The 133,763-nt window shown below is 42.1% G+C and overlaps 3 protein-coding genes across 4 annotated transcripts in view; 2 read left to right on the top strand and 1 right to left on the bottom strand.

The window, feature by feature from the left end:
• The window catches only part of LOC137658519 (rhomboid-related protein 2-like), a 12,902-nt gene extending 6,060 nt beyond the window's left edge, over window positions 1–6,842 (top strand). For both annotated transcript variants that reach the window (XM_068393296.1, XM_068393298.1), the window contains exons 3-8: window positions 1,074–1,262; window positions 1,542–1,703; window positions 2,818–2,963; window positions 3,446–3,659; window positions 4,481–4,594; window positions 5,768–6,842. In XM_068393296.1, the coding sequence (XP_068249397.1) occupies window positions 1,074–1,262; window positions 1,542–1,703; window positions 2,818–2,963; window positions 3,446–3,659; window positions 4,481–4,594; window positions 5,768–6,013 (1,071 nt within the window). In that variant the 3' untranslated portion in view covers window positions 6,014–6,842. The remainder of the gene's footprint in view (window positions 1–1,073; window positions 1,263–1,541; window positions 1,704–2,817; window positions 2,964–3,445; window positions 3,660–4,480; window positions 4,595–5,767) is intronic.
• A 5,628-nt stretch (window positions 6,843–12,470) lies between these two features.
• Window positions 12,471–113,947, top strand: bora (aurora kinase A activator-like protein bora). Its single transcript, XM_068393295.1, has 12 exons — window positions 12,471–12,626; window positions 25,877–26,074; window positions 34,421–34,519; window positions 35,372–35,851; window positions 36,071–36,349; window positions 37,885–38,018; window positions 62,221–62,306; window positions 73,179–73,288; window positions 76,869–77,808; window positions 88,742–88,937; window positions 104,461–104,621; window positions 110,097–113,947. Exons 2-12 carry the CDS (start codon window positions 25,890–25,892, stop codon window positions 110,340–110,342), a joined length of 2,916 nt encoding a protein of 971 aa, XP_068249396.1. The 5' UTR covers window positions 12,471–12,626; window positions 25,877–25,889; the 3' UTR covers window positions 110,343–113,947.
• Window positions 113,948–133,445: 19,498 nt separating this feature from the next.
• The window catches only part of Shab (Shaker cognate b), a 524,075-nt gene continuing 523,757 nt past the window's right edge, over window positions 133,446–133,763 (bottom strand). The window contains exon 12 of the mRNA XM_068393294.1: window positions 133,446–133,763. This exon is cut by the window's right edge and continues 5,857 nt beyond it. The gene's annotated coding sequence lies outside the window, so the exon portion shown is untranslated.

The raw sequence follows: 133,763 nt of genomic DNA, 5'->3' as shown, positions 1-133,763 counted from the left end.
TGTTCCTGGCATTCCATACAACTTTTTTCTCTAGTATATTTAGCAGTATTTATACCTTAGAAATGGTGCTTTAAGGAGCATTTCACTGAGCGACACAGGTTTAGCCCAGAAATAGATTTTTCCTTCGTCAAAATCCCTTTTATATATACCAATTCTTCTGGCTTTAAAAATCGGTAAATTTTTAAAATCCGGTTAAAACTGTATAATATTGTTTAAAATATGATTTTCTACATTTTTGTGTGTTTCGAACGATTCTTATCTCCATTTCAATCATGTCAGTAGTTTTCAACAATAATGGGGGATCACAAAGGGAAGTAGCCTATATTTCTTCTGAGGAACCACGAAAACAAATGAAATACGGAAAATCAATGAACATCCTAACCTAACCCTCCCTGAACATTCATCCTTAGTCCTATAGGCCTTAGTTTGTCCAACCAGGACTCCACCTTAGGCAGACATGGGACGCTTTCACAAATTCTCATCGAACATCTTAGATAAACTTGGGTTAAGCTTATTGCCCTAGCACTAATCAAACACAGAAGTTCCAGTATATTTTACCAAATTACTGAAGTCTGAAAAGGATATAACTTATGTCGAATAGACTGCACTTTGGCTTGCCCCTGAAGCTGCTTGGTAGTCTCACCCTTCCCAGAGATCAGTCTTGAACCGATCAATATATTAATAGATATTTCGATGGCTAAATTTTCTAGAGGTCTAAATATTATTCTAGTGTTGAGCATGTCAACAAGTGTTTGTAATAAAAACAAATTTCTGAGTCAATCGGAAGTATAAAATGAGAACTACTGTTTGGTTGTTGAACTTACTGGAAAGTTTCTAATATTTTTCTTTATCCCCTGAGCTCTGTTTATTGTAGGTGTAGCCTAGATCTGAAAATACAATCTTTTTTTCTAAGGTCAGTTTAATCTTTAAAAGCCTTTAACCCCCAATCCAGAGGTTTTGTCATCTACTGTCCTTTGTAAACAAAAAGCCACCGTATACAGACTTCCTATAAGTACGTACCAGATAATTTACCTTTTAATGCTATTTCTCAATTACAATTCTTACCATTTCAGATAGCCGAAGAATTCTGGGACAACCATGACCCACAAAAGGCCCAAAGGATACCTCTGGGCACCGTTAAGGAAAAGATCCTGTTCTCAGATGAAGCCGATGGGATGTCCAATGCCCTCGTTATTCAGCTCCTGCAGAAGGCAGACACAAACCACGACGGACACATTGAATACGACGAGTTTTTACATCTCGTTAGTTGAGTCTTTTTTTTTAAGTAATCTTTAATTATTCAATATGTAAAGTTATATTAGCAAACTTATGTAGTAAGTCTATTGCTGTAATTATGTAGTAGCCCTACTGCTGTAATTCTCGTCTTTACTTCCATTAGAACTTCCCCAGATTACAGTTTGTTAGTAAAAATATTATTCACCACAGCAATTAAATTGTTTATGATATAAACCAATATGAAATCAGTTTTATTGTATTTCAATAATACTGAACTCCCTCACAAATGTCTCTTGTCCTCACAGAAAGATTCAGTCGAAGAATACTCGTTGGCTCGACATACATTCAACAAGGCAGCCTTGAGTGTCGTCCCTCGAAGTGAAAGGACGCTGAAGAAGAGAGCGTATCTGCAGGAGTATACATGCTGTCCACCGCCCTTATTCATGATCAGTGCCATGATTATTGAGGTAAGCATTAGGGCAGGTATAAATTCGCCTTTTAAGAGATGTTAGGCAGTGGAACGTCAAAAGTTCAAACTTTCAGCGAATATTTTCAAGTTGTTTTGGCTGACAGAAGTTCCTATAGTTTATATTTGAGAAACCTATTTTAATGTTGTTGCAGTTCTTAAATTATTATTATTATTATTATTATTATTATTATTATTATTATTATTATTATTTACTTACTTACTAAGCTACAACCATAGTTGGAAAAGCAGGATGCTATAAGCCCATGGGCCTCAACAGGAAAAAATAGCCCAGTGAGGAAAGGAAACAAGGACAAAATAAAGTATTTTAAGAAGTGTAACATTAAAATAAATTTTTGCTATATGAACTATAACAATCTTAACAAAACAAAGTGATGAGAAATTAGATAGACCAGTGTGCTCGAGTGTACCCTCAAGCAAGAGAACTCTAACTCAATACAGTGGAAGACCACGGTAAAGAGGTTATGGCACTACCCAAGACTAGAGAACAATGGTTTGATTTGGAGTGTCCTTCACCTAGAAGAGCTGCTTACTATAGCCAAAGTCTCTTTTACCCTTACCAAGAGGAAAGTAACCACTGAACAATTACAATGTAGTAGTTAACCCCTTTGGTAAAAAAGAATTGTTTGGTAAACTCATTGTTGTCAGGTGTATGAGGACAGAGGAGAATGTGTAAAGAATAGGCCAGACTATTCGGTGTATGTGCTGGCAAAGGGAAAGTGAACCTAACCAGAGAGAATGATCCAATTTAGTACTGTCTGGCCAGTCAAAGGACCCCTTAACTCTCTAGCAGTAGTACCTGAACGAGTGGCTGGTGCCCTAGCCAACCTACTAGCTAACAAACTATTATATTAATTGCTCATTGTTTTTCTTGTAGTTTATTAATTTCTTTACTTGGTTTCCTCACTGGGCTATTTTTCCCTGCTGGAGCACTTGGGTTTATAGCATCCTGCTTTTCCAACTAGGGTCGTAGCTTAATAATAATAATAATAATAATAATAATAATAATAATAATAATAATAATAATACTTGAAAAACACAGAAGCAAGAAGAGAATTCCGACTTTGTTTAACTTACTTTTCGTCATCAAACAGGTCGTGGTTTTCACTTACTATTTGGTGGATATGGGTCTGCCCATGGGCGTTTCCGGGCCAGCCCCCACCTATTCCCCTCTCATTTACAACCCCTTCAGGCGATACGAAGCTTGGCGATACATCTCTTACGCTCTCATCCATTCAGGGTAAGTCGTTCGGCTGTTACAAGCGCTTATGCAAGTATGTACGTACAGTGTCATTCTCAATGCATGTATGCATAAGGATCGAATGTTCGGGTATTCCTTTTTATTAACTGGCACATACTCATTCTATGCATTAAGATTCATTCTTTCTCTCTACCACATGCACACGTGCATACATTCAGGCATGTAAACTAATTATGTACATAACAAACACATAGTTTTCTGTATTATCTTCAGACTAGTTACATGCTGTATTTACATACTGTTTATTCAGTAATTACCATTCCTGTCAACTACAGTTTGAAACCATAAATCAAACATTAAGTCAGTCAGTATAGAATAGATATGAGGATAGTAGTGGGTAGGAGAGAAAGAGGGAGAAGGCAAAAGCGTTTTGAAAATTAAATATAACAGGAGGGCGAAATAATGGGGCAGACCCAACTATCCTCAAGGCATGCACATCTAACCCCCCATTTATATTCCAGTTACATGCATATAATCAACAACCTGATTGTCCAAACGATCCTGGGAGTGATTCTCGAAATGGTCCATGGATGGTGGAGGGTAGGATTCATTTACCTATCCGGAGTCTTCTTCGGAGCCCTAGCCCATTCCATCACATCCCCGAAGACCTACTTGGCTGGGGCGTCCGGTGGGGTCTTTGCTGTAGAATACGCACATCTCGGGAATCTGCTTCTGGTAAGGATTATACGGTTTTCATTCTGGCGTTCTTTTTTTTTCGCTTTATTTCAGCTGTTTCCTAGCCCTACTATAGTCAATTCTTTTTTAGCGAGGCAGATTTGCACCGACTTACAGGGGCGCCCTTTTAGCTCGGAAAAGTTTCCTGATCGGTGATTGGTTGGGCAAGATAATTCTAACCAATCAGATAGCAGGAAAATTTTACGAGCTAAAAGGGCACCGCTGCGAGTCAGTGCAAAGGCACCTCATTAAAAAAAATTGAGTATAGTGAAGCCGAGACGTCAAAAACGACGTCTAGATATTTAGATATGGCCACACAGTTTCAACCCTTCACAGCCATCCCCCTTTCTTAACTACACCCCGTTGGTTTGACAATTTGTGGGAGAACGTTGTTTCTGCATGTAAATCTCGGGCTGCAACCTCTCATCAGGATATGACTACTCCTCTCCTCCTTATGCGTGAAAGAAAGGAAATATATATATATATATATATATATATATATATATATATATATATATATATATATATGAATTATATATATATATAAATTATATATATATATATAAATTATATATATAAATAATATATATTTATATAAGTTATATATATATATATATATATATATATATATATATATATATATATATATATATATATATATATATATATATATATATACATGTGTGTATAAATATAGTCAGACACTTACTCCTTATTACATAAGGGAAATAGTGAAACACAGTATTATTAATAACGTAACTAGCAAGGATTTGTGAAGTCAAATTTGAGAAGAATGATTTATTCAAGGCGTTATATTTCAGAACTGGTCTGAAATGGAATACCGTTGGTTGCAACTGGTGATTATTCTTCTGTTTAGCGGCGGCGACCTCAGTTTTGCTATCTACGACACATACTTCAGTCCAAATCCTTCAAATGTGAGTAGGCTACAAGTTCTGTACACTAATTCATCTGTAGGACCATTAAGTACTAAGAAAAAATATATATTTTTTTCTAATTTCAAACTTTTAGAGTATTAGCTAAAAATACCCCTATCATAACTATGATATAAGACAAGGTCCTGAGAATTGGGTTTCTCGAATCTCAGGTAAGCCCTTTTAAAGGTTTAATTAAAGGCCACTTATGAATGGCAGAGGCCAGGGACAGTGACATTGCCCTATCAAGCAGGACAATGCCCTAGAAACTGACCATATTACTTATGATCAGCGCCCATGGATCCTCTCCACCCAAGCTAGGACCAAGGAGGGCCAGGCAACGGCTGCTGATGACTCAGTAGATAGACCTACAGGCTCCCCTAAACCCCCCATCCTTAGCTCACAATGACGGTGAGATTGCGGTGACCAAAGAAACTAACGAGTTTGAGCGGGACTCGAACCCCAGTCTGGCGTTCACCAGGCAGGGACGTTACCACATCGTCCACCACAAGTAATTTCATATTATCTATGAAATTAAGAAGCAGATTTATTTTTTCAAAGCAGAGGGGGAAAATTAAACAAACCAACGTATCCTTTGTTGACCAATTTACAATTAAGTTTTTTGTTTCTAGAATTTCAAGTTCGAGTAAATCATTAGTATAAATTTATCATGAGAAAATAGTTTTTAGACAAAAAAGAAGAAAAAAAAGCCAACAAAAATTAATTCAACTCTTATATTTTCTTTGCCTTGTCTATCCATCAATTTCCTTTTAGTAAAAATTGCCTATGAAATTAAAAGACGGTATCCTTCAATCATCTATTGATTAATTCAATCTCAACATTGACATTTTCTTTTCCTTGTCAATCCATCAATTTCCTTTTAGTAAAAATCGCCTATGAAATTAAAAGACGGTATCCTTCAATTATCTATTGATTAATTCAATCACTAATATTGTATACATTTTTTCAGTAACATTTTCTCATTTATTCATCTATCTACTTATAGAATTTTTTTTTTCATTTATATAATGTCATTATTTCTACTAAGTTACAGCTGTGCACATTCTTCACTTGAAATTTTTGGTCTATCTATTCTACCAATATACCCATTTATGTATAAACTAAATCATCACTTATAGATGATGCTGATGCACAAATTATCAATTTAATTCCCAGACGGGTCACATGGCCCACCTGGGAGGAGCTGTTGCTGGCATCCTCGTAGGAATCTACATCCTGAGGAACCTCGAGCAGAAGAGGTGGGAGAAATACTGCTGGTGGGTGGCTCTGGTGGTGTTTCTCATCCTGGTCGGAACGGGCGTCGTCTTGAATATAGCTCTGCCTGTCCCCGAATTCTTCCCTTATGATGACGATTCTCCGATTCTTTTAGCTGAAGAACGCTTCAGACTGAGGCAAGTGTGAGAAAACGCTGTCAGAAGGCCGAACGTGGGTTTGTTTTCCAGAAAATAAGGACTGAATATACAGCGATCGAGAAAAGATATGTACATGGCGAGATTCGTGAAAGTGAGAATCAGCACCAAACGGAAGGGTTTCATTATCAAATTACTGTAATGAAGTTCAAGATGATCATAATGATAAACAATGAAAGGTTTAAGAAACATGCATCAGCAGTGCAAGGTTCAAGATAACGCACCCTAACATAGAAAGGGTACAGAAGTGAGAATTAGCAGAAAGCAAGTAAGAGAAATCACCGGAAGTAGACGACTACCTTTGAACTAAAGTAATATCAGATAAAAGAACCCTCAGAAACAGAGCATTGAAAATGTTGTTCTAAAATTTATAGTAAACTATTATCTTTTATTCGTGATTTTTCATCTGAAGGAGGAATCAAGAGTTTCCGTAAGGGTCAGTTTGTTGGGTCTTTTTACCAATTTATTTCTAATACAGATTTTTTTCCATCATATCTAGAGCAAGATTATTCTATTTGAAAAATAAAGGAAAGATTTTTTATGCGATAGTCTAATGTAGACAACATAAAAGGGCGCAAATATAAAAACCAAATAAAATAATGGTGGAGGGTTGGGGGCAGAATAGGATTTTTTTTTTTTCGGTGTTTCATCCAAGAACAGATCAAAACAACTTCGGTTGGATTTAGCTTCAATGATCAGGAGACTAGCAGTGCAGCGAATGTGCTGCTGATGTCATAAACTATGGCGATAATGACAATGCATATGTTTTATTTATATATGCTGTATGTGGATAGCGAGAGAGAGAGAGAGAGAGAGAGAGAGAGAGAGAGAGAGAGAGAGAGAGAGAGAGAGAGAGAGAGAATATTATTTGCACACACACACACACACACACACACACATATATATATATATATATATATATATATATATATATATATATATATATATATATATATATATATATATATATATATATATATGAGTGTGTGTGTGTGTATATGTATATATGTATATATAAAATATATATATATATGTATATATATATATATATATGTATATATATATATATATATATATATATATATATATATATATATATATATATATATATATATATATATATCATATCTTACGCCTATTGACGCAAAGGGCCTCGGTTAGATTTCACCAGTCGTCTCTATTTTGAGCTTTCAAATCAATACTTCCCCATTCATCATCTCCTACTTCACGTTTCATAGTCCTCAGCCATGTAGGCCTGGGTCTTCCAAATAACTCTTCTAGTGCCTTGTGGAGCCCACTTGATCTCATCAACACATGGCACTCAGGTAATTTCTCTTATAGTTTAATTTCTAATCCTATCCAGTCATTTAATTCTCAATTTTCCTCTGAGGGCTTTTTTTCTCAAATCTACAAAATCTGTTGGATATTGTTTCATTATTATACCGCGACTCATGTCCATACAGTAACCCCGATCTCACTAAACTAATAGATATAGCCTGATTTTTATATATATAATTTCAGGCGATTTGATTTCAAAATTTTACTTACTTCAATCTTTCATTAAACTCAAATTCTAAAGATCCTTCTATTAGACATCATAGTTCCTAAATATTTAAATGATTCCACCTCATTAATCCTTTTTCCTTCCAATGATATTTCTTCTTCCATTGCATATTTCGTTCTCGTCATCTCTGTCCTTCTTCTTTTTCTATCTCTTGTCCAACCTCATGTGATATATCATGCATTCTGGTAAGCAAGCTTTGCGAGTCCTGTGTGTGTGCGTGCGCAGATTGCCTGGACATTATTTCCGGGCGGGGGCTCTTCTGGTGTTCTGCTAATAAGTACAGTGGCATCCATATACTCTAGGTCAGCTAATTTCCTGTTATCAATCCTTTCCAATCCTTCTCCACCACCCCCAACTGTTCTGTGCATTACAAAATCCATGAGGAGAATAAACAACATAGTTGACAACACATTCCCTTGGAGTACTCCACTGTTCACTGGACATTCATTTGATAGGACTCCACTAACATTAACTATGCACTTGCTATTCTCATGAACAGACTATATCAAATTTATATATTTAGGAGGAACTCCATAATAACGCAGGACTCTCCACAAAATTGGCAGGTGCACACTGTCAAAGACTTTTTCATAGTAAACAAATGTCATCAAAAGTTGATTTTTATATTCTACATATTGCTGTACAGTCTTAAAATGAAAATTTTACCAGTACAACGTCTACCTTTTCTAAATCCTGCTTGTTCCTCTCTAAGCTTTTCATCAATTTTTTGCTCTGGTCTCTTTAGAATGAGCATACTATACAGTATACACTATAGTATATCTTCATGACAACTGACGTAACTGACGTAAGAGTGAAGTCTCCTTCTCTGCCATTTTCATGTATATATATATATATATATATATATATATATATATATATATATATATATATATATATATATATATATATATATATATATATATATATATATATATATAAGTTTGTGTGTATATATACATACATATATATATATATATATATATATATATATATATATATATATATATATATATATATATATATATATATATATATAGTTTGTGTGTATATATACATATATATATATATATATATATATATATATATATATATATATATATATAAAGTATATATATATACATATATATATATATATATATATATATATATATATATATATATATATATATATATATATATATGTGTGTGTGTGTGTGTGTGTAGGCCGATATAGATTTTTAAATAATATTCTATTATTCTATAATCACCATCATCATCATCAGCCGTAATTAGTCCACTGCAGGACAAAGGTCTCAAATATGTCCTTCCACTCGGGTTAATTTATGGTTTTTCCATGTTAGTCAAAACCCACAATTTGTCTTAGCTCGTCAATCTATCATCTTCTCCTCCTTTCCCTGCTTCTTTTGTAATCTCTAGGGACCCATTCTGTTATTCTCAATGCCCATCTGTTATCTGTCATCCTCATGTATGTATTTAACAGCCCTTGCCACATTCATCCTTTCGATGCCGTATCATGGTTGAACCCTATCTGCAATAACACTCAAATTACGTTATTCCCTCCATAGATATACATACAGGAGACGTTGTTCATCAAAAGAGTGAGATATAAACTTTTATGGATAGATCCCATTTCCATAAGGAATTAATTTTATTAGCTTATTGTAATACTGTACTTGCATTGAAAGTTTGCAATTCGTATGGCACACACATACCTACATACACGTATGCATACATATATACATGCATACATACATACATACATGCACACTTATATAAATATGTGTGTGTGTATATATATATATATATATATATATATATATATATATATATATATATATATATATATATATATATATATATATATATATATACAGTTGATCTCAAAAGCTATAAGCTTTAATACGTAGATCACAATATTATGAATAAAAAGAGAGAGAGAGAGAGAGAGAGAGAGAGAGAGAGAGAGAGAGAGAGAGAGAGAGAGAGAGAGAGAGAGAGAGAGAGAGCGAATATGTTGTCAATGCCTTCTGAGAATGTACAGTACATGGTTATTTTAGTGAATAAAACTGATTTGTGTCTATATCTAAAGTTTTCTTCTTTTGATTTACCTGAATTGATTGTGAATTTTTTTTAATTCTTATTTAATAAACATTTTTACTAGATAGTGCCTGTTACCCTCCTATTTATTGCAAAAGTTTTTATTCTATTTATGACGAATACCTTCGAAATTGACTGAGACTGCAGGTTTACTGTGTAATTTTTTTTTCCGTTAGTACAAACGGTCTTCTGTTCACTCTTATTAAGTACATATGTCTTTTCACGTAGGCTGATTTACCTATGAAATTTGTTTATCTTTATATAGTTATCTGAATAAATGAAAATTTGAGGATTTTATCTTACAGAGACGGTGGTTTGGCTCTTGTGCAGTAGCCTGTTAAGAGCATAATTTTGTTCCTTGTTAAATTTTTTGGAGGCTTAATTCAAAAGTTATGTTAAATTTACGAGTTTTAATATGTTTTCTAAATCAACGTTACTTGTGGAAGCGATTAAAAAGTTATGTATGCAGTCTGAGCAAAGATCTGGGAGCAATTTTAGTCTTTGCATAACTAACTCGAGCTTCGAATAATAAGCCGATGTTATCAAGACATGCTAACAAAATATGTAAAAGGTTCAAATAAATTAAGTGCAAATTTTACGGTAAAGCTATTAGTAAAAATATTTACATAAGCTATGAGAAATGTCGGGTAAAAAAAAAGTTGAGGACGCAATCTAAAACTTATTAAAATTCAAAATTATTGATAAAAAAATGCCTTCAGACCATCATCATCATAACGGAAGGTTATCGGTTTGTAACTGGAGAGGACTGAAGTGTTTGAATAAAGAAACTTACAAATTTGGTTAAACAAAACAAGAGAAATGCATATATAAAGAAGCAGAACTTGAAGAAATCAAATTGGTTAAATGACAATGAAAAAAATAAAAGTAAACAAATAGAGTAATACACTAAGAAACAAGACTCACGGTCCTATTTGAAAACTCTTGTAGTCTGTAGATATTTATGGGGCTGTCAAATATCTTTCATTTGGTATGTCGCCATGCATGTAGAATGTCGGGGATCCAACCGTTATTACATATAGCCAGCAAAAGTAATGATGTCAGCATTGACTTTGAAATCGACCACAAGGTACCTGAGGGGGTTAAGAATACCCAGAGGGGGATCGGTCAGCCTAATCTGTCTTCATCACGAAGGAAACTGATGTAATCATGAGATAATTTCATTCATCATAGTGTTGCTGTTTCACATTTCATTCGAGTCTCCGACTCACGATTGGTGAGTCGAAAGTTCAATTCCTGCTCGGTGCATGAAAACTTTTCAACAATGTCCATATCCCCACTGTCCTTGTGAAGTAATGATACGGGGTTTGGAGGGGCCTTCAGAATACAGATCTACTTACTGAGTCATCAGCAGCCATGGTCTGGCGCTCCCTGGTTCTATCAAGTGGAGAGAGGGTTTGGGCACTGGTCATATGTTTATGTGGTCGGTTTCTAGAACATTGTCCTGTCCCATGCCTCTGCCGCTGAAGTGCGACCTTTAACCCAGCCAAAAAAAAAAAAAAAAAAATTCTTCTATAACATAACCATGAACAAGGTTATACTGTACTACCGTAACATTGCGTTGCGCTCGAGAAAGTAATATTGTGAGAAAGAAGGCCTAATCCCCAGGTATAAGACCCGTAGCATCCATTATTCTCCCTCCCACTGACTGATGAATCTAATAAAAATTAAGCTCTCTCTCTCTTCGATTGCTTAGTAGATAAATATTGTTGCTGCATGCAGCGTGTTGCCTATGCTGTTGCTTATCAGCTGCTGCTTTGCTGCGGCTTCTCAGCTGCTGCTGTCACTGCTCAGCTGCATCCCCAACCCTTTGCCCCTCACACACTGTAGCCTGCACCCACCCTCGTCTATCAGTTTAGGTCATATCTTCTTGTTCAAAGCAATGATTTGAAGGCAGATATTTGTCTTTTTTTGTTTGATTTCGTCGTTGCATGAGGTAAAGACGCTGATATAATACTGACACGAAAACTGACAAAGAGAGAGAGAGAGAGAGAGAGAGAGAGAGAGAGAGAGAGAGAGAGAGAGAGAGAGAGAGAGAGAGAGAGAGAGAGAGATTTGCAATCATTTTGATCTATTCCATCATCTTGTGCACATTGGTAGTTTTATTTACATTGTGTGCTAGCATAACATGAAAAATTGTCAGCAACAGCTGATTCGAACGTTTTTAGTATTATAAATTAGTCTAGCTTTTGGATCAAGCTGGGAACAATGTAAATGTAACAAGGCAAGGCATTTATAACTTCATTTGTAAACCATATAACCTTTCATTTATCATATTTATAGCACAAACCTGGTGATCACACTACTGAGATATTTAACTATTCCTTTTTCAGTCATCAGATATGGCGGCTTATACCGGCACGTGACAGAAAATGACACCATCATACAGTAAATGCTACTTAAAGATTAACAATAATTAGTAATTAATATTAGGGGTTGCTTGGAAGTAAACGTTCATGCTCTTTAAAATACTTTAGCTTATTCGCCAGCACTAACCCCATAGTAGCAGCGTTACTTTTGATAATACTATAAATAAAATAATTTGATTCAACGTATCATTTAAATCCATCACGTGTCAGCTGTTTAATATTTACCATACTTGCAATGTTACCAAACACCTTTCATATACTGTAGTTGAAGGTATACTTATTTTTGAAAGATTAGATACACAGATTTTAATCATGGAATAACTTATAGAAATAGATAATTAAGAAAATCCCTATTACAAAAAGAGGAATCTATAATTATGTAGGAATAAACTTTTAAATTCATACGTTTAGGTTAAATATGGGTTACACTGGTCATGGTAACAATGACGAACGTCGCATTGCTCGAATTTTAAAGACGGGGTAAACACTGCACTGCCATTTAAGTGCTCTGTTTTACAACAATTTCATCCACATGAAGTGATATTTACACCCGGAGGGTAAGTATAATCATTACCATGTTTTGGTAGAGTTATGTGAAATATTCGGCAAGTATATTGAATATTTTAGTAGCTACTTTAACTTAACGTTGCAACTTGTGGCTTCCTGCTCAGGTCGGCCGAGATCTAGACGGGGGGAAAAATACAAAGTCCAACAGTCATCGTAAGGCTTAAAATCAGACCATTTAGAATATTAAGTAAACTGTTATTTTGGGGAGTAAATTTCTATTTCCACTTAACTTTGTAGACTAAAATATGGTGTCCAAACCAATTTTGCGATTGTGGACACAGTTAGTCATTCCTGGGTAACCTGTACCGTAAATTGCAAGATGACCTATGAAAATCTATCATAAATTAACTTAAGATATTTTGAATAAGAATCAAACTATTGTATGTAGTTTATGGCCGTAAGTAGGTGGGAAAGTAGCTCAAAAGTGTCTGTAGTTGAAAGGAACAGCTTATGCTATAGGGCTTTAGGTATCGTAACTTGAAGGCTACGGTTTAAAGGTCGCTCATGAATGGCAGAGGCAAGGGACATTGACATTGCCCTAGCAATGAGGACAATGCCCTAAGACTGACTATATATTATATGATCAGCGCCTAAGCCTCCTCTCCACCCAAGCTAGAACCAGGGAGGGCCAAGCAGTGGCTGCTGATGACTCAGCAGGTAGACCTATAGGCTCCCCCAAACCCCCCAACCTTAGCTCACAAGGATGGCAAGGTTGCAGACACTAGTGGCACTAACGAGCCTGAGAGGGACACGAACCCTCGTCCGGTGTGACGGTCTGAACCAACCCCCGGTCTCACAATACTCCTTTATAATCTGCGCATGCGCGAACATTACCGTTTGCCAGTGCATACGAGGTTGATGTTTTATTTTTCTGTAATTTAGCGTGCGCAGCTCAATATTACCGCTTGCCAGTACATACGAGCTTGATGTTTTATTTTCATGCGAGCGAAGCGTGCTAATGGCGGAAAAGAACCATTATACAATGGCAAGGAGAATTCTGAGACCGGGGGATCGTTCAGACCGTGACACCGGCAAACACCAGACAGAGACGTTACCAATCAGGCCACAACAACCTTGATTGGGGTGTACCTAAACCCAAGTTTACCGGGATAACCACAGCAGTATGTAATTAGGGTGGTCGAACCTTAAATTGTTGGTTGTTTACCCCATATCTGAGCAAATATACTACAGTGTGATGGTACTGAAATGAGTAAGGACACCACAATCCTACTATAGGTCAGTTCAGGTAAGGTAGGAGTGGCGTAAGGATGTTGCACCGTAAGTCGGGTAAGTATTAATTTGAGGTATTCAAAAGCTTGATCTTCAATGCCGTTGAAGCGTAGATCATTTCGTAGCAGTTCATGCACAACTGTATCAAAAGCAGCACTAAGATGGAGTAATGATAAATTACCACATTTATTTTCATCCATCATTTCCAGCATATCATTTACAACAGAGCAGATGGCTGGGAGCCTTTGTATATCAGCGGCCAGTTCCTCACGCATTGATTAAAAATGGACAACAACTAACCTAAACTTTTCCCCTTAACCTAACCTACAAGCTGTGTCCTTACCTAATGGGGGGGGGGGGGGTGCTAACGCCTCCCTGCGACCCCCCTTACACTACCGTATTCTAAGTTAGACATAATAATACATAAAGGTGGCCGCTATCGTATATACATCCCAATGGCTGTCTCCGTATAGTATATAGTTTTCTGTAAGCTTATATTGCTTATAAGAATGTAAAGATTTGCTATATTTTCTTCCTAATTGGCCTTTCGCCTTGACCCTATCATATGCATAACTTGGAACTAACCAATATTTTACTGACAATTGCATTTCTGTGAAACCAAACTTGAGACTTGCTGTTAATTGTAACTGACAGTATATTTAGTTGTATGGTAGGTACGCCTTACTTTAGGAGATTTTAGTTATTTTTTAATTCAGTGCGCAAAATAGAGAATTTTCATTTCAGTTATGAAGATAATTGCATTCATTATGGAAGATTCAAAAGACACATTTTACCATTTCAAGATAAATACATAGCCTAGTTTGATATAGCCGTTGCTGCCACTCTGCACACTTCATTAGGCTTATGAGTCCCAAAAATACATTTTTTTTTCTTCCATGGTGAAAACATTATTACAATCTCTCTTTTGTAATGACTAACCAACAAGAGCAGACTTGAATGTTTGAGAGTACATTTGTATAGATTAGAACTGAAAGGTTATATTACTGTAGCCAACAACATCCATACATTCAGTGTAAATGTAGCTGAGAGCCTTTGCCTATCTCCTACTTGAGGATACAATATGGCAAAGGAAAAAAGTTGTTAACAGTTCATTCTTCATAATATTGAATTGGCATAGGTAGGCTATATTGTCGGCTGGTAAAAGTTGGTCGCGCTGCTGCTGCATCCCACCATTGTTCGGAAAAAGACTCTCGGGAAACATAATCCTTCGGGGATATTATCTTGTACTTCTCTCTATGGGTTAGAGAGCTCATCGGAGCACTCACATGATATTGGTCTCCGATCCCTTGCGATCTCCGCCTAGCTTCATTATGCCCTCAAGACACAGCGGTCTTGTGAGACATACCCTTCTAGGTTATTCCTTTAAGCCTCTGTTCCTAATGTGATGGAATCAGCTCATGCTTACGTTTATGAACGATAGCAAACATGTATTCACATACAAGTACACTTGTTCCACCCAAGGGACGGGCGAGTGCCTACTACCTATAGAGGTCTGATCACTTCCCTAGCTACATACGCTCGCGAGCATTTACATGTTCACAATGTTATAACTAGTTAATGATCATTTCCTTTTAAGCAATGATGTTGCGCTTCATTGCACATACATTATTTCCGCAAGCAACTTCACAAGCTATCACGGAGGTACGCACATACAGAAATGTGTTTATGAACTCAGACTTAGGCATGAACGCCTACCATTAGTCAGGAAAGTTGGGTTTTGACACTTTTGAATGAGGGCAAGCATGTTGCTACTCCTGACGAAGGCTGTTACTTCGTCAGTTGCGTGCGCTACTGTCGAGTGCAGATGCATGGCCGTGAGTACAATAGCACCAAGGGCTACTTTCCATCGCACAGAACAATCGTAATTTTGTTCCAATACTGTACATTCTTTTTTAAACATAAGACTTACCTGGTAGTTATATATATATAGCTTACGTCCCTGACGTCACGGCAGAAAATTCAAAACTCGCGCCAATCGCCGATTGGATAGCCAGGTGTACCACCTGTGCGCCCCTAGCGAGGTACCTTGAAACCATTCCATGAATCCTCATATCTTCCTTCCCTGCCGCCGATAAAGGCAACATCGTTGGATATTCTCCTCGCTAATTACCTAATATTATTGCTGCTTCTTTGGTGATGTACAATAATTTGGTTTTGACTCTCGCTTGTTTGGATTTGCTATTGGATACTCTTGATATATGTTTGGATTTTGATATTTTGACCCTTGCTTGTTGATCTCTCTTACAAATTTTTCAAAATGGCCACCCCCCCCTTAACTTTTAGAGTGTGTGAGAGTGGATGTAAGACCCGTTTGGCTAAGGCCTCAATTGATCCACATTCGCTCTGTGTTAAATGCAGAGGTAAGGTATGTGAGTTGGATAATAGGTGTGACGAATGCGTTTTATTAACTGAACATGAGTGGCTGGAGTTTGATTGCTATACGCGTAAATTAGAAAGAGATAGGTTGAGGCGTAGTTCTTCTTGCTCTTCCAGAGACTTTTCCTCTTCCCATGTCACCAAACCTATTCCTTCTCCTGTACAGTAGTGGTAGTTCCTGATCCCACTACGGTTACTGCTAATGAGCCTACGCTTAAAGATATGATGTTGGCTGTTCAAGCGTTGGGCGCGAAGGTTGAATCTATCGCTGCGGACAGGACGCAATTAATGTCTGACGTGAAACAACTAAAAAGTGACAATGCTAGAAGTTCAGTGAACGTGTTTAGTGCAGTGGAGGGTGCGCTTGCTCGGGCTTGTCGTTCTCCTAGTCTTAGACCTCTTCCAAGCTCCCCAACCCCTGGGAGAAGGAATGTCGAACGACGAAAGGAAACGAGAGGCTTTAGCTCCCCAGACGTCCCCTCGAGCGTTCCTGTTGACGTTTCCCAGGACGTTCATCCTCACCATAGGAAAGGTGAGGGTAAGGTGTTTTCTTCATCCTCGGATGACGCGGTTCCTAAAAGAGGCTGGCGTCAAGCGTCCAGACTTCTTAAGAGGAAATTGGATGATGTCAACCAGCGTCTTACCAGGACACCGCAAGTTCCTGGTTGTAGCCATTGGAGCAGTCCAGAGCGTTTTCCGTCCACCGAAGAGAGCTCGCCTGCCAAACGTCCTGCTAGGACGTTGGATGTAAAGAACCGTCCAGTTGTTGGGCAGTTGTCTGAACCGGGCTTAACCTCAGTGCATGCTCCTCCTCCACCATCAGATTGTTATCGCCTTCTGGACGCTCTGAGCGTTCTGGTAGCGGCGTGGAGAGCGAACCTGTGATTGACGTAGCATCACCTGTATCTCAAGTTGACCCAATTCTTAATATGCTGCAAGAGATGCAGCAAAGACTTTCATCATTTATGCAAAGCTACCAAGCTACAGACAGTAAAAGGATAGCATGTCTGGATCCTGGGCGTCAGGAAGCTTCCTTTCTGGACGCCAAGTGGCGCAAGGCGGTGAGTCGTGAGACATTTGAAGACAAACGTTTGGACGTCTGCCCTGTTAAATGTCCTAAAACTGTTCCTTATAAGGAAAGTGGGAATAATCTTGAACGTGAACGTGATGCCAGGCGTCAAGCAGCCAGTCGTGATGGCGAGTGTCAAGTGACCAGACGCGTCGAGCGTTCAACGGCGTGATGCGCCAAGCGTCCTGGTAAACGTGACGTTAAATGTCCTACCGGGCGTGTTCTTGAACGTCCAATGACATGTGTCGTTGAACGTCCAGCCATTCGTGAAGTTGAACGTCCTTCAAAGCGAGGCCCTGAACGTCCTAATAGAAGTGATGGTGAATGTCCTACTGAAAGTGCTTTAGAACGTCCAGCAAGGCGCGTTGTCGAGCGTCCTCCAGAGCCAGGCGTCGAGCATCCTTCTTTTTGTAGCGTTGAGCGTACTACAGGGCGTTTTCTAGATAGTTCAACAAAGCGGGACGTTGAGCGTCCTACTAGTCGTGACATCGAGCGTCTTAAGGTTCAGGACGTCGAACGTCCAGTGAGGCAGGAGGTTGAGCGTCCTCCAGGATGCAACGTCGGGCGGCGAGCAGCCAGGTAGGACGTCGAGCGTCAAGCGATACGCGGCGGCGAGCGCCAAGCAGGACCCGATGTCGAGTGTGACACTGAGCGTCGAGCTTCCTTACAGGAAAGTCAAGGAAGGACTTATGATTTTCAGGAGGCGAGCTTAGGACTTCAGGATGATCTTAATCTAATCAAGAGGCGAGATCAAGAACTCTTTAGCTCTGATCGCTTGGATAGCGAGCGTTTCACAGAGCGTCAAGGGATTTTATCAGAGGAGGAAGTAGTTGATCACCTTTCTCCTGTCAAACTTTTTGAAGAGCTATCAGAAGGAGAAGACTCTTAAGTCTTTTCGTCCTTCAGTGGACTTGAAGAAACTCATGAAAGTCTTCAACGATGAGTTCCCATAGTCTTTTGTTCCCGTTGCTCCACGTTTACCTCCATCTGAATTCACGCTTGGGAAAACGGTGAATAAGTCTCTTGTTTACCAGAATGGTTCTGTCCGGATCATCAAAAAGAGCTCTTGAGGTGATGGGGGACTGGATGGAGTCCAAAAGAACCAAGGGAAAGCAGCCTTCGCATTCCCTCCAACTAGATTAGCATCTAGATCCAGTGTATGGTATGATACGGGAGAAGTTCTCGTCTTGGGAGTTCCTGGCTCTGCCCAGGGAGATTTCTCAAGCCTAGTAGACGCTCCCCGTCGATCAGCCATGAGGAAGACCAAGATTCTCTGGTCTACTTCAGAGTTAGACCATCTGCTCAAAGGTGTCTTTAGAGCCTGCAAGGTTTTTAATTTCCTTGATTGGACTCTGGGAGCCTTGGGCAAGAAGGTTGCTGCGCTTAAAGAAGGTGACTCTTCTAGTTTAATCCATATCATGTCCTGTATGGATAAGTCATTACGAGATTACGAGACAGATCGAATGAGTTGGCAGCGATTTTCACAGCAGGCATACTTAAGAAGAGAGCACAGATGTGCTCGTTTCTGTCGCTGGGGGTTACTCTCTTTCAGAAGTCGGAATTGCTTTATGCTCCGCTGTCTTCCTCTCTGTTTCTGCAAGATCTAATTAGAGAGATTTCTTCAGCACTGACTCAGAAAGCCACCCAAGATCTAGTATCAAAGACGGTAAGAAAGGTCTTACCATCTTCCTTCTCTAGCCGCAAGCCTAAAGATGAGACTCCTTTCCCGAAGTTTTCTCAGCCCTTTCGAGGAAAGACTTCCAGCAGGGGTAGCTCTAGACCCGATGGAAGGAGAGCAAAAAGGAGAGGTATTATGACAGGGCGAAGCAAAGTCTGACTGCTTTCGCCTTCAGGCAGTAGGAGCCAGACTACACAACTTCTGGCAGGCGTGGGAGATGAGGGGAGCAGACCTTTCGTCAGTTCAACTTCTAAAGGAGGGTTACAAGATCCCCTTTATTGGGAAACCTCCTTTGGTTTTAACCCCAGTAGATCTCTCTCCCAGGTACAGAGAAGAGTCAAAGAGGCAAGCTTTACATCTTCAAGTTTCTCTCTTGTTGGAGAAGGGGGGCCATAGAGAGGGTGCAGGGCTTGCAGTCACCAGGTTTTTACAACCGCCTGTTCCTGGTTCCCAAGAACTTGGGGGGATGGCGTCCAGTCCTGGACGTAAGTGTTCTCAACACTTTTGTCCAAAAGATGAAGTTCTCGATGGAGACTTCGAAGTCAGTTCTTGCAGCAGTAAGAAAGGGCGACTGGATGATCTCATTAGACCTCCAGGGCGCTTATTTTCACGTCCCCATTCATCCGAGCTTCAAGAATTATCTCAGGTTCGTATTCAAGGGGGAAGTGTTTCAGTTTTGGGCCTTGTGTTTCGGCCTCGACACCGCCCCTCAAATTTTTACGAAACTTATGCTCAATGTAGCAAGGATTCTCCTCTCAAGAGGCATCAGAGCCTCCCTGTACCTAGACGATTGGCTTCTCAGAGCTCGCTCTTACGATCACTGCCTGAAGGATCTTCAGATCACATTGAATTTGATAGAAGAATGGGGTCTTCTTGTCAACAATGACAAATCTCATCTGACACCATCACAAGAGATACTCTATTTGGGGATGGTGATTCGGAGTAGAGTTTTTCGGGCTTTTCCGTCTCCCTTAAGGACGGAATAAGCCATCTTGAAAGTGCAATCGTTTCTAAAAGAGCAGAAGTGTGTGAGGAAGTGGATGAGCCTGTTGGGAACCCTCTCCTCGTTGGAACAGTTTGTCCCTCTAGGAAGACTGAATCTTCGACCTCTCCAATTCCATCTCAATTTTCACTGGAACGGGAAGAAGGATTTAGAGACGATGTGTATCCTGGTCACGGAGTCCATAAGAAGTTGCCTTCAGTGGTGGAACGATCCAGTCAAGTTTCAAGAAGGTTACCCCTGAGAACAGAATAACACAGACCTTGTGTTGTGTTCCGACGCCTCGGACTCGGGGTGGGGAGCAACACTGGGCAAGTTGGAGGTTTTGGGGTTGTGGACAGAGGTTCAAAAGAACTTCCACATAAACCAAAAGGAATTATTAGCAGTCCTGTTGGCCCTAAGAAGCTTCGAAGGGTCAGTTTTGAACAAGGTGGTGCAGGTCAATGCCGACAACACCACAGCATTGGCTTACATTGCCAAGCAAGGGGGAATCCACTCAATTTCCCTTTACGAGACGGCGAGGAATCTCCTCATCTGGGCAAAGGAGAAAATGTTCTGGTGACAAGGTTCATCCAAGGGGAGAAGAATGTGATGGCAGACAGCCTCAGCAGGAGAGGTCAAGTGCTACCCAGAGAGTGGACACTCCATTTAGAAGTTTACAAAAGTCTGTGGCGACTTTGGGGTCGCCCTTGCATAGACCTTTTTGCGACCTCAAAGACAAAGAGGCTAGAGACGTATTGCTCCCCAGTGGCAGATCTTGAGGCAGTACACACGGACACGTTCCTGCTAGATTGGTCCAATCTAGACGTGTACGTTTTTCCACCTTTCAAGATCCTTTACAAGGTGATGCAAAAGTTTGTGTCAAGCGAAGGGACCAGAATGACTCTAGTAGCCCCCTTTTGGCCCTCAAGAGAATGGTTCACAGAGGTACTGGAATGGATGGTGGACACTCCAAGAAGCCTTCCATTAAGAGTAGATTTACTCAAACAACCCCACTTGTAAAGGCACCATCAAAGTCTCCAAAATTTTCAGCTAACTGCCTTCAGACTATCGAAAAACTCTTAAGAGCTAGAGGCTTTTCGAAGGAAGCAGCTAGAGCTATTGCAAGAGCAAGAAGAGCTTCGACCATCAGGGTCTATCAATCCAAGTGGGAGGTTTTTAGAAAATGGTGCAGAGTCAACTCTGTTTCCTCATCCAGTACCTCTGTAACTCAGATGGCAGACTTCCTTTTATTACTGCGAAGGAAGCGTAATTTTTCTTCATCCACCATCAAGGGATACAGGAGTATGTTGGCAACTGTATTCAGGCACAGAGACTTGGACCTTTCGAGTAATAAGGACATACAGGAACTTCTTAAATCTTTTGATACATCAAAGCAACGTCACCAGGATTCACCTGCTTGGAATCTGGATATAGTCCTGAAGTTTCTTATGAGTGACAGGTTTGAGGCCTTGCACTCTACGTCTCTTAAGGACCTCACGATGAAAACCCTTATCTTGGTTAGTCTGGCAACAGCCAAGAGAGTTAGTGAAATACATGCGTTTAGTAAAAACGTGAGTTTTGAAGATAACAAAGCTGTCTGCTCTTTACAGTTGGGCTTTCTCGCCAAGAATGAACGCCTTTCTCAGCCTTGGCCTAAGGCTTTTGAGATTCCGAATCTTTCGGATGTGGTTGGCGAAGAGTTAGAGCGAGTCCTATGCCCAGTAAGAGCCCTAAAGTTCTACCTGGACATAACGAAGGAGCTGCGAGGCAAGTCGGAAGCCCTGTGGTGCTCGGTCAGGAAGCCCTCCTTGCAGATGTCAAAGAAAGCCCTGTCTTTTTTTTTTCATCAGACTTTTAATAATAGAGGCTCATGCACATTGCAGTGAGACAGACTTTAGACTTTTAAAGGTCAAGACTCACGAAGTTAGAGCTGTAGCAACCTCAGTGGCCTTCAAACAAAATAGATCGTTGCAGAGCATTATGGACACAACCTTTTGGAGAAGCAAATCTGTGTTCGCTTCACACTATTTTAAAAGTGTCCAGACTCTTCATGAGGACTGTTACACTCTGGGACCATTCGTAGCAGCGAGTGCAGTAGTGGGGGAAGGATCCACCACTGCATTCCCATAATCCTAATACCTTTTCTTCTCTTGGAACTTTTAATTTGGTTTTTATGGTTGTCTTGTGGAGATTGCAACAGTCTTCTGCAATCATTGATTTGGTCAGGTGGTCAATTTTGTTCCTTGAGAGCGGCCGGAACTGGGTATTAGAGGAGGCTCTGTCACATAGAGGTTTGTACACTGGTTTGACAGCTCCTAGAGATCTTCAGCCCCCTGAGAGGATCGCTGGATCTCATAAGGAAAGCGGACATAATGGCGGAGAATCATTGAAGTCAGCTTCCTTATCAGCTACGAACCCTTAAGCTTGTTTTGTATTAACTCTTAAGCAGAATTCCAACTATATTGGCTGTCTCTAACCCTCCACCAAAGGTATTAATCAGCTATATATATAACTACCAGGTAAGTCTTATGTTTGAAAATGTTATTTTCATTATAAAATAAATTTTTGGACATACTTACCTGGTAGTCATATATAATTAAATTCCCACCCTCCTCCCCTCTAGAGACTAGAGGCATGGAAGATATGAGAATTCATGGAATGGTTTCAAGGTACCTCGGTAGGGGCGCAAAGTTAGTACACCTGGCTATCCAATCGGCGATTGGCGCGAGTTTTGAATTTTCTGCCGTGACGTCAGGGACGTAAGCTATATATATAACTACCAGAATTTATCCTAGCAATCTCCATGAGACCTGGCATTTTTAAAAAGACAAATAACCTCTAAAAGAGGCAAAGTTATTTCATTCAAATCAGGGATAAAGATTCGGGAAGCAGCACATCCCTTCCTTAAGCAACTGTGCCTGTGCCTTGTGGGGTGCCTAACTGTCTTCAGTAGCCCTGGTGAAAGACATAGCTTAAGTCTCCTCAAAGGGTAACTGTTCCTTTAGGTACCATATTAGCAGGGATTCTATTAACTTAAAGTCCGATGGGATCAGAGAAATAGAGAAGCCCAAAATTAGGAGGTAGAGATAATCAACCTTCTCAGGGAGTTTACCTTCTGTGTCCTCCCTCACTTTCAGTGCTCTTGAGGGATGCATCAAAAGAAAGGACGACTCACCTGTTGTGACACATGGCCTCTGAGCTATGTTCCAATACCTATCAGCAGTTCTGCACAAGTCTTCCTGTATTAGAGCACAATATTTCTTAATCTTGATCTCTTCTAACATCTCCCTTCTTATCACACTAGTGTTTTCATCAGAGCATGATGGTGGCAGAATACCCAGACAAGGTATTCTTGGCACAGCATAGATCGCTCATTTCTTACCACGACTACCGTCCGTCTAACAATTAGAAGATGGAGTTAGACGGGAGACAACTCGATTACCTTCAGCAACCCAATTCAGTGTCAGACAAGGAAATTCCTTAGCAGTCATTCTGACCAAGGGGACTCGGATATTGGGCTTCGTGGGAACTTCCTCTCCATCTGTTGGCTATCTAATTCTTGTACCTGGTGGGAATTGTGGACAGTACAGTATGTCAGACCATGATACATCATGTCCGGAAGCTGCCAAGGTACGGTTAACCAGTACAGAGTAACCAGGCACCTCTAGTAAAGGCCGTCTGATATAGGTGGAATGCATATACGCTTTCCACCTTTTCTGTCTGAAGAGGAGACTCCTTCATAGAAGGACATCGACAGAGTGATCGATGACCCTGATAGCTCCACAGTGGTAGCAAGGAGAATAACACCCAGACCCTCTATTCCTGCCTGCATAGATATCAAGAGAACTGTTTTCTCCTATCCACAGCTACTAACACGATCAGTTGTGTCCTTATGACCCCTCACCTGAAGGGTGTTCAACATTACCTCCTTCAAAGAGGCTTTTTCTCAGACAATAATGAAAAGGATGGCTGGATACCCCAGCAGGTCGTCAGTTGCCTTCCATTAGGCGAAGTGGACTATCGGCTAAGATTGAGATCGTGGAAAGAGGCCTCGCACCACTTGATATTTCTCTCATTTCTCTCCGTGGGGCAGCAAAGCTCGATGTACCCCAGGGATGAAAGACCTGTTCAGTTTTGACTGTGACAGGATGCCGCTCGGCTTTGATCCTCATCTTCCATTTTGAACAGAGTCAACTTTTCTTCAACAGAACTGTCACTCCTCTTCAGTGTCGAGCTTACTGGTTCCCAAATCAAAAGATAGACCCCTTCCTTAGAGCGTAGTTCTTGTACCATGCTCTTGGAAAGGAGTACATCATGCCGTTTGTCAGTCGTCAGAATCTGACTTGACTCAAGATGGTTCTTTAGTTCTTGCTTTGGCCTTTGCGATGAGAGCCAGTGAAGGACATGGTCTCTTGTACGACATATCTCAGCCAGGGGATGAAGGTCTAGTAACACTTGACTTCATCCCTGAGTCTGTTGCCAGGAACTCAGACTACAGCTGTAGCTATCCAGAGGTTTAGGCTATTCCAAATTGAATGTCTCTGTGACTTATCCTTTGACCCAGATCAATTTTTACTGTTTACTATAGGAGCGAGGAGGCATCATCTAATATGATCCGTGGGAGCACCCAGACGTGAACATAGGCAGGGTCAAGAGGAGTCACACCAAGAGTACAATCTCTTCTTGGCTACGACAGGATATAGGTCGGTCCCTGAACCCAGTCTTTTCTCCAAAAGTTCTTAGACCTAGAGCTCATGATGTTAGGGGCATAGTATGTCTTGAACATTAAAAAGAACTGCTCTGTGATACAGGCTTTTCAAGCTGGTGTGTGGAAGCATCAGATGACCTACACATCCACGACCTGCAAGATGTAATCCACAGGAACTTGGATACCTAGGTCTTGTGGTGGCAGCACAACATATGGTTTAAGATAACTCAACTCTTGCAGGACAAATAGCAGTCAGATGAGACCAGACGTTTTCCGGGATTAGTCTGGGATGAATAGGAGAGTGACTAGCCTCTCTCCTTTCATCTTTGCCTCTCGGGGCACAGCACCAGGGAGCTCTGCAAGCTGACCTCATCCGTCTGCATGTAAAACCATATCCCTTTTGTAGCCAAAAATATATGTATTTGTTACTTCTTCCTCCCAGTGAAGGGGAATTTGGCAATGGCTAGGTTGTGTGAAGTTCAGTTCCAAATAGTTCCTTACCTGGTCAAGTCGCAGTGCTTAGTTAACACATAATCACACCAGTTGCCGCGGCCGTTAGCTTTCACACATTCTGAGAGTCAGCGAGGTTTCAGTATGTGTCTATCACACTATGGGTCAGAAATTAACCACTTGGTTTAGGACTTCTACCCACCTAAGGGTGAGTCTTCTCTGTAAAGAGCGAAAGGGTTTGTATTCATGTCGGAACAAATGACAAATTTTGAAATAATTTGTATTTTTCTTAACTAGAAAAACATTGAGCTCTTAACACACTTGTCTCACCATCACCTAACTCCCGAGAAAGTCCTGCCAGCAATTAAAAAGTTAAAGCATTTTACCCATGTGTGTGTTTGAGAACGGCGTGGTTAGTCTAGCAGTGGGTAGTTATACCTCGCTAAATAGTCTTTTGTCTAGTTTAGAGAAAATATGTTATTTCCAAATTTTTTGTTTTTAAAAACTGCATGAGAGACATTCTCCCTATCTTCCATCAAAGATGTATACAACACAGTACTCGACAGTATAATGCTTCATTTGCAAGAGAATTAAGGTTAGCAGTTTAGTTTCCTAAAATAATATTAATATTAAACAAATCCAAGCAAGATTACTAACGTATATTGCGTAATAGATGGGATTAACTAATAAAACTTATTATAATTTGATTTCATTATTTTCTTACAGATTTCCTTAAAATATGGAGCAAAATTCTTTAGAAAATTGTGAAAATGAAGGTCAATATGTAAATAAGGTCGATGGAGTCTGCAAAAGGTTTTGTGACATAGATTCGCCCAAAGTTCTTCGTCATCCTCTACAGGCCTTTAATAGTCCAGTTATGGTTAATCCAAAGGTGCAGTCTTCAGTTACAATAACACCATATAGGTAAGCTTTAGCTTATGGCACTGAGTACAAATCGTTTGGGAATTAATTGCATATACAGTTCATGTGGTAAACAAATGTTGTAGAATAATGCCTCTTGTTATCTAATGTCTACCTAGAAAGTAACTAGATTCATGAGTGTTGGTAACCTGCAATACACAAGCTCAACAAGCGTAAGTAATAGGTTGCTTGATATTTCTATACTGTGGTCTTACTGAAAAAGTACTTGTTCCAACACAAATACAAACCCTATGCTATTTGCTGTATAGGGGTACACTTTTGGTGAAGCTTAATGACGAGCCATGATAATTTAACGAGGAATAACCACACCAACCGCTAGTTAACGGGTGGGGGTGTGGGTGGTCAGCTACCCTGCTCACTCACACACCTGGGCTGAGCAACCACTTTGCTTTCTGGCTCGGTGGAGAACGGTCATACTGGCGCTCTCTCCTGCTTTGAGAGTTGCCATTATTAATAACTTTTTCTTTGCAGTTGTGTGCGTGCTTGCTGCTGGTGGTCCTATGCATACTTATCCTAGTCCCGAAGGCCTCTCTTGCGGTACCTTCATGTCCGCCGTGGAGACAGACACCCACCTGCTGTGTTCTTGGGATGATACCTGTGATGATTGTAGGGAGTAGTCTGCATCCCAGTGGGAGAGGTTCGGGCGATGGAAGACTAAGAAGTCCAAGTGTAATTCTTTGCCTTCTGGTATTCTTGGAGTCAAAGAAACCACAGCCTTCTTTTTCTACCACCCAATCTCTTCCCGAAGCTGCTCTTCTGCCGGTCCTCTCTGGGGAACAGCCAAGTAGCAGCGCAGCCCTGGCTACTCCAGGTCAATCTTGTGGGTCAAGGAACGGTACTGACTTCCTTAGCGAGTTGGTCCTTTCCCATCCTCTAGGGAGTGCATGCTCACAGTCTATTTGTCTTTTTGGCCATCACTGGGTGTTGATGCCCCCCCTTCTAAGAACGTTCTTAATGGACTCCTTCTGTTAAGGGGTGGAGGTTGATCCTCCCTCTGTAGGTGCAGGTGCTGCAGCTGATCGCTCGCTATAGAAAACCACTAGTGGACAGCGGTCTCCTTACGCTTCTCCTCCAAAGGCGGGGGTAGAGCACTGTCCTAAGCAATGTTCTCCTTCGGGAGAACAAACCTCTTCCCTGGGAAAGGAAGCTCTTGAATTTAAGCAGTCCCTCCTTGGGTGGTTTCTGCTAGATGTTCCCCTTCGGAGGCTCGTCGGGTGGAGGAGTGTCTGACCCCTTGCCATCCTGGGCGTGCTCCTCCCCCCGTGGTAAGGAGATGGCTTTTTTTACCCTCGGGTTCAAGTCACTATGTTCCTTCGGGGTCTCGTGACGGTCACGCATTGGGCTTGCGCGACCATGAGCCTTTGGGCTCTAGTTGCGTTGAGCTTTCGGGCTCTCGCAACAGGGAACCTTCGGGTTCCAGTCTTGTTAAATCCTTGGTCTTGCAAGACACTGAACCTTCGGACTCTAGTTATGTTGAGCCTTCCGGTTCTCGCAACTTTGAACCACCCGGTCCTTGTCACATTGAGCCTTTGGGCACTTGTGGTTCAGAGCCTTCGGGTTCACATTACGTTGAGCCTTCAGGCTCTTGTAACTTTGACCTTTGGGTCCCCTTCGCGTTAAGCCTTCAGGCTCTCGCGGCCCAGAGTCTTCAGGTTCCAGTTGCGCTGAGCTTTTGGGTTCTCGCAACACCGGTTACGTTGAACCTTTGGGCTATCGTGCCTTCCATCACGTTGAACCTTCGGGCTCTCTAGACAAGGCGTCATGGTTCCCGTTGCATTGAACCTTTGGGCTCTTGCAACCACGGTTACACTGAGCCTTTGGGTTTGTGCGACCCAGAGTTTTCCCGCTCCACGGTTGCTACCCCCCTTGGGTTTCATAACCTTGCCCTTCTCGTCTTGTCAGTTGCGATGAGCCCCTGGGCTCTGGTATCCCTCGTGGACCTTTGGGTCCTCGTCGCGTGAAAGCATCACGCAACACGATTTTTGATGAGTCTTGGCATCTGCCAAGTTTCTGTGACGTAGAGCCTTCTGATTCTAGTCACTCCGATCCCCAGCGGTTGCATGACCCAGTTTCCCGCTCTACAGTTGCTTCCCCTCTTGGTTTCCTAACCCTGCCCCTGCTTGGTCCTGGGCTGCATTACGCGACAGACAAGCGTCACGTGACGGAGCAGTGTATCGTGGCTTGCCACTTCTACTAGACCTGTCACATCAGCAACCCTCAGTATCCTCGTTCCAGAACGAGATTCCATCGCTGTTCTTGGCTGCAGGAGGTATCCCTGCCCAGGGTAAACCTCTAGCTAGGCAAGACTCCCACCAGTCTCTTCAGTCTCCTGGGCCTCCACCTGCCCCGAGACAGATGTCGCCTTTGTGCCAATCCCCAGACCCTCTCTGAAAGGGAAGGCCAGTGCAGATTTTTCCTGCAGGAAAAGGGTTTTGGAATCCTTCACAGGTTTCTAAGCCCAGGGCTCTGTGCCGCCCCAAGGATCCCCCTCCCTGCACATCGTTAGCTTGCGATCTGCTTTGGCTGAAAGCATTATTTAACCTAATGTGGGAAGCTGTGACGGGGGTCATTTCCCGTTCCCATTCCTTGGGCGGCACTCCCAGGATCCCTTTGTTGCCATCTCACATCCCAGGTGCCTCTCCTGCTGATCCCAGGAGGAGCTCGGAAGACTGCTCTGGCAGAGCCTTCCCGTAGGGAAAAACCCATCTCTCCTCGTAAGAGGACTATGGAAGAGAGTGGTACAGAACTCCAAGGGAATCCCCTGCAGTTCAAGATCCCGCAGGCCAGAACTAAAGGTAAGAGGAAGGGGATTAGACCATCTCCCACTAAGGAAGACAAGGCCACTTCCTTGGCAGATTCTTTCCACCTCACTACAGTTAAGGTGGTTCCGAGGGCTGCTCGCCCTCCAGCTCTTTTTGACGTGGTTTCCCTCCTGTGGAGGTCCATCACCCATGTAGTACAGATGTAGTCGCAAGTCCCACTTTGATGTTGGAACTTCTGTCTCAGTGCAGACAGCCGAAGGACTTATTCACGAACCATAAGTCCTCGGGCAGAGCTCCTCTACCTCGACTTGTGAGGCAGAAGGATTTTTCAGGAGATGGCCTATCCCGACGACGACCTTGATTCACTCCGGGCTCTTATAGGTGAGAGCTCGGAAGTGGATGAGGAAAATAATCAAGAGGACGATCTTTAGCCAGCTGCTGCGAGCCTTAAGTTTTCGGAGGTGCTGCAAAAGGAGACTGAACACGCCTCCTGGCAAGTGTTGGCCTGCATACATAACTTCAGTGGGCTGCCAGATCCATCCGTAGCCCCTCTTGAGGGAAAGGACACGGTCCTTAACCAGGTATTTGGCATCCACATACCCCTGAAAGCCAGTGCAGCTTTGCCCTGGTCAAAGGGGTTGAGGAGTGCCAGACAGAATGCAGTGTCCCAGGCCGCGGGTTCTTCCTCCTCCCTTCGCTCCAACACCCCCGCCAAATTCCTCCCGCCTCCTTACGTGATGCAGAGGAGATATTATGAGATCCTCAACTAGCCTCTTCTAGTCTTGCCTCTAGATCACTCGTTAGAGGCACTCTCGAAGGGTATGCCCTTCAAGAAGCTAACAGGACTTCGTTTCGTTTTCGGCCTCCAAAATCCTCAACCACGAAAAAGTCGCTAAGTATGCCATGTAGGCAACTTTGTGGCTTGATTTCTGGTTGGGATCTGTGGGGAAAACTGCTGCAGTTTCAGGACTGGTCTTGGATTCCACGAGGAAGTCGATGGAGACTTTCCTATTGTCTGGCACCAGGGCAATAGAGTTCTTCTCCCATCAGGTGGTAAACCTTTAGGCTAACACCATCCTGAAGAGGAGTAATTCTGTCATAGGTAAGTTCCATTGGCAACTACCTCAGGCTAATGTGTTGAGGCTCAAGAACTCCCCCTTTGAAGGGGTCCTTATTCAATCCAGAGGATGTCGAGCGAGTGGTTGAGAGGTGGAGAAAGGCTTTAACATCAAGGCCCTAGCATCAAGGCCTTACCATCCTCAGCCATAAAGGAAACCAGCTTCCAAGCTGCCAACAAATAGGGCTATGGACCCTAAACAGCAGGGCCCTAAGGTGTCTAAGAAGTCCTTTCAAGGCAAGAAGTCCTCGAGAGGAGGGAAGGTAAAGAGGGGATCTGGCCGAGGCCGATCCCACTAGACGGGGAATCCTCCCATATGTCCTCCTGTGGGGTGATGCCTGCAAAGGCGCTGGCTAAGGTGGCTGTATCATTGGTCCGAACCTTGGACAATCGAGGTGATTCGTTCAGGGTATCACATCCTGTTCACTCTTATCTCCCTCCACTAGTTCGGGATCCAGTCCCAACGAACTCCTATGTGAAGGGATCCGCAAAGGAGTTAGCCGTTCGGTCAGAAGTCCACACCATGTTGGAGAAAGGTGCTCTCAAAGAGGTCCTCGACGGGTCCATGGGCTTCTACAGTCGACTCTTTCTTGTAAGAAAGGTGTCTTGAAACTGGAGACCAGTTATCAATCTCTCAGCCCTGACCATGTTTTATTAGTCAAACCCTGTTCAGGATGGAGACAGCCGACACGGTCAGACAAGCAATAAGACTGCAGGACTTCATGTGCACACTGGATCTCAAGGACGCATACTTCCAGATCCCAAACTACACGTCTTTCAGGAAGTATCTTAAGATTCATGCTAAACCAGAAGTATTACCTGTTCAAGGTGCGGTTTCGGTCTTTCCACAGCACCTCAGTTGTTCACAAGAGTGTTCGCCCTTGTCATCATGGGCTCATAGAATTGTCATCCGTCTCCTAAGATATTTAATGACTGACTGTTACTTGCAGACTCGGCAGCGACTCTTCTTCGCCACTGAGATGTGCTTCTAAGGTTTTGCCAAGATTTGGGAATTATGGTAAACCTTGAGAAGTCTTTAACTACCCCCATCTCCAAAGCTGGTATACCTGGGCATAATAATAGACAACAAAAGGCACAAAGCTTTCCCATCAGACGAAAGAATCCAGAGGCTGAGGGAGGTAGCCCAGCCCTTCCTCAGAAGAGAAGTGCTCCCAGCCCAGATCTGGTTGCGCCTGCTTGGCCACCTTCCTTCTCTGGCCTGTCTAGTTCCCAACAGATGCCTCAGGATGAGATCCCTCCTATGGCGTCTCAAATCCCATTGGAATCAGGCCACCAATTACTGGGAACGTCTAGTCTGCATAGGACAGCAGGAACAGATGGACTTCAGATGGTGGCTAACTGATGAAAACCTCTGCAAAGGGGTCGATCTTCTCATTCCTCCCTGTGAATTGATGCTCTTTTCAAATGCATCAAAAGAAGGATGGGGTGCCCACATGCTGCACCACACCACCTCCGGCTAATGGTCCCAATCTGAAAGGTGTCAGCACATAAATCTCTTGAAGATGAGGCAGCCTTCCTGACCCTCCAACAGTTCCACAAGTTCCTGGCAGGGCACTCCTTGGTTTTGATTAGCGACAATATCACATTAGTAGCTTACCTAAACAGGCAGGGTGATACCTTTTTGCAGCTGCTGTCCCATCTAGCAGTAGAGATATTCAGATGGGCAGAAGACAACTTGGGGACCTTATCTGCGTGCTTCATTCCGGCAAATGGAATGTGCGTACAGACAATCTGAGCAGAGCGACTTAGTGAGCTTCAGATGGTCTTTGAATCGTCTAGTAGCCAACAAAGTCCTGACTTTGTGGGGTTTCCCGACTGTGGACCTGTTCACAAAGGCCCTGAACTAAAGGGTCCCGCTGTACTGTTCCCCAGTCCTGGATCCCTAGGCTCTTTGGCAAGATGCATTCTATCAACGATGTGAGGACATATATGTGTATGTGTTTCCCCCGTCTTGTCTGATGAGAAAAGTCTTCAATCAGGTCAATCAGAGTAAGAACTTAGTAATGACCCAAATAGCTCTGCTATAGCATCAAGCAGAATGGTTCTCGGACCTTCTGCAACTCCTCACGGAGATCCCAAGGGAACTCCCTCCACGTCATGATCTGCTCAAATAACCCCACGTCAACATCTTCCACAAAGCCTTAGCTTCGCTTCGACTTCACGCCTGGAGACTGTCCAGCTCCTCCTCACATAGAGAGGATTTTCACAACAAGTTGCGGAAAGAATGGCTGGACACCTCGGACGCTCCACAGCGTCAGTCTACCTGGTGAAGTGGTCGGTTTTCTGTGGTTGGTGTTGTGGAAGGGGTATCTCTCCCCTCGATGCCTCTATTCCAACAATAGTGGAGTTTCTTGTACACCTTCGAAAAGAAATGCTTCTTGGTATTGGCAGTCAAAGGCTACCGCTCAGCCTTGAATCTCGCCTTTAAACTGAAAACAGTGGGTATTTCCTCCTCATTGGAACTTTTTTTACTCATATGGAGCTGAGATTACTTGTCCCCAGTCGGAACTTAGACCTCCTCCTTGGAACATACTTCGATCCTTCAGTCCCTGAAGGGCCCTCCCTATGAACCATTATATCAGGTTACAGATCGCCACCTTACATGGTAGACGGTATTCCTGCTCGGTTTGTCTTCAGCCAAGAGAATCAATGAACAGCATGGTCTATCTTCCCATGTCTCCCACTCAAGGAGATGGGGAGAAGTAATACTCGACTTCGTCCCCGAGTTCATTGCTAACAGATTTTCACCTGACCTTTAAGACAGGTTTCCCGCTCGTATTGGGTTTGGCCAAGAGGGTCAGCGAATTCCATGGGGAAAGTAATACTGGACTCCGTTCCTGGCAGCATCGGATCCCAGGTTCGAACCCTTCGGATTGGGAGTCCTTAGTAGCATGACCACTGATGCAGATCAACAGTTATTATGCCAGGGAGGAACTTGAGGTGCTACCTCAAGAGAACTACAAGTGCTAGCTCCCTATTGTCGGCACGCTTCGTTATCTCGGGGAAGGTTAAGAGAAGGATCACCAAGAACACGTTCTCGTCTTGGATTCAAAAGGTCATAGACCAGGCATTGAATCCTGATCCTTCTCTTCAATAGAGGAGGCCTAGAGCTCTTAACGTTAGGGGTAGGAGTATGTCTCTAGTGTTCAAGAACTACTACTATGTGACACAGGCTCTGCATGCGGGCGTGAAGAAACATTAAATAACCTTCACCGCCCACCTACTGCTAGATGTGACCCACGGAAACATGGAGATGGTCTCCATTGGCCCTATGGTTGCTACACAATAAATGGTTTAAACACCCCAGGCTCATTAATGGACAAGTAGCAGATGGTGGAAGGGAAGGTTTTACCACGGTTAATTCTGGGATGAATGATGAAGAATGACTGGCTCTTTCTTTCATCTTTCCCCCATCCCTTTTTAGCGAACATCACCTACTATACTCTGCAAAACTCGCCTCCACTATCTGCAGGTAAAACTATTTCCCTTGTGTACCTATTATACAGAGATATATACTTGTTACATTCTCATACCCCCCCTGGCGAGGTGGGATTGGGTAACGTCTATGGTTCATTCAAAGATTCCTTAGTTTCTGAGAAATCTTACCTAGACTAGTCACACTACTAGTATCACACAATTACACAGATTGTTCAGGTCGCAAACCGTGCTTTGCACAAATTAAGTGAGGTATCAAGGTTTCTCCCTGTTACATGCAGAGCACTTATGGGAAAACCCCTGGTCAAATACCTGCCAGTTGGTTCTGATTTCCACCCTCCTAATGGGCGAGTCATCCCTATAAATGCGCAGTGAAGTGTTTGTATTTAGTGTCGGAGCAAAGGACAAATTTAGAAGTAATTTGTATTTTTCCTAACGATACAAACCTTGTGCCATTTATACAAATTGGCCCACCATCATGCCTGCAATGAAAAGTGACTAGACAGCACAGGTGTGTGTGTGATTGGGGTTGCCGTCTTGGGTTGGTTACACCTCGCTGAAAGTCTATCTTCCAGCTTTGCCAAAAGTATAATCCCTATAAATAGCGAAGGTTTGTATCATTAGGAAAAATACAAATCACTCCCAAATTTATCATGTTTTAGAAAAAAAAAATGAAAATATAAAAAAATTAAAACTTGTACAGCTTCACAGACCCCTAATATAAAGAGGAGTCCATGATGTAGATTTGCATACATTATATTTATAAATCCATGAAGAACTGAGGGAGCGATAGGTGAACTATAATAACATCGAGGGATTACTGTATTCTCTCAATAACTGAATCACTGTCCCGTTGGTTTCCAGTTAACAAAGAATATTCTGTCAGACCATTGATGTGTAAGTAGGTAGCTAAAAGATTAATTTTTATTGTTCTTAATAATGCAAAATTTGTAGATTCCACTGTATTAAATGTTGCATTGCTTTTGTTTTCAGATACCATGGTTGTAAAGTTATTCATGAAGAAATTGAAAATCAAGAGAATATAGATCCTAAACGTTTATTCCATTCAAACTCTGATCATACTGCACAGAAGTAAGTAGGCTACACCAATTGCAGATATTATTTAAAGGTTTTTCAAAGTGTTAGATTAATGTAATGCAATGAGAATACTGTATGTTGTAGTAATGGAACATTTCAGGTACTCGATAAAGGACGAATGTCGCACCATAATGGGGTGTGCATATCTTGCTCATTGTAAGCAAACTTTATTTGTAATTTCTCCCATTTTTTAACCTATTATCTGTTAGGATGATTGCTCAGTTGAATGGTAATGGAGTTTTTCTGTATTCCCCTTCCTTTCCTATGGTAAAAATTTTGATACAAATTTTGATAGGAAACAAACAGTTGTCACTATTTTGACTATATTGAGGATCAATCATGTAGAAAGTATCTGGGCACTGGTGTTTTGCTCATTTGTGACAGGTCACTGTCAGCTGAACTAATTCTGTTGTGTTGCTCCTGATTTATGAGTATATTTTTCATGAAATTTTGACAATCTTAAATTATTATTTTTTTAAATATCTTAATCTGTATGAATGTTACATATTTTTAGATGTATAGATGTGTGAAAAAATATTTATATATTCAATTGCATAAGTGTGAGCATGACATGCAGTTTTAAGCCTCATTGTGGGCATTTTAAATATTCATCATCGAAAAATTATAATTTCTTTTCATTTGCTATGATTATGCTGAATGACCTTCCTGGCCATGTGTCTAAATTCTGCACTGTACATTCCATTTAATATCTGAAATATTTGTCTTTCATCCTATTCCTAAGATACAACTGTTGAACATTAACTCTCGATCTACTACTTTTACAGATTAACTGTTATTAATTGTTGATATAGACATGTTTGTAATACTGTATATAATTATTTCCAGGTCTAGAGAGCCTGCCAATGTTGGTATATCTCCAAACACTTCTTCACCATTTTCATATCCTTTGATATTGGAAGGTTGTCATTTGTCCTCGTCCTCTTCATCTTCCTATAAATCAACCTTAGGACAATCGGGTCGTCATCAGGAAGTCAATAACTGTAATTATGGTAGTCCAAAGACTCCATTCACTACACCGAGAGGAAAGTCCCTTGTTCTGGGGAACTACACTGAGCATTCGCATCCATCAAGAGCTGGGAATGATTCAGAAGGTTGTGACTCCTTACACAGTAAGGTGATATGTAACGGTGGTCATCGTATTGGAAACACTGGTTGGACCCTAACCAGGGGATTAGTTTCAGGTAACGGGTCACTAAGTAGTAGTACTGGATCAAGTCACAAGAATGTAGTAACTCCGTCAAAATCCTCATGTTCTTCTGGAGTGTCTGACAGATCGGTATTTCAAACGCCTGGAAGTTACTGCAGGTAGTGTTAACAAAAATGTTTCTACTAAATTGTTTTAACTTTTTGTTGAATTTTGTGCATTTGGACAGTAATTTTATCATGATTAGTATTACCAGTAATTAAGAGGGATTGCTGCGGTCTGCTTTCAAATATTTGGTAATTGTTAGAATATGGAAAGTTTGTGCATGTTGGTATTTTATTTTATTTTTGGCTCAATATCCTGTGCTTCAATGATTACAGTAGCAGCAGTGAAAACAGAGTAGTCACTCCGCAACAACGTTGTAAAGGGTACAAGCATAAGTTGAATCCCTTTGATGTAGGTGTTGACCATTTACACCTGCCTACTGTTAGTCCCTCATTGTTCCGACAAGTCGTGTCTCCCGTTTATGAAAAGTTTCAATGGTCCATTGATGAACTTGCACTTCTGAAACCTGCAAATATCGAAACGTCACCGTATAATCAAAGTGAAGGTTCGACTGATCCCGAATATGAAATTCAAGCCCAGGCCGCCATAGACAAGTAAGATATATTTTACTACCTTTTATAGAATTTTTTTTATTAGATATTTGGGGATATTCTGTGAGGAAATCTTTGAGAAAAGATTTTGATTTTCTTTTTACCTGTATTTGTAAAAAGTTAAAATGTGAAATATTCGGCATTTGATACCGATACTAGACTCAAACAGTACCTTAATTCCCAAGGCAAATTAAGGTCTGTGGCCAGGAATTTAGTATTTTTTCTTATGGTTTGCTTGCACAATCTTCCTATAATATCTTTCTTAGAAACCTTGTCAGATTACTGTATTTGTGGGTTTCTTGGTCTGTGTAGATATGGTAGATGTGGATTGATATGAAATTTTCTCCTTGTTCATGTATTGTAAATTCTCTTATCTGCATTTTGAAATTTACAAACTAAAAAACCCTTTCCTTGTTTAAAACTTACAGGGAACTTTTACAAATTGAAGATAAAATCGTTGACAGTGTATTCATATTTTCAGTTCTAGCCTCACACTGTTACGTATCTGATTTTGATAGGCTTGTAGATGATGTAAGACCATTATTCCGAGTCTCGTATCAAGATTATTATCAGTTGCCTTCTCTGCATGAATGTATGGCGTGTATCATTTTGTAAAGTTCTTTATCACTCCCTTGTCTATTTTCTGAAAGATTGTGTGTTATTAGGTAAAGAAAACCTTCATAAAAATGAAAACAATCCAAGAACATTTCCTTAGTACATTGTCAAAGATTCAAATTCCTAAAGGATTACTGTAATTCTTTAACCTATTCCCCTGTATAATTGAGTTGATTTTTATGAAGAATGCCACATTGTTGGGTACTGGCAACACATGTTCATTGTAGTGTCCATTTGGTTCTCAGTTGTACTACTGCAAGTTCCATTTTCCACTCATATATTGAATATTTCACTATAAGTAGTAGGTTGACCAAAGCACCAGCCACCAGTTGAGGTACTGTACTACCATTAGAGTGTTATTGGGTCCTTTGACTGGCCAGATAGTACTACATTGGATCCCTCTCTGGTTACGGCTCATTTTTCCTTTGCCTATACATACACCGAATGATCTGACTTATTCTTTACACATTCTTCTCTTTCCTTATACACCTGACAACACTAATATATCCAAAATATTCATTTCGATTCAAGGGGTTACTGTTAACTACAATACTGTAATTGTTCAGTGGCTACTTCTTCTTGAAAATATACTCCTATTAAAGGACAAGGGTTTGTATTTGTGTAGGAACAAACAGATTTTGTGTTAAGTGGCAGCAAATAACATAATCAGCATATACCAAGTATCTGAACTTTTTGTAGATAATGACGCCTTTTATTCATCATTGTCATGCCTAAAGACAAGTTTGTAGATGTTACTGCCACTTCTGTGTTTAGTAAGCATTGTAAGTTATGACATAATACAGTTAACATGAATTTTTAGCACTAATCAAAATGCTGCTCAATAAGAAAAAAAAGTTGGTTTACAATTTATTTGAAAGTAATTTGATATTGCAAACTGTTTAATTTAATTATGCATTATACAGGTTTTTCAGTAGGCAGCCAGTTGTACCAAGCCCTTGGATGGGAAGCAATAAATCAATAAGTCTTGTTTCTATGAACTTAGCTCCAGAGAAAGACGTTTCTTCCAACCCAGTGCCTACCTCTCGGACAAGGACAAGTAAGGGACAGTTTTTTTTTTTTTCAAGATAATAAACAAAAACAATGGATGTGTATAGCTTACTGTATATTATGGTAATATTTTAAAGAATGGATTTGAATTTTAACAAATCCCCTGGGGGAGATTCTTGAAGGGAGGGTAAGGAAGATCTTGTATAATGTTACATTATTTCTACTGCTATGTTATTAAATCCTTGGTAAGAATTATAGCCCGTGATTTTTATGGGTACTGTATCAAACTTTTTACAATAGCACCTCACTAAATTACTGAAGTCAGAATATGCAGACCCTTCAAATACTGTACAGTATGACCTTAATAGTTGATGCAAATATTTTTACCTCTATTTTGTGGTACCTGAGCCACTTTTCAAATTAAGTTATCATTTGCTGTGTTATGGTCTGATATGGATGTCATTGAACTGTGAATTGAGCCTTAGTCTTGGTTTTTGGTTTGAGTTTCTACATTTAAAGGTACAGTACATGCTCCTTTATTTTTGTATGCCCTGTCCTGTATAAGGCTTTTTAAATATTTAACTTAGCCGGTGAATATATAATAGCTGACGTCTCCGGCGGCTCGACAGAAAAACACAAAAACTCGCGAGCGATCGCTATGAAGGTTGCGGGTGTCCCCACCAGCGCCAACTATCATCCAGATACCGCATATACATGTAAACAGCTCCAGTTCTTCTCTGTCGGTCTGATCGACAAGTTGATTCCATTACTCGCTGTTAACCTGGAGTTTTTCAACAGTCTTGGTGAAGTACTTCTTTTTGGTTTGAGCTTTCGCAGTGCAGGTGTTTTATCTTCAATAAACTCTTGAACTCTTTTTTGGATAGATTTAATTGTTGATGACTTTGGATTGTTTTTGGACTTTCTTTGACTTTTCAAAATGGCTGACCCTTCTCCAATTCCTAAATTTCGTAAATGTAATGCTAGGGATTGTAACAAACGTCTTCCAAAGGCCTCTCTCGACCCACATACTGTGTGTTCTAATTGTCGGGGTAAAACCTGTCAATTAGGAGATCGGTGTGATGAGTGTGTGGTACTTTCGGAATTCGACTGGCTAGAGTTTGATAAGTATTCTCGTAAGCTAGAGAGAGATAGGGTGAGGAGAAGTTCCTCTAGATCGTTAGAATTTTCCTCCTCCCATGCCCCTGAACCTAATCCTTCCCCAGTAGTAGTTGTGCCTGAACCCTCTACTAGCACTCATGAACCATCAATGCGGGATATGTTACGTGCCATTCAAGCTTTGGGCGAGAGAGTTGAATCGTTAGCTACGGACCGTAATCAACTCATGGCGGATGTAAAAGAGTTAAAGTGTCAGAGTGCCACATTAGAAAATCGTGGGGAGAAAGTGATTAGTGCGCAAAGTGTTATCAGTGTTGCGACCGAGGGTTCGTCTGTTCGTGCCTGTCGTTCGCCTAGTCCGAGACCTCTTGCAAGCTCCCATGCCCCAGGGAGAAGTAATGTCGTAGGACTTATGGGTTCGAGAGGCTTTAACCAACGAACAGACGTTCCCTCTATGGTTTCAGGCGTGTGTCGTCAAGACCGCCCCTACCATAAGACGAGCGAGGCGATTTTCTCCTCGTCATCCGAAGGCTTCTCACGTAAGAAACCGTGGAGCAAGGTTTCGAGACCCTTAAAGCGAAAGTCAGTCCCTTCAGGACAGGTCCAGCGTCCTGGTTGTAGCCATTGGGACAGCTCTGACCCTGTGCAGTCATCGGAAGACTGCTCGCCTCCTAAACAGAAGCGTAACACAGGCTCCGAGAGTCTTAGTGTAGGCAATGTTTTGCAGTCACAGACGTTACCCTTGTCTCGTACCGCACTCATTCCCGTTGATCCTAAATGGGTTGTACTGCAAGACATGCAGAATAAGCTTGCCTCTCTTATGGAGGACTATTCTGCTGAGCAGGTTCACGATGATCCTCGCCGCTTAGCTGATCGAGATCCTGGCCGTCAGCCGCCCAAACGAGCCTTTGCTCGTCCTGTTGACGTTGACGTTACAAAGTCACGTCAGTCACGTGTCGTAGAGCCTCACTCGATGCAGTCCCGTGTTGACTTTCAGCCGCTTGTGGACGTTCAGCCGCTGCCGCATGCTCGTGTTGACGTTCAGGACGTTCGCCAACCAGCGAAGTTGACTTGTTTTGACGTTGAGCGTCAAGCACCGCAGTCAAGAGTTGTTTTGACTGCTCAGTCTAGGCAGTCAAGGCAGTCTCGAGTTGACGTCGAGCGTCCTCCCGCTCCTGTTGTTGTTGCTAGTCAGTCCGTTAAGCAGTTACATGACGTAGCGTCCTGGACTGCTACTGATGCTCCTGTGCGTGTGGACTCTGCTTGTCAAGCATTGCCACCAAGGCAGGTCTCTCCCTTGCTTGAGACTCATCAGTTGTCGGACGAGGCTCCTTCAGATGAGGACGTTGCTGATCCTCATCCTGATGATAATCCTTCAGATGTAGATGAACCTAAGGCTGTTCCTCCTTCGATGGATTTTAAGAAGATCATGATGATTTTCAAGGATCTTTTTCCAGATCACTTTGTTGCTGTTGCTCCTCGTTCGCCTCCGTCTGAGTTTGCTCTAGGCTTAGCTGCTACCAAGCCAGCCTTTACTAAGCTAGTGCTTTCTCGCTCCTCTAAGAGGGCTTTACGTCTTCTAGGCGACTGGTTGGATACCAGGAGGAGTTTGGGGAAGACGGCTTTTGCCTTCCCACCTTCTAAGCTTGCTTCTAGATCGAGCGTCTGGTATGACACGGGAGAAGTTCTCGGCTTGGGAGTCCCTGCCTCTGCCCAGGGTGACTTCTCAAGCCTCGTAGACTCTCCCCGTCGCCTGGCCATGAGACGCTCGAAGATTTGTTGGTCCTCCTCGGACCTTGACCATCTACTTAAAGGCGTATACATGGCCTTTGAAGTGTTTAACTTTCTTGACTGGTCATTAGGAGCATTAAGTAGGAAGATCTCGTCTGCCGACCAAGATGTATCCTTACTTATCATGTCCTGTATGGACAAAGCCATCCGCGATGGCTCCATTGAGCTCGCCTCCACCTTTACGTCGGGAGTCTTGAAGAAGAGAGAAACCCTTTGCTCTTTCCTTTCAGCAGGAGTTACTCCCTGTCAGAGATTGGAACTGCTCTTTGCTCCCTTATCAGCGGCCTTGTTTCCACAACAGCTGGTTAAGGATATAGCTGCTTCGCTTGTGCAGAAGGACACACATGACCTGATGGCGTCCTCTGCTCGCAAAGGGGCTCCTTCTTCATCCTTTGCTGTGAGACCCAGGATCGAGACTCCTGCGTCTAGATTTATCCCGCCCTTTCGTGGCAGAGCTCCCAGCAGGGGAGGCTCTCGTGCCGAGGGAAAGAGAGGTAAGAAGAGAGGAGCCAAGTCCTCCCGTGGCAGAGTCTGACTGCCCACAGCCTCAGACAGCGGTAGGGGCCAGATTGAACAGCTTCTGGCAGGCCTGGGAGAAGAGGGGTGCAGACCAAGAGTCTGTTCTGTTGCTCAAAGAGGGGTACAAAATACCATTTGTACGCAAACCTCCTCTAGTAACAACTCCCATAGACCTCTCTCCCAGGTACCGAGAGGAGTCAAAGAGACAAGCCCTAAATCAAGAAGTGTGTCTGTTGCTAGAGAAGGGAGCGGTGGTGAAAGTCTCGGACCTTCAATCACCGGGGTTTTACAACCGTCTCTTCCTAGTACCAAAGCATACAGGAGGTTGGAGGCCGGTGCTAGACGTCAGTGCGCTCAACGTTTTTGTTACGAAAACAAAATTCACGATGGAGACCACGAAGTCCGTCTTAGCAGCGGTCAGAGAGGGAGACTGGATGGTCTCTCTCGACCTACGAGATGCGTACTTCCACATTCCTATACACCCGGATTCCCAACCGTTTCTGAGGTTTGTTTACAGGAATGTGGTGTACCAGTTTCGAGCCCTGTGCTTTGGCCTCAGTCCTGCTCCTCTCGTGTTTACGAGGCTCATGAGGAATGTGGCAAAATTCCTTCATCTATCGGGAATCCGAGCCTCCCTGTACTTGGACGACTGGCTTCTCTGAGCATCGTCCAGTCATCGCTGTCTGCAGGATCTACATTGGACGTTGGGTCTGGCCAAGGAGTTGGGACTTTTGGTCAACTTAGAAAAGTCCCAACTGATCCCATCCCAGACTATTCTATATTTGGGGATGGAGATTCGCAGTCCAGTTTTTCGGGCTTTTCCGTCTGCCACCCGAATAGAACAAGCCCTGCTCAAAGTCCAACTAATGCTGAAAAGAGAACGTTGTTCAGTCAGGAGTTGGATGAGTCTCGTAGGGACTCTCTCATCCCTGGAGCAGTTTGTCTCGCTAGGGAGACTACACCTTCGGCCTCTCCAGTTCCATCTAGCCTCTCACTGGAACAAGGGCAAGACTTTAGAGACGGTATCAATCCCAGTCTCCGAACCAGTAAAAGCATGCCTGAACTGGTGGGACAGCAATATCAGTCTGAGAGAGGGACTGTCCCTAGCAGTCAAGAACCCAAACCACGTGTTGTTCTCAGACGCGTCGGATTTGGGTTGGGGTGCGACCCTGGACGGTCGGGAATGCTCGGGTCTGTGGACCTCAGTTCAGAAGAGCATGCACATCAACGGCAAGGAGCTATTAGCAATCCACTTGGCCTTGATGAAATTCGAAAGCATTCTTCGAAACAAAGTGGTAGAGGTCAACTCAGACAACACCACAGCTTTGGCGTACATCTCCAAGCAAGGAGGCACTCACTCCCACACGCTGTACGTGATCGCAAGGGACCTTCTCATATGGTCAAGAAATCGAGGCATCTCCCTGTTGACGAGATTCATCCAGGGGGACTTGAACGTCTTGGCAGACTGTCTCAGTCGGAGGGGTCAGGTGATACCCACGGAATGGACCCTCCACAAGGACGTGTGCAAGAGTCTTTGGTCGACTTGGGGTCAACCCACCATAGACCTCTTTGCCACCTCGTTAACCAAAAGGTTACCGATCTATTGCTCACCAGTCCCAGATCCAGAGGCGATCCACATAGACGCGTTTCTACTGGACTGGTCTCACCTGGACTTATATGCATTCCCACCATTCAAGATAGTCAACAAGGTACTGCAGAAGTTCGCCTCTCACGAAGGGACAAGGTTGACGTTGGTTGCTCCCCTCTGGCCCGCGAGAGAGTGGTTCACCGAGGTACTTCAATGGCTGGTAGACATTCCAAGAAGTCTTCCTCTAAGGGTAGATCTCTTACGTCAGCCCCACGTAAAGAATGTTCATCAAAGCCTCCCCGCGCTTCGTCTGACTGCCTTCAGACTATCGAAAGACTCTCAAGAGCTCGAGGCTTTTCGAAGGAGGCAGCCAGTGCGATTGCGAGAGCTAGGAGAGCTTCTACCATCAGAGTATACCAGTCGAAGTGGGAAGTCTTTCGAGACTGGTGCAAGTCAGCATCTGTGTCCTCTTCCAGTACCTCTGTAGCCCAAATCGCAGATTTTCTTTTACATCTGAGAAATGTTCGCTCCCTCTCAGCACCCACTATTAAGGGCTACAGGAGCATGTTGGCTTCAGTCTTTCGACATAGAGGCTTAGATCTTTCCAACATTAAAGATCTCCAAGATCTCCTTAAGTCTTTCGAGACCTCTAAGGAACGTCGTATGGCAACTCCTGGATGGAACTTAGACGTGGTCCTAAGGTTCCTCATGTCAGACAGGTTTGAGCCATTACATTCAGCCTCCCTGAAGGATCTCACCCTCAAGACGCTTTTCCTAGTGTGCTTGGCTTCGGCTAAAAGGGTCAGTGAAATTCATGCCTTCAGTAAGAACATCGGCTTTTCCACAGAGAAAGCCACATGTTCACTGCAACTTGGTTTCCTAGCCAAAAATGAACTGCCTTCTCGTCCTTGGCCTAAGTCTTTTGATATACCTTGCCTGTCAGAGATCGTAGGCAACGAACTTGAAAGAGTACTGTGTCCAGTTAGAGCTCTTAAGTTCTACTTAGCTCGTACTAAGTCCTTACGAGGTGGATCTGAGGCCTTATGGTGCTCAGTTAAGAAACCATCTTTACCTATGTCAAAGAATGCTTTGTCATATTTTATCAGATTTTTAATCCGAGAGGCTCATTCTCACTTGAATGAAAAAGACCGATGCTTGCTTAAAGTTAAGACGCACGAAGTAAGAGCTATAGCAACCTCCGTGGCCTTTAAGCAAAATAGATCTCTGCAAAGTATTATGGACGCGACCTTTTGGAGAAGCAAGTCGGTATTCGCGTCATTTTACTTAAAAGATGTCCAGACTCTTTATGAGGACTGCTACACACTGGGTCCATTCGTTGCAGCGAGTGCAGTAGTGGGTGAGGGTTCTACCACTACATTCCCTTAATTCCAATATCCTTTTAATCTGTCTCTTGAAATGTTTTTAATCTTGTTTTTGGGTTGTACGGAAGGCTAAGAAGCCTTTCGCATCCTGGTTGATTTGGCGGGTGGTCAAATGTCATTTCTTGAGAGCGCCCAGATTAGGGGTTTGATGAGGTCCTGTTGTATGGGTTGCCGCCCTTGATACTTCAGCTCCTGGGAGTCTTTCAGCATCCTAAGAGGATGGCTGGGCTTCGTGAGGAAGACAGACTAACAAGGCAGAGTAATCGTCTAAGTCAACTTCCTTACCAGGTACCTATATATATTTGGGTTTTGTTATGATATGTAACTGTCAAAAACTCTAAGCATATACGCTGTAAACTGTATTAATTCTGGTCTCTACCCACCACCATGGGTGTGAATCAGCTATTATATATTCACCGGCTAAGTTAAATATTTAAAAATGATATTTTGATTATAAAATAAATTTTTGAATATACTTACCCGGTGAATATATAAATTAAAGGCCCCCCCTTCCTCCCCGATAGAGACCCAGCGGGATGAGAAGAACTGGAGCTGTTTACATGTATATGCGGTATCTGGCCGATAGTTGGCGCTGGTGGGCACACCCGCAACCTTCATAGCGATCGCTCGCGAGTTTTTGTGTTTTTCTGTCGAGCCGCCGGAGACGTCAGCTATTATATATTCACCGGGTAAGTATATTCAAAAATTTATTTTATTATCAAAATATCATGTTACATGAAAATTTGGATTTGTCTGCTACCTGCCATCATCCATCTGTCCATCCTGTATTATGGTTAGCTTATTTCTAAAACAGCGTAAAAATTGATTCATAAGTTAAATAGTGCTGATATAACCTCGTAAAAGCGTTTTAACTATTCGGGGAAATGATGGTCTTGGACTTCACATTTCTTGATTTTGTCTCTTGCTGTTATTCTTTTAACACAAGTGAAGGATATCCTTGTTACTTTAATAAATCTACCCAATATTTATATGCCTATATGCTTCAAGCACCAGGGCACCAGCTGCCCTTTGAGATACTACCGCTTGAGAGTTATGGGGTCCCTTGACTGGCCAGACAGTTCTACATTGGATCCTTCTCTCAGGTTACGGTTCTTTCCCTTTGCCTACACATACGCCGAATAGTCTGGCCTATTCTTTACAGATTCTCCTCAGTCCTCATACACTTGACAATACTGAGATTACCAAACTATTCTTCTTCATCCAAGGGGTTCACTACAGCACTGTAATTGTTCAGTGGCTACTTTCCTCTTGGTAAGGGTAGAAGAGACTCTTAAGCTATGGTAAGCAGCTCTTCTAGGAGAAGGACACTCCAAAATCAAACCATTGTTCTCTAGTCATGGGTAGTGCCATAGCCTCTGTACCATGGTATTCCACTGGAGGATAGATGTGAGAGAGGCAAGAGAGCGTGCTAGAAATAGGAATGAATGGCGAGCGATTGTGACGCAGTTCCGGTAGGCCCTGCTGCTTCCTCCGCTGCCTTGGATGACTGCGGAGGTAGCAGAAGTAGGGGATTCAGCGTTATGAAGCTACATCTGTGGTGGATAACGGGGGAGGGTAGGCTGTGGCACCCTAGCAGTACCAGCTGAACTCGGTTGAGTCCCTTGTCAGGCTGGGAGGAACGTAGAGAGGAGAGGTCCCCTTTTTTGTTTCATTTGTTTGATGTTGGCTACCCCTCAATTTTAAATATTTAACTTAGCCGGTGAATATATAATAGCTGCAACTCTGTTGCTCGACAGACACATACATAAAAACTCGCCAGCGATCGCTATACAGGTTGCGGGTGTGCCCACCAGCGCCAACTGTCGGCCAGATACCACTCTCGATGTAAACAAAACCTCAATTTCTTCTCTGTCGACGTGTCGACAAGACGTACTTTACTCGCTGTTGAACCTGGAGTTTTTCCCATCATATTTGGTGAAGTACTTAAATTTGGTTTGAGCTTTCGCAGTACAGGTGTTTTTCTTCAAATAAATCCTTGAACTCTTTTTTTGAATCGGATTAATTGTTGATGACTTAGATCGTTTTTTGGAATTTTCCCTTGACTAATTCAAAATGGCTGACCCTTCTCAAGTTCCCAAGTTCAGAAAATGTAATGCTAGGGACTGTCATAGGCCTCTTCCAAAGGCTCCTCTCGATCCTCACACTGTTTGTTCCAATTGTCGGGGTAAAACCTGTCAATTGGAAGATCGGTGTGAGGAATGCGTGGGCCTTTCGGAATTCGATTTTATCGAATTTGATAAATATACACGCAGACTAGAGAGAGATAGGGTAAGGAGAAGTTCTTCTAGGTCGGTAGATTTTTCCTCTCCACATGCCCCTGAACCTATTCCTTCCCCTGTAGTGGTTGTTCCTAACCCCCCTCCTAGCACTCAGGAACCGTCGATGGCAGACATGATGCGTGCTATTCATGCCTTGGGGGAGAGAGTTGAGTCTTTAGCAAGTGACCGAAATCAACTCATGGCGGACGTAAAGGAACTCAAGTGCCAAAGTGCCACGAAGGATAGTGTCAAAGTGCCTAGTGTTACGCAAAGTGTTGTGAACAGTTTTGCGCTCGAGGGTTCGTCTGTTCGTGCCTGTCGTCCTCCTAGTCCGGGACCTCTTGCAAGCTCCCAAGCCCAGGGGAGAAGCAATGTCGTATGACTCATGGGTTCGAGAGGCCTTGATCAGCGATCAGACGTTCCCTCTAAGGTATCAGGCGTATCTCTCCAAGATCGCCCCTACCTAAGTAAGACGAGAGAGCCCATTTTTACCTCGTCGTCCGAAGGTGTTTCTCGTAAGAAACCTTGGACCAAGGTCTCCAGACCTTTAAAGCGTAAGTCGGTCCCTTCAGGACAAGTCCAACGTCCCGGATGTAGCCACTGGGACAGTTCGGACCCGTTGCCGTCATCTGATGACTGCTCGCCGCCTAAGAGAGGCAAAGTTGTGCCGTCTCATTCGTTAACCCCGTCTGTTACCGCACCTGTTTCCGTAGACCCTAAATGGGTGTTACTGCAAGACATGCAGTCCAAGCTTGCGTCCTTGATGGAGGACTACAACGCTGAGAAGGTTACCGTTGAACATACGAGCCTTCAGCCATCCAAGCGTTCTGTTGTGCGTCCTGTTGACGTGGATGTAGCTTTCTCGCGTCAACCAGTTGGGGTGGTACCTCCACCGATGCGACCCAGTGTGGATTTCCAGCCGCACGTTGACGTTAGGCAACGCACTGATGCGTTTGGTGACGTTCAGGACATTCATCAACCATCAGAGTTGACTTGTTTTGACGCGGTGCGTCAACCTCCGCAACCCGGTATGGTGTTGACTGCACAACCCAGACGATCTAAACAGTCTCGGGTGGACGCTGTGCGTCCTCGCGCACCTGTTATTGTTGACAGTTCCCAGACTGTTCAGCAGTTCCAGGACGCTGCGTCCGTCTCCGTCATGTATGCACCTGTGCGACCGGACTCTGCGAGTCAAACGTTGCCTACTCCGTTGCCGTTTTCTCATCAGTTATCGGATGAGGAACAGTCAGATGAGGACGTTGCTGAACCACAGCATGAGGATCAACCTTCAGAACTAGATGAGCCTAAAGCAGTTCAACCATCCTTGGACTTTAGAAAAGTCATGGCTGTTTTTAAAGAGTTGTTCCCTGACCACTTTATTTCTGTGGCTCCTCGTTCGCCGCCGTCAGAGTTTGTCTTAGGCGTTCCTGCTACCATGCCTGCCTTTACTAAACTCGTTCTCTCTCGCTCATCCAAGAGAGCTTTACGGATGTTAGGCGATTGGTTAGAGACCAAGAGGAGTTTAGGGAAGACAGCTTTTGCCTTCCCCCCATCTAAACTCTCATCTAGATCGAGCGTCTGGTATGCCAAGGGAGAAGTTCTCGGCTTGGGAGTTCCTGCCTCTGCCCAGGGCGACTTCTCAAGTCTTGTAGACTCTCCCCGCCGCCTTGCCATGAGACGCTCGAAGATTTGTTGGTCACCCTCGGACCTGGACCACCTTCTTAAAGGCATTTTTAGGGCGTTTGAAGTCTTTAACTTCCTGGACTGGTGTCTAGGAGCCCTGAGTAGGAAAATCTCTTCTGCCGATAGGGATGTTTCCTTACTCATTATGTCCTGCATGGACAAGGCCGTCCGTGATGGGTCCAACGATCTTGCCGCTTCATTTACGTCCGGAGTCCTTAAGAAACGAGAGTCTCTGTGCTCGTTTCTGTCAGCAGGAGTGACGCCATGCCAAAGATCCGAGCTACTCTTTGCGCCCTTGTCTAAGTGCTTGTTTCCTGAAGTCTTGGTTAAGGAAATTGCCTTGTCTTTAGTGCAGAAGGACACCCACGATCTAGTTGCGTCCTCGGCTCGCAAAGCTCCCCCTTTGCCTGCCTTGTCTGCCAGACCTAGGATGGACACTCCTGCGTCCAGGTTTATCCCGCCCTTTCGTGGCAGAGCCTCCAGCAGGGGAGGTGCTCGTGCCGAAGGGAAGAGAGGGAAGAGGAAAGGATCCAAGTCCTCTAAGGGCAGAGTCTGACTGCCCGCAACTTCAGACAGCAGTAGGTGCCAGACTCAAGAACTTCTGGCAAGCCTGGGAGAAGAGAGGCGCAGATCAACAATCTGTGAGGTTGCTCAGAGAGGGGTACAAAATCCCTTTTGTACGCAGACCTCCTCTAGCGACATCCCCCATCGATCTCTCTCCCAGGTACCGAGAGGTAGAAAAGAGACGAGCCCTGAAACTGGAAGTGTCTCTTTTGCTAGAGAAGGGAGCGGTGGTCAAAGTCTCGGACCTTCAATCACCGGGGTTTTACAACCGTCTCTTCCTAGTATCAAAGAAGACAGGAGGTTGGAGACCGGTGCTAGATGTCAGTGCTCTGAATGTCTTTGTCACAAAGACGAAGTTTACCATGGAGACCACAAAGTCAGTCCTAGCAGCGGTCAGAAAGGAAGACTGGATGGTCTCTCTAGACCTAGGGGACGCCTACTTCCACATCCCCATTCACTCAGACTCCCAACCTTTTCTGAGATTCGTCTTCGACGATGTGGTGTACCAGTTTCGGGCCCTGTGCTTTGGCCTAAGCACAGCTCCTCTCGTGTTTACGAGGCTTATGAGGAATGTGGCAAAATTCCTCCACTTATCGGACATCCGAGCCTCCCTTTATTTGGACGACTGGCTTCTCAGAGCCTCTTCCAGTCATCGCTGTCTGAAGGATCTCAATTGGACTCTAGATCTGACCAAGGAATTGGGACTCCTAGTCAACTTGGAAAAGTCACAGCTGGTCCCATCCCAAACTATTCTGTATTTAGGGATGGAGATTCACAGTCAAGTTTTTCGGGCTTTTCCGTCGGCCCCCAGAATAGATCAAGCCCTGCTCTCCATCCAGAAGATGCTGAAGAAAGAACGCTGCTCAGTCAGACTGTGGATGAGTCTGGTAGGAACACTGTCATCCCTGGAGCAATTTGTCTCACTAGGAAGGCTACACCTCCGTCCTCTTCAATTCCATCTGGCTTTTCACTGGAAAAAGAACAAGACGCTAGAGGCGGTCTCGATCCCGATTTCCGAAAAGATAAAGTCTTGTCTGACTTGGTGGAAGGACAATATCAGCCTACGAGAGGGTCTTCCCCTGGCAGTTCAGATACCCAACCACGTTCTCTTCTCGGACGCATCGGACTTGGGCTGGGGCGCGACGCTGGACGGTCGGAAATGCTCAGGTCTGTGGAACTCGAGTCAGAGGAGCATGCATATCAACAGCAAGGAGCTTTTGGCGGTTCATCTGGCCTTGATAAGCTTCGAGAATCTCCTTCGAGGCAAGGTGGTGGAGGTCAACTCGGACAACACCACGGCCTTGGCGTACATTTCCAAACAGGGAGGTACCCACTCACTGACTTTGTACGAGATCGCAAGGGACATGCTCATCTGGTCAAAAGATCGAGGCATCTCCCTAGTAACGAGGTTCATCCAGGGCGACTTGAACGTCCTAGCAGATTGTCTCAGTCGGAAAGGTCAAGTAATTCCAACCGAATGGACCCTCCACAAGGATGTGTGCAAGAGACTTTGGGCGACTTGGGGTCAACCCACCATAGATCTCTTTGCAACCTCGCTGACCAAGAGGCTTCCAATCTATTGCTCTCCAGTCCCGGACCCAGCAGCAATACATATAGATGCCTTCCTCCTAGATTGGTCACATCTAGACCTTTACGCATTCCCACCATTCAAGATTGTCAACAAGGTACTGCAGAAATTCGCCTCTCACGAAGGGACAAGGTTGACGTTAGTTGCTCCCCTCTGGCCCGCGAGAGAATGGTTCACCGAGGTACTTCGATGGTTAGTAGACGTTCCCAGAAGTCTTCCTCTAAGAGTAGACCTTCTACGTCAGCCACACGTAAAGAAGGTACACCAAAGCCTCCACGCTCTTCGTCTGACTGCCTTCAGACTATCGAAAGACTCTCGAGAGCTAGAGGCTTTTCGAAGGAGGCAGCCAGTGCGATTGCTAGAGCAAGGAGAGCGTCTACCATTAGAGTCTACCAATCGAAGTGGGAAGTCTTCCGAGACTGGTGCAAGTCAGTTTCCGTATCCTCGACCAGTACCTCTGTAGCCCAAATAGCTGATTTTCTCTTATACCTGAGAAAAGTACGATCCCTTTCAGCTCCTACTATCAAGGGCTACAGAAGCATGTTGGCCTCGGTCTTCCGGCATAGAGGCTTAGATCTTTCCAACAATAAAGATCTGCAAGACCTCCTTAAGTCTTTCGAGACCTCTAAGGAGCGTCGTTTGGCTACACCTGGGTGGAATTTAGACGTGGTCCTAAGATTCCTCATGTCAGACAGGTTTGAGCCTTTACAGTCAGCCTCCCTGAAAGATCTCACTCTTAAGACACTTTTCCTGGTATGCTTAGCCTCGGCTAAAAGAGTCAGTGAGCTTCATGCCTTCAGCAAGAACATCGGGTTTTCGTCAGAAAAAGCTACTTGTTCTCTGCAGCTTGGTTTCCTAGCCAAAAATGAGCTACCTTCTCGTCCTTGGCCTAAATCTTTCAATATCCCTAGCTTATCGGAGATCGTAGGCAATGAACTAGAAAGAGTCTTATGCCCTGTTAGAGCTCTTAAGTTCTACTTAGCTCGTACTAAACCTTTACGAGGCCAATCTGAAGCGTTATGGTGTTCGGTTAAGAAACCATCCTTGCCTATGTCAAAGAATGCTTTGTCATATTTTATCAGATTGTTGATACGAGAAGCTCATTCACACTTGAGTGAGGAAGACCGATCTTTGCTTAAGGTTAAGACGCACGAGGTTAGTGCTGTAGCAACTTCCGTGGCCTTTAAGCAAAATAGATCTCTGCAAAGTATAATGGACGCAACCTATTGGAGAAGCAAGTCAGTGTTCACGTCATTTTACTTGAAAGATGTCCAGTCTCTTTACGAGAACTGCTACACACTGGGACCATTCGTAGCAGCGAGTGCAGTAGTGGGTGAGGGCTCAACCACTACAATTCCCTAATTCCATATCCTTTTAATCTGTCTCTTGAAATGTTTTAATGTTGTTTTTATGGGTTGTCCGGAAGGCTAAGAAGCCTTTCGCATCCTGGTTGATTTGGCGGGTGGTCAAAGTCATTTCTTGAGAGCGCCCAGATTAGGGGTTTGATGAGGTCCTGTTGTATGGGTTGCAGCCCTTGATACTTCAGCTCCTGGGGGTCTGTCAGCATCCTAAGAGGATCGCTGGGCTCCGTAAGGAAGACGTACTTACAAGGCAGAGTAATCGTCTAAGTCAACTTCCTTACCAGGTACCTATTTATTTTGGTTTTGTTATATTGATAACTGTCAAAATGAAATAAAAAACTCTTAGCTTATACGATGTAAACATAATTAACTCTGGTCTCTACCCACCTCCTTGGGTGTGAATCAGCTATTATATATTCACCGGCTAAGTTAAATATTTAAAAATGATATTTTAATTATAAAATATATTTTTGAATATACTTACCCGGTGAATATATAAATTAAATGACCCTCCCTTCCTCCCCAATAGAGACGCAGTGGGATGAGAAGAAATTGAGGTTTTGTTTACATCGAGAGTGGTATCTGGCCGACAGTTGGCGCTGGTGGGCACACCTGCAACCTGTATAGCGATCGCTGGCGAGTTTTTATGTATGTGTCTGTCGAGCAACAGAGTTGCAGCTATTATATATTCACCGGGTAAGTATATTCAAAAATTTATTTTATAATTAAAATATCATAATTTGGGGAATTGCCTTGGTGTATGTATGTATCTTGAAAAGACATGGAATACATGTATTTCAGGAAAGTAGTCAGGACATAAATAACTATCACCGTGTATATCAGAACCCTCCCATAGTGTGTGTGTGTGTTTTTTTTTTTCTCGCAGACCCTCCGCAATAGCGAGAATGTCTTTAGTAGGTACAGCTTTAGAGTGATTTATAGAAACTTTTTCCTTTGCAGATTACTCTTTAGGGGTCATTTATAAAATTGTTTTGAGTTTGATGTCAGCATTAACTTACAAAACCAAACGTCTTGGTTAAAAAATTATGGCCTTTATCAAGTTCCTTGACTGGACACTATGACAGGAAGTTAGCTTGGCAACATCTTTTTTAATTTACCATTGGAGAGAAGATAGCAACTGGAATTTCATCTGGGAAAGTTAGTTTTGGCTGTGCAGAAACTGAGTCTCATTCTTAATTCAATCTGTGGTTCTCTCTTTGATGAAATGAAACCATAGCAGATATTGAGTTGGTCACAAGCAAAGGACAGAGGAATCTGTTTGCAAAAGCAGCTAAAGCTTTTCTTGCTATATGTCTGCTAAATATTTTAGCCCGTCCATGTCTACCAAATCAAGACCCAAGATCAATCTCGTCCCTGTGAGCTACAAAAAGAGAGGATCTTTCAATAATTTTTTAATGGTTAACAGGCCATCCCAAATGAGTTTATAAACAATCAAGGGACCGTAAGAGGCAAGCTTTCATTTTTACTGCTTTATTGAATGCATTTGCAGGTTTCGGAGAAATGCTATCTCCTTTCTCTGTAGAAGGGTCCTTCTTTAGAGGATTCTCCAATAACTTTCTCTGCATATTATACTCATACCGTACAACCCAGACAATTAATTGACCTTTTAGCAGTTGATAAAGCCTTAAATATAGGAAGTAACTTCTACCCTAGCTTATAAAAGTCTTTTTGTAGTGCTCAAAATATCAGGAGGCTGAAGACTGCTTTTGGACGTTTCTAGCTTCAAGTATTTAATCCCTAAGAAATTCTCCATGGAGACCAATTCTATCATTCTCTCAGATGTTCAGAGGAATGATTTAATGTTTTTCTCTCTGAATAATGCATTTTTAAATATTAAACTTAGCCGGTGAATATATAATAGCTGACGTCTCCGACGGCTCGACAGATTCCAAAAACTCGCGAGCGATCGCCGTGAAGGTTGCGGGTGTGACCACCAGCGCCGACTATCGGCCAGATACCGCATTTACTTGTCAATTTCTCCAGTTCTTCTCTGTCGGTCTTGTCGACAAGTTGGTTCCGCTCGCTTTATGACCTCGAGTTTTCGACCGAATTGGTGAAGTACTTGGTTTTGGTTTTATTGCTTTCGCCGTGTTGGATTATTCAATACTATCTTCAAAAAAAATGCTTTTGAAAGGAGAGGAAAAGTTTTTGCCCTTGCTTTTTTAATCTCGCTCTGGTTTTTCCATAGAGAAAAGATGGCCGACCCTTCCCTCAGTGTACGGAAGTGTGTTAAAGGCTTTTAGTAATTATTTTATCACTTTATAAATTATTGTTGATATTTATAGATTTACCTCTATATATTTTATATCTCACCGCCTTTATTAGGCCTCTTCGATTAGCTTTCCATTTATACTAAACATCGAAATAAATTTTATGTTTTTGTTTATATGCGGCCTTTACCTATTCTGTGTAGGCGGTCCTAACTTGGAAAACGAAGTTAAACAACGTTGAGCCCATTCAACTTTTATTTTTGTTTAGATTAAAACAGTTGCTCTGTAAGAGTGATGAGATGAATATTTTTAGAAAATATTTTAAGAAATTTATTCTTTGAATAGTCTTCGTGCTGTTTTTCAAAGATGAACTAACGTTTGGTTTATTTATGCTACGCAGTTTGCGCTCTATCGTTACGATAGAGAAAGAGAGAATCACGGTTTCACTTTGCAGAAAGAGTAAATCGATTTTGACGTTTTGTTCATTCTTCTTTCAAACTGAAGTTTTTTAGATACTAATTTAAAGGAACATGTTAAATTTCAATTTCTGAGTCCTTTCACTTTTTTCCTTTAGTCAAATAACCTGTTATTGACGAAGGGTGAGTGGGCCATTCTTTTGTGAGTGACAAGAGAGAGGGAGAGAGAGAGAGAGAGAAAGAGAGAACGATCCGATCTTTATTCTCGTCCCAAGTCTCTGTACAAGGAGTTTGGGAGCGAGTAACGTTGTTCTCGCTTCAGTTTTTTACTCTCGTCCCAAGTCTCTGTACGGGGAGAGAGGATAAAACGTTTTAGTTTTTATTCTCGTCCCAAGGCACTGTACGGTGAGAGATTGAAAACGTAGTCCTTAGTGAACTAGTGTTTAGTCTCATTCCCAGTTACTGATCTTTTTAACGTTACAGTGAACCCTCGTTTATCGCGGTAGATAGGTTCCAGTCGCGGCCGCGATAGGTGAAAATCCGCGAAGTAGTGACACCATATTTACCTATTTATTCAACATGTATATTCAGACTTTTAAAACCTTCCCTTGTACGTAGTTCTGTTAACAAACTACCCTTTAATGTACAGAACACTTAATGCATGTACTACAGTACCCTAAACTAAAACAGGCACAAATACTAAAGGTGATTTTATATCATGCATTTCCTAAACACGCTAAAAAGCACGATAAAAAATGGCAACCAATGTTTTGTTTACATTTATCTCTGATCATAATGAAGAAACAAACTGGAGGTAGAGCTTTGCTTATTACACAGACATATTTCCCATACTTTTCCCTTAGAACTACATCACATCTTCCTACTTTAGATAGATATATATATATATATATATATATATATATATATATATATATATATATATATATATATATATATATATATATATATATATATATATATATATATATGTGTGTGTGTGTGTATATATATATATTTATATGTATACACATATACATACCTACATATATACATAAATACATGCATACATATATATATATATATATATATATATATATATATATATATTACTGTATATATGGGTTATGGAAAAAATCCGCGAAGTGGTGAATCCGCGATGGTCGAACCGCGAAGTAGCGAGGGTTCACTGTATATATTTCCGTTTTATTCGATATATATGTATATGTTTATTGATTTTTGCATGTGTGTTTCATTTTGTACTAATGTGCTTACATTATACGACTCATTTCGCAATTCTAACCTTTTGATTTAAGGGAGAATTGCGTGCTTTAGGTAGAAATCAGTTTTATTCATGTCTAATGTGAAATTATTAAAAAATGTGATATCAGTGAAGTAAGTGCAAAAAACATGTTCTGTGTTGCGGAGGGTTTGTTTGTTCGTGCTTGTCACTTGCCTAGTCCGAGACCTCTTTCAGGCTCCCCTGCACCAGGGAGAAGGAATGTCGTAGGACCTAAGGGAGTGAGGAGTGTAAACCAACGAAGTTCCCTCAAAGGTATCAGACGTTGCTCGTCAAGCACGTCCTTGCCATAAGACAGGAGAGACGAAGTTTCTCCTCGTCTTCCGATGATTTGTCTCTTTAAAAGCCTGGGCGTAAAGTTTCGAGACGTTTGAAACGTTTATTAGTTCCTTCAGAACAAGTTCAACGTCTTAGCTGTAGTCATCATAAGAGTCCCGTTCATAGCGATGACGTTCATGTACAGACGTTTCTGCCACAGACTCGACGTGACGTTGAGCGGTAGACACAGTAGACTCAACGTGACGTCGAGTGTCAGTCACTGTAGTCACGATATAGCATCGATCAGCAGCCACCGCTGTTACTACGTGACATTTGAGCGTCAGCCACCGCAGTCACAGGTTGATCCGAAGTTAAGTGTTTTGCAAGATATGCTGTTAAAGCCTTCTTCTTTAATAGAAGCTTTCTATCCTGTTCCTGTGCGAAAGGATCCTTTGCTTTTTGTACGTCACAGTTCGGGGATACGTGATTCGGGTCTTCAACCTTCTAGACGAGCTTTGTTACGCCACGCTGACGTTATCCCTAGTGACAGCTTTGCTGTTTAACGAGATGCGGAGCATAAATCTCGATGTAATTTTGATCGCTTTGAACGTCAGCCACCGCAGTCACAGCGTGACGTTGAGCTGCAGACACCGCAGACATGACGTGACGTTGAGCGGTAGACACCGTAGACATGACGTGACGTCGAGGGTCAGTCATCGTAGTCACGATATAGCATCGAATAGCAGTCACCGCTGTTACTACGGGACGTTTGAACGTCAGTTACTTCTGTCACGACGTGTAGTAGAATAACATTCTCTGCAGTCACAACGTGACATCGACCCTCCAACTTTAACTTCTGTTCATATACAAGTTGATGTAGCCTGTCAGGCTTTCCCTTCACGTCATTCTGAATATAAATCCCCTTCTCGCAAGACTTTAGATTTATCAGATGATGTGCCTTCTGAAGAAGTTGATGACCCCCTTTCAACTAATGTACCTTTGGGGAGTCATTCAGAAGATGAGTAACCTAGGGTGGTCCAACAATCCCTTGTTTTTTAATTATGAATTTCTTTAGTGAAATTTTGTCCTACTCGTTTTGTAACGGCTGCTCCGCCGTCTGAGTTTACTCTTGGCATGACTTTCTTCGACTCCTACATTTACGAAGTCAGTTCTCTCTTGTTCTTCCAAGAGGGCCATGCTCTTACTGGGAGACTGGTTGGAATACAGGAGAAGCTCGAGGAGAAGTTCTCGGCTTGGGAGTACCTGCCTCTGCCCAGGGAGACTTCTTAAGCCTAGTGGACTCTCCTCCTCGTCTAGCCATGAGACGCTCCAAGATTTTATGGTCTGCTTCAGGGCTAGACCATCTCCTGTTAGGAGTTTTTTCGAGCGTTTGAAGTTTTTTATTTGTTGGATTGGTCACTGGGAGCCTTAGGTAAGAAGGTCTCTCCAGTTGTCAATGTATTGCTGTACAATTATGTCATGCATGAACAAGGCTATCAGGGATGGCTCCAATGATCTGGCAGCCACGTTCACTGCAGGAACAAGGCTATCAGGGATGGCTCCAATGATCTGGCAGCCACGTTCACTGCAGAAGTACTTAAGATGTAAGTGCGCTCAATGTGTTCATTGTCAAGACAAAGTTCACGATGAAGACTACCAAATCTGTCTTGGCAGCAGTAAGGGAAGGCGACTGGATGGTCTCTCTCGACCTTCAGGATGCATACTTCTACATCCCGATTCATCCAAACTTTCAACAACATCTGAGGTTTGTGGACGGGAAAGTTATGTACCAATTTCGAGCACTGTGCTTCGGCCTCATTCCTGCTCCTCTTGTTTTTACAAGGCTCTTGCAAAATGTAGCAAGCTTTCTACATTTTTTGAGGATTCAGAGCCTTCCTTTATTTTGACGACTGGCTAATCAGGGCGTCGTCATTAAATCGCTGTCTGGAGAGCCTCTAATGGACATTAGACCTAACCAAGGAGCTAGGTCTCAGTGAACGTAGAGAAGTCGTAACTTGCAGTACTCCATCCCAGACTATTCTTTATTTGGGAATGGAGATACAGTGTCGGTTTTTTCGGGCCTTTTCATCTCCCACAAGAATGGAACAAGCTCTGTTAAAAGTCCTTCACTTGCAAGAGAAAAACAGTTGCTTTGTAAGAGTTTGAACGAGCCTCGTGGGAACTCTTTCATCGCTGGAGTAGTTTATCTCTCTGGGGAGACTCAACCTTTGCCCTCTCCAATTTCACCTAAACCATTGGAACAAGGAGAAGGGCTTAGAGAGTATCTCTTTCCCAATCTCCAACTCACTCTAGACATGTCTGACTTGGTGGGACAGCAACATCAGACTTCGAGAAGGTCTTTCTCTTGCGATCAAGAACCCAAACCATGTGTTGTATTCAGATGCATCGGATTTGGGTTAGGGACCTCCACTGGACAGTCTGGAATGCTCGGGTCTTTGATCCACGGATCAGAAGGAACTCCATTTAAGGCAAGTAACATCTCTCCTTTGGCGAGATTTGTGCAAGGAAAAATGAATGTCTTGGCGGACTGCCTCAGCAGAAGAGGACAAGTCATCTCCATGGAGTGGACGTTGCATAAGACTGTGTGCGAAAAGCTATGGATGACATGGGGTCAACCCACCATAGATCTTTTTGCGACTCTCTCTGACAAAGAGGCTCTCGACTTACTGCTTTCCAGTTCCAGATCCAGAGGCAGCCCACATAGACGCTTTCCTGCCGGACTGGTCTCACCTGGACGTTTATGCCTTTCCACCTCTCAAGATCCTAAACAAGGTGCTGCAGAAGTTCACCTTTCACGAAGGGACCAGGTTGACGTTGGTTGCTCCACTCTGGCCCGCGAGAGAGTGGTTCACAGAGGTACTTCTATGGCTGGTAGACGTTCCAAGAAGTCTGCCGTTACGGATGGATCTCTTGCGACAGCCTCACGTAAAGAGATTTCATCAGAGCCTCCCCACGCTTCGTCTAACTGGCTTCAGACTATCGAAAGACTCTCTTGAGCTCGAGGGTTTTTGAAGGAGGTATTTAGAGACTGGTGCAAGTCCTCTTCTATTTCCTCTTCCAAGTGCCTCTGTAGCGCAGATTGCGGATTTTCTGCTTTATCTGAGAAACGGTCGCTCCCCCTCTGCATCCACCATTATAGGCTACAGAAGTATGTTAGCTTCTGTTTTCAGGCATAAGGGTTTGGATCTTTCTAATTACAAAGATCTCCAAGACCTGCTTAAGTCTTTCGAGACTTCCAAGGAGCGTCATATTTCGACTCCTGCTTGGAACTTGGACGTGGTCCTACAGTTCCTTATGTCAGACAGGTTTGAACCATTAAATTCAGCCTCCCTGAAGGATCTTACCCTCAAGACACTTTTTTTTGGTGAGCTTGGCTTCGGCTAAAAGGGTTAGTGAGATACATGCTTTTAGCAAGAACATCGGCTTCTCCGCTAATAAAGCAGTATGCGCTCTTCAACTTGGTTTTTTGGCCAAGAATGAACTTCCGTCTCGTCCTTGGCCTAAATCATTTGAAATCCCCAGTCTTTCTGAGATTGTGGGGAATGAGGTTGAAAGAGTGCTGTGCCCCGTTAGAGCTCTTAAATTTTGTTTATCCAGAACTAAACCGCGACGAGGTTGTTCAGAGGCTTTATGGTGCTCCGTTAAAAAGCCCTCTTTGCCCATGTCTAAGAATGCGTGGTCTTATTTTATTAGACTTTTGATTCGGGAGGCACACTCTCATTTAATTGAGAAGGATCATAATTTACTTAAAGTCAAGGCTCATGAAGTTAGAGCGATAGCAACTTCTGTAGCGTTTAAGCAAAATAGATCCATTAAAAGTATTATGGACGTGACCTTTTGGAGAGGCAAGTCGGTTTTCGCTTCATATTACTTGAAAGATGTCCAGACTCTTTATGAGGACTGCTACACACTGGGACCATTCGTAGCAGCGAGTGCAGTAGTGGGTGAAGGCTCTACCACTACATTCCCTTAATCCCAATATCCTTTTAATCTACTCTTGAAATTTTTAATCTTATTTTGGGTTGTACGGGAGACTAAGAAGTCTTTCGCAATCTTTTTGATTTGGCGGGTGGTCAAAATGTTGTTTCTTGAGAGCGCCCAGATTATGGGTATTGATGAGGTCCTGTTATAGGGGTGTTCGCCCTGGATATAACAGCTCCTGGGAGTCTTTCAGCATCCTGAGAGGATGGCTGGGCTTCGTGAGGAAAGCAGACTAATGAGGCAAAGTAATCATCAGAGTCAGCTTCCTTACCAGGTACCTATACTTAAGTTGGTTTTTTATGAAATAATTGTCAAAAAACTCTTGAGCATATACGCCTTTATTGTATTAATACTGGTCTCTACCCACCACCATGGGTGTGAATCAGCTATTATATATTCACTGGCTAAGTTTAATATTTAAAAATGATATTTTGATTATAAAATAAATTTTTGAATATACTTACCCGGTGAATATATAAATTAAAGGCCCTCCCTTCCTCCCCGATAGAGACCCTACGGACTGAGAAGAACTGGAGAAATTGACAAGTATATGCGGTATCTGGCCGATAGTCGGCGCTGGTGGTCACACCCGCAACCTTCACGGCGATCGCTCGCGAGTTTTTGGAATCTGTCGAGCCGTCGGAGACGTCAGCTATTATATATTCGCCGGGTAAGTATATTCAAAAATTTATTTTATAATCAAAATATCATACTTTCACATCCTTATCCACCTAGATTAGAAAGAGTATTTAAGATTCACCTTCAAGAGAAAGGCCTACCAATGCCATGCTCTGAGATTTAGTCTTGAGCACAGCCACACAAACCTTCACAAAAGTCAGGGCTCCACCTATCAAGTATAAGAATTCCTTAGCACATAAGTGACTAGTTAGTCCTTGTAAACTTGTCAGACAGCCTAATGGTCAAGGAACAGATTTTGAACCTTCTTGTCAATTTGGTTATCTAGTCCCCGCTCATTAAAGCTATAGAGCAATTCACTCTTAACTCACCAGTTAATTCATCAGTGAATGATAATAGACTACACAGTTTGTCCCACAGAAGTTGAACGTTCTAGCAGATCTGCTGAACAAGAAAGACTGACAGGTTAGCTGATAAATGATAAAGAATCCAGTGGATTAGCTGAGCAAGAAAGACCAACACCTATCCCTAGATTGGTCCTTGCACCATTAAGTTTGTAACAAAACTTTCTTCTCAAAGCTAGCTAAATGTCGATGCCTGTAGGGTAGTAGGTTGGCCAGGGCAATATCCACCCATTTAGATACTACTTGTACAGTCATCTACTCAATACTACACAGTATTCTAGAAGTTTTATTTCAGCTGTGACCAAGTTGAGATGTCAGGTTAGCTCCTTCACAGAGGTTTAACGTGTGGATGAATTCATGCTTTTGAGGCATATTTTCTTCTATGCTGCAACTTACTGATGCCTCCACTCTCAAGTGCTTGCCAGAATCACCAACATCGAGGTGCCTTGCCACTTACATTTGCCTCTTGACACAGTACCACAAACACCCTTGGTCATTTTGATTTTATGCTAAATCAACAGTAAAACTATTCAACAAGAAGCATAGAAAATTTCAACCAGAAAGATTGAAAAATTGTTGACACATAAGCAAACCAATGGCACAAACTCTTGGACACATTCTGCATAGCAGTTATGGCCAAGATCCAAGAGGGGCTGATTTCCCTGTCCTTTACCATCCAGCACTGGTCATTCTGTTGAGTCATAGTCATATTGTCCATTGTGAACAACAATGCTCCAATGCATGGCCAGACCTTTTACATCCTCTATCTACTTCTGGAAAAATTGCAGAGATTTTTTAAGATATGCCCTTTTTATCCGATATAATTTTCATAATATGTGGTTGGAGGGAGTAGTTTTTACCAGATGTAAATTACTTATGGTGCTCAAAGGGTCAGTGTATCTTTTAATAAGTTATTTATTTTGAATATCGTTGATTTGACAGTTATGAGGAATGTTTATTCAACTGTTTTATGGTTGTATAATCTTTTTATCTCTGGCTCTCTCAATTAAATGTTTAAAATATGTAGATTATATTGTAAGAAGTTGTTAGAGCTACTTCGTTTTACATGCTTTTCATCACTTGATATTGCTTGCTGTACACATTGTGAAATTATAACCTTCATCTTTTTTTTCCAGTAAGTTGCCAAACTGAGCTGTCTCTGCCTATGGTACTTCCAGAATCAGTTGAGGCTGCTCTAGAACCATACTTGACATTTACCCAGGCAAGTGTTAATTTATATATTTCAAGGTTTTCTGTTCATTCGTATATCCTGGTTTTTCTCTTTAGCGCAGTTTTTCAATTGTTTATTCTTTGAAAATGATTTCATTTTGGCAAACAAAACTAAAGACAGTCACCAGTTGTTGGTGTAACCCTTGGTCTCTCCTTGGGGTTAGGGGACCTTATGTGATGCATTACTAAATTGTCTCATTAGCTGCACTTACTATTTAGCTTTCTGCTTTATTTCCATTCCCTGTTTATTTCTTCCATCATACTGTCCAACCTCTTTCAACTGTCACTTTATAGTGCAACTTCTGACTTTTCCCCTCCAGTAGCACCTTGGTTATGAATGGTCTCCCTGGGCCCAGCATTGGTCAATATTGCCCAAATTCTAGAAATCACAAACCACTCTCACTAGAGAATGGAATTTGATAGGCATAGGTGATTGTAATATTTTTGTTTAATTGTTTATATCATATTCAGCAAAAGTTTCTGAACTCTTTGTCTATAAAGTAGTTTTCTGTAAGGGAACTATTTTAAAAAATTATTTCATAGATATTGATATAGGGTTCTTGTGTATTTTATTTCCTATGACTTTTGAATATAAAAAGGCATTTGTTGATTTTTGGATTCAGGTGTTGTTACTGATTGTGAATTTTTTTTTTATTGTATGCATGTTTTAAGGTTATTTTAAACTTTCTTATTTTGCCATATTTTGTTTTGATGCTCTGTTGATACAGTATTGAATAAGGAATCATAACCATCTTGGTAATGACGATTTTTTAAATGAGAGGTGATAAGAAAGATATAATTTTTTTTTTTATCAAGTTAATAAGATCGAAAGCTAAAAATTTGCTATCAAAAGATTGCAGCACTAGAGTTATTCTTTGATGGAATTCTGGCAATAAACCCATTGATGGTCTGATTGAGATATATATTTAATCTAGATTAGCAAAATTTGATCTTTTCTTCTTTTTATGAAGTATCTCCGTCGTAGTTCCTAAAAAAGGAAATAGCATTTGAATTCAGCATTTCGCTCGCTTAAAGCTCCCACGTTCTGGGTAATGTATTTAAATTTGGGGTAATTTCCTATGTAGTTTCAAGATGTTTTTATTTTGATGCTTTTACCATGATTTTCCTGCAACATCTAGCATTATTTTTTTACTTGTTCTTCACTGTATGCTATATGCCTTTATTTATAAAATTTGTTAATGATATATGCACTCTAATTCATGCACTCAAACATATTTTATTACTGAGATTATACTGATTTTCATATTTGACGAATTACAAAGAAATAAAACGCAATTTTAACAATGAAATTTGTCATGTCTATACTCGCATGATATTCAAATTAGTGTACATCTCTAGGAGCTTGCTTATATCAATGTTTACCCCATTGAAACTAAAAATTTCTCATTTTATTTTGTTCAGTAGGCTTAGGCCTTAAATCTAGTTGGTTCTTACATGGGTACAAACCATTCTTTAATAGGATTACGATTTCAGCAAATCTGGAAACTCGACTGTTAAGATTTATAATGAGGTATCAGTTATTGGCGGGTTACTTGGAATGTACACTGGTAAGACACTTTGACTTAACCCGTTGAGCAATAGAAACGTACTCTTGGTCTCTCTAACTTGGTTACTTCAATCTTTTCTCTTTTTGTCTTTAGTGTGTGTTTGCGTTCGTTGAATGGAGAAACATGCGGACATATAGTGCTCCCCTGGAGTTGCTGGCTGAAAGTGCTGCACCTTAATTAACAGGAGTCACATTGAGCCGCATTCTTTGTGTCATTCTTGCCGGGCACATGACTTTGGGGCCTTCTCCTTGTTAGGAGTGTTATAAATGCTTGTTGCCGCAGAGGCTTATATAGTAAGAGATGGAAGAAGGCAAATTGGGACACTTTTCTCCGTTGGGGTCATCCTCAAGGCTGAAAAAATTCGGTAGTTCTCTTTTTACGCCCTCAGTTAGTCTTCTCCAGCCTTCTCCAGGGTCGGTGAAGAATCAGAACAACCCTGATCTTCTGTATCTACTAATGAGGTAGTTTTATCTGATTCCCTTATAGAGAATCAGGTTAACATTGCCCTTCACTCTGTAATGAGCCTGATGTTGATGAGGTGCTGGCTTTGAAGACTTTACTACTTTCCTTAGTTTTAGAGGGCATTCCGTCCACAGAAAAACTGCGGCAAGTCCTCTCTAGGACTACCCAGTCTACAGTTGTTGCCATTTCTGATATGGACAGTTTCTCTTCATGAATAAGGAATGGAAAATTTAACATTATTATTCAATCTACTACTAGTTACTGATGTAGTTCTTGGCTTGCACCAGTAAAAATAAATATTCCATTGTCTTTGACATACTGTATATTATTAGTAGACTGCCTTTTGGAACTAAAATAGGCAATCTAGAGGACTTAAAACCATTTTGTTTCTGATAATACAGTGGACAGTATCCATCTGGTTAGATGTAACCCATATGGATTTGGGTGTACCGCTCTCAAAACCAGTTGTCCAAGAAGACTGGTTTTGTATGGCAACCATCTTGGGCACTCAGACAGTAGAGGCTACAAATCTGTAAGCCACTTGTAGAGGTCAGAAAGTAACCACCAGAGTCATACTACTCTTTGTGAGACTTTTGATTGAGATGATATTGTAAAATGCTCATCTTCTGTTATCCCACCAGAACAATGTTTTCTAAAAAAAAATAAAAGAAGAGAGTGAGTGAGTGAGTGAGTGAGTGAGTGAGTGAGTGAGTGAGTGAGTGAGTGAGTGTGTGTGTGTGTGTGTGTGTGTGTGTGTGTGTGTGTGTGTGTGTGTGTGTGTGTCACGGTCCGTAGAAAACCCATCCACATCAAAACTGACAAAGACTTCATTCCATTGATCTTTTCTAACAAAAAAGGAATGACTGTACCCACTTTAGGCCAAAATGGAGCAAGGAGTCATCCTGCTGTTCTTTGACCTTTTGCATTGTTTATCATTGATCAAATCATGGTGAATGGTGGAAAGGCTAACAGATCAAGATTATATCAGTCCTGTGACATGGTATCCACCTTTCCTTGCTAATGAATCTTTATCCAGTAAACAAAAGTACTATTTTGTTAAGAGATTTTGCAAACATGTATTGTGTTCATCTCCATCAATTGCAAATTTCTCATCATCCTGATGAACTTAAAGACCATTTGTTTGGAAGAATCAGATTTTTATTGCTTTATTGGTATGTTAATATATTTGAATTTTCCTGGATAAAGCAAAGGAAAAATAGAACTTTTTCTCGACCTTTGATAGCTATTCTGCTATTTGGTGTAAGGATACTAACCTGTTCCTCATATTTCGGATATAAATAAATGCTGCTGTGTTGACTAAATCCATCACTTTGCATTCCCTATTACTAGCAACTTCTAAGAAGCATCTGTGAACAAAGAGAGTTTTGGAAACCTCGCTTATAAGGGAACTCCCTTGGATAATCAACAAGAATCTTCCTACCAATTCTATATTTGAAGTTGATTCTTCATCACTGTTTGTTTTTATTCCTAAAGAGATATCAAGATGGTCACTGTAGAAACATCTCCTAAGTCACTTGGACTCTCCACTTCTTGGTAACCTTGTTTAACTATACTAGTTAACTAGAATCCCTTCTAAAACGTGTTTAGAAAAACTAAGTTTCTAAAACGACAAAATCCCAACCTTGCCATACTAAATAATAGATTCTCAATAAGGGACCCTTTCATTCTAATATTTGAATTTGTCTCCTCCTCTTAGCAAAGTAGAAATCTCATGTTTCCATTATGGGTACCTGTTAGTTTTTATTAAACATTTACTTGACATAAGTCCAGTTTGTTTTGACAGCACATCATTAAATAATAAGTGCTTTTTTAGAGATATTCTTCCAAATATAATGAAAATAATTTTCTAGGAAAGGGGTGTTTGCCTAATTGGGATCATTAGTAGCATTATCATCTTGTTTTTGGTTATCGAAAATGGTAATTTCCGTCCTCTAACCATTTACTTTTGCATTGCAGCTAGTATGTTAGTAATGTTCATATAAGAATTTCATTTGAATTTTGCTAAGAAAAGTTTGTGTTCCCATCTAAGAGAAATAGATTTTGAATTCCTTAATCGGGAGTTGTTCCAACACGGAGTACTTACCTCGAACTACTTTCTTAGGAGTAACCGGGATCTACTCCCATCCGACCAGAGTTTTGTGTAGTTTACCCTATTCCCGTTTTCTATGAGGGGTAACCTCAGGCGGAGGGATACGCGCCCTGAGGCTAACCCTGGGTCAGAGAGCATGCTTGCTCAGGTCTCGACCCCCAGTAAGTTCTCTGGTCGCGGCGCGATATCATCTCGATGCTCTCCTTATCCCAGTGCGACCCTTATATTATCTCCCAATAAAGATATTAGGTAATAAGATTAAATAGATTCATACAGATTTTTATTCCTAATTGATAGAAATTATAAGACATACCAGTAGTTTTTCAGGGTGTGATTTCATACTATATTGTGATGAATGAATATTATTTTTTAAATATTAAACTTAGCCGGTAAATATATAAATAGCTGACGTCTCCGACGGTCGACAGATTCCAAAAACTCGCGAGCGATCGCTATGAAGGCTGCCGGGTGTGCCCACCAGCGCCGACTATCGGCCAGATACCGCATATACTTCTCAACCAAACCAGTTCTTCTCTGTCGGTGTTACAGACAACACTGGTTCCGCTCGCGCTTGACCTCGAGTTTCTACTGATTGGTGAAGTACTTGGTTTTGGTTTTATTGCTTTCGCCGTGTTGGATCATTCAATACTATCTTCAAAAGAAATGCTTTTGAAAGGAGAGGAAAAGTTTTTGCCCTTGCTTTTTTAATCTCGCTCTGGTTTTTCCATAGAGAAAAGATGGCCGACCCTTCCCTCAGTGTACGGAAGTGTGTTAAAGGCTTTTAGTAATTATTTTATCACTTTATAAATTATTGTTGATATTTATAGATTTACCTCTATATATTTTATATCTCACCGCCTTTATTAGGCCTCTTCGATTAGCTTTCCATTTATACTAAACACCAAGATAAATTTTATGTTTTTGTTTATAAGCGGCCTTCGCCTATTCTTTGTAGGCGGTCCTGACTTGGAAAACGAAGTTAAACAACGTTGAGCCCTTTCAACTTTTATTTTTGTTTAGATTGATGAGATGAATATTTTTAGAAAATATTTTAAGAAATTTATTCTTTGAATAGTCTTCGTGCTGTTTTTCAAAGATGAACTAACGTTTGGTTTATTTATGCTACGCAGTTTGCGCTCTATCGTTACGATAGAGAAAGAGAGAATCACGGTTTCACTTAGCAGAAAGAGTAAATCGATTTTGACGTTTTGTTCATTATTCTTACAAACTGAATTTTTTTAGATACTAATTTAAAGGAACATGTTAATTTTCAATTTCTTAGTCCTTTTAGTTTTTTCCCTTAGTCAAATAACCTGTTATTGACGAAGAGTGAGTGGGCCATTCTCTTGTGATTGACAAGAGAGAGAGAGAGAGAGAAAGAGAGAACGATCCGATCTCTATTCTCGTCCCAAGTCTCTGTACAAGGAGTTTGGGAGCGAGTAACGTTGTTCTCGATTCAGATTTTTACTCTCGTCCCAAGTCTCTGTACGGGGAGAGAGGATAAAACGTTTTAGTTTTTATTCTCATCCCAAGGCACTGTACGGTGAGAGATTGAAAACGTAGTCCTTAGTGAACTAGTTTTAGTCTCATCCCCAGTCACTGATCTTTTTAACTTTGTATATTTCCGTTTTATTCGATATATATGTATATGTTTATTAATTTTTGCATGTGTGTTTCATTTTGTACTAATGTGCTTACATTATACGACATATTTCGCAATTCTAACCTTTTGATTTAAGGGAAAATTGCGTGCTTCAGGTAGAAATCAGCTTTATTCATGTCTAATGTAAAATTATTAAAAAATGCGATATCAGTGAAGAAAGTGCGAAAAACATGTTCAGTGTTGCGGAGGGTTCGTTTGTTCGTGCTTGTCGCTTGCCTAGTCCGAGACCTCTTTCAGGCTCTCCTGCACCAGGGAGAAGGAATGTCGTAGGACCTAAGGGAGTGAGAGGTGTAAACCAACGAACAGACGTTCCCTCAAAGGTATCAGACGTTGCTCGTCAAGCACGTCCTTGCCATAAGACAGGAGAGACGAAGTTTCTCCTCGTCTTCCGATGATTCGTCTCTTTAAAAATCTGGGCGTAAGGTTTCGAGACGGTTGAAACGTTTATTAGTTCCTTCAGAACAAGTTCAATGTCCTAGCTGTAGTCATCATGAGAGTCCCGTTCATAGCGATGACGTTCATGTACAGACGTTTCTGCCACAGACTCGATGTGACGTCGAGTGTCAGTCACCGTAGTCACGATATAGCATCGATCAGCAGTCACCACTGTTACTACGTGACGTTTGAACGTCAGTCACCGCAGTCACAGGTTGATCCGAAGTTAAGTGTTTTGCTAGATATGCTGTTAAAGCTTTCTTCTTTAATAGAAGCTTACGATCCTGTTCCTGTGCGAATGGATCCTTTGCTTTTTGTACGTCACGGTTCTGGGATACGTGATTCAGGTCTTCAACCTTCTAAACAAGCTTTGTTACGTCACGCTGACGTTATCCCTAGTGACAGCTTTGCTGTTAAACGAGATGCGGAGCATAAATCTCGATGTAACTTTGATCGCTTTGAACGTCAGCCACCGCAGTCACAGCATGATGTTGAGCTGCAGACACCGCAGACACGACGTGATGTTGAGCGGTAGACACCGTAGACATGACGTGACGTCGAGGGTCAGTCACCGTAGTCACGATAAAGCATTGAACAGCAGTCACCGCTGTTACTACGGGACGTTTGAACGTCAGTCACTTCTGTCACGACGTGTAGTAGAATAACATTCTCTGCAGTCACGACGTGACATCGACCCTCCAACTTTAACTTCTGTTCATATACAAGTTGATGTAGCCTGTCAGGCTTTTCCTTCACGTCATTCTGAATATAAATCTCCTTCTCGCAAGACTTTAGATTTATCAGATGATGTGCCTTCTGAAGAAGTTGATGACCCCCTTTCAACTAATGTACCTTTGGGGAGTCATTCAGAAGAGGAGTAACCTAGGGTGGTCCAACAATCCTTTGTTTTATAATTATGAATTTCTTTAGTGAAATTTTGTCCTACTTGTTTTGTAACGGCTGCTCCGCCGTCTGAGTTTACTCTTGGCATGACTTTCTTCGACTCCTACATTTACGAAGTCAGTTCTCTCTTGTTCTTCCAAGAGAGCCATGCTCTTACTGGGAGACTGGTTGGAATCCAGGAGAAGTTTAGGAAAGTCTGCTTTTGCTTTTCCTCCTTAATTAGCTTCTCGCTCGAGCGTCTGGTGTGACACAGGAGAAGTTCTCGGTTGGGGAGTACCTGCCTCTGCCCAGGGAGACTTCTTAAGCCTAGTGGACTCTCCTCATCGTCTAGCCATGAGACGCTCCAAGATTTTATGGTCTGCTTCAGAGCTAGACCATCTCCTGTTAGGAGTTTTTTCGAGCGTTTGAAGTATTTATTTGTTGGATTGGTCCCTGGGAGCCTTAAGTAAGAAGGTCTCTCCAGCTGTCAATGTATTGCTGTACAATTATGTCATGCATGAACAAGGCTATCAGGGATGGCTCCAATGAACTGGCAACCACGTTCACTGCAGGAGTACTTAAAATGTAAGTGCGCTCAATGTGTTCATTGTCAAGACAAAGTTCACGATGAAGACTACCAAATCTGTCTTGGCAGCAGTAAGGGAAGGCGACTGGATGGTCTCTCTCGACCTTCAGGATGCATACTTCCACATCCCGATTCATCCAAACTTTCAACAACATCTGAGGTTTGTGGACGGGAAAGTAGTGTACCATTTACGAGCACTGTGCTTCGGCCTCATTCCTGCTCCTCTTGTTTTTACAAGGCTCTTGCAAAATGTAGCAAGCTTTCTACATTTTTTGAGGATTCAGAGCCTTCCTTTATTTTGACGACTGGCTAATCAGGGCGTCGTCATTAAATCGCTGTCTGGAGAGCCTCTAATGGACATTAGACCTAACCAAGGAGCTAGGTCTCATAGTGAACGTAGAGAAGTCGTAACTTACAGTACTGTACTCCATCCCAGACTATTCTTTATTTGGGGATGGAGATACAGTGTCGAATTTTTCGGGCCTTTTCGTCTCCCGCAAGAATGGAACAAGCTCTGTTAAAAGTCCGTCACTTGCAAGAGAAAAACATTTGCTCTGTAAGAGTTTGAACGAGCCTCGTGGGAACTCTTTCATCGCTGGAGTAGTTTATCTCTCTGGGGAGACTCAACCTTTGCCCTCTCCAATTTCACCTAAACCATTGGAACAAGAAGAAGGGCTTAGAGAGTATCTCTTTCCCAATCTCCAACTCAGTCTAGACATGTCTGACTGGGTGGGACAGCAACATCAGACTTCGAGAAGGTCTTTCTCTTGCGATCAAGAACCCAAACCATGTGTTGTATTCAGATGCATCGGATTTGGGTTAGGGAGCTCCACTGGACAGTCTGGAATGCTCGGGTCTTTGATCCACGGATCAGAAGGAACTCCATTTAAGGCAAGTAACATCTCTCTTTTGACGAGATTTGTGCAAGGAGAAATGAATGTCTTGGCGGACTGCCTCAGCAGAAGAGGACAAGTCATCTCCATGGAGTGGACGTTGCACAAGACTGTGTGCGAGAAGCTATGGATGACATGGTGTCAACCCACCATAGATCTTTTTGCGACTTCACTGACAAAGAGGCTCTCGACTTACTGCTCTCCAGTTCCAGATCCAGAGGCAGCCCACATAGACGCTTTCCTGCTGGACTGGTCTCACCTGGACGTTTATGCCTTTCCACCTTTTAAGATCCTAAACAAAGTGCTGCAGAAGTTCGCCTCTCACGAAGGGACCAGGTTGACGTTGGTTGCTCCCCTCTGGCCCGCGAGAGAGTGGTTCACAGAGGTACTTCTATGGCTGGTAGACGTTCCAAGAAGTCTGCCGTTGCGGATGGATCTCTTGCGACAGCCTCACGTAAAGAGATTTCATCAAAGCCTCCCCGCGCTTCGTCTAACTGCCTTCAGACTATCGAAAGACTCTCTAGAGCTCGAGGGTTTTCGAAGGAGGCAGCTAGAGCGATCGCGAGGGCTAGAAGATCCTCTACCATCAGGATCTATCAGTCGAAATGGGAGGTATTTAGAGACTGGTGCAAGTCCTCCTCTATTTCCTCTTCCAGTGCCTCTGTAGCGCAGATTGCGGATTTTCTGCTTTATCTGAGAAACGGTCGCTCCCTCTCTGCATCCACCATTAAAGGCTACAGAAGCATGTTAGCTTCTGTTTTCAGGCATAGGGGTTTGGATCTTTCTAATAACAAAGATCTCCAAGACCTGCTTAAGTCTTTCGAGACTTCCAAGGAGCGTCATATTTCGACTCCTGCTTGTAACTTGGACGTGGTCCTACAGTTCCTTATGTCAGACAGGTTTGAACCATTAAATTCAGCCTCCCTGAAGGATCTTACCCTCAAGACACTTTTTTTGGTGAGTTTGGCTTCGGCTAAAAGGGTTAGTGAGATACATGCTTTTAGCAAGAATATCGGCTTCTCCGCTAATAAAGCAGTATGTTCTCTTCAACTTGGTTTTTTGGCCAAGAATGAACTTCCGTCTCGTCCTTGGCCTAAATCATTTGAAATCCCCAGTCTTTCTGAGATTGTGGGGATTGAAGTTGAAAGAGTGCTGTGCCCCGTTAGAGCTCTTAAATTTTATTTTTCCAGAACTAAACTGCTACGAGGTTGTTCAGAGGCTTTATGGTGCTCCGTTAAAAAGCCCTCTTTGCCCATGTCTAAGAATGCGTTGTCTTATTTTATTAGACTTTTGATTCGGGAGGCACACTCTCATTTAAGTGAGAAGGATCGTAATTTACTTAAAGTCAAGGCTCATGAAGTTAGAGCGATAGCAACTTCAGCATCGTTTAAGCAAAATAGATCCATTAAAAGTATTATGGACGCGACCTTACTTGAAAGATGTCCAGACTCTTTATGAGGACTGCTACACACTGGGACCATTCGTAGCAGCGAGTGCAGTAGTGGGTGAAGGCTCTACCACTACATTCCCTTAATCCCAATATCCTTTTAATCTACTCTTGAAATTTTTAATCTTGTTTTGGGTTGCACGGGAGACTAAGAAGTCTTTCGCAATCTTTTTGATTTGGCGGGTGGTCAAAATATTGTTTCTTGAGAGCGCCCAGATTAAGGGTATTGATGAGGTCCTGTTATAGGGGTGTTCACCCTGGATATAGCAGCTCCTGGGAGTCTTTCAGCATCCTAAGAGGATCGCTGGGCTCCGTGAGGATAGCGGACTAATGAGGCAGAGTAATCATCAGAGTCAGCTTCCTTACCAGGTACCTATACTTAAGTTTGTTTTTTGAATATTTGTCAAAAACTCTTGAGCATATACGCCTTTATTGTTTTAATACTGGTCTCTACCCACCACCATGGGTGCGAATCAGCTATTTATATATTCACCGGCTAAGTTTAATATTTAAAAATTATATTTTCATCATAAAATAAATTTTTGAATATACTTACCCGGTGAATATAGAATATTAAAGGCCCTCCCTTCCTCCCCGATAGAGACCCTACGGACTGAGAAGAACTGGTTTGGTTGAGAAGTATATGCGGTATCTGGCCGATATTCGGCGCTGGTGGGCACACCCGGCAGCCTTCATGGCGATCGCTCGCGAGTTTTTGGAATCTGTCGACCGTCGGAGACGTCAGCTATTTATATATTCACCGGGTAAGTATATTCAAAAATTTATTTTATAATGAAAATATAATTTTGTTTATGTAGGATCAGTGTTGCCAAGGTACTGTCGAGACAGAAGAATGCAATAATTTGAATAATACCACACTAAGACGTAAGCTTCTCTTCAGTGCCGAAGATTTGGTGAATGCTACTCCGTAAGTACTGTGTATTGTGATTGTTAATTATGAACATCTTTATGGTGATTTTTTTGTGATTACTTGCATAATTTCAGTTAGCTAATATAAAAGTTTTGAAATATATTCTTATAACTGATATTAGAGTAAATTTACAATGATTATATAGTACAGTAGTTTTACCAAATCCACTCTGTTTTAGATGTAAAATTTGATAAAGTTGACCCTGATGGTTTGTTCTTACATGAGAGGGGAAAATTGGAGAAAGATGGAAATGGAAGAAGTTGGAAAACTAGGTAGAAAGATATAAAGTAAATGCTTTAAAAGTAAAAGGCTGAAATTTTGGATATTAGAAAGGTATCCCTAAACATTTACCCAAAGCAATAAGAAAATAAATCCTTGCCAGCCATTGTCAGTAACACCCTCACTGCCAGTGTTGCCTTAGTCATTCCAGCAACCTCACCTTGCTTATCTTTGAATACAAGAAAAAACTTGAAAAAAATAAGAATGACTTTCCGTTATAGAGGATTTGACTTCTACATAACCTGTGATGTACTTCTCTTGGATTTATTTCATTATTTTCAAATTTGTTCAAACACTTTATCTAGTAAAACCCTTGTAGCATCATGTTTCAGGTTTTATTGTATTGTTTTTGTTTACTGTTATCACAAAGCCCTTTCCCTCTTCTAATCTCGTGTCGTCTTTTATCAGGTTTTGTCATGCAGTATTTTGGCAAGAGTATGTGTGATTGGATCTCCTGATTTAATTAAATAACTTTTGAATATGGGTGGTCTTTATAGCATGTCTCTGCAGCCCTTATAAACCTTTTGAGCTTTTATATCTTACCAATCGCTGTATTATTCCAACATCTTTTATTCCATATTTATTATATTCAGAGGATTGTTCCAAATACTAATCCATTGTTCCAGTATCTTTCTTCACCACTGCAATTTTTTTGTTTTAATCTTTTATACTTGGACCCTCTTACATTTTCATCTTTTCTCTGCCTTTTAGCTATACTGTACTCCTCTTCTATATATCAATGTCTCTCTCTGTCCTAGGTTGAAGGCATTCCTCCATAACTTATTCTTTTTCTTGATGACCACGTCCCTCTACCATATCCACTCCCTAATGCCACATGGCAGACATCTGTTGGTGTGCATTTTTCACTTTTTAATGGTTTGTTTTCTGGCTCTTTCTTGATAACCTTTTTGAGTTCATAATTATTTCTGTGAACCTCCCCTGATGATCATATTGCTTCTTTCCAGAGGCTTGGAATTATTGACATTTACTTTAAAATAAAATAAGATTTTAATTTTCTTTCCTTTCAGTGGGCCCATGCCTCTAGTAAAGTAATGAGACAGTCTAGCAGTTAATTGAAAGAGTGGAATTTGTGGGCCGCTAGAATATTTTTGTTTTTTTTTGTCACTGTTTTGCATTGATCCGACTTACTACTCCTCATCCAGATTGTTTAAATTTTAGTGTTCTGAATATGTCCTCCTTTGGATCTGCAACCAATGCATATGTCTGATGGAATTTGGATGTGGTTTTACAGTTTAATATTTTAAAATTGAACCATCAGAAAATCTTTCTATTAAAGATCTCACTGTTTAAATAAATTCCTATTGGTGTTGGCCTCCACTAAATACATAAATTAACTGCAAGCCACAGATTTTTCACATCTCATCTTAGAAATGAATGAGGTCATTACATCAGAAGATAAATTCCTTTGGTAAAAGATCTTCAGTATTATTTAAACAAATGCAAGGGTAGTATAGGTAGTGTACCTATTTAACTTTGTTGGATTAGGGTCCTACTCATCCTCTGACCAGAAATGCCATGTAATTTTTTATTGAAGGCTTGGTAGCTGAAGCTAACAAAGAATTGGATCTAAGTCTAATGAAAGTAAGTTCATAATATTATGGAATAAAGCGAGGAAATAATATTCAACCCTGTCAAGTTGAAAGCCATTCTTTGTTATGTGATTGTCGTCTTTCTTTGGAAGTGGTTTTAACGGCAACTCATGGCATACCAAATTGATTTTCGTTAAACATTACCTTGAAGAATCGTGGTTTACTTCTCAAGATTGTTGGGGTCCTGGTCCTGTATTGGCAGCTGGCAATGTAATCTGTTAACATTTTAAGCCCAAGTAGTTAATAGTTTTCTCTTACTTTTTATAAATTATAGGTTATTGTTTGATTTTGGGGTTACAGTAACAGCATTACTTGTCATTAGTTGGTTCCATGTGTCCGGACATAAGTTGATTTCTGACTTAGGTCAGATTTTCACGCTACGAAGTGACTTACGTTCATTATACATGTATTGAACATGGAGAAGTACTTGAAGCCTGCTTTTATTTTATGAAAGAAAGAGACATACATCAATAAGCTTCAAGGGAAGTACAGTTCTGTACATTCCAGCACTTAATCATTATTGTGTGAAGTAGAAACCAATGTAAAGTGGATTTTATCTTTTAATTCTATGCGTAAGGATGAGCGACGTACAGTAGAAACTGACGTATGTTGAACCGATATAAAGAGGTATTACTTTATAATTTAGATATAGATTTAGGATAAGTTTTCATTTTAAGATAATCAGTCTCTTATTTCTAAAGGATTTTATCTAAATAAAATGTGGTGTAATTTATTGCAAATGTATTTTGTGTGAGTTTTGTGAGGCCTTGGGCTTATAGCATCCTGCTTTTCTAACTAGTGTTGTGGCTTAGCAAGTAATAATAATAATAATAATAGTAATAATAATAATAATAAACAGGTGAATCTAGAATCTGTCCTATTTGAACTTAGTTAAAGCTATAATATCGTTGATTTTTCTATCACTGGTGTCCCACCTCCATCAGTGTGTGGGAGTCAGCAATATGAACTTCAGGGGAGGTTCAGAGAAATAAACAATTTTAATAATGAAACTTATTTATATACTCACCTGATGTTCAAATACGTGCCTGTCCTGCTTCCCACTCATGTGTGGTGACAATATAAGGAATAGTTTTGACTTGAAAGACTGAAGAGACAGAGAGACTGGCACCCCACAGATTTGCTTCTTACCATTAACTGTTAGATTGTCTTATTACGTTGTTAGAGGTATGAGCCTATTGGAAGAAAAGAAAATAGGGTATTTTTTATTTCAGGGGTAAATATTGATAATTCTGAGCTCCCAGAGAGAAACTATATGAATACAGTATCAGGTGAATATAGAAAGACAATTTTTTTTTTTATTAAAATTCCATTTTTCTTTCAACTTTTTATTTATCTATCTGAATCTTATCAAATTAGCTTATTTTTAATGAGAGCAATGATTGTTTTTATGATGTTTACACTTCATATCACATGGTAATCATAGAATTCCTGGGTCTCCATACTTTTATGTTTTCAACTTCTCTCCTTTAGCAGTGTTATTCTTTGACTTAGAGTGAATTGCTGAACTGTTTTCCCTAGTTCTTCCTCGCAAAATATATCCTCCCATCACATCCTCTTAACTAGCTGTTCTTATATGGTGATTTTACTGTCACTACCTCACAGCATCTTATAACCTTTTCTAAAACTTGCTATAGTACAGTATTTTCTTAAAGTACTCTAATTTTTAGGATGTGCAGTCCGCGTGGTACTGCAAGTTCAGAGAGTAGTGCATCTTCATCACCTGTTGCACCCCTCCCTCTACATGATGATGATGATATCAACCGGGAATTCAATGCTGAGGATACTAAAGGCTTACAGTGGTGTGCTGAAATATTTCAGCCATCATTTAACAATTTAATTGATCCTAGTCAGAGACGTCATCTCCCTTCAACTCCACCTTTTCCAAGTGAACAGGTGACTGAAAAGGATTTGATCAGAGCTTCAGTCCTTCCAAGAAAGTATGATGGTTTTTCTTCTCCACAATATGAATCAGAACCCATGCATTCGCTAGACTTGTCTCCTATTGAAGGTCAGATATGTTCAACATTTCAACGTAGGTGTCTCTCGTCAACTGATTTATCTCCAATTCAGCAAAATACAAACTGTGAAAGTTCTGAGTGCATGTTAACAATACCAAGTGGAGCTGAAATAGCTCATCCTAAATGCAGAATCTCTCTCTCTGTTCCATCAAATGTGGATAGTCCAAGTGTAGATGGGATCTCAAATACTGGTTGTGAAATTCAGACATATAATTCTAAAGGAGATGACAGAAGTACTTTTGAGTTGCGGGATTTTGATAATGTAAATATGGTTTGTGATAAATCAGAAGAAGTTGTGAGCAATTCTTCTGAGAAAATCTCAGGATCTAGTGTTATTAGTCATAATGCTTTAGGAACGTGTAGTCCTAAAAGTAAAACTTTTGTGCCAAAGTCTAGTCCTGCATCGGTTTCAAAAGTATTTCATGGAGAAGTTGTGTTGGTTGAGGCCAGTCAAAGTAACACCCAAGAGCCAGTACTTGTTCATGGGTCTAATTCTAAAGGACAAGAAATGGAAAATCAAGAAAATGGTAATACAGTTCAAAAGAAATCTCCAGCATCCAAAGCAGAGAATAGCCCCTCTAGCAATTCAGTAAGTTACATTTTTGTCTTTTTTGATACTATATTTTTCTTATAAGGGCTTTATTTATAGTAGTTAAATAAATTTTTTCTATTGTTCCCTTAGTAGATTCATGTGAAGCTAATTGTTTGATTCCATTTATTGGAAATTAAAATATTCATTTAGGAAATGGTAATAACTCCTATATTCCATAAAATAAGGATTAATAAAAACTTTAGTTTGTTCCGTAACTGGAATACAAACCACGCTATTTAATAGCGATATTACTTTCGGCGTAGCTGAAATGATGAGCCATTAATTTGTAACGAGGGTTAACTACCCACACCGCTAGTTAGCGGGGGTAGGGGAGGGTAGCTTGCCACCCCCCCTCTCACACACCTGTGCTTGAGCTCACTTTGCTCTCGGCTCGGATGGTAGTTGGACGTGTTTTAGCTCTCATCCTCGCCGTCATTTGGCAGCCATTTAATGCTTTTGCCTTTTTCTTTTTATAGTTCTGTTTGTGAAGTTGGCCTCTGCGATTATGCGCACCTGCCCTGGGTTTCCCGACCGCCCCTGTGGAACATTCATGTCGGCGGTCGAGACTGATCCTCACGCCCTTTGTCCTTCTTGTAGGGGCCAACGATGTGATAGCAACAACAGGTGTAGGGAGTGGTCTACCTTCCAGTGGGAGAGGTTTTCGCGACGACGGAAGAAGAATTCCAAACGGGATATTTCTTCTTCGAAGGTTTCTTTAAAAGGAGAAAAACCCAAGGCCTCTTCTTCCGTTGCCCAAACCTCCTCCGAAGCTCCCACTCTGTCGGTCTTTTTCGAGAGACCGTCGAGTGGTAGCGTAGACCAATGTACTGTTTACCAACCTTGGGGCTCGAGAGATGACGTTGCTTCCCCTAGTGAAGCAGCTCCATCTCTCCCTAGGGAGGATATGTCACTAACCCCCCCTTTTCACCTTTGGTCCTCCTTGGGGCTTACGGGTTCGCCCTCCAAGGAGGTTTTGCTTAACTACATCCGATTGGGTGCCGCTGTCAAGCAATCGCCGTCATCGGCAGAGGTTGATCCTCACTCTCTCTTGTCGACGTTGTGGTGTCAGAGGTATCCAATGCGGTATCACCATCACCTCTGCCTCTTCAAACCCTACGGTAGCTGACGGCTTAGTTTCTCACGTCTCTGTTCAACCTACGAGGGAGAAACTAAGTCCATCGTCATTCTCTCCGGCTGGTTTTTCTTCCCCTCGGGGAAGTTCACTTACAGAGACTCCTCTTCGGAGGACTGCAGAAGGTCAGCTTGCTGACCCAACGGCCCCCAGAGGGTGCATTCGTCGGAAGGCTCGCCTTCCCCTTCGCCAAAGAGGCCTTCCCTCACCTGTGGTGAGGAGGCACCTCTTTGGTTCATCATCTTCGTTGCAGTCTACCGCAGAGGAGCCTCGAGATCAATCACCTATCACTGTTCCTGCACTGGTCCTGAACCTTTCTGCAGATCGTTTGCGATCTCCTTCAGTGGAAGGTCGTCCTTTTAAAGGACACGTCGACCTTCCACCCGCCAGACCTGCCGACCTGCCGTCACCTTTTTTACATAGGCCTAACAAGGCTTCACCTGAGCATGCTAAGGCGCGCCAACGAAACCTGACGAGCGGTCTTTAGTAGCTCGTCAGGCCCCATCTCTAAACCCTAACACAGGGGATCAACGGCGTATGCGCCAACACGCGCATACGTCCCAACAGGAGCATAGCTCCATCACGCGCTATGCACGCCCTCATGCACGCCAGGTCTTGCCTGAGCCTAAGCGCAAACATTCCCCTACGCGCCTGCGCCAACTCTCACCTGCGCGCCAGCGCTCTCCTGCACGCCATCAACCTCCTGCTCGCCAGTGATCTCCTGCGTGCCAGCGCTCTTCCATGTGCCATCAGTCTCCTGCCCGCGCGCAAATGCGCCCAACAGCTAACTACTGCGCACCAACGATCTACTGATCTGGGTGCTGCTGGGAAGTCAACAAAGCTGGCTTCTCCCATGTGCCAACTAGTACCATCGCGCCAGCGCTCGCCTTCGCACCAGCCTTCTCCCGCACTCATCCGTGAGGATACGCGCGCGCTTGCCTATCCTCTCCAACGGATTCGCGCTAACGTTCTATCGCACGCCCACGCGCCTCACATGTTTCAACTGCGCGCCCGCCCGCTAGGGATCTTTCTCCTGCACGCGCGCCCCGTACGGCTGGTACAGGTACGCACGAACTCTAGCCCGCACACTCAACGCATTGATCCTGCGCACGTACGCGCTAACAGTCTCCCGCACGCACGCTCGCGCACCAGCAGTTTCCCGCGTGCAAGGCCCATTATTCTCCCTGGCGTGAACGTCAATTTTCCTCCCGCGCGCGAGACTGCTTAACTACGCACGGCAAGGTTGCCATCGCCTCATTCCCCTCCCCGCAAGCGCATGCCACCGCGCATTGTGGGAGAAGGGAAGCATCTAGAGGGGTCCAGGATCCCAAAGCCATCACAGGCGAACCCACCAATGATGAGGACTCCTCCCAGGGATCCTTTAATTCCTGTCCCTTCAAAGGGTATGTCTGACAGCGCATGTCAGCCAACAGCCCTGGTTCAGTGCACTGATCAGAGCCGTAACGCAGGCTTTCAAGCCTGTCTTCTCTGAATTAGGGCACAGATCCATTGCTATTTCTACCCCTTTGAAGTGAAAAAGAGGAGTTCCAGACGCGGTAACTTCCCCAAGGGCGAAACTGACTCCACGCAGACCTTCGAGGCAGGTTCCTTCTTTCCCCCAGACTGCCTCTCCTTCCCTTTCGGACGAAGATTTCCCATCCCCAGGGGAATCACGTGAAGAGAGACTTTCCCCCATCGCGCCAATGGGGGAAACCTCTCCTCGCGTCGAGGTGTTTACTCAGTCGGGGATTGAAAGGAACATGCCACCCTCGTCAATGTTGGAGTCCTACATCCTTCCCAGGAAGGAATCTAAGGACTCCTAAACATTGCCAAAGTCCTCTACTAGGACTAGGATGGAGCCAGCTAGCCACTCAAGGAATGTCCACGACTCTCCCCAAGAAGAGCCTTTGGGGACAGAAGGAGACTTCGCTGCAAGTCCTACAACAGGAGGAGACCAGCAAGAGTCAGAGCATGCGTTTTGTCAAGTTCTGACTCTGAGGGCTCTCAACGGGTTTTCCGACCCAGAGATCCCTCCTCGAGAGGGCAAGGACACGGTCTCGGACCGTGTCTTTGGTACTCAGAAACCCTCCAAGACCAGTGCAGCACTGCCCTGGTCTCAAGGGGTTAAGAGTACCAGGGACAAGATCTCTCTACAGCTCTCCGAGATGTCCTCCTCCAACCGTTACAGTACCACCAACAAGCTCCTCCCACCTCCTCGCCTACAGCAGAGGAGGTACTTCGAGATCCTTGAGGAGCCTTGTTTAGCTCTTCCTCTTCACCACTCACTGGAAGAGCTTACCAGGGGAGTCCCTCTTGAGAGAGACTCCAACCGGCAGGTCTCGTTCTTGGCAGCCGAGATCCTCTACCAGGAGAAAGTTGCAAAGTGTGCTATGCAAGCCACTTCGTGGCTGGATATCTGGCTAGGGATCTTAGGTATCCTGGTACATTCTGAGGATTTCTCCAAAGAACGTACAAGGAAAGCTATGGAAACCTTCCTTCTCTCAGGTACTCGCACGATCGAGTTTCTGGCCCACCAAGTCTCGAACTTGTGGGCAAATACCATTCTGAAATGTCGGGATGCAGTAACTGAGAGATTCCATCAGAAGGTCCCTAGCACCGAGATCAATAGGCTCTGACATTCCTCTCTAGAGGGATCCATCTTGTTCGAGCCTAAGGATGTGGAACATGCCACTGAGAGGTGTAGGAAGTCTCATCAAGACTCCCTTCTTCATAGGGCTTTAACATCCAAGCCCTATAAGCCTCCAGCACCACAGCAGTCCCGTCCAGTCAAGACCACTAAGACGACAACAGCAGCGAAGACCTTGGTGTCTAAGCCCTTTCCTGTCAAAGAAAGGAAAGGCAAAAAGTCCTCCATGGGAGGCAAGAATCCTAGAGGGAGCAGCCGTGGCTGCAGACGCTAGGATAGGCAGTCCCCCTGCCTGTCAACCAGTGGGGGGATGCCTACAAAGTTGCTCAAACAGGTGGAAGCAACTCGGGGCCGATTCCTGGACAATCTCCGTGATCAGTCTAGGACATCGCGTCCCGTTCATAACATCTCTACCTCTCCTGATGACGAATCCAGTGTCATTGAACTCCCTTGCCATGGGATCGGCAAGGGGGCCAAGCCCTTCGGGCAGAAGTCCAGACCCCGTTGAAGAAGGGCGCTCTCCAAGAGGTCCTCGACGGATCTCCAGGCTTCTTCAGTCGACTCTTTCTTGTAAAGAAGGTGTCTGGAGACCAGTCATCGACCTCTCAGCTCTGAACAAATTTGTCAAACAAATTCCGTTCAGCATGGAGACGGCGGACACGGTCAGACTAGCAGTAAGACCGCAAGACTTCATGTGCACACTGGACCTAAATGACGAGTACTTCCAGATCCCAGTCCATCCGTCTTCAAGGAAGTACTTAAGATTCAGCCTAGACAACAGAAAGTACCAGTTCAAGGTGCTGTGCTTCGGTCTCTCCACAGCACCACAAGTCTTCACCAGAGTGTTCACCCTAGTTTCATCATGGGCACACAGGATTGGCATCCGTCTCCTCCGTTATCTGGACCACTGGTTAATCCTAGCAGACTCGGTGTCAACCTTTATTCAACACCGAGACAAACTTCTGAGACTTTGCCAAGATCTGGGGATCATGGTAAATCTCAAGAAGTCTTCACTGCTTCCCACTCAAAGACTGGTATACCTAGGCATGATTGTAGACACCAATCTCCACAAAGCCTTCCCATCAGATGACAGGATAGCAAGGCTGAGAAGGGTCGTAAGACCTTTTCTCAGACGAGAAGAACTTCCAGCCCAATCGTGGTTACGTCTCCTCGGTCACCTTTCATCGTTGGCCCGTTTAGTTCCCAATGGTTGCCTCAGGATGAGATCCCTCCAGTGGCGACTCAAGTCCCGGTGGAATCAAGCGTACGACTCCCCGGACATCCAGATCCCCATGGGACCTGCGGAACTGACGGATCTCCAGTGTTGGGTGGCAGACGAGAACCTACGAAAATTAGTGAATCTTCTCGTCCTCCCCCCGGATTTGATGCTGTTTTCGGACGCTTCAAAAAAAGGGTGGGGGCCCACGTGCTGCACCACACGACCTCAGGCCTCTGGTCAGAGTCAGAAAAGTACCTCCACATAAATCTCCTAGAGATGAAGGCCGTCTTTCTGGCCCTTCAACAGTTCCAACAGTACCTGGCAAGTCACTCTGTGGTGGTGATGAGCGACAACACCACAGTAGTAGCCTACATCAACAAACAAGGAGGTACATTTTGGCAGCAACTATCCCATCTAGCAGTAGAGATACTGAGATAGTCCGAAATCCACTCGATACCACTATCGGCACGCTTCATTCCGGGCAAAAGGAATGTGCTCGCCGACAACCTGAGCAGAGCGTCTCAGATAGTGAGTACCGAGTTGTCTTTGGATCATCTAGTAGCCAACAAAGTCCTGACTTTGTGGAGTTCTCCGACTGTGGACCTCTTCGCAACGGCCCTGAACTTCAGGCTCCCGCTGTACTGTTCCCCAGTCCCAGACCCCAAGGCTCTCTGGCAAGATGCTTTCCAACAACGGTGGGACAACATAGACGTTTACGCCTTTCCCCCGTTCTGTCTGATGAGGAGGGTACTCAACAAGACCAGAACTTCAGTCAATCTTTCAATGACCCTCATAGCTCCGCTATGGCATCACGTGGAATGGTTCCCAGACCTTCTGCAACTCCTAACGGAGCCACCAAGAGAACTCCCTCCACGACACAATCTACTCAAACAACCACATGCCAACATCTTCCACAAAGCCGTAGGTTCACTACGGCTTCACGCCTGGAGACTATCCAGCATCTCCTCTCTGAGAGAGGATTTTTGCAACAAGTTGCGATCAGGACGTCTGGACACCTGCGAAAGTCTTCGGCAGCAGTCTACCAGGCAAAGTGGAAAGTCTTCTGTGGTTGGTGTCGTGGAAGGGGTATCTCTCCACTCGATGCCACTATTCCAACAATAGCGGAGTTCCTCGTGTATTTGCGTGAAGAAATGCGCCTTTCAGTCTTGGCAGTGAAAGGCTATTGCTCAGCCTTAAGTCTAGCCTTCAGGCTGAAAGGAATGGACATTTCCTCATCGCTAGAACTTTCTCTACTCATACGTAGTTATGAACTTACCTGCCCTCAGTCGGAAGCGAGACCTCCCCCATGGGACGTGGTTCGAGTTCTCAGGTCTCTTAAGAGGCCTCCCTATGAACCATTACGCCAGGCATCAGATCGCCACCTAACCTGGAAGACGGTATTCCTGCTAGCTTTGGCCTCAGCCAAGCGAGTCTGCGAACTTCATGGTCTCTCGTATGACATCGCCCATTCAAGGGGATGGGGGGAGGTAACGTTCAGCTTCATCCCTGAGTTTATTGCTAAGACTCAGAATCCAGGAGTAGCGGATCCTCGATTCGACTCCTTCCGGATTTCTAGTCTCCGTACTGTAACAGATGACCCAGACCATTTCTACTATGCCCAGTAAGGAGCTTGAAGCTGTACCTCAAAAGAAAAGCTGCAGCCCGCCCTCGTGTGCCAGCACTATTCATCAGCACAGGGATGACTAAGAGGAGGGTCACCAAGAACACCATCTCTGCATGGATTTGCAGGGTCATTGACCTGGCTCTGAATCCAGACCCTCCTCCGTCACGTCGCCCCAGAGCACATGATGTCAGGGGCATAGCTACGTCCCTGGCCTTCTAAAGAAATTTTTCAGTGACGCAGGTTCTTCAAGCTGGGGTGTGGAAACATCAAACAACATTCACATCCCACTACCTGCAAGACGTGACCCACAGGAGACTCGATACGTTCGCTATCGGTCATGTGGTGGCTGCACAACAGCTGGTTTAAAACCTCAAGCTCCTTATTGGACAAGTAGCAGAAGGTTGAGGGCATTGTTACCCAGTTTTAGTCTGCATGAATGAAAAGGTTTGAGTGGCCCTTATTCTTTTCTTCATCATCCCCTCTCTTGGGGAAAGCAGCATCCTGGGTTCTCTGCATAGCTGACCTCAAACCACTGCAGGTAAACCATGCTCCCTTGTGTTCCTAGTAATAAGATTAATACTGTTACGTCCCCATACCCTGACGGGGTGGTATTGGGAAAGTCCTAGTCTACAAGTTTCCATCTAAAGAACTTCAGAACAACTTTCTAGGACAAGTCACACTTCTTCATACCTTCACACACAGCTTGCGTAGGCTGCAGACCTTGCGTAGCAAAGTTTTAGCGAGGTGCAGGGACTCCTTATTTCTTGGGTGCTTACACACTCAAATAAGGAGCCCCCGGGCAAAGCCAAAAGCCGGACTGGCTGGGACGCCCACCCTTCCTAATGGGTGAGTCACCCCTATTGTAGCGTGGTTTGTATTCCAGTAACGGAACAAATGATAAATTCATAGATAATTTGTATTTTTCCTAACCATACAAACCTTAGCTATTTAACCAAACTTGCCTGCCAGCCCTATCCCCCTTGAAGTCCTACCTCCAAGCAAAGTGAGCTCAAGCACAAGTGTGTGAGAGGGGGGGGGGGGGGTAGCAAGCTACCCTCCCCTACCCCCGCTAACTAGCGGTGTGAGTAGTAAACCCTCGTTAGAAATTAATGGCTCGTCATTTCAGCTACGCCGAAAGTAATACCCCAATTAAATAGCTAAGATACGTATAGTTAGGAAAAATACAAATTATCTACGAATTTGTCATATTGTAACAGTAATTTGGGCACCTAAGATTTAAGAGAGTTTTTTGTTTCTATGAGTAATATTTTCTTTCCATATTTAATTAGGGCCCCAATAGTAAGGACTGTGCACACCATTCTGCAGTTGTTCACATCTTTCTACAGTTGGCAAAATTCAACATAAAATTATAATTATAATTTTTTTACTGATATGGTTGCTAATTGCAGCTTTGTTGGTAACATTTTGATTGTGGTGCACCTATCTTTTGTTGACCTCTTTTGAATGTCTGCACATCTATTTAGCCGTTGTGTTTGAGGGGTCGAGTTCAAGTTATTTAGATTTAAAATGTGACCAAAACCAGCAGTAAAGCAAGAAAAATACATTTAATGCAAAAAAATTAAATAAAATTTGAACTTGGAGGTGTTAAGCCAGAACGGAGTGATATATCCTAAATGAGTTTGGAATCTCCGTTTCTCCTAGGGTTAGAGGTATAAGCATGCATGAGAACCCCTGTTAGGAAGTAATGTTGTCAGTGCCATTACTTAAAGGTCTTTGCAGTTTTTTTTCCAGACCCCTAGCTGCATTCACATATTAGGCTTCTCCTATGCCTCCGTTCCAGCTTACTTTCTTCTGTCTTTCTTTCCAAACTCTGTGATTTAACTTAATTTTGCAACTGCAGGTTTTACCCTAGTTGCACTTGGGTGCTGAATGGCCTTCCAGGTCTCAGTGCCAGTCCTTAAGGCCCAGATTCATAAATCCATACCTGAAAGGTTCTAAGTTTGTGATCCCCAGTGGTGAGGAAAATTGCCACTAAAAATGTTTGAGAGTAAGCAAAGTAGTGGGAAACTGGATTTTCCTCTTTTCTTTTCCTGGGGCTAAACTTACTAGTTTAGCTTTTTGATCTTGTGAAATTAAAGTGCTCTTGATGGGCCTTGATGCTTATGGAGTTGTAGATCCAATTGGCATTTTTCCTTTGTTTTTTTTTATAAAGAATGCAGATTTCTTAGCCCCAAAGTTATCTGTTATTTTGTGTAAATTAGCAAGAAGAGGTTCATTTAGCACTTGTTGGAGGATTGGTAATGTTACTCCATTATGTAAATGGGTTTGTGGTAGCTCAAGTCCTGCTGATTACCACCCAATTTCCATAACTCCCTTGTTATTTAAAGTTTTTTAATGTCTTTTGACAAAACATCTAAATAGGTTTGCTGAAGGTAATCATCTGTTCCTCCGTTTGCAATTTGGCTTTCATAACGGCCTTGAAGAATGGGATGCCCTTCTTACAATCTTCAATGGGGTACAAAAATCCCTCGATTGTGGTCAGGAAGTTCATATAATTGTCCTTGATTTTAGTGCTGCCTTTGACCGTGTTAATCATGAGACCCTTGTTTTCAAACTCAGACATTTGTTTTTAAACTCGGTTTGGAATGGATGGGTATTTTCTTAGCATCATTATTGAATTTTTAAGTAATAGATTGCAAAGAGTTGTGGTTGATGGGCACCATAGTGAGTCTAGGAATGAGATATCTGGTGTTCCTCAAGGTAGTGTTCTTGTCTCATTACTTTTCATACTATATACGCAAGACATGTGGGTTGGCCTAGAAAACAAGCTTGTTGCATATGCAGATGATGCTACTCTCTTTGCATCAATTCCATCTCCTGAATGTAGATCATGGGTTTGCTGAATCTCTTAATAGAGATCTAGCTAAAATTAGCGTATGGTACAAATTATGGGCATGAAGTTGAATCCTAACAAAACTCAAAGGGTGGTTGTAAGCAAGTTGAGGACAGTGGCTCCTCAACATCCAGTCTCGGCATTGATAATGTTTCTTTAACTTTGTATGACTTTTAAAATTTTAGGTGTAATTCTCGACAGATAGTTTACTTTTGAGAAACACATTAGGTCCATCCGTCTCTTCTTCAATTGGACAAAAAAATTGGCTTATTGAGAGTCTTATAAGATTTTTGGTGATCAATCTATTCTGAAGTTTTAATTCTTTCATTCTATCACGTTTCGAGTATTTTTCTCCTTTGTGGTCTTCAGCTGCTAATTCTTATCTTAATTTGTTGGACATGAACTTACGGTCTGTTAAATTTCTTATTCCTGATCTAGATATTAATCTTTAGCACCATTGTTCAGTTAGTTCATTATGCATGTTGCATAAGATTTTTCATGATTTTGACCATCCTTTACATTCAGACCTTCCTGGGCAATGCCATCCTGTTTTTTAATACTAGGTATGCAGTTAATTCTGATAGTCAGGCCTTCTCCATCGTGAGGCTCAATACTACACGGTAGTCTAGAAGTTTTATTCCAGCTATGACCAAGTTGTGGAATAATCTTCCTAATCAGGTAGTTGAATTGGCTGAGCTTCAAAAGTTCAGACTGTCAGCAAATATTTTGATGTTGAACATGCTAACATAAGTCTATTTTTATAGTTTATATATGAAATATCTCTTTTAGTGTTGTTACTCTTCTTAAATTATTTTATTCTAATTGTTCATTACTTCTCATATAGATTATTTATTTCCTTATTTCATGTCCTCACTGAGCTATTTTCCCCTGTTGGAGCCCTTTATGCTTATAACATTCCGATTTTCCAACTAGAGTTGTAGTGTAGCTAGTAATAATTATAATAATAGCCCATATTTATGCATTTTAATGTCTATTCAATTAATCTCTACAAAAAGACTTTGAAGCCTGATTTCTCTGAACGGGCTATTGTCGGAGAAAATTTGGCACAATTTTTTTTTTCTAATATTGACCGATATTTTTGTCATTCAAACAGGAAAGGATAAGGAATTTTATAGCTTACAATCTGTAAATTCACTTTTTTGCAAAACCAAAAAACTTCTGTACAGTATATGAAAAATAGTCACCTTCACTTTGCATTGATAAAATAATACATATTAAAAAAATTCAAGAAAACACTAAAATAATTTCCAATGTACAACTTTTACGGAATTAAATTCTTTTCAAAGGATTTTTTAATGAAAAAAATTTGAGAGAAAAAAAAGGTGGTAGGAGTTTTAAGTAACCTCAAAATAACATTGTTTTAATGGGGGTGAGTTATGCCACTTAAAGTGGAATGATTATCGGTTGAAAGTAATGAAATTTTCTATTTTCAGGCACACTTCTCTTCAAGTCCTATTCGAGATTGTAAGACAGTTTCATATTCTCCGCCTCTGTCTCCAATTCTTTGTCGTTCGATTTCCGTCCAAAGTCAAGGAGACCAAGTGAAGTCTCAAGGTCATTATGGAGAGGACTGTCAGTTTACAAGGGGAGATGTTTCCCAGTCGACAGTTTTAAGTGTTGATATGGAAGGTATACATATAATTTTCCTAGTTCCATTAATAAGTAGGTCAAGTGTAACAATAATTTGTTCTTGCAGTATATTTTTCAATTTATGAATGTAATTGTGGTATTTTTTGCAGTAGAAGAATCTGAAGTAATTTTAGAGTGTGAGGCTCTAAGGGAGACTATTGACACTGTCATGCTCTGTCCACTGTGTGAACCCTTGCTACCTGCTGTACTAAAACTACTTGGCAAAGCTTGAAGAGTTAGGCTAGTGTTTGAAACTAGGCATGTTAGGCTTCAAATTTTACCTTTACCCTAAGACAAGCTATCCTTCATAGATTGAACAAAAGAAGACAAAGTTAATAAGATACAGTACTGTATTATGAAGCTCATTACTATTGAAGCTTGAAAGCTCATTATTGGCTTGAGTGACATTATCATCACTATCCTCACTGTCATTAACTATAGGTATTCTAGTCTTCTGAATTTTCCACTGAAGTGAAAGCTAGTTTTATTTTATGTTTGGAACTTAATTTTATTTAAAACTGTGAACATAATTTCCCATAAGAGGAACAGTAAAGTCATCACATTCATCACAATGATTAACCGAATCACAATACTTCCCCTGGGTATGAGACAGAGAGAATAAATATAATGAATACCCAAAACAACTCCCTTAAACAATTTACACCTTAATATCTAAAAAACTTGGCAATGGATGATCGGGCAGCTACTTTAATCCGGAAATAATTGTGGTGATAGATCAAAATCACAATATTTTTGACATATGGCTTTGTCGAGGTTTAAAAATTTCCAGGTAATTTGGCTATTGCTTTCTTTCCTTTAATTTAACCAAACAATAAGGCCTAAACCCCCAACCATTAAAGATTATTGATCAGCTGCAAATAGAAGCTACAGTAAGTTAATAAACTAATTTTGAGTTCATTTACAACTCTGCTCAAAGAATATTGATGTATATGTTATTTCTGGTGGTTTATGCAATGCAGGGTTACCTAACGAGATGAAGATGGCAATAGGCTACGACATGAAAAAAAAGCTGGAAACTTTAAACATTTAGCTTCGGGTTTGACAACTTATTTAAAAGTTGTTCTAGTTATAAATTCTATTTTTTTTCAATATTAATCTTACCCGATAATCATGTAGCTGTCAACTCCGTTGCCCGACAGAAATCTACGGACGGGATACGCCAGCGATCGCTATACAAGAGGGGGGTGTACTCACCAGCGCCATCTGTGGTCAGGTACTGCAGTACTTCTTGTCAACACCACCTCAATTTTTTCCTCTGTCGTGCCGCCGGCAAGACCTACATGGATACGCTCTTGATTTTGGAGTCTTTGTTCACGGTTTTGGTGAAGTATTGCTCTGAAATTTAGCTTTCGCTATACAGGAAGCTTTTCCCTTAGCTTAGATAGCTTTTGGATTGATTTTGATTAATGGTATAACGATCTTTGCTTTAATTTGGAAACCCCCCTTGACTGTTCTCTAATTCAAGATGTCCGACCATTCTCAAGCTCCTAGACAAAGACGATGTAGTGTTAGGACTTGTAATAGGCGTCTTCCGAAGGCCTCGGTTGATCCTCACACCGTTTGTTCCGACTGTAGGGGAAAATCCTGTCAGTTGGAAGATCGATGTGAGGAATGTGCCGGGCTTTCAGAATTCGATTTTAATGAATTCCTCAAGTATACGGCTAAGTTAGAGAGGGAGAGAGTTAGGAGGAGTTCTTCTCGCTCTTTGGTTTATTCCTCCCCCCATGATCCTCAACCTTTTCCTTCCCCTGTAGTGGTGACCCCCGAACCTATTACTAGTGCTCAGCCTGATATGTCGGATGTGTTACGTGCCATTCAGGCTTTAGGTGATAAGGTGGAGTCTGTAGTGAGTGACCACAAATTTCTCTTGGCAGATGTCAAGGAACTTTAAGTGAAAAGTGCAGTGGGAAGTGGTAGTGCCAGTGCTGTGCCTAGTGTCAGTGTCAGTGTTGCGCATGAGGATACTTCTGTGCGTGCCAGTCGTCCTCCCAGTCCGGGACCTCTTGCAAGCTCCCAAGCCCAGGGGAGAAGCAATGTCGAAGGGCAAAAGGGTTCGGCAGGCCTTGATCGGCGCACAGTAGTATCCTCAGTGGTTGCGGGCGTATCTTATAGAGATCGTCACTTCCACTCTCAGACGATTGAGCCCTTAATTTCCTCGTCTGCGGAAGAAGTTTCCGGGAGGAAACGCTGGACCCAGGTCTCAAGGCCTCTTAAGCGTAGGGTCCAGACCGAGCGAGTCCAACAGCCCAGATGTAGCCACTGGGCTAGTTCGGACTCGCCGCAGTCATCTGATGGCTGCACGCCTCCTAAGAGAGGTAAAGCGATGCCTCAACAGGCCTCTGCCCCAACTTCTGTTGATCCCAAGTTGGCTATGCTGCAGACTATGCAGTCGCAGCTTGCGGTGTTGATGCAGGAGTTTCAGGCAGAGAAGGTTAGCGCACCTCCTCCTGCGAGCGCTCCTCCACCTCTGCGCACTGCCAGACGTATGATGTTGAGGTTCCTCAACCTGCCTCCATGCGTTAGCTGCCGCATTGGGAGTTGCCAGATACCAGCGCTGTGCAGCAACCTCCACTTTCCTTGAGGCAGGAGCCTCTTGCTATGCGGCAACCTCCTCAACACTTGAGGCAGGAGCCTTATGCTTTGCAGCAACCTCCTCTACCCTTGAGGCAGGAGCCTCATGCGTTGCGACAACCTCCTCCATCCTCGAGGCAGCAACCTCTTGCGTTGCGGCAACCTCCACCATCCTTGAGGCAGCAACCTCAACTCTTGCGGCAGCCACCTCAACTCTTGAGGAAAGAACCTCAACTCTTGAGGCGAGAACCTCGACTCTCGAGGCAAGCACCTCAACTCTTGAGGCAAGAACCTCAACTCTTGAGGCAAGAACCTCAACTCTTGAGGCAAGAACCTCAACTCTTGAGGCAAGAACCTCAACTCTTGAGGCAAGAGCCTCTCTCTGCGCAGCCACCTCCTCAACCCTTGAGGCAGGTGCAACTCTTGAGGCAGGAACCTCATGCTATGAGGCAGCCACCTCAACGCATGCAGCAACCGCATTCTTCGCAGCATGAGCCTCTTCCCATTCAACATGAACCGCAGTCTATGCAGCATGAGCCTCATGCCTTACAGCATTCGCTTCTCACCTCACTTGCTCCTCAGACCCCCGCAGATCCTCCTTCATCCCACTGATGTGGAGGAACCCAAGTCGTTGCCACCCTCCATTGACTTTCGTAAGGTCCTGACGCTGTTCAGAGAGTTATATCCTGAACACTTTGTTTCTGCTACCCCTCGTTCTCCTCCATCCGAGTTTTCTCTAGGCATGCAGCCTATTAAGTCTGCCTACACTAAGCTTGTCTTCGCTAGATCATCAAAGAGAGCTTTGAGAATTTTAGGGGATTGGTTGCAGTCCAAGCAGCAACTGCGAAGGACGTCTTTTATGTTTCCTCCTCCTAAGCTGACTTCTAAGTCGGGCGTCTGGTATGCCACGGGAGAGGAACCAGGCTTGGCGATCCCTGCCTCTGCCCAGGCTGACTTCTCAAGTTTGGTTGACTCTCCCCGTAGGTCGGCTATGAGACGCTCTAAGGTCTGCTGGACCTTTTCTGATCTGGACCACTTCTTGAAGGGAGTCTTTCGCGCCTTTGAAATTTTTAATTTCCTCGACTGGTGCCTGGGGGCCTTGAGCAAGAAGACTGCCCCTTCTGACAAAGACTCGGCCATGCTGATCATGTCCTGTATGGACAAAGCAATTCGCGATGGTTCTGGCGAACTTGCTTCTATTTTTGTCTCGGGAGTCCTCAAGAAAAGGGAACAACTTTGCTCCTTCCTTTCTACTGGTATCACCTCTTGCCAGAGGTCACAGTTACTGTTTGCTCCTCTCTCCAAGTTCCTGTTTCCTGAGGATCTAATCAAAGAGATGGCTGCGGCTCTTATACAGAAGGATACGCATGACCTCGTGGCCTCTTCAGCACGTAAGGCTAAGGTTGTACCTTCAGTACCGAGAACTTACCGCACCCCAGTGGCTGATACACCTGCTACCAGATTTATTCCGCCCTTTCGTGGCAGAGCCCCCAGCCGAGGAAGTACCCGCCCAGACGGTCACAGGGGCAGGTCCAAGAAAGGTGCCAAGTCCACGAAAAGCAAGCATTGACTCTCCTCCTCTCCAGACAGCTGTAGGAGCCAGACTCAAGACCTTCTGGCAAGCCTGGGAAAGAAGAGGTGCAGACACTCAGTCTGTCAAGTGGCTAAGGGAGGGTTACAGAATTCCGTTCTGCCGCAATCCCCCTCTGACCACTTCTCCCATCAACCTCTCTCCCAACTACAAGGAAAAGGACAAGAGGCTAGCGTTACATCAAGAGGTGTCGCTCCTGTTACAGAAGGAGGCAGTGGTGATAGTCCGGGATCATCAATCCCCGGGCTTTTACAACCGTCTCTTCCTGGTGGCCAAGAAGACAGGAGGTTGGAGACCGGTGCTGGACGTCAGTGCGCTCAATGCTTATGTCACCAAGCAGACGTTCACTATGGAGACGACGAAGTCGGTCCTAGCAGCGGTCAGGCAGGAGGACTGGATGGTCTTGTTGGATCTGAAAGACGCCTACTTTCACGTTCCCATCCATCCAGACTCCCAACCTTTTCTGAGATTCGTCTTTGGAGAGGTTGTGTACCAATTCCAAGCCCTGTGTTTTGGCCTAAGCACGGCACCTCTGGTGTTTACGCGACTGATGAGGAATATTGCGAAATTCCTCCACTTGGCGGACATCAGAGCCTCCCTTTATTTAGACGACTGGCTTTTAAGAGCCCCCACAAGTCGTCGCTGTCTGGAGAGTCTCAGATGGACTTTGGATTTGACCAAGGAACTGGGTCTATTGGTCAATTTAGAGAAGTCCCAGCTTGTTCCTTCCCAAACCATCGTTTACCTGGGAATGGAGATTCAGAGTCAGGCTTTTCGGGCTTTTCCGTCGGCCCCAAGAATCAACCAAGCCCTAGAGTGCATCCTGAGCATGCTGAAGAAGAACAGATGCTCGGTGAGACAGTGGATGAGTCTAACAGGGACTCTGTCATCGTTAGCCCTGTTCACCGAGTTAGGGAGACTCCACCTCCGCCCCCTTCAGTACCATCTAGCAGCTCACTGGGACAAGGATATGACGCTCGAGGCGGTCTCTATTCCTGTTACCAAAGAGATGAGGACTACTCTAATGTGGTGGAAGAGCAACATCCTTCTCAAGGAGGGTCTCTCTTTAGCTGTTCAGACCCCCGATCTTCATCTCTACTCGGACGCATCAGACTCGGGCTGGGGCGCGACCTTGGACGGACAGGAATGCTCGGGGACATGGAACAAGGAACAGGAAACGCTTCACATCAATTGCAAGGAGTTGTTGGCAGTACATCTGGCCTTAATGAACTTCAAGTCCCTCCTGCTAAACAAGGTGGTGGAGGTGAACTCCGACAACACCACAGCCTTGGCGTACATCTCCAAGCAGGGAGGGACTCATTCGAGGAAGCTGTTCGAGATAGCAAGGGACCTCCTCATTTGGTCAAGAAGTCGAAAGCTCACGCTGGTAACGAGATTCATTCAGGGCAATATGAATGTCTCGGCAGGTCGCCTCAGCAGGAAGGGTCAAGTCATCCCCACAGAATGGACCCTTCACAAGAACGTGTGCAACAGGCTTTGGGCCTTGTGGGGTCAGCCAACGATAGATCTGTTCGCTACCTCGATGACCAAGAGGCTCCCATTGTACTGTTCCCCGATCCCAGACCCGGCAGCAGTTCACGTGGATGCTTTTCTGCTGGATTGGTCCCACCTCGACCTTTATGCATTCCCGCCGTTCAAGATCATCAACAGGGTTCTTCAGAAGTTCGTCTCTCACGAAGGGACACGGCTGACGCTGGTTGCTCCCCTTTGGCCTGCAAGAGAATGGTTCACAGAGGTACTGCAATGGCTGGTCGACGTTCCCAGGACTCTCCCTCTAAGAGTGGACCTTCTACGTCAACCTCACGTAAACAAGGTACACCCAAGCCTCCACGCTCTTCGTCTGACTGCCTTCAGACTATCGAAAGACTCTCTAGAGCTAGAGGCTTTTCGAAGGAGGCAGCCAGAGCGATTGCCAGAGCAAGGAGGATATCCACTCGCAGAGTCTATCAATCCAAGTGGGAAGTCTTCCGAAGCTGGTGCAGAGCCAATGCAGTTTCCTCTACCAGTACCTCTGTAACCCAAGTTGCTGACTTCCTGTTACATCTTAGGAATGTTAGATCTCTTTCGGCTCCTACGATCAAGGGGTACAGAAGTATGTTGGCAGCAGTTTTCCGCCACAGAGGCTTGGATCTTTCCTCCAACAAAGATCTACAGGACATCCTTAGGTCTTTTGAGACCTCTAAAGAACGTCGCTTGTCCACTCCAGGCTGGAATCTAGACGTAGTCCTAACGTTCCTTATGTCACCTAGATTTGAACCTCTCCAGTCAGCCTCTTTCAAAGACCTTACTCTCAAAACTCTTTTCCTCGTCTGCCTTGCAACAGCCAAAAGAGTTAGTGAGGTTCACGCCTTCAGCAGGAACATAGGATTCACATCTGAAACAGCTACATGTTCCTTACAGCTTGGTTTTTTGGCAAAAAATGAACTTCCTTCACGTCCTTGGCCTAGATCGTTCGAAATTCCTAGCCTTTCCAACATGGTGGGTAACGAACTAGAGAGAGTTCTTTGCCCTGTCAGAGCTCTAAAGTACTATCTTAAAAGGTCAAAGCCTATACGAGGGCAATCAGAGGCCTTATGGTGTGCCATTAAGAAACCTTCGATGCCTATGTCCAAGAACGCAGTTTCTTATTACATAAGGCTTCTGATTAGAGAAGCTCATTCTCACATGAAGGATGAAGACCTTGCTTTGCTGAAGGTAAGGACACACGAAGTGAGAGCTGTGGCTACTTCAGTGGCCTTCAAACAGAACCGTTCTCTGCAGAGTATTATGGATGCAACCTATTGGAGGAGCAAGTCAGTGTTTGCATCATTCTATCTCAAAGATGTCCAGTCTCTTTACGAGAACTGCTACACCCTGGGACCATTCGTAGCAGCGAGTGCAGTAGTAGGTGAGGGCTCAACCACTACATTCCCTTAATCCCATAACCTTTTTTAACCTTTCTCTTGAATGCTTTTATTGTTGTTTTGGGTTGTTACGGTGGGCTAAGAAGCCTTCCGCATCCTTGTTGATTTGGCGGGTGGTCAATTCTTTCTTGAGAAGCGCCTAGGTTAGAGGTTGTGTTGAGGTCCTTTAGTATGGGTTGCAGCCCTTTATACTTCAGCACCTTAGAGTTGTTCAGCCTCCTAAGAGGACCGCTGCGCTCAGTAAGGAAGACGTACTTATTAAAGGCAGAGTAATGGTTCAAGTCGACTTCCTTACCAGGTACTTATAATTTCATTTGTTATTTTGAATAACTGATAATATGAAATACGGGATACTTAGCTTCTTGATTAACATGTACACTGGTTTTCACCCACCCCCCTGGGTGTGAATCAGCTACATGATTATCGGGTAAGATTAATATTGAAAAATGTTATTTTCATTAGTAAAATAAATTTTTGAATATACTTACCCGATAATCATGATTTAATTGACCCACCCTTCCTCCCCATAGAGAACCAGTGGACCGAGGAAAAATTGAGGTGGTGTTGACAAGAAGTACTGCAGTACCTGACCACAGATGGCGCTGGTGAGTACACCCCCCTCTTGTATAGCGATCGCTGGCGTATCCCGTCCGTAGATTTCTGTCGGGCAACGGAGTTGACAGCTACATGATTATCGGGTAAGTATATTCAAAAATTTATTTTACTAATGAAAATAACATATTTATTTAGTCTTAGCATATTTCTCTTGAACTGGTTAACATTCAGTTTTCTTAATTTGGCATTGCTTCATGTAAAGTAACGTAGGCCTTTCCAGTGTTACCATTTGGTACTCTGCCATATAAATGTAGTGTATATCAGTAAGTTTTTTTTTTTTTTTTTGGGGGGGGGGGGCTTGCCAAAGAAGATTTATTGATATCTTTATTCATTCTCTGTACACAGTATTCAAAATGTGAGTGCATCTGTGCAAAACCATATTAATATCAAGAATCTGTTTTCATCATAAGATAATGGAAAAAATATCACTTTTCGTTTTATATCAGCATAAGATCATATAACACCTTTCAACAATTTTCTTGGATTAGTCAGTACAATGTAACTGAATTGCAGCATAAATGTCTTAAGTTGTAAAAAGATTGTTTGCCAAAATTTTTTCATTATTTAGTTCTATAGTAACCGAAATTTTAATCCTCATGGACATGTTTACTTTATTATTATTATTATTATTATTATTACTAGCTAAGTTACAACCCTAGCTAGAAAAGCAAGATGCTATAACCCCAAAGGCTCCAACAAGGAAGAATAGCCCAGTGAGGAAAGGAAGTAAATAAACAATATTAAAAATAATACATACATACATACATATACTAAGGCCCTCCCCCCAATTTTGGGGGGTAGCCGACATCAAACAGATGAAACAAAAAAGGGGACCCCTCCTCTTTATGTTCCTCCCAGCCTGACAAGGGACTCAACCGAGTTCGGCTGGTACTGCTAGGGTACCACAGCCCACCCTCCCCCGTTATCCACCACAGATGAAGCTTCGTAACGCTGAATCCCCTGCTGCTGCTACCTCTGCGGTCATCCAAGGCACCGAAGGAAGCAGCAGTGCCTACCGGAACTGCGTCACAATCGATCGCCATTCATTCCTATTTCTAGCACGCTCTCTTGCCTCTCTCACATCTATCTTCCTATCACCCAGAGCTTTCTTCACTCCATCCATCCACCCAAACCTTTGCCTTCCTCTTGTACTTCTCCCATTAACTCTTGCATTCATCACCTTTAGCAGACAGCCATTTTCCATTCTCTCAACATGGCCAAACCACCTCAAACACATTCATATCCACTCTAGCCGCTGACTCATTTCTTACACCCGTTCTCACCCACACTACTTCGTTCCTAACCCTATCTACTCGAGATACACCAGCCATACTCCTTAGACACTTCATCTCAAAACACATTCAATTTCTGTCTCTCCGTCACTTTCATTCCCCACAACTCCGATCCATACATAACAGTTGGTACAATCACTTTCTCATACAGAACTCTTTACATTCATGCCCAACCCTCTATTTTTTACTACTCCTTTAACTGCCCCCAACACTTTGCATCCTTCATTCACTCTCTGACATACATCTGTTTCCACTCCACCATTTGCTGCAACAACAGACCCCAAGTACTTGAACTGATCCACCTCCTCAAGTAGATAGATATAATAAACAATCAAAATTAAATATTTTAAAAACATTAACAACATTAAGGTGGCAGGCTGGCCAATGCTTTTTTTCAAGGACAGGACTTTGACATTCATACCACTTAATAAGGTGATATAGGACATCTCTAAACTGCATAGGATTTTGGCCTCTGAGCTTTGGTTTTGCGACGCCAGGGCGATTTATCCAGAAAATGAGTGCTTTTCAAATTCTATCTCCTCCCTTGATACTTGATATTAAGACTTGGGATTATTACCTTATACAGACTTAATGTAGACTTCCAATTAAATAGTTTTTTCCAAGTCTTTTTATTTTTGCTAAATATAAATTTTTTCATTATGGTAAGATAAACCCTATAAATCAGGGAAAAAACTAGGAAAAAAATATGAAAAAAAAATTGGAAACAATGGCTCTATTTTATTGTTTTAAAATGTCTTTCTAAGTTATATACCAAATTTTAATGCTATATCTTTAAAACTAAGGGAGAAGATAGAATTTGAGGGTCAATAAGTATAGTTTTGAGATTCGGGTTCAAAGTTTTTCTTTGTATTTTTACAAAGACAGTATTAATAATTCATGAGTATTATGAATTTTATGTTCCTTTTTTTATGTTAACCCTTTTACCCCCAAAGGACGTACTGGTATGTTTCACTAAAGCCATCCCTTTACCCCCATGGACGTACCGGTACGTCATCGCAAAAAAAATGCTATAAAAATTTTTTTTTTCATATTTTTGATAATTTTTTGAGAAAATTCAGGCATTTTCCAAGAGAATGAGACCAACCTGACCTCTCTATGACAAAAATTAAGGCTGTTAGAACAATTTTAAAAAAATATACTACAAAATGTGCTGGGAAAAAAATAACCCCTTGGGGGTTAAGGGTTGGAAATTTCCAAATAGCCTGGGGGTAAAAGGGTTAATAAACCAAAACAATGTTATTTATCATAATTTAATCATAAATGAAGATCCCTTTACAGTGAACCCTCGTTTATCGCGGTAGATAGGTTCCAGTCGCGGCCGCGATAGGTGAAAATCCGCGAAGTAGTGACACCATATTTACCTATTTATTCAACATGTATATTCAGACTTTTAAAACCTTCCCTTGTACGTAGTACTGTTAACAAACTACCCTTTAATGTACAGAACACTTAATGCATGTACTACAGTACCCTAAACTAAAACAGGCACAAATATTAAAGGTGATTTTATATCATGCATTTCCTAAACATGCTAAAAAGCACGATAAAAAATGGCAACCAATGTTTTGTTTACATTTATCTCTGATCATAATGTAGGCCTAGAAACAAACTGGAGGTAGAGCTTTGCTTATTACCCAGACATATTTCCCATACTTTTCCCTTAGAACTACATCACATCTTCCTACTTTAGATATATATATATATATATATATATATATATATATATATATATATATATATATATATATATATATATATATATATATATATATATATATATGTGTGTGTGTGTATATATATATATATATATATTTATATGTATACACATACATACCTACATATATACATAAATACATGCATACATATATATATATATATATATATATATATATATATATATATATATATATATATATATATTACTGTATATATATGGGTTATGGAAAAAATCCGCGAAGTGGTGAATCCGCGATGGTCGAACCGCGAAGTAGCGAGGGTTCACTGTACACATTATCTTGCTTCTTTAGGCTCCTGGTCGCTCCTTCATCCACAACACTTCTCTCCTTCACTAGCTCTGCTAATATTGCCGGTATTACCGACTTCTGAACTCATATTTGAGCGAATTTTCTTCTTATGTTAGCGAGATGTTGAAATTGTCTTTTCCTCTTTGGCATGATGAAATTCTTGCTGAAACCAAGAAAAACAGGCGTAAAACCAAGTGAATGTCTGAGGTCAAACTCAAACGTGTACTCTCCCTGATGTTTGTACAAGCACTGAAGGGTATAATCATAAAACATTCTGTCTTGCGACTCATAAAATCTTTACAGAGGTCATTGCTCACAATTTGATTTATATTAAGATGTAATGATTATCAAAATTTACAATAACAGAAGAAATACTGCATTTTCTTGTAGGGCTCAATGTTTTTGGTTTATTGAGTTACCTTTACTAATTACCCTTTAACTATGAAAGTAAGAGGAATTTTGGCAAAATATTTTGTAAACGCATTCTCCATTCCCATACGAAGCTTAGTTAATTTTATCAGGATTTTGTGATTCGTCCTATACCCCCATATGTTGGCATATCGGCTGGGCCTTTTAAAACAGATATTTCATATATAAACTATAAAAAGACTTATATGAGTTTGTTCAATATAAAAACATTTGCTGCAAGTTTGAACTTTTGAAATTCTACCGATTCAACTACCTGATTAGGAAGATCATTCCACAACTTGGTCATGCTGGAATAAAACTTCGAGTACTGTATAATATTGAGCCTCATGATGGAGAACGCCTGACCATTAGAATTAACTGCATGCCAAGTATTACGAACAGGGTGGAACTGTCTGGGAAGATCTGAATGTAAAGGATGGTCGGAATTATAAAAATCTAATGCAATATGCATAATAAACTAATTGAATGACGGTGCCAGAAATTGATATCTGGATCAGGAATAAGAAATTTAATAGACCTTAAGTTCCTATCCAAAAAATTTAGTTGAGAATCAGCAGCTGAAGACCAGGCAGGAGAACAATACTCGAAACAAAGTAGAATGAAAGAATTAAACCACTTCAGAATAGATTGATTTCCAAAAATCTTAAAAGACTAATATAGCCAAGTTAACTTTGATACGTTTTTAATTTTACCATAATTGCCATTTTTCTTTCACAAATTGTGATTTAGGTTTATTTTACTATTTATAACATTGTGGTTTATAATTGAAATTGATCTAAATGAACATCTACAAGATTGCTTATGTCTTTGTTTTAGGTAGTTGCCATTGAAGTTACTGGCATATACAGTCAGGCCCCACTCTTCGCTAGGGTTAGGTAACAGAGACAGGCGCGAAAAGTGCAAATTTACGTATCTTTGATGCCCTAGGGTGGTATAACTCCTAACCTAACCACTCACTGCCCATTACATACGCTTTGATAATTAACACACTAAGCACCGCCTAATAATGATTTTACTTGGTTTCTATCACAGTTTAAATATTTTGTAATTAAATCAATGAATGTAAAGTTCATGTGCACACGTGTACACTGCGTACTGGACATGCTGGGGCTACAGTACAGTACATAACACTACAGTATTTTGTCTTTGCGCTGACCGAAACTATAATTTTACCAAGTAGTCATCATACAATTATACCAAAACACTGTTGTTCCTATCTAGTAGTACTATACTGTATAACACTTACAAATGCTGTAGTGTATATTACTGTAATATATGTACATTAATATCACTACAGTATAGCTTAACTATACTGTAAGTGTTCGCTGTTTTTGTTTAGACGACTCAACTACTTTGACAACTCACCGCATTTTTAGCCTACATTTATGTACTGTACAGTATTGTAGAGTACGGTACTGTACGTAGTTAATAAACACACTGTAGTGTAATACTGTTTTGTACAATGTGTATACAATTTAAGATTACCTAAGTGTACATATGCTATACTACGCAGCGACTTGAAGCACGGAGCAAATCGCAATTCCTGATGCGTCGTCTCTTGCGCAGTACTGTACGGCATCTACAGTAACCTGGTACAATATTAATATGTGTACTGTCTTCTACTTCAATTGGTTAGAAAATTAAAAGATAATGATAAAAGTATCGTTAGTAACGGTATAATCATTGCGTAAGTCACAATAACAACCGAACAAAAAACACCTGTTTTGTTATGAACAACCGAATTAGAAATCAGCTGTTTTGCTTGTATTTCAATCATCATACGATAGTAAACAGAAGTAGCATAAGACTGACATTTTTACATTATACCCTTATTCACTATCGAGAAAAGATCAAGAAAATATACTTCCAAATTTAAACTAATAAGCTGTAAATCAAGGCGAAAAAACAAACTATTCTTAGCCGTTATCCTTTGTGGAATCGGGGAAAGCTATGTCTGAAACTGGAGGAAACAAAAATGAAATTTAGTGGGAACCTATGAATGTGCAAATCGCGTAATTATATGTAAATGCTGAATTTAGAAGATAACATTACAAAGTGTCTGAAAACCGAGAATATTGTTTTGTTATAACACGATATAAATAATTTTCTAAGCTTCATAATCAAGCACCACAGAGCTAAAAACTATAAATTATCATGCTTTAGCAACATGAATGAAACTGGTTAACTTTCAATTCAACTCAACAGTAAATAAAATACTGTATGAGAGAAGTACAGTATTTATAATAAAACTATTAAAATTAGTTTGCTAATTGGAAAATGATAGATCAAGTAATAATTGTTTCTTTTAGGAAATAGGAAATATCCTTTACTAGCATTCCTTAATCAGCTGATTTGGAAAGCATAAATGTAAACAATGGAAAAGATTATAATTTGCCATGTTTTTATTTACGAATACTATACTAAAATGTGAATATTACATGTATTATTATTTGAGACTTTTACATGAAACACTAGTTTAATCAAAATCCAGTTTGTTTAGAATAAAGCTGTAATTTTTTACCACAGTAAATGGATGTTCAGTGTACAGCGAAAACTGAGATGAGCTGGGTAGGGAGAGAGGAAAGTGGCACAAAGCAAGCCCTGTGCAAAAGAGTGCAGGGTATTTTAAATAGTTTTTTTATCGCAAATATTTTATTTTTATTTAATAGGTATTGCGGTTTCCTGTGCAGCATATAAGTGAAATCACGAAGTATAAATTCGCGTAAAGCGCGGGTTGACCGTATTTGTTTGTATTCGTCGTTTCTGTCAATTCGGTGTTATTACTAACCAGTTAGTTAAATATTATATTGAAGAGAAATAGAAGCTCTTTCTGAACATACTAGAAAAGGAATGCTGTATGCTATAGATTACTGAATGAAATATGCGAGGAAGATGGATATAAAAAAAAAAAATTGTGCTTTCAGCAATTTTACTTGCTGATTATATCTTATAATCAAGTAAATGGATCAGTGAGATATAAGTAATTTTTGGTGTTTTCCATGCCATTTGTTAATCTCTCCCCTAACCCCTTTTTCTCACCCAGGTGCTGCTAGTCACTGTTTGACATTTTGCTGATGTCCATAGGTTTAAAAATGGCGTACATTAGCATTGGAAATGATCATTGATTATATCTAAACCCTCCTATCAGATCATGAAATGAGAATAATGTATGGCTTTTTGAAATTGATAGAGGAAAACAATATTTATGTAGTCATCGTTTTTGTCTACAAAATTTGAAGGAGATTACAGCTTCATAAAATTTATTGCAAATATAGTACATGTAATAATGTCCTTTGTATACAAACCTACTTCAAACTTGGTGATCAAATCAATAAGAATATCATGCAATTATCACCAGAATGATAAAAGATTTTTAAACCTGTCATTATAGGGATACAGTACTCCAAAATCACAAAAAAGCTCAAATCTAAAACAATTTCAGATAAGGGATTCTCAACTTTTGATAATAAAAATTATAATTATTATTGTTACCTGTATTATTATTATTGTTGTTAATCTCTGCTTTTCCAATCAGACAATCGGTTATATTGGGCACCCTTCCCCCCTATTAGGTAAAACAAGGATCAAGTGTAATGTTAATGGCATTTGTGAACGGTAAATTTCTTCACCAAGCGATTTGTTGAGGGATTTACGTGTCAAGTCCATTGACAGAGGGTAACCTTAAAGTGTGTCAATGTAGGGGGTGCACTTAAGCTGCACCTTCTTTAGCCAGACTCATGCTTCCCTTCTTCCATCTTACTGTCCAACCTCTTTCAATTTCATAGTGTGAGTGCAGTGTCATGCTGACAGCTGCACCTCACAGGTGAATGATATGCCATTTCTAATTTTCACTTTCTGCATAAAATTATCAAAATTATTGCTGTACTTCCTGTTTTGTGTTTCACTCAATAATTATAATTTTTATTTCATAATGTATGCTCCCTTACTTTTAGTTTTTATTTCCTATTTTTTATTGTACCTGGATTAAAATGAAAATTTTCTTTCATATTGTTTGTGTCTTGCCACCATTTGCAGTACGGAGTACCACAGAAGAAGAAATTACTTTGGATGAAGGTGTATCATCAGTGGGAACAGCAAAACTTGGTTATCCAATGACCAATGTCAAGAATTTTACTGACATTCAAGAATTTTCTTCTGTCTGTGATATGGATACAGACTTACAACATTCCTTTGAGGTAAGTATGAATATCTATACAAATTGGTTATTATTTATATATTGTGCCTGAGAGAACTATGAATTTATAATACCATGACTTACATACTTATGTAAAAACTGTAGGTAGAGTAGAATGAAATAGGAAATATTGCATATATTAAATGCAGTCTTTGAAAGAGTATTGTATAAAGAAGAAAAAGCTATGGCATTAGAGCAGGCACTTTGTGTGCGCTTTGAATTTATAAACTTCCGAGTCATTTATATGGATAAGTGCTAGTCATGTTTTCTACAATCGGACAATAAAAAAAAAATGGATGATTGCACTGTGCCTCGTTGTTGGGCAACCATAGTGCATGCGCAGGGAGCAAGAAACGAAGAGGTAGTGCCGTCACTTCCTCTCTATGATCGAGCCTTTAGCATTCATCTCGCATACCCTTTTAGTGTTCAGGGCTCTTGACTTGTGTTTTTTCTTTATGTACAGTCACTTGAGTTACTATTCATTATCTGTGAGTTACGAGTGAGTTCTTTGTCTTGTAAATCTTGGTATTTAAATTCTTGCCCAGGACGCGATAGCGACCATTGTGGCATGCTTATGAGTTGGGCAGACATACACACGCTCTTTTTGTCCTTTTTTTGTCCCTCTTGCCTAGACGAGATGTTCAAGGGAATCACCATGTAAATACTGTAGGGAGTGGATTTCCTCCTAATGGGAGAGATACTTTTCGTGTAGCAGGAAACTTGATGCGATTTTTACTTTACTGCGTCTCCTTCCTACAGGAGATAGAGACGAATCTCCTTCTATGTAGCGAGAACTTCCTTTTAGTATTTTGTGTCATGAATTCCCGAAACTTTTATTACAATAGACAACACCCATAGTAATCTGAATAGTGTCGACTATACACAGCGAGACCTTGAGCCGGCACTTGTTAAAGATTCTTGCCCTGAGCCAGGTCTCAGTAATTAAACATAATTACAAAGAAAAAACATTCAAGTGTGGAAAGAACACTTACATTCCTGTTGGCAGGACTCTAGGGTTGAGATAGCTTTTCTTTTTGATCATGAAGTTACCTTGTTGGAAGACGAATTTTTGCAATCTCCAACACGTTCTCACGAATAAGGTTTGTGTCATATTTATAGGGGTCTTAAGCTTAGGTCTTCTCTTCAAAAGTCTTAAGAACAAAGAACTCTCTAACGGCTTATGATAAGGGTGGTCGGACCACTTCAGTTGTGTCCACACCCCAAAATTTACTAAATCCACGCATTTCTTTAATTTGTCCTCTCCATCCAGGCCTATTAGAGTTGGGAAATCGAGTAGGAAAAAAGCAGACAATGCAGGTTTTCATAATTAAGCCAGGCTTATTATTCAATCAGACAAAGCTGTTCTACTCAGGATGACCTCACTACACGTGCCGCCATCTCAGTGCGTGATGAAATTTCTTCACACAGAGGACAATATTTACATGAAATCAGTTCCTGATTATTTTGTTTTGCCTAGATCTCCTTCCCCCTCCTACAAGTGTGTTGAGTGGAGATACATTTATTTCAGGTTATACAGTTAGATCTTTCTGCTCTGGGAGGTATCTCCAATTAGAGGTTTGAAAGCATCTCCGCATTCCCGTCGGAACCTTAGAGTAGAGCCTAACATACCCTCCCACCCCCGTACTGAAGCAGCCTTATTGAAAGACTCGTATTACCAGTCTCCAGCTCAAGATGACGAGAAAGGCCTGCCTCGTATGCCCAGGGGTCTTCAGCAGAGATATTCTCATGAGTTCCCAGAACGTATCAGAATTTTAATGACATAAATCTCTTATTACGAGGGTAGTCGGACCGCTTCGGCTGTGTCCACCCCCTCAAGACTTTGCAATGCCTAGCTGTTCTATGTCTCCTTCTAAGCCTAATAACTTTGTGAAGTAGAGTATAACAAATTCTGCTTTACCCAGAAGTTTTTATTATCAAGTCGGCCAGACTGAATGTTAAGAATAAAAATTCTGTCCATGCCGCTGTATCTACACAATGACGTAGCTGTAAACATCCCAACGCGTGAAGTATTCCTCTGCAACTTAGTAATGCTGAATCTCAACATGTCTTTACCAAAACCCTATAAGCTTGTTTAAGATCAACACAGCAGGTGGTAGAACTTAACCCCATTACTATCATGCCCCCCCCCCCCAGGAATTTTATAAACTTCCGGCTAGGACATGGAATGACAAAGCCTTGGCTTAAATTGATAGCAACCTTTTCTCTCAGGGTAATAGCAAACATATTAATGAACATGATCGGCCACATACTAGCTGATATACCCCGCTTGAGTCCCGATGCCAAGCTTAGAAGCCTTGCACTTTATTAAGATTATGACCCTCAGCTGTCGTTTAGATGAATTGGATGAACCTCCTCGGGCACAAACCGCTAATATACAGTATGTATTGACTCTTATCGTCCCACAATCTCAAAGCCCAGACACGAGTTCGATGTGGCGCTTTCAAACCAGACTAGAGATTATTATTATTATACTTGATTCGTTAGACTTTCTGAATACATGTCAGTATTATTATTAGCCAAGCTGCAACCCTAGCTGGAAAAGCAAAATGCTACATAATGAAAGGCCTCAATAGCAAAAAGAAACAGGAAAAGTAAAGATGAAAAATTATGGTAAATAGCCAAGTACCGTATTTGACGGCCTATAGGATGGCACTTTTTTCTCCAAAATTTGGCAAAAAAAAAAATCACCCTGAGCCTTATACTTCTTAGGTAAAGTTTGAGACCTACCGTAGGCTTAGGCTAATCTAACCCAGCTTATGCTAGGAATCTTTACCTGCATTAAACTCCATGCATCCTTATTTTATTTTTATTGCTGGTATTATTGTATTATTACCGGTGCTTTAAAATTGAATTAGTTAAAATGAGAGTAATTTACATTAAAATGCTGACTTTCATTTATAAACATCGGCTGACAAAGTGTAAACATCGAGTTATGGTTACATTCTCAGCAATCTTTTAACTTTCTCTTTCCTTAGCCTTCAATAATTTTAATGGTATCGTTGATAACGGTGTCGGACTGTACATGAATGGTTGGGAGATTAATTTGTGTTTTATGTTGTCAATGGTACCAGTGGATTGGGCTTGTGCATGTTTTGTACCACTATGTAAGGGTAAGGGAGATGTGCATGAGTGTTGTAATTCAAGGGGTATTGGTTTGTTGAATGTGGTTGGAAAAGAGTATGGTAGAGTACTGATTTATAGGATTAAGAATAAAACAGAATGCAATCTTAGAAGTACAGGGAGGTTCTAGAAGAGGTAGGGAATGTATACATACATCATTTACCAAGGCACTTCCCCCAATTTTGTGGAGTAGCCAACATCAAACAAATGAAAAAAAGGGGACTTTTCCCCCTCTACGTTCCTCCCAGCCTGACAAGGGATTCAACCGAGTTCGGCTGGTACTGCTAGGGTGCCACAGCTCACCCTCCCCCATTATCCACCACAGATGAAGTTTCATAACGCTGAATCCCCTACTGCTGCTATCTCCGCGGTCATCCAAGCCGACCGGAGGAAGCGGCAGAGCCTACCCGAACTGCTTCACAATCGCTCGCCATTCATTCCTATTTCTAGCACGCTCTCTTGCCTCTCTCCTCTTATCACCCAAGGCTTTCTTTACTCCATCCATCCACCCAAAACTTGGCCTTCCTCTTGTACTTCTCCCATCAACTCTTGCATTTATCATTTTCTTTAGCAGACAGCCATTTCCCATTCTCTCGTCATGGCCAAACCACCTCAACACATTCATATCCACTTTACCTGCTAACTCATTTCTTACACCCGTTCTCACCCTCACTACTAAGTTCCTAACCCTATCTATTCGAAATACACCAGCCATACTCCTTAGACATTTCATCTCAAACACATTCAATTTCTGTCTCTCCGTCACTTTCATTCCCCATAACTCCGATCCATACATCACAGTTGGTACAATCACTTTCTCGTACAGAACTCACTTCACACTCATGCCCAACCCTCTATTCTCTACCGCTCCCTTCACTGCCCCCAACACTTTGCATCCTTCATTCACTCACTGACATACATCTGCTTCCACTCCTCCATTTGCTGCAACAACAGACCCCAATTACTTAAACTGATCCACCTCCTCAAGTAACTCTCCATTCAACATGACATCCAACCTCGCACCACCTTCCCTTCTCATAACCTTACTCTTACCCACATTAACTCAACTTCCTTCTCTCACACACTTCCAAATTCTGTCACTAATCGGCCAAGCTTCTCTTCCGCGTCTGCAATTAGTACAGTATCATCCGCAAATAACAACTGATTTACCTCCCTTTCATGATCATTCTCGTCTACCAGTTTCAATCCTCGTCCAAGCACTCGAACATTCACCTCTCTCGCCACTCCATCAACATACAAGTTAAACAACCATGGTGGCATCACACGTCCCTGTCTCAGCCCCACTCTCACTGGAAATCAATCGCTCACTTCATTACCTATCCTAAAACACGCTTTACTACCTTTGTAGAAACTTTTCACTGCTTGCAACAACTTTCCACCTATTCCATATAACCTCATCACATCCACATCGCTTCCTTATCAACTCGATCAGATCCATTAACGCAACGTACACCTCCTTACCTTTTGCTAAATATTTCTCGCATATCCATCTAACTGCTTCATAGCCCTCAGCCATGTAGACCTGAGTCCTCCAACTCTTCTAGTGCCTTGTGGGGCCCAATTATATGTTTGGTGAACTAATCTCTTTTGGGGAGTGCAAAGAGCATGACCAAACCATCTCCCCATCACCATGATCTCATCCACATATGGCACCAGAGTAATCTCTCTTATAGTTTCATTTCTAATCGTGTCATGCCATTTAGCTCTCACTATCCTTCTGAGGGCTTTGTTCTCAAATCTACTAAATCTATTGGAGATTGTTTCATTGTCATATGATGCATGTCCATACAGTAACACCAATCTCACTAAACTGATATATAGCCTGATTTTTCTATGTAATTTCAGGCGATTTGATTTCTAGATTTTACTTAACCTTGCCATTGTCTGATTTGCTTTTTTCAATCTTTTATTAAATTCCAATTCTACAGACCCTGTTGTAGAGATCATAGTTCCCAAAACTGTTTAATATTATGTATGATAATCCTTATTTCTTAACTTCCTGGTATTTTTAATGACATTTTTGTTGCATTTTTTTTTAATTGATGTTCAGTCATGGTTTCTATAAAACAATTATTTATTCCTTAACAGTAGTATAAATTACAGTATTTGTAAGCCATTAGGGAATTTCAGTATGTTCAGGGTTTTGTAAATGAAGTTTGGCACTGCTTTTTAATGTTTATTTTATTTTACCTATATTTCATGATGCTATAATTTTTTCTGCTCCACTTACCTACTTTGATTATGTCAGTGTAGGGTTTTTTTCTACCATATGAATATTATGCATTGTGATGAAAATAAACATCTTTACTTTCAGATAAGTGTGTGCCATGAAGCAAAGTCACAAGAATCAGGTTATCAAACGGGAAGTATGCAGAGTACAAATTTCAGTATGACTACTTTTACCAGCAACAGCACAATTTGTAGTTCAGCTTCTTTCCAGAAAGACCGGCTCCCAAGTATCTTTGGCACTGATGGTTCTAACTTTTATGCTATTTCTAGAGTAAATGACAGGAAAACACAAAGTCACTCCAATATGAATTACCAAAACCATGTAGAATGATGCCAAATATGTTTAGATTTATTTATATATATGTATATTATGAATATTTGCTGTAGCAGGAAAGTAGTTTGTTGACCAAGAAGATATGTAGCTAGTAGTTTTAGAGTGTAAGGGATTAAAGCAAGTACATGCTTTAATGCTATTACAGTGTACAAATCAAAAGTATTAAGTATATACAGTTTATTCTCATGATGTTAAAAATATTAGTAATTTCTGTGATAGTGTTTTCCATTCAAAATTTAATTCCTCAATAATGGAAAAAGATTCTGAAATTTTTAATTGGCTATTTTTCATATATTTTCTTCAGCCTTCTGTAATGTATTAAAGGTATCTTATTTTCAAAATTTAGTCTCATCACTCATATCTTGAAATATTTTTTACTCGGGCAAATGAAATTTCTTTTGGTTTCCAATAAGTAGCTCAGGAAATGTTTAAACCGAAGGCTTTAAGCATGATCAGTTTGAGCACAGGTATGTCTAGTGAGATTGAATTCCTACTGTGCTATCTAATTTGTAGTTGTCCTCTATCCTCTTATTCCCATCCATGATTTATTTATTTGCTTATGAAGATATTTTATCATGAGTTTTAAAGTTTTAGTTGGCACCTATATTTTTACTGTGCATGAGAAAAATATTTTGACTCAACATTCTGGTTAAACTACCATTTGATAATATGGTTGTTACACACAGTTTTCTTTGAGAAAGTCAAGTGTATGTGTGTGTAAGTATTAATAGTCTGTGTGGAATTCTCTCCTCTTTGTACAAGTAATTCTTGTTAGAATTTGGCTAACCTGATCAGTTATGTATCGGCTTTGTCACATATTCCATAAACCTATACCAAGGGCTAATTAGATTGCATGTACTGTAATCACAATTTATAATATTAAAATTCCCCTGTGGGAGAAAGGTAAATATTCCTTCGTTTAGTTTCATGTTTTCCATTTTGCTTCCAAATCAAATTCCATGGTATTGGCAAATGGTCTTCCATTACACTTACACTATAGGTCAGTGATCTAGTTAAACTACTCATAGCTATAACTTTGGTAGTAGTACTTAGAAGAATATTTAGCTGAAGGTAGTATCATAGTTCCATGGGTAAAGAAATAATTTATTGTAGTTTGAACGTGAGACGATATACCAGTGGGTAGTAGTTTTGGAAGGATTATAGATTTTCTAGTGAAATAATTCTAGATAAATGCCTTTTTTGCATCGTTGTATGATTATAAAAATAAAAATTTAATATTGGTAATTTTGTTTTTGGCATTGTTTGAGTTTCATATTGATGAAAGACTATTTGAACCTTTCACCCTGAGGTGTGAAGTATAGATTTTTATGATAGAAAAATTTATTCAGATAATTTAAATAGATTTTACAATCTGCAACTTGATGCCTCTTCATTGTATAAAAATGATAACTTCGTGGTTGGTTCTGTGCTCCCCTTAGCATTTTCATATGACGAGGTAAAATACTGCTGACAGTACTAGTTTTACTTGTACAGTTTTAGTTCTTACTAGACAAATTTGTGTTTTTACAGTTAAAATGCATTGCTTTACAGATGCCTTTTTATGTTGGTTTTAACAGGTAGATCTAATGTTTAAAATATCCTTAAATGGTGGTTAACCTTCGAAGAGGCCTCTTTTCCTTACATTGGTCCATTTTGTCCTCTTAATTAACACTTTCATTCTTTTATCCAGTTTGCTGAATGTCATAATGGTAATTTTTTTTATAACTTTTAGCTTGTTAACTGCAATCTTCTTTACTGACCTAACAGAAATTGCCCTTAGGGAATATCTCCAAATGATATTGGTGGTAAGGATATAATAGTTTTAATTTATTTCCTTTACAAAACATTGTATATTTGTTCATGACCATTTTTTAAAAATAACTTGTTTTTAATTAGAATCTTTTGCTTTCTTGTAATGATACAACTTAGACTTTAGAATCTGTGCAATGGAAAGACTTTGCTATTTGTGTTTTCCCATTATCAGTGTTAGTAAGTCAATTCATAGGGTAAGTTTTTTTTCAAAGCATGTCTGATATTTATTCAATCATTACTTGTAATGTTTAGTGGAATTTAATTGAAGTTGCAACCCAAGCCCCATGAGTATTTTTTTAGGTACATGGTTTACTTAGCTATGCTCTTCTGTGAAGGGAGGAGTTATATAGCTGTTATTGTATTAACTCAAGTTAGGACTGAAAACTTCTTAATCTTTGAGCAGGTGTCTTTGCTTGACAAGTCTGAATAAGCAGAATGTCTGAAATGATTGTAGGCAATAATGTTTGCTTTATTGTCTGTATTAAATCTCTTTTAGCCCTTCCTGTTAAGAATTCATCACAGGAAATCAAAGGCTGTTCTGTAGTTTTTCTGCCAGATTTTGTGAACTCTTCTATAAAGTTAGATATACAGTATATGTATGTAATAGTACATTTTGCAAAATATATTAAGTTATACAAGATATAGGGAGGGAAAAAACTGCAAAACTAATTAAAATGCAAGAGGAAAGGTTAGATGAAATTATTTAGTGTAATAAGTTACTTGGACATATAGATTTGACTTAGACAATTAGAAAGGAGTGAAGTTAACAAATCTGCTTTCATGGCACATGACTAATAAACACGATAGAAATGATGATTATATGCTTAAAGTGTAATGTTATCATTTTGTGTAATGGTGATGGCACCTGTGATATTCAATCTTTTCTTTGGTTACATTTTATATCCGTGTATTTATACATGTGAGGCTGTGATTGATAGCATTTCATCTTTCATTGGTTAACTGTGATAAAAAGTAAAAAGTCCATCGTAGAAAGTGCCTTAACCACAGTACTTTTCATAGTAGTTGTAAAGTGTCTTCTTGGTAATACTGTAAAACATAACTCTTAAACATTAATGTAGCACTCCAATGGTCCACATAATATGAGTAAGTAAATAACTGACCTCTCCATTTGTGATAAAATTCACCATGGATATCATATTTATATACATGCACTCCTTTCATGCCAGACTAAACTGTCAATCACTATTGAGGTGAAAAGTAGTAATTTTTAGGTTTTTGTACTTCCTTCCATGCAGATATCTCCTCGAGATTGTCTTATTTACTTGATAACATGTTTGTTTTTAACAAGGTAAAATTAGTCTTAATACCTTTGGGTGACCAGAAGAAAAACAACTTCATTGGGTACAAATTAAGCTATTTGAATTTCATTTTATATATTTTCTAATACTAATAACTAGTTAAGACAGATGCTCAAGTAATTCATTGGGCTTTTGTTTTGTTTCTTAATATATATTGATCTCTTTTGAATCATGCTTAACATTTTCATTTATCAAGCATTAACATATAATCACTAACATGAATGTCAAATACTTTGAGGAAACAGTGCATCTGACCAGTATTTTTATCTTTAAATCACTGTCATTACGAACAAACTGGAATTTTTATGTTTTAATCTAATGAAACGATTTGATGGTTATATACAGTACAGTATATGAATATTTAGCTCTAAGAAATTCATGGAAGTTGCTGGTAATTAACCTTGATATATTACTTATGAAAATCAAGGTTTGTACTTCACAATATTGAGCAGAATAAAAGTAAGAGAACTTTTTCTTTTTGTGTGACCAATATTTTACTATTAAAAATGTAATTTGATTAACTAGGTTGTAAAATAAGGCTTTTAGAAAACCCATGTAATTTATATTGCTAATTTTTGAAGGCCATGTTTATTACCAAGTACATATCCTACTCAAAAGATGTTACTATGTGCACTTGAAGCCTTATTTACCAAGATTTTCTGGTGTGGCAAGTAAATGGGACGAACTTGTAAAAAGGTGCTTCCATTGTTTACTGTAAAACATTTAATTGTACCAGTAAAATTAAAAGCAAGACTATACATCTGTAAATGAAAGTTTAAGAAAGTAAAAGGTAATCATCTTATAAAATTCCAGTGGCAGGGGACCTCCTTATAAAATTCCCTTGTATATAATACAAAAATCAAATATTGATGCTTAACTAATCATTTTGGGAATCTTGGTATTTATAAAATGAAAATTTTGTAGAGTGGGAATTTCTTAACAATTAAGGCAACACAATTTCAGGACTTAATGATTTTTCATTAGTTCTCTACCTAGTAATTTTTACTGTTTAGTGTCCCAATGTTACTAGTAATTTTTACTACTTAGTCTCTCTCTCTTAATGTGTGTATACAAACCTTTCGTCCCTTGGCTGCAACGAGTAAGGTTTTATTTTCTTTTTTCTTATAGAAAGTGGATGATTGTGGTTTGGAGTCATAATGGGTGTTAACTCAATTTCATAAATAGGGGTGAGCCTGCAACCGGTTCATGGCAAGACATGCAGTAGACTCGTACTGTCTCTGTGCTTCTTGTAGTGGGCATGACTGTTCATAGTCTTCCCTATGTGCAGAGTGCAGATTGTGACCTCCCATTCACTGGCAGGCTAATGCTTTGAGGAGGAAGAAGGGGGGCTAAGTCTTCACCGATGTCATCCTTGGCAATGCCCTAGATGGTACCAAAGAAGCTTTAGAACTCCTTATTCTCCTAACCAAATTCACAATTGCTCCAACACAAATATAAACCTTCGTCATTTTCTTTTAAGAGATGGATAACATTGAAGGTGGGAATGTAGCAGTTAGAACTTTTACCTTGTAGCTCACTGTAACCTCACTTGGATTTCAGGCGTCAGAGTATGCTTGTTCCTCCGCTGGAAAATGTGGCAGGTTTTGCTTTGTTAATTATTTTTAAAATTTATTCCCATAATTTGTGGCACCCTAGCAGTACCAGCTGAACTCGGTCGAGTCCCTTGTCAGGCTGGGAGGAACGTAGAGAGGAGAGGTCCCCTTTTTTGTTTCATTTTTTTTATATCAGCTACCCCCCAAAATTGGGGAAGTGCCTTGGTATATGTTTGTATGCACTAACAACCTTCCGTTATTTATGTGGATTATCTTTCAATGTAGCTGGAAGGTGCCCATTAGACTAATTGCAAGGTGGCAACCCTGCCTAACTGCTTGAGTGGGTAGGCTGTGGGAGAACCCAGCAGCCTCTATATATACTCTCACAGCAGTGAGAGACGTCACTTTTTCTTTTGGCTCGGTAGGGATCGGGAAGTGTCCTCTCTCTCCCTAAATGCCATTGGACTTGATTTTGCTTTTTCATTTTCAGGTGTATGTGTTCTCTTTATGATCGCCTTCATGCAAACCTGTCCAGGACGCGATGGTGCTGCGTGCGGTACTTTCATGTCTTTGTTGGAGACCGACCCGCACCCTGTGCCCTTCGTGGAGAGGGCATTGCTGCCAGCAGGGTTTGCCTTACGCAGAGTGTAGGGAGTGGCCTGCCTCCCAGGAGAAATTTGGGGGGCGCAGGAAGAAGGTGAAGCGCGATCTTTCTCACTCAGGGGCAAGGAAAGCACGTTCCTCATTTTCACGCACCCCCAAATCCCTATCTAAGCTCCTTCTCGCACCCCTAAATCCATATCTAAGCTCCTTGCTTGCGCTCTTCCGAGGGACGATCGAGTAAGAGCACAGACCGACTAATTCCTTGGCAACCCCAGAGTATTGGGGGTTGTTTCCCCTAGAGGAACAACTTAACCTCCAGTTGCTGGAGAGCCATTCTCCCTTTCAGATTTGTTGCAGGTGTGGTTGTCCTTAGGGATTTTCGGATCCCCTTCGAAGGAGCTGCTGCGCCTTCAGCATGGTGCCAGGAAGGACGCTTCTCAGAGCCGTCGACATCTCATGCTCTGGAACTGTGCGAGGTCCATCTTTCGCGCTCTCCTGGCTCTTCCACGCTTGGACAAAGTGATCGCTCGCGTTCGCCTCTCCAACAGCCTCCTGCTGACGACGAACCCTCTCTCCATCCTGGGAGCTCGTCGTCCCCTAACCTTCAACCCTTTGTTTCTCCCCACAGGAACCTGCAGGTTACAGGTGTAGATTTTCCGTGGACCAGCACTCCTATCACCAGCAGTGCTAAAGGACAAGCATCACCATCGCCTAGTTCTTCGGGACACTTTTTCCCCTGATCACCGTTCGCGACAATCGGAAGATCTGACGGATCGTATGTTATCGGGATCCGAGCCCTCTTCTTTTAGAAGGCACTCACGCTATAGAGCCTTGCGCTCAAGAGACCACAGGTCTTAAAACTCTCCTCGGAGGCATTCCTCTTCACGGGTCGTGTTTTACACGATCATGAGCAAAGTATAGACCTAGGTCCAGACGCTCGCATTCTAGATCTGTGCGATCTAGATCACAAGAACGGCTCTCTTGCTCGTGAGGACAAAGCTTCCGTTCTCGAGGGCAGCGTTTACTCTTGCGAGGGTAACATTCACGTTCGCGAGGCCAATGGTTACGTGCGCGAGATAGGCATTCACGACGTTCACGCCATTCTCGAATGAGAGCTAGACATTATAGAGCCATGCACTCTCGAGACAAAAGGTCTCAATGCTCTCCTTGTGGGCGTTCCTCTTCACGAAGACAGGTCTCGTGGTCGGGTTCTACACGATCACGAGCAAAGTCTAGCCCTAGGTCCAGATGCTCGCGTTCTAGATCTGTGCGATCTAGATCACGAGAACGGCTTGTGCTCGCGAGGTCAAAGCTTCCATTCCCGAGGGCGGCGTTTACGCTTGCAAGGGTAACATTCACGAGAACGACGTTCACGTTAGCGAGGTCGACGCTCATGTGCGCGAGATAGGCATTCGCAAAGTTCACGCCGTTCTTGAACGAGAGCTAGATGCTCCTGTTCACGATCATGAACCGCTCGTTTGCGATCAAGGTCTATAACTTGTCTAGAGGTAGAGGTAGGTGCACGCGCAGTCCATCAGCACGTAGCCCCTCAACCAGCCCTTCAAACTACCTCAGACCAGACCTGATGATGAGAATGACCATTCCTAAGATAGGCGTCCAGCTAAACCTTCAGTGCCTTTCACTGCCTGAGGAGTCTTGGTGAAGCGTTGGCCTACACAACGCTTGGAAACGCGTCTTGTTGTGACACTTTCTCCAACATGAGTAGTTCCTACTCGGAGGCTTCCTCTGCTGACTTCGTCAGTCGTAGGTGCTTCTCTGAGGCAGCAGGAAAGTGGTAGACCTTCCTCTTCCTGTGTGGCTCCATGCTCCCGTTGCGAGCACTTCTGCTCATGAATCGCGTCCATTGATGCGTGAAACTCGCGATTTTACCCGTGAATCTTGTGATTTCCCAAGCAAATAAGCGATTTCCGCGAGCAATTTACGAGCAGATGTGATTTCCCCAGCAAATTGGCGGTTTCCGCAAGCAATTCTTGAGCAGATGTTTCGGAACCGCGAGCAAGTACGGTACCAACAACTCCGCCTCGACCCTCAGCTTCTTCCGCCTCCAGCGGAAGACTGACACCCTTCCAAAGAGTTTCAAAGAGCCTCCTAATAAGTTCGCTAACATACCTATTAGTCCAGACCTTCCTTCGCATCCAAAGGAACATGTTCCTCTGCCTCAGAGGTTATCACCTCCGTCGACTGGAGCTCCTCCTAGAGTTCCCCAAAAGGACACTCACCTAGGGAATTTCAGGGTTTACCTAGAGGATCAGAACTTCCTCCATGGGTAACTACGTTCATCTCCACCCTGCTGAAGTCTCTGGACGTGGCTCCTCCACCGCCGAAACCTCCGACTGTTCCAGTCAAGGCAACTCCTAGGATCACCTTGGAACCCTCGACCCTAGGAGGTTGATAGCAGACAAAGTACGCAGATCACCTCCACCCCGACTGCATGCTGAAGGTCCTAATGCCTCTGGCTCTTATATGGGCAAATTACCCTTTACTCCAGTGAAGGTAATGGAGGTCATCACTAAGAGACAGAAAAGGAGCATGAGAGGCGTAACACCACCTCACGCCGACATCATCCGCTATAGGACTAGTAGGGACATAGGCTTGCCTGGGGAGATTACAATCCATTCATTCAACCCTCAAAGCATTGAGGTAGTGCCTCCAGACCAACGTCTGGTTTCTGTACCTCCTCCAAAGAAGGAGCCTTCAGCTCCTATTGCCAAGGCTTTGTTAAGTGCCTTGAAAACCTTGCATGCTTCCCCTCCTAAGACCGCAGTGGAACATCCTGTGCATAGGGAATCGAAGGACACCAAGACGAAACCCAAGAATGCTGCGGCACGGGAAGCTCGAATGGCCGAGACACAAAGACGAAAACTTAGATTCCGAGGATGAGAATCTTCCAAAGGCGGCCAGTCCGAACTATCACTCTGAGCAAGAGAGACGTGAGTTGGAGCATACCTTTTGGCAGGTCCTTGCCTGTATAAGGGCCATCAACAGGCTGTCTACTCCTAATTCCACCATCCAGGAAGGAAAGGATATGGTTCTCGACAAAATATTCGAGATCCAAGAGCCTTCCAGGTCCAGTGCAGCGCTGCCCTGGTCCAAGGGTTTGACAGTATGGCTCAGATAGCTGGAACTTCTTGTTCCTTGAAGGCAGGTTCCTTCTCTTGGTCCCTTCCACTTCCTTTTGTTCTACAAAAGAAGTATTACAAGATCGAAGGGGAACCCCATTCAACCATGTCCCTTGACCCTTCGGTAGAGTCCCTAACGAAGGGTGTCCAGACTCAAACCCTCTCCTCTCTGAAGGCCTCCCTCTTGGCAGTTAACTTCCTGAACATAGAGAGAGCTTGAGGTACGCCATGCCGGCTGCTTGTGGCTCGGTCTATGGCTAGGATTCTTAGGCTTCATGGTTTGCTCCCACAATCTTTCAAAGGAGTCGGCCAGGAAGACTGGCGTCTTCCCTGTTGTCAGTTACCCGAACTCGTGAATTCTTAGTTTGTTCCAACACGGAGCACTTACCTCGAACTACTTTCTTAGGAGTATCTGGGATCTCCTCCCATCCGACCAGAATTTTGTGTAGTTTACCCTATTCCCGTTCTCTATGTGGGGTAGTCTCTGGCGGAGTGATACGCGTCCAGAGACGACCCGGGGTCAGAAAGCGTGCTTTCTCAGGTCTCGCTCCTCAGTAAGTGTCTGGTCGCGTCGGCGATAACACGCCGACGCTCTCTCTTAACCCAGTGCGACCCTTTGTGTCTCCGATCCCTTTGTCTCCCACATGGTCCATTTGTGTGCTTCCCTTCCTTTCCCTCTGTGTTCCTGTGTCTCGCAGTATATTGCTAGTGCGTTATGGAGCAGCCCCGTTCTTGCCCTGGGCCTATGGCCGGCAAATCGTGTGGCGCTTTTCTCTCAAAACCCCAAGTTGACCCGCACTCCTTGTGTTCGTCGTGTAGGGGCAGTGTGTGTTCCCCTACAGCCATGTGTCCGGAGTGCGAGTCCTGTTATGAAGTGCAGTGGGTGCGTTACGGCACGAAAAAGAAGAAAGCCTCTCGACGGTCTCCTAGGAAGCCCAACGTCTCTTCGCCTCTCACTTCGCCCGGCGTCCCGTCGGATAGAGCTTCTCTGCCTTCTTCCCCTACCCTGAGTAGGGGTCGAGGTAAGTCTGTTGCGGGGAAGTGGCCGGTGGCCCTTCCCCAGGAGTCTGAATTACCAGACAGTGGTATTGTGTCGTCTCTCCAGGCAAGTGGGGGGCCTCAGGGAGGGGCGGGTGTGTTTTCGGGGGACAGGGCCCTGGACAAAGCAGGCCCCGTATCTTCGGACGATCCTATGTGGGAAAAACGGCAGCAGTTTCTTCTCCCACCTCTTGGGCGGGCTTTTCAGGCGCGTCAGCCGCCGAAAAGGACGACTCGCCACCATCAGACGCCCTCGTGTGGGCGCCTCCCAAGACGCCCTTCAGATCACCCCAAAGAATGGAAGAGGAGTTTGAGGCCTGGTTCCCCAACGAGGAGCTCCCCCGCTCCCCTCCAACACTGTCAGCGTCGTTCCCAGCGGTTTTTATGGTGCCTGCGTCATCGGCCGGGCCCCATGAAGAACCAACAACGACCCGTCTACTTTCGGACCCTCCATGGCCCTACAGGTCTTCGGCTTCCTCGGTTGAGGCCTACTCCTACTCGTCAGATGAAGGAGCCCCGAGAGACCATAGAAGGTGACGGGATAGGTCTCGCAAGGAGACGTTCACGTTCGCGATCGAGTTCAAGACCCCACCACGTGGATAGACGTCCAAGGTCCCCCAGGAGGAAGTTCAGGAGAAGTCTTTCACCGGAGGAAGAATGGGTGCGGGTTTCCATCCCACGTAGCTAACTCCTGGGGGCGGCAGTCGTCGCGGGCACCTCGGGATGGCTCTCTAGACCCCGCTCACCAGTAGGTTTCATCGACGGGAGCAGATTTGACCGACGGAGGATCTCGTCTCATCAGACGACGAGGGACAGGCATAGGTCCACGAAGGTTCCGACTCCACTCGCCCAGCGGGGAGAGTCGCCCCTTCCGTCTGGCAGCCGCGTCCCCCCTTCAAGATCTCCAAGGAGACGTCCAGAACGGGAGAGGTTCTTTTCCTCGACGGGCAAGCCCGCGGACCCCTGGTCCTCCAGAAGAAGGGAGAAATCAAAGACGGAGACCTACGTCCCAGTGGCGATGCCCGTCCTACGGCCTGTAGCGAGGGAATTGGACCACTCCAAGAGGATGCCACCTCCTGGTACGGCTCCCCCCTGTCGGAGGTCCTTCGTCATGAGAACTAGGAATCCCCACGGACAAGAGAGAGGATGGGGAAGAAGGCTCTCCAGCAGAGGTTTCTGCATACCGTAGAGTCATAGGCCTCATCTGACGGCACCATAGGCTGGATGAACCGGAGCCCTCGTCTGACGAGTTCTGGCTCTCGAGCCTCAACAGGATGGTGGATGCACCCGTTCAACAGAAGCCCTCACTAGCTCTCCCGGTGGCTAGAGACGTGAAGCTGGGATTGGCACATTTGAGCAAGGTAGTGGCTAACCATGCGGAGACCCCCAAGTACCAGAGCGCCTCTAGACTTCTCCAGGGCCTGAAAATTCAGTCGCGGTTCTACCTCCCGGAAGGACACCGCGCGGGACCCTGCGCAGCAGAACCAGCAGTCACCATGATGGAGGAGTTGTCCAGGGACCGGGTGCATGTGTCATCCTGGCTGGATTGGTGGGCTGCGGCTCTGGTAGCGTTCCAATCCTCGCACGACCTAGCGGTTCCAGAAAATCAGGCCCTGCTGAAAGAGCTGATTAGCTCGGGTGGGTAAGGCCCTGAAGTTCCTGTCCTATCAGTCGTTTACGCAAACCGCCAACTGGATACTGAGGAAAAGGGACACTGTACTCAGCAAACTGGTAAGGCGGCTCCCCGACAGAGAGGCGAGGTCCCTGAGGAGTCTTCCACTGTGGGGCGAGACTGTCTTCCCCCTCAAGGAAGTAGAGGAAGAGATGGAGAGGGTGAAAAAGCTAAAGGATGTGGGGGAACCGAGACCTCCTCCAGCAAGAAGATCCACCCATAGGAGACCACCTTCGGACGTCCCTCTTCCTCCTCGCGCCTCACCTAGCCAACCCAGGAGAGACGCTCCTACTACGTCCTGGCAGCAGCCTTCACAACCCTCCCGTAGGGGATCTTCAACCACACAATCAACATTCAGGCTCCTATTCGGCCTCCAGAAGACGGCATTCGGGCCGTGCCTCCCGAAGGAGATAGGGAGGGAGGCCCCCTACTCCTGTCGAAGCCTCAGGTGGGGGGATGCCTCAGAAATTCTTGGCAAGCATGGCGGGACCACAGGTCGGATCCGTGGACCGTGACGGTCCTGAAGGAAGGATACAGATTGCCGTTCCTGGCGGAACCCCCACCTCTGATACCAGATCTACAGGCGGAATGGTTGGCACCGAAAGACCCCTGAGAAGGACAGCCCTACAAGAAGAAGTCTCTGCTATGCTAGCGAAAGGGGCAATGGAGCCAGTCAAGAACCCAGGCCCAGGGTTCTACAGCAGACTCTTCCTGGTGGAGAAAGCGACAGGGGGCTGGAGACCAGTCATAGACCTCTCAGCCCTCAACAAGTTCATGTGCAAAACCGACTTCAAGATGGACACTCCGAAGTCGGTCCTAGCAGCCTTGAGGGAAGGAAACTTCATGATGTCAATAGACCTCAAGGACGCATACTTCCAGATCCCTGTCCACCCCTCCAGCAGGAAGTATCTATGGGTGAAATGGAGTACCCAAACGTTGCAGTTCAAGACCCTCTGTTTACTTGGATGTCCACACTGGTGGCAGCTTGGGCCCACTCCACGGAATACATCTGTTGATGTATCTTGATGATAGGTTGATTCTAGCTGCTTCAGAGAGACAGTTACTACAGGATCAAAACTGCCTTTTCTCTTTTAATCTGAGGAATGTGGTAAATTGAGAGAAGTCAAATCTAAACAAAACAGAAGTTGAAGTATTTGCACTTGCTGATAAGACTTGGAAGCAGCGAGAATTTTTCCATCAGACGATCACATCGGCAAGCTCAGAGAGGTAGCACAATCATTTATGTTCAAGGTAGAGTGGTCTTGGCCACATTCCTCACTGGGGAAGCTGTTTCACATGGGGTGCCTCCACCAGAGATCCACTTAGTGGTGGTGGTGTTTGTAGGATCACTAGTTGGCTTCCAAGGATACCCCAGACCCTCCTGTCCCAGTGGAATTGGAAGTATTGGCAGATCTTACCTGGTAGATGCATGAGGAAAACCTTACCAAGGGAGTCCCACTCGACTCCTCCCACCTTCAGACATGCAACTGTTCTCGATGCATTGAAGGATAGGTGGGGTGGAACCCTGGGCAATCTGCTTGCTTCAAGTGTGTGGTCAGTAAAAGAAAAGCATCTACAAATAATTCTGGCAATGCATGCATTTTTCTACCTCATAAAGCATTCCAAGAATCCTTAAATAGGCACTCGGTAGTTTTAATGAGTGACAACACCACCATAGTAGTTTACATCAACAAGCAAGGGGGCACAGTTTTTCTCCCTTTGCTAGTTGACAAAGCAGATGCATATCTAAATAGTGTACTGTACCTAGCCATAGAGCTGTCAGCCAGATACATTTCAGGCAAGAAGAATGTACTTGCAGACAAACTAATTTGCCAGGGGCAAGTTGCAGTCAGTGGTTCTTACATCCTTGCATAGCAGAGAGGTATCTTGCACTATGGGGATCACTGGGAATTGATTTGTTTGCTATGTGGTTAACCAGGAATATCAGTGTTTTGTTCCCCTAATTCCAGACCCATGGGTAATGTTCGAGGACACCTTTCCTAAACCCATGGGATCATCTGGACGCTCATGCTTTTCCTCCGTTCAGCCTGATTTGGTGGCTGATTAACATAATGCTGATCATCGTAGGGTTCAAGATAACCCTGGTTGTTCCTAGATGGCTACAGGCCAAATGGTATTCTAATCTATATGTGCTTCTAGTCCTGAGAGTCCTACTATGGAACACACTTCTCTGTCAGCTGCGCCTTCAGAGGTACAGTACCACCAATCTGAAAGGCTTATTGCAAAGGACTACATATGTTTGGATATTTATGATGATCCTTTGCAGATATCTACCTGGGGTATATCTGATATATCCCATTTGCTGTAGGTGTAAAAGACTACCACTTTGCCTTGAGATTAGTTTTCCTTCTCCTGGGAGTTGTCTATTTTAGTTGGGAGCTTTGAGCAGTCTTGCCCAACCAAGGACCTAAGGTCTCCAGAATGGGATACAACTCATTTCATCAAGGCTCTTATGTATACTGTACTCAGTAAGAGCCTTTAAGGAGGTTGTCAGACAGAGATCTGACTGAAGACTTTTAGCTTGTCTTAGCACCAATGAATACAGTAGTCGAGCTACACAGATTTCTTGTGTAATAACCCATGCTGAAGGTTGGAAGATGGTGGTTTAGTGCCTGTGTTTGCTACCAAAACCCAGAACCCATCAACACGCAATTCCAGGTTTTAGGTTGGTTTTGTGTTTCATGAGGACTCTTTAATGCTATCAGAAGAGCCTAGGTTAAACCACAGCTAATCCACGCATGGTAGTATTGCCTCAATCTCTTTTTTTTCTTGTTTTGGTACAGCTGGTGTGTGTTACATTATTTTTAGCCTGGTTAAACAAATCTGAACTAAATATGACCAAATGCAGTCTGAAGACTGGGAAGTTTTAGTAATATCAAGACATATGTTTTATGTCTCTTAAGGATGGTTCCAAAAGATCACGTCGTCGGCTCGGAGGTAGGCAAAATTTTCTTTACGGCCAACTTATTACCATATAATGTCATTAAAATTGATATTGCAATTTGGTTTGCATTACAGTACATAAAATTGCCATTAATCCCCTCCAATAAATAACAAATTATGTTTTTTCTTGAAAATAAGTGTGCAAGAGCAATCACATGAAAAAAAAAATCCAGATTACTGTGGCTTTGCAAACCTGAGTCCTTTAATAGGAGTATGTTTTCAGCTTAGCTAGAACTCTGCTGTCAAAACCTATAACAAACTGTTAGTAGTTACTAGCGGGCGGCAGGGAAACCTCTTTGACCTTATTCTTGGGCCTTCTGTGTGGTTGAGAGAGGAAGTGAAACTTAAAGGTCTAGGTTTATATACACCTGTAGTTAGGAAAAATAAAAATCTTTCAAAATTTGTAATTTGTTCCTACACGAATGCAAACCCTTGGCCTTTAACAGGAGACTTATCCTTATGGGAGATGAAGCTTCTTTAACCATATTTGCTGGTTTAAATCTTGGTATATCATTACACTCAGACTTGATAGGGGTGCGAAGTGTTGATTCCTACGACCTCCACACATCTGAGAAAGATTCTCATGTAAGGCTAGGTTTCTGTCCGATGACAGGCGGCCGAGGAATAAAAAAGTACAGTAAATCCTTGAACGGATATGATGTCATGATGTATGGCCAATTGGGCATAATGTGTCTAGCATTCTACCCATCCTTCCCCTCTAAGAAGGATGGGGGAGATACTTCTATACCATACTTATATATAATAGTTGCTCAACATGGAAGTATACCTGCAGCAACATCCAGAGCCGAAAATAATAGAATTACTGTTGCAACACAAGGTAGGGAAAGAAAAAGAGGAAAACGGGAAAATATGCACTAGGATGAGAGTTCAAATCCCTTAGCAGAATGAGCACCAAGGGTTTAAGCTCTCTACCACCACAGGTTCAAGAAGAAGAGGTGGTCTGGTGGAAACAGGCGAGTCAAACCATGCACATGCTCAGGTGTATGCTTGTTGCCATGTGTATGGTAGAGACAGGTTGCTTGCTGACACACTCATCTTTGTGAAGGTGTGTGTTTGCTGCCATGTGTTTTTTGAGAGACGCGATTCTCGCTAACACATACATATTTGTGAAAAAGCGAACTTTTCAATTACTGGCCGCAATGGCGAGGTGTGTCTGTAGCAAATGCGTGGTAACTCGCATCTTCCCAACCTCTCACAGTTTGAGTATGGGGGTTGGTTGTCTAGTGAGGACAGGTAGGTTACTTCATGCTTGCCTCAGGAGCATGTATGTCCCAGAGGAAAGGAGTGGGAAGCATGCTAACACTAAACATGTCTCTTACCTTAGTGGGGAGAATGCATGTGAATCCAATTGCATAAAGTTCTATTAAGGCCCTTCCACACGAGGGGCAAATGAATGGCGGGCAGACACTGTTACCAAATTTATCAAATGGGTGACGATTACGAGCGTAGGTGACATCTTAGACGAGGAAACAATGGGCAAACTATTGAAGTGCCCGTTGTTGAGCCATTGGATGGGTGCCTGACTATTAATGTTCGACACAACTCTGACTATACTCTGCCCTCTGCCCGGCGTCTGGCCCAAAGTCATACGTTCGCCTGCCTGGGCCTACTGTCTGCCTTGGACTGTTTAATCTGGCAACACTGTTTCAAAGCGAAAGAATTACGGGCAAATCAGAGTGCCCGTCATGAGGGAAACAATAGAATTACCTAATTTAGTAAAAAGCACCCTATCAAGAGACCAGGGCAATGAAGGAGTTGACCATTCAAAGAGGTGGACTAGAAAGAAAATCAATTAATCCGAGGTTATTTGGCATGGGGACCTATCCTGTATGCTTTCCATACAGACTGGTATTGTCTGGTTGAGGAAGGCCTCTTACATCTCATCAGATATATAACATTGTATGTTGAAAATTCTTCTGTAATTATGGATGTTCTGGGTCAGAAAGAAGGAAGCGGAGATATTCTGATTTTATCCTTACTAATCAAAGAGGGTGTGACTTCGGCCTTAGATGCTGTAGCAGTAGAAACCATGAGTAGTAGCGCCACCAGCAACGCTGTCCCCAAAAATTCAAAACCTTTGAAGTTATGATTGTTGGAAGAAGCAGATAAATTGAAGACCTTTTGTTCTATCCAAGTTTAAGGGATCTCTTGCCACTGACTGGGGATCCACATTTCCACACTGGGAGCTAAGTAAAGCTGAAGTTGTGATTCTCTTCTGTTACGGACAAGTCCGCTAGGAGATCTGGTATAATCTTGAGGATCTCCTGGAAGAAGCCCTGAATGGAGCTCAAAAGGTGAATTGGAAAGAGGAATAAGTCCTCTCGAAGTTTAATAATTAGGATAATCACTGAATTGAGAGTTCTTGAACCATCATGAGACAGCAGACTACTGCCTGGTTGTCTGAAAATTTTTATACAGGAGTTCCTTCCCAGACTGAGCTGCTTCAGCGTCAAAAAAACTGCCATCGGTAACAATACATTTATGTCTAACACTGCAAATTGCAGGAACCATTTCTGAAACACACAACGCTCCATTTCAACTTGGATACATCTGTATGAAGGATCATGGATACTGGGGGAGGGACCAACAGGACAGACATGGAGAGGAATCTCGGTGAGGTCCAAGGTCAGGGTTCATTTGAAGCAACCGAACAACTGAGATAGCTTGTCTCGACATCCCCTCCGAGCTGCTTTCCTCCACACCAAGTTGAGGTCTTTCAATCTGGTCTTTAGAACTAGGTCAACTATTGAAGTGAACTGAAGGAGGCCCAAGATGATCTTCAGTAGGGACCTAGAGGAGAAACGACTCCAGAGAACGCAATTGACCTTGTGAATTATTCTTTTCCAAGAAGTCTTTGGGAGCTCTAATGTGATTTTTGATATGTTCCTTTGCAGGTTTAGTCACTGGAATATCCTTTCTGGAGCTAATCTTGATTTTCTTACTCATCAAGAATCCTAGGTCCTGAAAAGGTAGCAGGACTTGATTTGTATATGCAAGGCATAGCTCTCTCATATCTGCACGGCATCTGCTGACAAAGAAGTTAACTTAGGTTTTTGCCTGTCAGAAAATGTTGTGGGGGCAACTTGGAGGTCCACCACCAACCCATATCTTTTGAGATTATCCTCTTATCCCCACTGAGAAGCAGCTCTTGAAATCAGAAATGAACCCCGACCTCTGGACATTTATTGTTGAAATGAACCAGTACATTTCCCTCAGCTCTATGTCCTCCAAGTGATCTTTTTCTCTGAAGAATGCCTTAGCACCCTGGGATTGGGACTCTGTCCGAGAGGGTTGGGGTTCTATCCTTTTGAGTGAACTTGTTTGCTGACTAGGGTAGTTTGATTTGAGGGTGTGATGCTTAGCTCTTTGTGGCTTGTCTTGTGAAATGTTGCTGGTACTGTTTAAAAGTCAGTGTCTTATAATTGAAAGTTCTCCCCTTTCTTATGAGGGACCAAATCTTTCCTTCCACTTCTGTTGAAGTGAAGTACTATCTGTATGGGCATCAACCTAACTTTATCCACTAATAATTGTGGAATATAAAGATATTCACAAAGAGGGTTGTTGTAGAGGAACTCTTTCAGTTCTACCTACTCTATATCAAAATGAGCCAAAATGTGGCCTCTTATTTCAAATTTCCCATTGACAAAGTTCTGTAAAATCTACACGATCAGGCCTGCGCAACAACTTTGCCAGAGCTGCACTGGTAATCCGAGATACGCAACAGCACCCAATTCCAGAGAAGACAGGACTAACACCAGACTAGATTAAGTCTGCTGGGCACCAAACTCTGTTGTCCTAAGATACTCTGGGATAAATGAAAAACCATATCCCAATTGTGATATGACCACGTAAATCTCAGATTTCTTTGGGAGGAAGACCTTATGAAACCCGTAAGTTCAGTGAATCCCTCTAATTCTTATTGGTAGACACCTAAAGGATGCATTCTTTTGGCAATATATCAATCATAAACCCCAAATCCATTTTACCATTATGGCCAGCAAAGGGAGTCTTCTTGCCTGGAATGGTCGCCATAATATTCGATGAATCAACAAGACTGTGATTGAGAAACATCCCCCAGGATCTGAGACTGCTTCTGCTAGATTATTAAGAGCAGACTTGTAAAACCTCCTGGGGAGTACGTTGGGAGGAAATTCTAGGGGATAGTTCCTTTGAATGCCATCAAGATTAAGGAAATGTAGCATAGTTCTCAAATTCCATATCTTCGAAGGGAATATCCAAGCCTCTACAGCAAAAAATATGTAATTCATGCCAGAAAGCACATCCTGTGCCCAATCCGTTTCTCGCTAGGTCTTCGTCTTCAACATCCACAGTTTACATTGCTCCGTCCAATACTTCTCGACTTAGGTCAGGAGAATAGACACTCACTGGAGATTTCTCCTACGCCTGATAACCCACAGGTCCCTGTAAAGCAGAGTCCTCAGGCAGGGGCGAGGGTAGATCGGGAAGCTTATGGGAATGGAAGGACTTTGAAGAGGGCCACCATAGAGGGAGTGGATTCATGCCTCAACTATTTAGGCTATATTTGAGACAAGCTGACCGATCCCCAAAGGAACGATAGCCTGCCTAGCGGAAGCTTGAGTTAGCTCTGAACTAGCTAGCTTACTAAAAGTCTCCTCCAAGGGCCCCTGAGGTAGACCAGTCTCCTCCTTGGGGTCTAAATCAACCTTTGACTCGAGCTCTTCTACTTGATTTGGGACCTGGTTCACCACAAACCATTTACCAAAACTCCTAACTGCCAAATCCAATGCTGATGGGCAGATGAGATCTCCGAGTTCCTTACTGGGCAAATACTCTGAAGACCATGAGATCTTATAAAAAACTTTCACCCATATAGAATAGAGAAAATAGCATGAATCCATTGTAGACAGATAAGGCAATTTACAGGATTCCAAGCCCTTCCCCAAGAGACACAACACCCACTATGATAATGGCAGCAGGCATGGCACCATCATGGGGTGGTAAGATTACTGCACCCATCTTGGTTACACTCAACTTTGATTTCACTCAGCTGTAATAGAAAATTCCTAAAGGAAAATAATTATGAACAATCCCAGTTAGGAAGGAGGGTTATCTTCCTCCATCCCCAAGGTATCATACAACTACTTGGCATTACATGTGAACATGAAAGAAATAAGACTAGATGACTTAACTCCATCAAAATAACCATAAAAAGCTAAGGCCCTTCCCCTAACTATCATTAGATAATCGAACTCTCCGACACCTTGAAGAGTAGGAAGGGAAGCCAAAACTAGGCCAGGAGTAAGTCTCTTTCCCTAACGACATACCATACTTGTTGAAAGTCAAATTTTAATAGTCGGTGAGTAGGAATGCCAATACAGAATGACAAGCTATCTCCCAACATTTATCAAAGAATGATTATGGGAGGAGGCCCTAGTCACAAGAGGAGAACAAAAGGTTTACCCCTGGTATGTAAGAAAAACTCTGCCTTAGGGAGGGATGAGGCCATTTCTGCCCCTACCATGTTATTACAATTAGCATACTGTATATAAAATGAAAATGTAGAAAAAACGACCAATGAATAAGTGGGATATTCAGTTACTAATCATATCCTTCTCTTGGCTTAATTCCTCCCAAATAACCCGTTATGTGCTAGCTATAGGATCAAGGCATACAATTATTTCAACCCTTGATTAACTCCACTGGGATTGGTATCTAAATACTTATGTAATGAAATGTTAGCCTACGAGGTAAATTACAAAGTCCAATTAAAGCAGTTACTTCATAATAGAATAGAACCCAGTCACATCAAATGAAAGGTTAAGTTTTATTATTAATAATTCCGCCTGACGCTCTTGTGCAAAAACCTAAAACACAAAGGTAAAGAGGTAACAAAATACTTTAACCTAAACACTCCCATGCTGACACAACATTGTAGGCAGGATGTGTATACTGTACAGTGATAACTGTAAATATGTTTAGCATAAAACTTTACCACAGAGATCTGGACCTAGGTTGGCTAATAAATTTATGACCATGTGACATCATTCGAAAGAAGTGAAGAGGAGATAATGTACTAAACCTAAACACTTGTCAAACTGGCATAAAAAAAAACTTGAAAACAGCAAATTTGACTGTAAACAATATAACAACAGAGTTAATATAGTACTTAGAAAAACAATAAAAAACCGAAAGTTAATCCACTGTACTTGAAGGTTGAGGAGGATGCTAGACCAATCTAGTACTGTACCAGGAGTAGGCAGAAAAAAACTTCCTCAAACGTTCGCTGATCAATTAAAAAGATGGTAGTCAAGAGCATACTACCATCCATGTAGCCTCAGCTCCAGTACCAGCATTAAAATAATCAACAATACTGTAGTAATCTCACTAATGAATTTGCAAGAATTCATTAGGTGATACAATAACATAAAAACATCACCAAAATATTCCAGATTATACAACATGCTGTACTTTAAATAACTGCTTAGTAGGTACAAACACTTTTGAAGGTGTTCAGTCTACAAATGGACACTGAGGTAAGCAAGGAAAATTCAAGTAATTTTACCACCATTTGATATGAAAAAAAAATGCAAAGAATTAAAGGTTTCATGATTCATAAAAGATTCTAATGAAATTTAATTGAAGACATTTAAAGGGACTAAGACTACTGTATAAGAGTTACTCATACAGCAAACACCCAGAAAATGACCAGTCTTCACCACCCAAGGCACTCAGGGACTTTAATGAATGCTCCGAGACAGTACACAAGAAGCGGGACTTACTCAGATGTGTCAGGAGGTGACTTGCTGTAAATTAAGCTGAAGTAAAGTAATGGGTTTGTAATGAAGCAATCAGTAATTGTACCCGGCACATCATAACCAATTGTTGATGATGGGAAATAAAAATAAAACCAAAGTGGGATTACAAATCAACAAGTTGATTTACTGGTAAAGTAAATCACATATATATAGTATGCACAAAATTGGATAGGATTTATGAATTTGGTCTATGTAACCCATCATTGGGGTCTATGAGGATAGTCAGTGACCAAGAGTAAGTGGGGGGGAAGTAAAAGTTAAGAGGTTGGATAGTAATGAAGTAAGTGCAGTTAGGGGCCAAAAAAAAAAAAACACTGCAAAGACTAAAGGGTGTTTGCAGCTTTCCTTCAACCTCTAGCTACGCTTGCTTAATTTATTTCTAATTTACCTCTTTTCCAATTTCAATCCTTCATACTCCAAATGCATGGTTTTCCTCCTCTTTTCCAACTAGGCATTGAATGGACTCCCAGGACCCATCACCTGGCCATATAGCCTAAATTCATAAATACAATCCTGAGGATTTAGGTAGCCCTGATAACATAAAAGAGTAATCTTCTTTTGTGAACATATGAACATGTGTTTGGGAATCACAGATAACTGAGATAAGGGCATTCGTATGACTGATGAGGTTTTTATGAATATATTAATGCTAATCTTGTCTGTTTGCTAAATATTAAAATCAACACTCACATTAGTAAATCTATGGCCAACTGTATTAAAACCAACAACTTTGTATTGGTACCTGGATTTTTATGATTGTAAATCAAATTTAAATATTTATAAAAATCTAATATACACAGAATTTCTAAAGTTTCATAAAATAATGTTACCACCCTGGTACATTAGGATTGATTCTGTACTTAAGGAATGGTATATATAGGAAAAGTCATACCAAAAGGCAAATAATAAAAGGATACAAACCTAAGAAAAATTCCTTAAAAAAGGTTTCCTCTGGCAATTAAATGAAGCTTAAATTCTAAATTAAATGCTTTCATCAATGATTTGGTCATTACTCTCCACTTGATGTTTTTCTAGGTAGACGTAGTACAAACCAACATCAGTACTTTAGTCACTCTCAATCACATCTGTAAAATGATGAATTCTGATAAAGACAAAGATAATATATAAAAAGGTCAATAACTAATGCAAACAGGATGACAACAAAATTTATAAAAGGAAGAAATGGAATCTTTTGGTCAAGATTATCAGTGTTTGCTCTTCATGGGCAGCTAAAGCTTTATAATGTGGAAAGTCACATTGAAGAGCAAGAGCTGCATTAACTTGGAAGTATTAATGCCTCGGTGATAACTAATAAATACCAATGCGAAAAAGAATGATAGTTGAAAAATTTCTTGATCCAAAAATTGAGATCATATTCTATTATTTCTTATAATACATCTCTATGGAAAAGCAATGGACACATAGGAAAGAAGCTATCAATATGAGACAATAAAAACTTGAAAATACTGTACTGTACTTCTATGCTTGCAAACTTGATATTTTTTCTCTAGCTAATCATGTCATTTGATATATGCTTGGGATTTTGGTAATGTGTTTCACCCACGATAAGGAAACAAAATGGGAACTGAAACCTAAATACATTCCATAAATGATCCTGTAATCTTTGTTATCACCATTTGTATAGCAATTATTTTAACTTTGTAGAGGCCTAGAACTGACCTTACAGCCTGTATATACACCCTGCTAGGTCATACCTTTCTGAATGAGTGATGGAGTTAGCTTGCATCTAAAGCATGGTAAGTTGATTAACACTCACAGACAATGCAATAAAAAATGTATAAATTATTTCTGAGGTCACAGTATTAAAATTCCTTCATCAAACACAGCCATTTGTGATTGTGAAAATACTAAAGAAAAAAAAAATAGTAGCTCTTAAAAAAAATGTTATACTTTATGGAAATAGTACCATAACCTGATAAAGGTTTGTAATATTTACATGTATAAATTAAACATCAATAACTTGATAAAAAGAATATGGTTGAGAGGGGGGGGGGGGAGTTGTTTAAGAGCACAAAGTAACATCATTGTAAAACCTATCAATACTTAAATACCTGTACACTTAAATATAAAAAAGCACTCACTGGAATTTTTTTCGTAGGTTATACAGAAAAAAAAATCTCATTACGTCAAAAGGGTATATGAAAACTAGTTAACTTATATTTTATACATGATTATTTCATGATTCTTCCAAAAGTCCATTGGGATCTTACATTATTCATGGGTATAGCATGTCAAGAGTACAGAGTCCGTGCTCAGTAGTGACACACACGCCTGCAGACGATGCTCACTTTGGACTAAATTCTGGAACATCACACAAGCTATTCTTTGAGCATTCAAGAGTATATATATCGTAAATTCTAAAATTTTAGCTGCAATCTTCTTTTAGTACATTTATCTACCAATAGCACTGATATAACACCAAAGCATTTGACTTACACAACTTATTTGCTGTTGCAGAATTTGGTCCGAATGCTTCTA

Source organism: Palaemon carinicauda, chromosome 19, assembly GCF_036898095.1.
Source record: "Palaemon carinicauda isolate YSFRI2023 chromosome 19, ASM3689809v2, whole genome shotgun sequence".
Taxonomy (NCBI): domain Eukaryota; kingdom Metazoa; phylum Arthropoda; class Malacostraca; order Decapoda; family Palaemonidae; genus Palaemon; species Palaemon carinicauda.
Note: the sequence above shows the minus strand (reverse complement) of the source record. Positions and strands in the feature narration are given on the sequence as shown.

What these genes read in the sequence shown, in the direction of transcription:
- bora (XM_068393295.1), top strand. Translation starts at nt 25,890, where the DNA reads ATGGAGCAAAATTCTTTAGAAAATTGTGAAAATGAAGGTCAATATGTA. An exon ending in GTTACAATAACACCATATAG is followed by an intron (nt 26,075 to 34,420) that starts GTAAGCTTTAGC and finishes TTTTGTTTTCAG; the next exon opens with ATACCATGGTTGTAAAGTTA. An exon ending in TCTGATCATACTGCACAGAA is followed by an intron (nt 34,520 to 35,371) that starts GTAAGTAGGCTA and finishes AATTATTTCCAG; the next exon opens with GTCTAGAGAGCCTGCCAATG.